Source organism: Thalassophryne amazonica, chromosome 18, assembly GCF_902500255.1.
Source record: "Thalassophryne amazonica chromosome 18, fThaAma1.1, whole genome shotgun sequence".
Taxonomy (NCBI): Eukaryota; Metazoa; Chordata; class Actinopteri; order Batrachoidiformes; family Batrachoididae; genus Thalassophryne; species Thalassophryne amazonica.
In genome coordinates, this window is record NC_047120.1 from 34,201,338 (window position 1) to 34,345,516 (window position 144,179).

Genomic DNA, 144,179 nt, shown 5'->3' on the forward strand with positions numbered 1-144,179 from the left:
ATTAGGGAAGTCGGCTCTCACTGCAAATTGCGCAGTAATGCTGGAATGTGACGTACCTGGATGACATTCGGATGATTGCGTTCCACACAGCTGGCTCAAGGTTGCTTGGCACACTCCTGACCAATCAGTAAGCTCACGCTGGAATGCCCATTACCAAGAAGCCCAGCATGGTCTGCACCTGTGTGGACACAGACAACCCCTGGATCCTCACAGTATTGCACTCTGGGCTGGCAGCAGTTCTGCGCGCAACTCCAGTTAACAGTGGCCTTGGTAATCGAATTCGGCTTATGACCCACTTACCGTCATTTGCAAGTAAATTCTCGTGTTCTCTGAATACACGCACACATACAGATTGCACCATTTGCAAGGTACTCTGATGCTAATGCAGCCAATGTTGTCATTTTCCTCATCACTTTGTGTATGCACCCATATAATTACAAGCACATGGGTGTGTTGTTCATAAGTGTGTTTCTAGTGTGCACATCACTCTGATGACTTCTTGTTTTCACACTATTAAGTTTCCCAACATCACCTCTGTCAGCAGTGGAACAATAGCTGCAGAAATGTGTGTGCTCTCCATGAACTTGGCGTGGGTCACCGCACATTTCCACAGTCATTTTACTTTTGATACATCTGAACGTTAGCGTGGAGGACGTACACCACATTTTTGTGCATACACAGGCTTTGTACATGAGGCCTCAGATCTTTTATTTGATAATGATGAAAGCGCAGGATAACGGGTCAGAGTTTTCCTCCAGGAGCCGGTTTAGTTTTAGTTTAGTTCATCTTGAAACTACAAGCTCCGGGGCATCCTGTCGAATTCTGGCAGTGAAGGGAGTACCTCTGTTCCAAAAACATCAACATGGAATTGGGAGAAAAAGAAAAAAACAAAAAAGCAAAAGGGTGCAGACACTCATGATTTCAGGTAAACCCACGACCCAAACATTGTCATCTGCTGCATCCCTCCAGGTCTCCCATCTTGGATTTTAGCCACTCATTGCCTTTTTGAAGTGCAGAGTGCTTGGCCTTGAACTGGTCCAAACGCTGATCAAAATCAGTGTGTGTGTCCATTCAAGAGAATTAATGTATAAACTGGTCACACACTGCCGATTGAACACTGTCCAGTTTGGACGACAAACTTTCCAAAGAAGGCTTCAAGTCTGCAGACAGCGCAACTTTGTGGTCGGCCAGCAGCAGGATAATCTCCATAGTTAAAGGTGCAGCAAGCGGCAGTTTCTCTGTCTCGTTCAGACTTACTTTTTTACTTACTTTTACACTGACATTTTGCAGGTGGTCAAAAAGCTGTAAATATGAAAAATAAAAATAAAACTGGGATTCTAAACAAAGTGTGATGTTTGCAAGGCAAAAAAAATTGCATAGTGCAAGCTGAATACGCGTCTGCTCTTGAAACACCATACTGGAAGCTCCCCCTTTTATGCATGTTTTAATATATGGAACTTTTGTATTTTAAAAGTAAAAAAACAAAAACAAGAAAGAGATGGGAAAAACTCAGTGTATTGCAAATATTAGTGTGGTATTTATTCAGTTTATACTGAGCACTGTGGCACGATTGAGTTTACACAGTGAACTGATCTGACTGGCAAACCTCTCTGCAAAAATCATGCAAACACGCCATGTGTGTTTAACTCCATCAATGCAGAAAAGGTGCATTATCCTCTGCAGTTACCAGGCATGGGTCACATCACCGCATCAGATGTCCATTTCAGACAAACATTTCTCCTGTCTCATAATGTCAATAAAAGCCTGCACATAATAGCTTGTAATTTTACAGTAAAATATAATGGTAGTATAAAAATCATCAGATCCAGCATCCACTTTGAAGGAAGGCACAGATTGTAAGGGAGCTTGATAGGTGAAAAGATTATGCGGCAGAAAGTAGACAGTGAACACAGAAATCACAGTAACAAGTTGCTCCTGAGGTAAGATCATTTGGTTTTCCAACAGAGGACTACATAGTGCTTTACAGATCTACAACTTCAATTAATTACTTAAAAAAAGTTCTAATAATCTGACTGATGCATAGCTAAACAATTTCCTCCACTGAGGCGGTAACATTTTGGCCCATCTGTCCGATAATTTGCAGGATATCTCAAACAAATACATTTTAATTATGCAAGTTTGGTGGTGTGGTAGGCCTTGGTTCACAGAATACCTGGTGTGACTGATTCAGATGCAGGGCCATTTTTAGCAAATATTTTACTAATTTCTCCCATTTACTTCTATGAACGTGGCTACAGGTATAACACTTGTCTGTGTAATAGTGGCTACCAAGCCCCAACTTCCACTGCACAAAAATGACGCCAACACAAAAGTGTCAAATTTCACAGCTCCTTTTATGACCATTTGAAGCTAGGCCCAAAACTGAGTTACTCCCCATAGAAGCCCATGTTAAAATGTCCAACAGGAATACGCATGCTTGTTTATGGTCTAGAACACGAACACACACACACACGCACAAAAAAAACAGTTCTGGACTTTACAGCTAGTTATACCTGAATGAAACGTGAACATACATAAAATTTTATACAACTCAACTCTTTAAGCTATATAGTTCCAAAAAAAGTAGGGGTGTAGTCACTTTGAGTGACAGTTGTTTGCCAGCAGACGCCAATGCTCCTATAGCAGTGGCTGCTAGCTGCTGTTAACTCAGCCGTCTTATTATTTGAGCATTTTATGACAAAGATCTAAGATAACATGGGTTACCATGTGGTTAGTTGAACGGATGAATTATCAAAAAAGTCAATTAATTCCTGTGTTTCTGTGAAGTGAAATTTTAAAATTATGTAATTTGTACATGAGCACAAGTTACCAGGTATTGATACCTTGGTGATGTTAACTCCACTGATGGGGGGCTGCAGTTACTGAAGCAGTATATCACTTATACTTTATTACAGCTGCACCAAAGCAGCCAGAAAATCACAGTGCAGTCCGCAAAAATACACGCTAATCAAACACCCAAACCAAAGTTAGCCTGTTAGCCTCAGCTTGTTTGGGAACTCAGACTGGCGTGTGTTCGGGCTTCATTCTTCCAGCCCACGTCACACTGATCTTTCCCACACTCCACCTCTTTACCTATTCATGATTTGGCCAGCATTACGAGCTGCCCCACTTGGACTTCAAATCCGCTCTTCAAATAAACAAAAACAAATGCCTGACTTCATAGATGACCAGTATTCAGACCAGTATTGTCCAGTATTCGCCTTATTGAGATATCCCATAAAACCTTGTGTGCCAGAGTCACTGCAATCAAGACAGCATAGAGAAACCACATCACGACAACTGCAAATGAACATTATCCTACCAAAATGTATTTTTTTATGCTTGTCATAACATTTATGAGACTGCATGCATGAGACATCTGAAAACTTGCTAAAACAAATATTCCAAATAGTCCATCTGCTACCTTCAACCTGCGTGGAATTTAACAAATGCAAGCTGAAGTCCAGACATCTTATACATATATTACTCTGGAACAAACAGTGTTAGAAAGGACAAACAGGGAGTTAAAGAGCAAACTTCACTTTCCCCCCGAACGACATAAAGAGGAAGTGATGGCAGCTCACTGCGATTTCCAATGAAAATAAACAACCTGAGCTTCTCCCATGTGTGCATAAAACAAACAATAATGTCTATAAACCCAGAAAATACATTCACGAGAGTTTTAGGCACAATATACAAAGAGTTTTATGTTGCAATGTTGATGCTGTTGTCTGTGTGCAGCAGTTAAATTTCAGCCTTATCACAGCGTCTCAATGCCGTTCTCAATGTTGCTGACATCTTGCAGAGCAGCAAAGTCTCTAAAATTCTACGGGATTTGAAATCTCAAGAGGGTGAATAAATACAGTCTCAGGTGGCTTCAGGTAAAGCCCCTGTCACATTGGCGTATTCGTAGAGCTGCTCATTGCAGCGTTGCGTTTCATTTAAATATGCATGTACTCAGCCCTTTTCAGTGTTCGTTCATACTCGCAGCTGTGTGTTCCCATTTTAATGTGTGCACACAGTTGCATGTACCATGCCGCTATTAAACCAGTTCAGTGCCATTTTTCTGCCTCTGTGGAAGTGCGTTCTGTTCTCTACTGCATGGTGTGGTGCGGCTCATTTAACATTATTATTTTATGCAACGAGTGCACGATTATTTTAAAGAGTCACAGCACTGATTAGACACACACACACAGAGAGACAGAGAGATATTTTATGAAACGACAACACAGTGAACAGTCCTCATATAATTAGTCCAGTATGATAAAGTGAAGCAACGATCTTGCAGTATTTATAGCTCCAGAAGAACAGGGAGATGAGAAATGGCGTACAGTACCGTGTTGAAGTGTGGGCGGGCTCACAATAGCGGACAGTAGCACGGCGCTACGTGTACTCGTGTGAAGGCTCCATGCTGTGCTGTATGCCAAAGAAAATTAAACATGTTTAATTTCTTTTGTCCTACGCGCGTAGCCCTCAACATACTGCTGCGTATTGAGAAAAAAAACTCTACATGAAGTGGGCGGAGAGCTGCTCATTACAGCGTAGATGACACGCTGTTTGTTTATTTACTTGGATCCCCATTAGCATCTGCAGTATAACTGCATCAGCTACTCTTTCTGGTGTCGTAGAGCTTTAATGAGCAGCTCTACGAATACGCCACTGTGACAGGGGCTTGAGATATTTCTACGCCTGCAGAGCAGTAAATGGACTACATTTATATAGCGCTTTTCCTTCTGCATCAGACACTCAAAGCACTTTACACATCAATGCCTCACATTCACCCCGATGTCAGGCTGCTGCCATGCAAAGCGCCCCCTACACACCAGGAGCAACTAGGGGATTAAGGACCTTGCCCGAGGGCCCTTAGTGATTTTTCCGGTCAGGCTGGGAATTGAACTGACGATCCTCTGGTCTCAAGCCCAACGCTTAACCACTAGACCATCACCTCCCCTGGATTTTTAGACATTATTGCATGTTTTACATAAACATGCAAGAAGCTCAGGTTGTTTCTCTGTTATTTTCAATGGGAATTGCTGTGAGCTGAAGATCGCTTCCTGTTCATGTAATTCTGGGGGAAAATGAAGTTTGCTCTTTAACGCCCTGCTTATTGCCCCCAGCAGTAGCGCTGAGTGTGTGCTGCTTCAACATTGGCTTGGTTTTTCTCATGGGAGATTTCCGTCAAAAAGGCAACACAACCTCCCCCAAAAGATAGGCAATTTTACATTATAAAAGTGTTTTTTCCTTTTAAAATAAAAACTCAAAGTAGTAGCACTGTACTAAATTGATAATCACTGCATGGTACTACCAGGTTCTGTTTTAGCCACTTGGACCACAACAGCACAGAAATGTCTATAGCCACGTCCAATTTTTACTTTGGCAAAACAGCATCCCCAACTACACTTCAAATCAGTTTAAGATAGATAAACAGAGAACTGTTGTACGTTGGCAGAGGTATATGTATGTTGTAAGCATGTCCTCTGATTTTTGTAATGAAGAAATTAAGATTGTTGAAATTACATCACAGAAGAGAAAAAAAACAAAAAAAAAAACAGGCGATGAATTACGTAAAATATGTATTCAGTCTTGGGTGTAAGACATTTACTGGCCTCCTCTGGTTCAGAGGCCTTTATTGAAATAGACACGTTGTATACTGTCTCCATATTGAGCCCTGATGCTGTCCTTCAACTCCAGCTCCAGCTTTGACACTGCCATGGAACTAGGAAGGGAGACAAAACAGAAAATTGAGACACTGTCAGTATTTACTTAAAATGTTACGTAGGCATTAGTCTGATCATGCACTTAAAAGTACAGTTACCATCTCTGAGGGAACAAGGAGCAAGCGACGGGCACCATGACCACCAGACTTGAAAACAAAGCACAAAATAGTTTAGTTAATGTTGAAACCACAAAGAAAAGCACATGTAATCCTGCTGACCCGCCAGAACCCTCACAGCTGTCCTACTTACAACACTCCCACCAATGTCACTTGAATCGGAAAATGAAGAAAAGTAATTCTCTGTGAAAAGACAGACAAGATGAACCACAATGGAATTTGGATAACAAGAGAACTCGACCCGAAGGGAAAGCGGTAAGCCCCAGTTCACACCTGGGGCCATGTTCACGTCGGGCTGACTTCCTGTATTCTGAGTTTTAAGGGTACATGGGTGATTCTTTAACTACGGGCACGATTGACCTTGTAAATGTAATTTCCAAACAATCTTTCATATAAACTGTTTAAGGACATTACAGTGTTGTGGTGGAAATTACGGCAATAGTGTGGGACAACTACATTTTGTTTAAAAAAAAAAAATCACAACAGTTGTATGACACTGAATACCCCAATTATGTTTTGATTATTTTACTGATATTTTATAACATTAGAAAAAATGTTTCTTTACCATTCATTTTTATCACTGAAGATCAAAAGTCTGGGTGTGGGACAAGCACAAAACGGCAATATTTGCATATAATGATGCTGAAAAAGTCATCATAGACTACTAGAACAAATTTCTTAACACACTTTCATTGTAAAGATAACTATAAAAGTGTGAAATTTCCCCTTTTTTCTGTTTTTCATACAATATGATCAAAGGACATAAGTGCCCGTAGTCTAAGAATCACCCACACATGGTATAAATATCAAGTATCTATCATGTATTGTGACGAAGTTGTTGTGTTCACAACGATTTATCACACACAGACATTAACATGACATAATGTCCTGCATACTAGAACAACATATTTCATATTCATGTTGGTGATTACAGCAGATTGTCAATAATCAAGGTAAAGCTCTCACCTGCATGAACTTGTATTTTTCCAGCCGTTCCATAATTATGGGAAGAATAACTGACAAGAAAAAAAAAAAAGAAGAGTAAAAAGTTACAGAGGAAGGGTTCGATTGTCATTTTAATGCTTGAATATTAAGCAGATCTTACACTTAGCCGCGTTAGGTGCCGAATTCCCCGAAGCAACACCTCGGCACAGATCACCACAAATCAGAAAAGGCTGGTTAAACCCGTGTTGGTTTTGAACATGTTCAAATTATTATCCGCAGATATCAAGAGATGAAGAGGAAGCGTACGCAAGTTGGAGCTCCAGAGATTTTTTTCTGCAAGTGCTATGGGGGAGTATGGCATTTTTATGAGGTTGCTATGAAATAAGGGCTCGTGTGTCACGGTGGCTTCTCTGCTTCACCTCTGCTGCATTCACGGGCATGCGTACACATAGCCACAATCTGATCTGCAACAGCCACTAATGGAGTTGGGCTGTCCTGAGCCAAGATGCCTGGGACTCTCACTGAGCACTATGGAAAAAAGTGACCTTTCTGTTCCAGAGGCTAGCCGAGAGCTGCTTGGGGGAAATTATTCCAACTACGCCAAACTGTATCTCAGCCTGTTATGGCTCCATAATCGGCCAAGTGTAAAAACAGCTTCCGGATATTACAATATTTTCTTTACATACTCATTCCAGGTGCTGCCATTGTGACCCGAGAGATGACCACCTGTGTGATGCCTTTTACCGCTGCTTTCTAGAGACACAAGAAAGGATTCGGTGTGAAAATTTACCATTGTTGTAATAAGCAAGTTATATAATTTCTTAAAGGCCATGTTTAGAGAGTGTTTACCTTAGAGTGGCCGAGTTTGTTACCATTCTCATCTGTAATTGCGATACCGCTCAAGAGTTCCCTTAAAAAAAAAAACAAAAAAAAAAACACAATCATCTATTTTATATAGCTTTGATTAAGACCCCCACAACAGCACAAAATGCTACATCTTAATAAAATTTTGATTTACATCACATGTAGATAGGTGGGACAGAGAGTATCACCTTTTTAAGCCTTTGCTCCGCCTCCTTTTCTATTCATGGGTGATTTTTTAACTACGGGCACTATTGGCCTTGTAAATGTAATTTCCACCACACCATTGCCTTACAATATAAAGCGCCTTGGGGCAACTGTTTGTTGTGATTTGGCACTATATACATGTGCTCTGATGTCGCTGTTTATCTCCATAGAAACTACCCAAACAAGCTTTCATACAAACTGTTTAGGGACATTACAGTGTTGTGGTGGAAATTATGGCAATAATGTGGGACAACTACATTTTGTTAAAAAAAAAAAAAAATAAAAAAAAATAACAGTTGTATGACACTGAATACCCCAATTATGTTTTGATTATTTTACTGATATTTTATAACATTAGAAAAAACATTTCTTTACCATTCATTTTTATCATTGAAGATCAAAAGTCTGGGTGTGGGACAAGCACAAAACGGCAATATTTGCATATAATGATGCTGAAAAAAGGTGAAAAAGTCATCATAGACTACTAGAACAAATTTCTTAACACACTTCCATTGTAAAGATAACTATAAAAGTGTGAAATTTTCCCTTTTTTCTGTTTTTCATACAATATGATCAAAGGACATAAGTGCCCGTAGTCTAAGAATCGCCCACATTGTTTCAGTAGGTTACAGACAAAGTTACAAGTCTAGTTGTTCCTCTGCATATTTTCTGTTTTAGTTGTCAACCAGCTCAACATGTGTAAAATCATCATCTGATTGTACCTCAGAGCTACCAGGTGAAAGAGTTTTAATAAAAATCTAATTCAGACTTTGTGTTATGCTCAGTGTGAATTATTGCCTCGTCCTAAAGATGTCTCACTTTCCCGTTTATTTATTTACTTACTTTTGGGATGCAAAGGTTTCATGCAGGAAATGCAGCAGTGTGCTGTGGCTGATCCTCTTAAAAATTTTTAAGGCTTGAAGTGATGTTGAGATTTGATCCCAAGGTGAAAAGACCAAAAACGGTACATTTTACTGCTGTAGAAGTCTTAAAATGTCACAACACTGCACTCACTGTTGCCTCATCATGGGAATATTAACACAGTTGGCGGCTGCTACGGCTACGAACGGAACCCAGCGAGCAACAAGAGGAGGCGCTCTCTGCAAAAAGAAGGTGAAAACAAAGAGTGACGAATGCAAATGTGACCTTTCCCATTGCTGAATTTTGATAAGATTTCTGTTTTTACGTTTTCAAAAACAAACAAAACGTATACACAATCAACATCTGAAGCTGTTGTGTGATTGGCAGTGGTGGGCACAGATAACCAAAAAATTAACTTCAATAACAGATTATCAGATAACTGAAAAGTTATCTTTGATAAAGATACACCCAAAAATGTATCAGAAGTTACAGATAATCAATAACCAATAAATTCCGGTGTTGTCTCTGGTACATTTGCAATTACTAAGAAGCTGAAATTGATTTTTATCACGACCGCATTTGAAAACATCAAAAGCGACAAATGACCCAAAGAATGAGTTAGTATTTCTATGTTTGGCCATGCTGCCCCCTATAGGAAGCTGCACAGGCAACTCTTGAGAGTACACACAAAAACAGCTCTTAGCTAATCGTAATGCTCCGGTCAGGCGGAGGTCTTGAAAAATAAAGTCATACTAACTTATGGTTTTGTGAAAATACTGACAGAATAACTCCATTAATGTAAATTCTGTCATTTGTACAAAGTTAAAATATAACATATCTTTTAATGAAGAATAATGTACTAATTCTGAGGTTTTGTAACAAACAGACCGCAAAGCATTCTGGGTAAAAGTGCCTCTGCTAAACACTGATTGGTTCAGTCATTCATTATGTAAACCAACACGTTAATGTGACGTGTGTTGGTTTAAAGATAAATGTGCTTTTGTAAAATATTCCATTTTTATGGAGCCCTGGAAGTGTCATCGCAAAATGTTTTGCATGTAGAGAGAATGTGCGCACGTTTTATTAGTGCCGTGCACACGTTTGATGTGTGCATGTTTTATGATGATGTAAAACATGCACTCAATATTAGTAAGTAAGTAAATTTATTTATATAGTGCCTTTCACAGACATAAGTCACAAAGCACTTCACGGGTTAAATTGCAATAATGAAAACAGATAAAACAAAGGACAAGGTTAACAATTGGTCAGTTCTGAAAAGCCTTATCTTGACACAAATGTTGGCTTTACACTGTCTGTTTTGGCCATTTTTCAGATGATTTTTCATTCGTGCGAGAATTTTTGGACCGAGTTTCAGGTTAATCGCGCGTCCTGCATCTCACGACCACCTCCTGCTGCTAAAAGCATCCAACCGCAGAGCTGTCTTGTAATGTTTTTTGTTGTTGTTGTTTTTAAACTTAATCTGAAAAAAAAAAAAAAAAAAAAAAGCCATTTGCAAAGCCAAAAAGTTGATTTGACCACTATCTGATATAACTGGGTTAAAATAAATAGAACACTGCCATCTACTGGTACCCAGACGCTTAGTACTTCGGGCGAATACTGCCATGAACACTACTGGCCAGTAGATGGCAGTAGTGGCCTTGAAAACTTGCCAAACAAAATTCCAGATAATCCGTGTCTGCTACATTTAAGATGCGTGGAATTTAACAAACGCAAATACACTAACGTCTATAAACCCAGAGAATATATTCACGAGAGTTTTAGGCACTAGAGTTTAATGCTGTTGTCCGTGGAGTCTAAACAGAGTGTCTGAAATGCATTTGTCCTGTCGCGAACGTCTGAGATTACCCTATGAGATGCTACCATAGATGCACAGCATGTGCTCACAAAACCTTAAAAATTAGCACATTACTTTAAAACGAAAACATATATCTGATATTTTCACTTTATAAAACTCAGACATGACAGTAATTTTAAATAACGTGCCCAAAATGAGTAGGTTAAAATTTGAACCATAAGTTAAAAATGTATGCCTCCGGATGACTTAGGTGATTTTGCGATTATATCAGTATGGTGTTAAAGGAAATGATTTTTTTTGGTCACCAGTTCTTTTGCTTACAGAGGATACAGTGGTTTCTTTTGAAAACAGCTCTCCTGTTTGTAGAGAGTAGGACAACATATCTATTAGGAAACTTTGAACAGGTTGTTCTCAACTGTTTTAAAAATGTTTTTTGCTGTTGAGCTTGGTTTACTATGTTATCGGTCTAAAAGTTATCGGACAGCAATTCATCGGAAGGTAATTAGTCCGATGATGGTTTTTAAATTTATCTAAAAAGATAATCTGATAATGAAAACATTATCTTCGATAATTATCTGTTATCGGATTATCGGAAGTGTGCTGGTGATTGATAGGAAAAGTAGCATTGCATTGTAGAAGACTGTAATGGGCCTGTCACACAATGATTTAGACAGCATATGCCGATTTATGAAAAATTTGGTGAATATGCTGGCTGCATTGAATAAGTTAAGCAGCTATCACACATGACGATTTAGCCAGCATATGCCAACGTATCAAAAATTCTGCCAATACGCCATTATACGGTAGGTGATACATTCAGCAAGTTCTGTGGTCATCTGGAACACATCAAATACATTTACGTACAGTAGTGTTCAGAATAATAGTAGTGCTATGTGACTAAAAAGATTAATCCAGGTTTTGAGTATATTACTTATTGTTACATAGGAAACAAGGTACCAAGCATTCATGATATGCACTCTTAAGGCTATGAAATCGGGCTATTAGTAAAAAAAAAACAAAAACAAAAAAAAAAAACAGTAGAAAAGGGGGTGTTCATAATAACAGTAGCATCTGCTGTTGACGCTACAAACTCAAAACTATTATGTTCAAACTGTTTTTTAGCAATCCTGTGAATCACTAAACTAGTATTTAGTTGTATAACCACAGTTTTTCCATGATTTCTTCACATCCGCGAGGCATGGAGTCAACCAACTTGTGGCACCTTCTGCACTGAAACCAAGCGTACTAACCACTTGGCCACCACCCCTGCCATAATATTTAAATATTTTAAGAATTCATACTGTTGGGATCATGTATGAGCCACAAAATGTAAAGAATCTGATTTAACTGGTGCAGATCAGGGGTAATATTCTGTAAAAGTAAACCATCTGGGGTAACATACATTAATCAAGACCTGACATTCCGACCAGAAGATTGTTTCTGATCCTTCTCCACAACATGAAACCCAAGAACATCATGTCACGCTCTTGAAAAAAAACTGGTTTGAGGTTTTAAGAGAAGAATTTTAGGATTTTGGAAAAGCGTTAAGAAAAGGCAGAAGTAGTGCAAAAACAACTGTGTAACGGGAATCCTATGTGCTCGTGGGTTCGCCCATAATCAGCTACACTCCTATGTACAGTGAGGAAAATAAGTATTTGAACACCCTGCGGTTTTGCAAGTTCTCCCACTTAGAAATCATGGAGGGGTCTGAAATTTTCATCTTAGGTGCATGTCCACTGTGAGAAACAAACAAAAAAAAAAAAAAAAATCCGGAAATCACAATGTATGATTTTTTTAATAATTTATTTGTATGTTACTGCTGCAAATAAGTATGTGAACACCTGTGAAAATCAATGTTAATATTCGGTACAGTAGCCTTTGTTTGCAATTACAAAGGCCAAACGTTTCCTGTAGTTTTCCACCAGGTTTGCACACACTACAGCAGGGATTTTGGTCCACTCCTCCATACAGATCTTCTCCAAAGTTTTCAGGTTTGAGGTTCAGGTCCCTCCAAAGATTTTCTATTGAGTTCAGGTCTGGAGACTGGCCAGACCACTCCAGGACCTAGAAATGCTTCTTACGGAGCCCCTCCTTAGTTGCCCTGGCTGTGTGTTTGATTGTCATGCTGGAAGACCCAGCCATGACCCATCTTCAATGGTCTTACTGAGGGAAGGAGGTTGTTTGCCAAAATCTCGTAATACAACCCCTGGCAATAATTATGGAATCACCGGCCTCGGAGGATGTTCATTCAGTTGTTTAATTTTGTAGAAAAAAAAGCAGATCACAGACATGACACAAAACTAAAGTCATTTCAAATGGCAACTTTCTGGCTTTAAGAAACAGTATAAGAAATCAGGAAAAAAAAAATTGTGGCAGTCAGTAATGGTTACATTTTTAGACCAAGCAGAGAGAAAAAAAATATGGACTCACTCAATTCTGAGGAATAAATTATGGAATCACCCTGTAAATTTTCATTCCCAAAACTAACACCTGCATCAAATCAGATCTGCTCGTTAGTCTGCATCTAAAAAGGAGTGATCACACCTTGGAGAGCTGTTGCACCAAGTGGACTGACATGAATCATGGCTCCAACATGAGAGATGTCAATTGAAACAAAGGAGAGGATTATCAAACTCTTAAAAGAGGGTAAATCATCACACAATGTTGCAAAAGATGTTGGTTGTTCACAGTCAGCTGTGTCTAAACTCTGGACCAAATACAAACAACATGGGAAGGTTGTTAAAGGCAAACATACGGTTAGACCAAGGAAGACATCAAAGCGTCAAGACAGAAAACTTAAAGCAATATGTCTCAAAAATCGAAAATGCACAACAAAACAAATGAGGAACGAATGGGAGGAAACTGGAGTCAACGTCTGTGACTGAACTGTAAGAAACCGCCTAAAGGAAATGGGATTTACATACAGAAAAGCTAAACGAAAGCCACCATTAACACCTAAACAGAAAAAAACAAGGTTACAATGGGCTAAGGAAAAGCAATCGTGGACTGTGGATGAAAGTCATATTCAGTGATGAATCTCAAATCTGCATTGGACAAGGTGATGATGCTGGAACTTTTGTTTGGTGCCGTTCCACTGAGATTTATAAAGATGACTGCCTGAAAAGAACATGTAAATTTCCACAGTCATTGATGATATGGGGCTGCATGTCAGGTAAAGGCACTGGGGAAATGGCTGTCATTACATCATCAATAAATGCAAAAGTTTACGCTGATATTTTGGACACTTTTCTTATCCCATCAATTGAAAGGATGTTTGGGGATGATGAAATCAATTTTCAAGATGATAATGCATCTTGCCATAGAGCGAAAACTGTGAAAACATTCCTTGCAAAAAGACACATAGGGTCAATGTCATGGCCTGCAAATAGTCCGGATCTTAATCCAATTGAAAATCTTTGATGGAAGTTGAAGAAAATGGTCCACGACAAGGCTCCAACCTGCAAAGCTGATCTGGCAACAGCAATCAGAGAAAGTTGGAGCCAGATTGATGAAGAGTACTGTTTGTCGCTCATTAAGTCCATGCCTCAGAGACTGCAAGCTGTTATAAAAGCCAGAGGTGGTGCAACAAAATACTAGTGATGTGTTGGAGCGTTCTTTTGTTTTTCATGATTCCATAATTTTTTCCTCAGAATTGAGTGATTCCATATTTTTTTTCCCCTCTGCTTGGTCTAAAAAAGTAACCGTTACTGACTGCCAAAATTTTTTTTCCTGATTTTTTATAGTGTTTCTTAAAGCCAGAAAGTTGCCATTTAAAATGACTTTAGTTTTGTGTCATGTCTGATCTGCTTTTTTTCTACAAAATTAAACAACTGAATGAACATCCTCCGAGGCCGGTGATTCCATAATTTCTGCCAGGGGTTGTACATGACCCCATCCATCCTCCCTTCAATACAGTGCAGTCGTCCTGTCCCCTTTGCAGAAGAGCACCCCCCAGAGTATAATGTTTCCACCCCTATGCTTCACCGTTGGGATGGTTTTTTTGGGGTTGTTCTCATCCTCTAAACATGGTAAGCGGAGTTGATTCAAAAAAGCTCTATTCTGGTCTCATCTGACCACATGACTTTCTCCCATGCCTCCTCTGGATCATCCAGATGGTCACTGATGAACTTCAAATGGGCCTGGACATGAGCTGACTTGAGCAGGGGGACCTTGCTGCCCTGCAGGATTTTAAACCATGACAGCATCATGTGTTACTAATGTAATCTTTGTGACTGTGGTACCAGCTCTCTTCAGGTCATTGACCAGGATCTCCTGTGTAGTTCTGAGCTTTCTCAGAATCATCCTTACCCCACAAAGTGGGATCTTGCATGGAATCCCAGACCGAGGGAGATTGACAGTCATCTTGTGTTTCTTCCACTTTCTAATAAATAATCATAAGAGTTGTTGTCTTCTACCAAGCTGCTTGCCTGTTGTCCTGCAGCCCATCCCAGCCTTGTGCAGGTCTACAGTTTTGTCCCTGGTGTCCTTAGACAGCTCTTTGGTCTTGGCTATGGTGGACAGGTTGGAGTGTGATTGATTGTGTGAACAGGTGTCTTTTATATAGGTAACAAGTTCAAACAGGTGCAATTAAGGTAAAGAGTAAAGAAGGTAAAGAGTGCAGAATAAGAGGACTTCTTAAAGAAAAATTAACAGGTCAACCAGAATTCTTGCTGGTTGGTAGGTGTTCAAATACTTATTTGCAGCTTATTTTATTTTTTAGATTGTCTCTCACAGTGGACATGCACCTAAGGTGAAAATTTCAGACCCCTCCATGATTTCTAAGTGGGAGAACTTGCAAAATCGCAGGGTGTTCAAATACTATTTTCCTCACTATATATATATTACCATGAAGACCCACCTTGGATCTGCTGTGGACCAGGGAGCAGCCGAAGGCAGTTACTTTTTACTTGTGTTTGCGCATTGCAACACTAGGACCTGATGGATGGTGCAGAATGTACAGCCATACAAAATTATGAATTTCATATTTCAAGACTACAGTCAGTGTATGGTCTGCACGTGCACTAGCATGTTCACCACTGAGGTAAAGGTTTTTTGAGTGGTCACTGTTCGAAATTCTCATAAGCAATGTGTTTTTGCAGAAAACAGTCAAAGAGTTTTGTGCCATAATGCAAACATTTTCACTCAGTGCACCCTGAACTGTGTTTGCACCTTTGTGTAGAGGTTCAGTCCCACAGCTGTTGCCAAAGCTGTGCTGGTTGCCGTTACGTACGCCACACCGATCTGCCTGTGACAAAACAACAGCGACACAGAGTTCTTATAATATTCTTCAAACCAAGCAGCCACTGCATCTACACACCTCAAAATCTAATCAAAGTTTCTTTGACCATAGGGCCACCACTCCATAATTTTATGTCGACTTCTCACTTGGGAGTGATGGGAGAAGCAGCGTTTCGGTTGGTGTAGTTGACCAGAGCGTTGAAGGACTGATTCACCCACTGCCAGAACACCACAGCAGGAACACTCCTACATACAGTAGCAGAGTTTTGAAGCCTCCTCTCTCAAATTTCACAACAGAAGAAAACTCACTTCGCACAGAGTTTGGCACCTGTAGAATTGCAGCATGGCGCCGGTGATAGCCATGCCTCCTGGGACCTGGAAGGACATGCGGCCGATGAGGTTCATGCGTTCGCCCGTGTCTGGGTGGAAGGCTGAGTCGTAAAGCTTCTTTGCATAGTGGAGCTGCTGCTCTGTGGTGCCGGGCGGAATGGATCCTTCCCTAAAGACGGCCCATAAAACAAAAACCCACACTTAACATACCGACACTCACAACTGAGACTGCAAACAACAGCTACTGTCTTTACAGACTGACCTAGCTTTTTATTAATAATAAAAAAAAGATTGTAATTTAGTTTGACTTTCTTTTAGCTTCTCCCTTTATTTCAGGGTCACTACCACATGTTGATTTACCGCAAGATTAAACACCCACTACCCTTTTTGACAACAAGGAGAACAAGCATCATTGATGTGCCCAAATTAAAAAGATAGGTCTAAAATGTGATATTTTATTATAACTGTTACCATCATTCAGTGGGTTATTATTCATGTGTTCAGCATATTTTTATATTAAAAATAATAATAAAAATTATGGTTTGCCAATCAATATTGTTTTATCCAATAAATATGAAGCTACTAGTTAGGTAGTTCATTAAGCCGTGTGGTGGCCGTGCCCATTCTCTGTGCAACGTGGAGCCAAGTCAGTTAAGGGCAACCAGTGTAAAATGTGAAAATGTGTGGCAACCACAAGCGAGCAAAAAAAAAAAAAAAAGGGGGGGGCTGAAAGAACTTACTATGGTAGACAAAGTTTACTGGGGTTTGTTGGTAGCTGCTGCCCAAATATGAGGCTATTTGTTACCATCATCTGAGGTGATGTCAGGTAGAGATCTTGTTCTTGCATTTAGATCAACACCTTGCCTCGTTTCTCTCTACATTTAAAAAGGTTCTCTTTGCAGCACCTCTCAAGCTCCATCAGGTTGGATGGGGAACGTCGGTACACAGCCATTTTCAGATTTCTCCAGAGATGTTCAAACGATGAGAATGTTTCTCATTGTCTGAGAGTCCTTCAGGTGCCTTTTGTCAAACTCACCATGTGCCTTTTACTAAAGAGTGGCTTCGGTCTGGCTATTCTACCATACAGACCTGATTGGTGTATTGCTGCAGAGATGGTTGTCCTTCTGGAAGGTTCTCCTCTCTCCACAGAGGAATGCTGGAGTTCTGACAGAGTGACCATCAGGTTCTTTGTCACCTCCTTGACTAAGGCCCTTCTCCCCCGATTGCTCAGTTTAGATGGGCGGCCAGCTCTGGGAAGAGTCCTGGTGGATCTTAACTAATTCCATTTACAGATGATGGTGCCCACATGAGGTCAATTCCTTTGACTTCATGCTTGGTTTGTGCTCTGACATGCACTGTCAACTATGGGACCTTTTATGTAGACAGGTGTTTGCATTTCCAAATCATGTCCAATTCACTGAATTTATCCCAGGTGGACTCCAATTAAGTTGTAGAAACATCTCAAGGATGATCTGTGGAAACAGGATGCACCTAACCTCAATTTTGAGCTTCATGGCAAAGACTGAATACTTATGTACATGTGATTTCTGCGTTTTTATTTTAAATAAATTTGCAAATTCTCATAAAAACTTTTTTCACATCGTCTACGGAATGTTGTGTGTAGATTTTTGAGAAAAAAAAATTAATTTAATCCATTTTTGAATAAGGCTGTAACCTAAAAAAAAAAAAGTGTAAAAAGTGCAGCGCTGTGGATACTTTCTGGGTGCACCGTACATTACGTTCAAATTCAATTCATTTCAACAAACGTCTTTCAAAAAACATGTTCAGGAATGAAGGACATTGAACAGGGTAAACCACAGTTGTCCATTTTAACACAATGTTGTGCAAAATGCAACAACGCTGTCATGTCTGTTGATCAAGTACAATTAATTTCTACTTCAAAGGTACCACAGCTCCTGCCATCTACCATCTGTCATGACAGGTGACAGTAGTTCTGCTATAATGACTAGTGTAGCTGTTTTTCCAGTCGACATGTGAATGCAACAACTGCAAACTGTTCGTATCAACCAATAACTTTTAGCATTAACCGTTAACCGTTGCTATTCACTGTTGGTACGATGCATATGCCAGTGCTAACTGATAACGCATCATGCTAACTTTTAACACTGCTGTTCCCTATGAGCATGACATGTATGTCAGTGCTAACTGATAACGCATGGACGCATATACTACTACTAACTATGGGCTAGCATTTCTTTTAAAAGTGTCTGTTAGAAGTCAAACATCGTGCCAACATAATTCTCAGAATAAAGAGCAGTGCCCTCCACATATGAAAATCTGGTAATTCCTGAAAAACTCATTTATGTTTATAATCTCTTATAATAAGACAACATTTCTGTTTTGCGTGCACATTTTTCTATCTCCATTTCTTACCTGCAGCTCTGCACGAGTGCTTTGGCATCATCCAAACGTGAGTCACATAAGAGCGCCGTTCGACAGTCAGTGATGTTGAAGAAGTGTTTCAGCCGGCCCATGAACGAAGACTGGTCCCATCGTGGAGCATCAATGTCAAATGATCTCAAAGCCATCACGATTCTTTAAAAGCAGTCCAAACTTAATGCATTAAGTGGCCAGAGCTTCTATGGACTCTGCACAAGGCTGCAGTCTGAACCTGGAAGAAACATCAAATGCACAAACTCACAATTTTCCCATGCGCAAATGAAACGAAAAATGACTCATAGGTGAATTGCGCACAGCAGCTGGAAGTCTTACTGTTTTCACCTACACATGTGTGTCCGTCCATTAAACAAATATCTCAAAAACTAGTCAAGTTATTTTAACCAAATTTTGTACAGCAGTTAAGTTCCCCCCAAAAGGATGAGCTCACTAACTTCTGAGGTTCAGGTTTCAGAGATCAAGGTCACACTCCAAAGTCATTTTTTTTTTTGCCCAATTGAAACCAAATTGGCAGAGCAGTCTCATTTGAGGGTGGGCACTTTGTATATCCCCATCAGAAACACGGCACTTTCTGAGTTTTTGGGCAAATTACACGGCAAACAAAGCGAAAATGCAAAGACAAAGTGACAATGTCACAGAAAGTGGACATGTGTTGCGGTTTGTTTATGACTCGGAGCACCAACATGTCGAGGTGGTTGTGCAGGTGAGAGAACACAGCTGGTTAGCTGTGTAGGCTTAACCTTAGCGACACAACCTCTCCCAAGTGTCTCGTCTTCCCTTGTCCACTAGGAACAGGGGGGGAAGAAAAAAAAAAAAACCTGCACTTTTCATGACCATTTCGGCAATTGCAACCGAAAACAAGACCAGTACACCATTTTTCTGTGTGAAGTAACGCTGTGTCTATGTTGCGCAATGGCAGTCTGTCGCCAGACGTGGTCAATCCCGCAATATCACGCAGAGGTTCAAACCAAATTGTGCTGCCCTACCGAGGGAAAATTTTCTCAATCTTGTAATTTGTCAATCAGAGAGGATAGGCCCATGGTTACCAGGAAGTCAGATGTGGACTTTCAAAATATACAATTGCATTCCACCTTGAGTGAACTTGAAGGAGCAGTACGGTGGCTTAGAGGTTAGTGCTGTTGCCTCACAGTAAGAAGGTCCTGGGATTGCCTGACCTGCCATCGGGGCTTCTTGTTTCATCAGAGCCCCGTTAGCCGTCTTGTGTTCAGGGTTCCTGTCAATTCATTGTGGCTCCTGTAGAGGCCAACAGGCAATCCTCTACTTGAGCTGCTACCCAGGTGTTATGATGCGGACAAGGGGTTGGATTTTGACACCCAATGTAAGTGAGTATAGGAAGGAAAAAAAAAAAAAAAAAAAAACAGTATGAATACATAAAATTAATGAATTTGAAGATCACAATCAATGTTACTGAAGCTTTGGCTGTTTATTGTGGCAACACTGTCAGATAAGCCCACAGTTACTGTTGAACATAGATAGAATGTCATATGTCAGCTTTTAATTTGACCTTGAACATATTCAATGTCAGACCCCAGTTTCTGTCATGAAGCAGAACATTCCCACTGATACAGTAACCTTAGGGCAGTCGCCTTTGCACTTTCTGGAGTGTCGATATCCAGTTTTCATTAACCTTCTGCATGACCAGTCAGACCTAGTTTCAGCTTATGTAATAGTAAGAGTTTTAGCTCTGTGGGTCAAGGGTCACCTGTTAGCTTTTAACTCTCTGAAAGTGAGTCTTAACTAACAGTGTCCAGATAGGCACACAAACACAATCTAAAATCAAAGTTCTGGACAAACATGTGACACGAGCTCCTTGGAAACTGCTCAACTCCGCTGTTAGTTTAGAAACAGAGTTAAAGGCTTTCAGTTCCTTGTGGAAAACGCTACATACAAGAGCTAAATCTAATGTGATTTTTATACCATAGCACACATATGGACTTAATCCTGCCCATGAACACATACATAACTGTTTTTCTATTGCAACCTGAAAAAAGGTATGATGCATGTCATCAGTTGAATAATCATTTATGTTATCAAAAAAAATAAAAAAATAAAATAAAAAGAAATAAACTATTTTGATAACTGAATAAAAGTTTTGATTTGCTCTCACCTGACAAATGGAATTTGAGCCTCTTTCTTTTGCACTTAAGACAAACTAATTTGGACAGTTTTCTCCCAAATCATGTTTTAAATAATTAAGATGCTTTAGACATGTTTTAGATTAAAATAATAAAATCAATCTATTTTGGCAAATTGAAGAATTATGAAACACTTTTGAGCACTGGGCTGCTGTGAAAGTCACTTTTTAAAAATGTTTTCTGACATTTATAGACGAAACAATTAATTGTAAAAGAAAAAAACTTTTGCCATTCAATGTACAATGAAAGTACTTCTTTCATACATCTTTTCCACATGTGGCTGCATGTTCAAATGTGCATCTTTTTAAAATTGTCAGTTCACCTCCTAATAACATTGGGAATTTGAAGACTCTGGCGGTAATAGGACTGGACTTAACGCTGAGCACAGAGAGACGAGCACAGGCAAAGTCTCTGCAATACCCGATGGCCATATTTGATGGCTTTGGGTAACCAGAATAATTAAAGAATGGGCAGACTGTGTGAACGGGAATATTTATACCAGAACTTTTCATCTGCATTGCAAATTACTCAGATAACTTGAAACACCATTCAAAACAGTTTCAAAACACCAAATTTCAAACAAGAAAGGCATCGCGTGCTGTGCTGCCAACTCCTGAACACTGGCACGTGCTGGACAGTTCAAGAATGTGCATCCATATCAAATAAAGAAGTTAACATTAAAAGGCTACAGTCAGTACAGGATCATGTACACTGCTTTTGAGGCTTTCAGTTCTGTTTTGTATGTCTGATTTTTAGTCTATTGAGTTTACTGCTGCTGTGACAGAAAACTGAAGCAGATCTTTCTTCATCTTTGCTGATCAGCATGTACAACCAGTTAATAGTCTGTAGATGTTTTACTACATGTGTCACAATAAGTAACGCGGATCAGATGTGTGTCGTGGGAAAGATAAAATAAGCTAAGCTGAGTTTGCTGCGTGAGAACAGCGCAGCTGGCACACAGATCTTATAGCACAGGATCACTGGACAAACTGGATCTGCAGGCCACGGGCTGAATGCTTGTGGATATCAGTTTTCAAAGCTGTGCATGAGTACGAGCCATTATCCTCATGCATGTCTGCAATTTGAGTGAACTAAACTTGCTGTAACAAAGTGCTGTGTTAATGTTTTCTTTACCAAACTGCTCGCTGTGAAAGGAGCTGGACGTTTCCGAGCAGGCGCAGAGAATGACGCAACTTACGGTACAACTTACCAGCTGTCTAAATGAACGAGGGATGAATCAAACACGGGTTACGGCGGAGACAAATTAATCAAAAATCATAAAACAAAAAAACCCCGAACACATACCTCCGTGCGTGTTTCCTCAGACGGCAGCGCTGACATACGATTAAAAGTCCTCGTGTGGCAGCAAAAGGGGAGGCGGGAGCGTGCACGTGGCACGACGTCATCCAATCACCTGCCGGGGTAGGTCCAGCTCCCAATCAGAAAGGCGCCAAAAATTACTTATTTTCTAACAAACGTTACACGATATTTTGCTTTTTAAATAGCAGCGAGGCTTCTTGAGTTGGTTTACGCGAGGTTTAATGACAAAATAACTGCTGTGCTAGCTAATTAGCTCGTTAATTCTTTTTCACTTGGCCGGTTTTTTTTTCTCCATATCACATATGAACAGCCTTGATTATTCGACAAACATACCGGTAGTTACTCGCGTTTACGGTAATAACGTCTGCTCTGTGAGTAACAACTGTCCAGAAAAAAATTAAAACGTGTTGGAAACACAAAACCTTTGCAGGTGACGGTATACCTTCTTCGTTCTTTTTAATAATGGACAGACCAAAGTAACAAGCGTATATCGCCACCTATTGTGTCGGAATGGAACCATAGTTATAGAAAGGGTAGAGGGCGCACTCGCTGTACTGCGCACACAACGCAGCTGTGCCGCCCTAACCTCGTCCAAGATTTTGAAAGTGGTGAAAACACGGAGTTAAATTATAACTCTGTGGCAAAACATCAGTAAAATGGCCGGTTTTTCAAAGTTAACATACACACTTAACAACTTAACATGAAAATCCTCTACATACTCAGACAACTCCAGACTGACTCAGGGCCATTCATAAAATATATGCACATGGTATTTACAACAACACAACTTATTTACTGTGCAGGATCAAAAGACTCGTCATTCCTGTTCTGTTATATATGAAAGGCATGTAAAGACATTTACAAAAGGGACTACTAAATTATTTAGAAAAGGTGTGTCCTCTTTCCTGTAGAGATATATACAAGAGATGTGTTCCCTGCTCAGTTATTTACAAAAGCACATTTTCCAATTTGTAAAAGGTACAACTTTCATGTTAGGGTTTTGCAACACACATACCAGTTGTGATAAATGTTTGGTGTTCCCTGTCATTTGCACTTGAATGCATACTGAAAAAAAAAATTCCTTCACATTTTATGTGAATTAGAGCAGGAACCTTTATTGCAGTCAGTGTTGCGAACAGACAAATGATGGAATTCTAGTATTATCAGAAAAGTGAAAAGAAAAAAAATCATTTAAATCCACTGGGTAACTGCAGCAAGTTAGAAAGATTCCTGTTCAGTCTGTAAATCTTTTCTTCCTTTTGATTCCACTGCTAATTCATTACTGGATTTCAGTCTATTGACTGGCTCCAAAACAAAATTACTTTAATCAGTTGATGACGTTTGGATGGTTAATTTTTATGAACATCTTTATCTGTGTAGAGTCGTCCATGGTGGTGCAGAATGATTTGCATAAAAGCATTGAGATCATTTTGACGAAGTGGTTGCCATGATCAACTTCTTCCAACAAGTTATGCTGTTGAAAATGATCTGGCTGGTCCAGGAATACCATAGGCTTTGTGGCCTCTAACACCTCAAGCTGTACCTTAGTGAGGACATCATGGAACATGTCCATCGATCTGTTGTTTTGTCTCAGTGGTCTCCTAAGAAGAAACAAGACAAAATAAATAAGACTCCAATCTCTTTTGAGTTCTTTTTTAAGGGGATCACAAGGCTTGCATCCATGCTCAAGGAAGAAATATAGTGATGGTAGGTGGCGATACAGAATGGTCAGGGAGGGGCTGCTTTGCCAGTTGCTTTCTGGAATGGCACAATTTTTATTTATGGCCTGGATGTTCTGGGAATACTGTCAGCACAGCAGACTGTAATAAAAGGTGGTAGGTGGTGTCCTGATCATCTCTCACATGAATTCCTGTGGGTAAGAAAGCAGATCTGTTTACTTTGAGAAACGTTTTCAAATGCTTATTATATATATATATATATATATATATATATATATATATATATATATATATATATATATATATATATATATATATATATATATATATATATATATATATATATATGCATTTCAATTTATTTTCCTTTATATAGCACCAAATCACAACAGAGTTGCCTCAAGGCGCTTCACACAGGTAAGGTCTAACTTTACCAACCCCCAGAGCAACAGTGGTAAGGAAAAACTCCCTCTGAGGAAGAAACCTCAAGCAGACCAGACTCAAAGGGGTGACCCTCTGCTTGGGCCATGCTACAAACATAAATTACAGAAACAATTCACAGAACAATCCACGGATGAATATACAAGAATTGCTGTTGGTGAAAAGGACAGGAGGGTCGCCAACACAAATACAACTCCCATCTCTGGATGGAGCTGCACCTTAAACAGAGAAAAAACAGAATCAGGCATCAGAAAGACAAAAAATACAGTATAATTTGCTAGCATTAAACAACAAGAAAAACAGAGAAATACTAAGGTGATCAACGGCCGCTAGCCCTAAGCTTCACTAAAAGACCCAGAATTTAGGTAAAGTTGAGGACGCGGCCCACTCCAATTACTAATAACATGAACTAAAAGAGTAAAAAGCGTAAAACAAAACTGTACCAGTAGGCTAGCTATATGAAAGGGAAAAGAAGTGCGTCTTAAGTCTGGACTTGAAAGTCTCCACAGAAACTGATTGTTTTATTGGCGCAGGGAGACCATTCCACAGAACAGGAGCACGATAAGAGAAAGCTCTGTGACCCGTAGACTTCTTATTCACCGTAGGGACACAAAGTAGTCCTGCACCCTGAGAACGTAAAGCCCGGGCCGGTACGTAAGGTTCAATTAGGTCAGCTAGGTAGGAGGGTGCCAGTCCATGAATAATTTTATAGGTTAGTAGCAGAACCTTAAAATCTGATCTCACTGGGACAGGAAGCCAGTGAAGGGATGCCAAAATGGGTGTAATGTGGTCGAACTTTCTGCTTCGTGTCAAAAGTCTGGCTGCAGCATTTTGAACCAATTGGAGACCCCTAATGCTAGACTGCGGTAAACCAGAAAATAGAACATTGCAGTAGTCCAATCTAGAAGAGATGAACGCATGGATCAGGGTCTCAGCATCAGCCATAGACAGGATGGGACGAATCTTCACTATATTTCGCAGGAAGAAGAAAGCAGTCCTAGTAATATTTCTAATATGGAGGCAAAAGGACAACAAAGGATCAAAAATTACCCCAAGGTTTCTCACTTTGTCAGTGTGATGTATGACACACGAGCCTAGGCTGAGTGTTAACTGGTCAAATTGATGCCGATGTCTCACTGGACCAAGAACCATCATTTCAGTCTTATCAGAGTTTAAAAGTAGGAAGTTTCTAGACATCCAACTTCTCACTGGTGCAAGGATTTTATGTAAACGAGATTACCAGCAGTTATCGACATATATAACTGAGTATCATCTGCATAGCAGTGAAAGGTAATCCCAAAACGCCGCAATATGCGCCCAAGGGGTGCTGTATAAAGGGAGAAAAGCAGGGGGCCTAAGACAGACCCCTGTGGAACCCCAAATTTCATGTCACTAAGGTTAGAGGTAGTGTTACTGTACAAAACACAGTGAGACATGACTGTGATACATACATGATACTGCTTGGGACTCCGGCGAGGGCGGTCACATCTCCTCCTCTCTCCTCTATCTCTGCTCCTACCTTCAAGTCCCCTACTTCACCAGACTGTGAATTCTTCAAACTATAACCATGGAATTGATCAGCTGGTCTCTGAACACTATTGACACCATTTTTTTCAACAAGGAAATCAGGGCCGAAGGACCCTGCGTGCCCAGATGGAACCTACCCTGCAGGCTATGTTCTTGACTCCTGGGAGACTTGGCGTGTCGCATGCTTTGCGCCATTCTCTGTGGAGGATGTCGAGGATTTATTTATATTTGGTTTTATTGTAGGAGGGCTGGTACTTATTGGTTTATGTGCTGCCCTGACCTACCGGAAAATTGGCAAGACGGTTGGCACCAAATCCACGACCCCTCACTTGTCCGTCATGATTAATGAGTTGGGCAAGGCGATACATTCTCAGACTGCGTTAACCCTTGAACTCAGACGCAACGTGGATAACATCTCGGAGCAAATGCACACCTTGCAAAAGAAGATGTCGGAGACCAGGAAATATTCATAATTGGATCTGGTTGTTCATGTGAAGCTGTAAAGGTTTTTTTCACTGCTCAGCCATAAACATGGCGGACTTATCAGCCTCTGAAGGACAAAATGCTCCGTTGCTTTCCTCCAGAAGAATTTCTACGGCCTTGATGAACATTCAGCTGCCTTCTTATCTTTTCCAACTCCAGTACACACGGACAGAAGCTGACTCATTTGACTCACACATGGATAGAGACTGAAAGCATGCTCCCGCCTCCCCCTACCTCCCTCCTGTCCTCATCCCACACCCCATCCCGGCTCCCGCTCACGCCACTCCCTTCCCCCTCTGGGGTGCTGCACAGTTTTAGCTGCTGTAGGTCCCCCTCAAGCTGGCAGCGGCGCGACTACATGTTGCTGCGGCTCCCCCACAGTCACATCGCCTCAATTTGGAAAACGGACTGTTTCAAGTTTAGTGCACATAATCAGTGTCAAATGTATATGTGTTGTCTTAATTGTGAAGTGTTTAATTGCTGTATCTTGTCTGTGGTAATTTGAGTGTGGAAGTAATATCATTGATGTTTACTTTTTACTCCATTAAAGGCCCCCTCTCTAAGAAAAGCCCCCTTGATTTTTTTTCAGCACATTGCATGTAGTGAAATTGTGAATTCCTGAGAGAACAGAATAAAATGAAAATGAAATGAGAGAGAGAAAAGGCTGGATAATGTGGAGAGAGCAAATCAGGAAGTGCAAGAGATGAGCAAGGATGAAGAGTGGAAAGACAGTTGGTCCAGATGCCATTCCAGTGGAGGCATGGAAATGTCAGAGAGATGGCAGTGGAGTTCTAACCAGATTGTCTAACAAAATCTTGGAAAGTGAGAGGATGCCTGAAAAGTGGAGATGAAGTGTGCTAGTTCCTATTTTTAAGAACAAGGGTCAGGTGCAGAGCTGCAATAACTATGGTGGCATAAAGTTGATCAGCTATAGCATGAATTTATGGGAAACAGTAGTAGAAGCTAGGCTTAGAAAACAGGCGAAGATCTGTGAGCAGCAATATGGTTTCATGCCAAGAAAAAGCACTACAGATGCATTGTTTACTCTGAGAATACTGATGGAGAAGTATAGAGAAGGCCAGAAGGAGTTACTTTGTGCATTTGTGGATTTCGAGAAAGCTTATGACAGGGTGCCAAGAGAAGAGCTGTGGTATTGTATGAGGAAATCTGGGTTGGCACAAATGTATGTGAGGCTGGTGCAGGAAATGTACAAGGATAGTGTGATAGTGGTGAGATGTGCAGTATGAATGACAGACTCATTCAAGGTGGAGGTGGGATTACACCAAGGATCAGCACTGAGTCCTTTCTTGTTTGCAATTGTGATGGACAGGTGGACGGATGAGATCAGACAGGAGTCTCCATGAACTATGATGTTTGCAGATGACATTGTGAGCTGTAGTGAGAGTACACAGTAAATTTTGCAGAGTAAAATATACTCTGCCAGAATAACATTTGGTCCCAGTCCAAATAGAGTTAAATATACTCTATTATAGAGTGAATTCAGCCGTACGGTCTTATCAAATCACATTTTTCAATTCCAATAAGAGTCATTTACAGCATAATAGTGTTGAATTTACCCTGTGATAGAACTGATTTTGCACTGTGATAGAGTATATTTAACTCTATTTGGACTGGGACCAAATATTATCCTGGCAGAGTATATTTTACTCTACACAGTAAATTTTGTAGAGTATATTTTACTCTACAAAATTTACTGTGTAGAGAGCAGGTTGAGTCTAGCCTGGAAATGTGGAAATATGTTCTGAAGAGCTGGAGCATGAAAGTCAGTCGGAGCAAGACTGAATAAATGTGTGTGAATGAGAGGGAGCCCCATGGGGTAGTGCCGTTACAAGGAGTAGAAGTGGTGAAAGTAGATACGTTTAAATACTTGGGGTCAACTGTCCAAACTAATGGCTTAGAGACAGTGGCACTAACAAAAAGACAGGAGGCAGAGCTGGAGGTGGCGGAACTGAAGATGTTGTGATTCTCTTTGGGTGTGATGAGGATAGACGGGATTAGGAATGAATATATCAGAGGGACAGCTCAGGTAGGACGGTTTGGAGACAAAGTCAGAGAGGCGAGATTAAGATAGTTTAGACGTGCAGAGGCGGGACCCAGGGTATACCGGGAGAAGGATGCTGAGGATGGAGCCACGAGACAGCAGGAGAAGAGGGAGGCCAAAGAGGAGGTTTATGGATGTGCTGCGGGACCACATGCAGGTGGTTGGTGTGACAGAGGAAGATACAGAGGACAGGGTGAGGTGGAAACGATTGATGTGGTGTCGTCAGCAGCTGAAAGAATAATAATTATTTTCACAGTGTTTGATATTGGGAGTTTTTAAGTTATAAATTAAAGTTAGATATGGATTCTTATTGCTACATTTAGATGAAATATGCTTAAAAACAGTTTTAATGGTCTCTGTAAGAACTTGCATACTAATGAATCAAAATATTCTTAAAGCATTGAAATTATTATTTATAAATTGACCAACATCAACCCAATATAACTGAGCAAATTCACAATTTCAAAATAAGTGAAATTATCCTCTGGCTAATCGCGCAAAATCTTGTTTGGCTCAAAGACAAGCAACAACTGGCGACGCTTCGCACTCCGGGACAATAGGTGTTGAAATGCAGCCTACTGTAGTTTGTGACCTACCGTAAAATGAAATGACGAAGAAGAAGAACGCGACGTCACGTCATTCCCCTTAGTAACCACCGGCGGCGTCTCGAGGAGAGAAGGAAACAAGATGGTGAGTCGAATTTATCATGAGAAATAACGTTTAGTAGTAAATATCAAGCTTCGTTTGTACAGATATGTACTTTAAAGTAGACTTGCTTATATTTTTATGCATTTCAGTCTACATTCTTTTCAGTAATGTATTGTAACGCGAAAAATAAATCTCGTTCAAAAGCTTGCCTTGTTTCGCTCCAGGGAGATTAGCTTAGCATGTTAGCTGTGTGTAGCCTCGTACCGTTAGACCGTTAACCTGCGCCTCCGCTGCAGTGTGGAAATAACATAAGGCAATATTAAACAGCAGTAAAATAACGACGATCAGATGGCCACAACATACTTTATTCTTAACTACTGGTGTTTTGGTAAAGAAAACAAAAAACATTAGGGACTGAAATTGCATCTGCTAGGCCTGTGCTGAGGATGAAAAGCTTGAGAACTACAATACGCCTTCTGTCTTCTTTTTTCCCTTCTTCTTTTTCTTAAGCTGAAGTGTCTCTAAATGGGATATTGCATAACTGTCAGCCTGTCCTTTTCGCCTCCTGTCTTTCTCCCTGTTTTTCTGTCCCTCTTTCCCTAACTGACATCAATGTGGTCACTGTTTGTTACAGGGATTGCTGTCCATCCTTCGTAAACTAAAGAGCACACCGGATCAAGAGGTCCGGATACTGCTGCTGGGTCTGGACAACGGGGGAAAAACCACCCTGCTTAAACAGCTGGCATCTGAGGACATCAGTCACATCACACCCACACAGGTACACACACAGGGAGACACTATGTAGGTTGTCATTGTCTGTTGTTGGGTTTGCAAATGGAAAGCAGAATTGCTTTGTTGTCAGAATATAAATAATAGAGGCAGGGTACACCCTTGTGATACATTGGCATTGTGTCCACTTGACACAATGCCAATGCATCGCAGCACCACATATATACAGTCAAATACACCTATGGTCAGTTTAAAGTTTCCAGTTCACCTAACCTGCATGTCTTGGCATGTGGGAGGAAGCCGGAGCACCCAGAGAGAACCCATACAAACACGGGGAGAACAGGCAAACTTCACACAGAAAGGCCCCATGTGGAAAATGATTCCACAAACTTCTTGCTGTGAGACAAGAACACTGACCACTAAGCCACCCTGCTGCCAGTGTTGAAATTGCTGCCCATAATAGTACCTACTTCAGAGTGGGCCCAGCACTTCCACCAATACAGAAAAAATGCATAAATGTACTACAAAGCTATGCAAGCATAGGTGTCACGATTATTTCCTGTGCAAAATAAATGCAAAATCATATGAAGCATATTGTGAAAATGAGGAGACCAGTACCATCAAACAAATCTGTGTTGTTAAATGTTGGGGTGAGGAAGATCACTTCTGAAGTGACAGATGAATTTACCTAAAGGGCAACAGTGGTACAAAACGACATCCATCCATTTTCTTCCGCTTTATCCGGAGTCAGGTCGCGGGGGCAGCAGCAGTCCCTCCAGCGTGTCCTGGGTCTTCCCCGGGGCCTCCTCCCAGTGGGACGTGCCCGGAACACCTCTCCAGCGAGGCGTCCAGGGGGCATCCGGAAAAGATGCCCGAGCCACCTCAACTGACTCCTTTTGACGTGGAGGAGCAGCGGCTCGACTCCAAGCTCCTCCCGAGTGACCGAGCTCCTCACCCTATCTCTAAGGGAGCGCCCAGCCACCCTGCGGAGGAAACTCATCTCGGCCGCTTGTACTCGCGGTCTCGTTCTTTCGGTCATGAGCCAAATCTCATGACCATAGGTGAGGATCGGAACGTAGATCGATCGGTAAATCGAGAGCTTTGCCCCCCTACTCAGCTCTCTCTTCACCACGACGGTCCGATACAACGACCGCATCACTGCAGATGCTGCACCGATCCGTCTATTGATCTCATGCTCCATCCGTCCCTCACTCATGAACAAGACCCCGAGATACTTAAACTCCACTTGAGGCAAGGACACTCCACCGACCTGAAGAGGGCAAAGCACCTTTTTCCGGTCGAGAACCATGGCCTTGCATTTGGAGGTGCTGATTTTCATCCCGGACGCTTCACACTCGGCTGCAAACCGCCCCAGTGCACGCTGAAGGTCCTGATTTGACGAAGCCAACAGAACCACATCGTCCGCAAACAGCAGAGATGAGAGTCTGTGGTTCCCAAACCAGACCCCCTCTACACCCTGGCTGCGCCTAGAAATTCTGTCCATAAAAATAATGAACAGAACCGGTGACAAAGGGCAGCCCTGGCGGAGGCCAACGTGCACTGGAAACAGGTTTGACTTACTACCGGCAATGCGAACCAAGCTCCTGCTGCAGTCGTACAGGGACCGGATAGCCCTTAACAAAGGACCCCGGACCCCGTACTCCCGGAGCACTCCCCACAGGGTGCCCCGAGGGACACGGTCGAACGCCTTCTCCAGATCCACAAAACACATGTGGACTGGTTGGGCAAACTCCCATGAACCCTCGAGCACCTGATGGAGCGTGTAGAGCTGGTCCAGTGTGCCGCGACCAGGACGAAAACCACACTGCTCCTCCTGAATCCGAGGTTCGACCATCGGTCGAATTCTCCTCTCCAGTACTCTGGAATAGACCTTACCGGGGAGGCTGAGGCGTGTGATCCCCCTATAGTTGGAACACACCCTCCGGTCCCCCTTCTTAAACAGAGGGACCACCACCCCGGTCTGCCAATCCAGAGGCACTGTCCCCGATTGCCACGCGATGTTGCAGAGGCATGTCAGCCAAGACAGCCCCACAACATCCAGAGACTTAACCCCTTAACGCCCGAATTTATATAGCTGTATATAAAAAAAAAATGTTTTGTGTTTGTTTTTGCCTTTAAGTAGATGGTAAATAATGTTGATTATTAATTTCACTTTTGCACAAAAACTAGATAGTAATATTGGGTATTCTAGTAATGACTTTATGTTATAATATTATAATAATAATGATGGCATGTTGCAAATTTGCGACAACAGGCATACAGGTCAATTTGGTAAGTTGCATATTTGAGTCAGAGATTGTAGCATATATGCGACGATGGGCGTTAAGGGGTTAAGGTACTCAGGACGGATTTCATCCACCCCAGGAGCCTTGCCACCGAGGAGCTTTCTAACCACCTCGGTGACTTAACGACATGCAGTACACAAACTTGTAACAAGAAGGGACAGATCTAATCCTATATTTTGGAGACATTCATACTCTGTAGGATTTGTGGCCTTAAGGCTGGATGATTAAACATGATTGCAGTCAAATTTATGTTGATTTTACTGATAAGAGCTGTACAGTTTCAATTGATATGGATCGATCTTTCCTCTTATTTCATTTCATAAATGTGGTTCCATTGGAGCAGGCAGCCACTCAGTGCTGCTGCATCAGCACAGAGCATCTTTTAAATGTACATCAACACTCTGCTTTGCTTATAAATGTATTATGTCTGTTTCATTCACACAGATCAACAGTGCGTATCAATCTTGATCTGTTTGATTAGCTTAGTGCTGATGGTGTAATAACAGCCAGCTTCTGTTATAACTCACTGTCACACTGTTGCAGCTGTGCAAGTTTTAAAAACATATTTTGTTCTTTTTTGCTTCAAATATGTACCAAGTCTTTGTGATGAATGGCGCATGTGATATCCCATTCCTACTGGCCAGTCAAGTTAGAACTTTTCATATAAATCAATAAGATGTTCTCTTGTCGTGTCTGTTTTCCTTATGATAGTAGAGACAGTACAGGAGTGTAGCCAGGGGGGCAAGGGATGAAAGGCCAACCCCAAATTAGAGTAAAGGTCCACATTTGAATACATTTCAGGCACATAATAATATGATATATTTTTTTTAACAAATAAAACATTGTTCAGTCAGCATTACTCTTGGTGTCCTAGTTGTTGCTGCACTATGTGGAATTGAAGAGAACTAAATGTGTCACAATAGAAATAAAAAAACTTATCTGTGGCAGCAGAATGGACAGATGGTGTGTTACTGCTGAGGGTGAGCACTTTTATCATCATACGCATTATAAACTAGTTGTTAGCTGTTTGTTGTTGTCAGTCAAATAATTTGTGATTGTAGTCACTACTTTTATTTAGTCATTTTAATCAGTTACAACACAGGCTAGCTTATAGTGCTTTTTTTAAGCAGATGCATTTTTTTTATTTTATTCTCTTCATTTATTTGTTTAAAATATTCTGAAATTCAAATAATAAACCCTCTGGTTTCTTCAGGCTTCAGTCATTATAGTACAAACTGGCAACATTAGCAAATTATATATTGAGAGAAATATCAAAATCAAAGAGTATGGGTTGGGTGGTGGGGGGTGGATGATGATTATGTTTTTCTGCCATATCACTCCGCTTTATGTGACATCATTCTGTGATCAGACAGAGAAATGTTCGGTATCCTGACTCAGCTTCCCTTGCTTAAGCAGTTTTTTTTTTTTTTTTTTTTTTTTTTTTTTTCTTAAACAGGGATTTAATATCAAAAGTGTCCAGTCTCAGGGGTTTAAACTGAATGTTTGGGACATTGGAGGCCAGAGGAAGATCAGGCCATACTGGAGAAACTACTTTGAGAACACTGATGTTCTGGTAAGTGCATTTTGATGTGCTTCTGCTTGCTGTGCCGCATGCTCAAAATAATGTTTATTTATTGCTTCTTTTTTTTTTTAGTTTACATTTTTAAAATATAGTACGGTGCTTTTTTTTTTTTAACCCTTTCAGGGTGAATCAAAATAGCCACAATTTTAGCTGCAGATCACACCCAACCTGCTGTGCAGACTGCTTTCAAACGTGAATGCACCATGACAAAATCTCTGCTATCTTGACACGTTTAGAGGATTTCTCATCACCTCAATTCATTGATTGGATTGGGAAAATTGGTCCATGTCAGTTCCACACCCTAGTCAAGCATTTTAAATTAGTTGGGCTTAAAATGCTTGACTGTGCAGACCGGCAGGACTGAGCTCAGGCAGAGGAGTAACGGGGTGCCCCCTGCCTGTCAGTTGTTGTTTCACATTTGTTACTTTCAAGAAAGTGACAGATAACAAATGTTTAGCTGCAGTACAAAGAAATATACAGAAAAAGTTTGTACAGTGGTCCCTCGTTCGGGAGTTACGTATTAAAAATAATCCACAATAGGCGAAATCCGCAAAGTAGTCAGCGTTAGTTTTTACAATTATTATAGATGTTTTAAGGCTGTAAAACCCCTCACTACACAGTTTATGCACTTTTCTCAAACAGGCATTAACATTTTCTCACTTTTTCTCTCCTGTGTAAACACTCAAAGTTCAAACCTTAGTAGAAAAATAAGTCCAGTATTAGAGAATGAAACCAAAGATCAGAACCTGTTTTCAGGCCCAAACATTTGTTTGAGAACTAAAAACAGAATGTTTTCCTATAAATAATTCTGATGGCTTTTAGAACTAACGAATTTAATTTTAACGATCAACCCACGAGGTTGGACACATAAGAAATTATTAATAGTGACTCACCAGTATTTCACAGTTCCTCTGACCGTGCTTCTTCGTCCTGGCGCCGCTCTGCTGTAGCGTCTTTTTCCACTGAGTGACACCTCGGTGCAGGTGTCTTTTTCAGAGTGAAGAACACAGTCATGGGTAGTTGTTGGCGCTCTTTTTTTCTTCTGGGCGAGAAGATTATAAACAGACTCACACAGAACACAATGCGCATGGCGCTTACCAAGCCCACAGACTCAGTAAGTGCATCGGAGGCAGTGAGAGCAATCGCGGTGATGCTGACCGGTGCTGTGACCGGCCCGCCTGATAAGGACGTAACACAATGCGCTGTAAAAAAAAAAAAAAAAAAAAAAAAAAAGAAGCATGCAAAATTGCACTAAAAAAAATCTGCGAAACTGCGAGGCCGCAAAAGGTGAATCGCGTTATAGCGAGGGACCACTGTATTTTAAAAGCCCACAAATGTGCTATTTTTGGGGGCTTTGTGTGTTCATCCGCTGAGGTCGGTGATTACTAATATTTAAAAGATGCTTTGCTGCTCATTCTAACAGTAAGATGTTTTTTAATTTATTTCAGATTTATGTCATTGACAGCGCTGACAGAAAGAGATTTGAGGAAACTGGTCAGGTATTGTACTTTCCTGTTTGTAGCCTTCATGTACGTTTAGTTTTTTCCTTTTCAGTGTGTAGAGCCACATTTATTGGTGTGTGTGTGTGTTACAGGAGCTGGCAGAGCTGCTGGATGAGGAGAAGCTGAGCGGCGTTCCAGTGCTGATCTTTGCAAACAAACAGGACCTACTGACGGCTGCCCCGGCCTCCGAGATCGCTGAGGGTCTCAACCTGCACACTATCCGGGATCGCGTGTGGCAGATCCAGTCCTGCTCCGCCCTCACTTCTGAGGGGATTCAGGTGAACCACCATAATTCCTCAGGCTGTTTCTTTTTTCTTGTGTTTTACGTAAGTGTCACGACTTTCTGTCCTTTTCATTATCAGGAGGGCATGAATTGGGTCTGCAAGAGCGTCAACTCCAAGAAAAAGTAGCTTTGATTGTAGTCGTCTGCTCTTCAGGAGGACCAGCAGCAACACCTGTGAATGTACACGCACTGCTAATTCAACATGGACATGGAGTTTTTAACCACCTACAGGTCTGTACAGCTGTTTTTGTTTCTTTGTTTTAGTGTTGGGGGGCTGGCGGGGCGTCAGACAAAAAAAAATCACCCAGCACCCATATGGAGCTAAATCAAGGCCAAAAGTTTTGTAATCTGAAAATAAAAAAAGATTGAAAAAATAAACTTTTAAACTGAAAATTCAGTGTTTGTTCTTGAATTTTATAATCATTTAAAAAGTATTATCAAAATAGAAATAAGTGTAAGATATAAATTTTTGATTCAGCTCTGTAATTTTTTTGATCAAATAATTTATTTTCATTCAAATTTCTTTTTTTCACCTTCAGATCTTTTTTTCACTTTCAGATCTCATTTTTTCAGTTTCAAACTTTTGGCCCGTTCTGGCGTGGGAGGGCGTGGCTTCAATTGAGAGGGGCGTGGAATTGTGAGTGACAGGAGAGCAATCAGTCCTCACATGATGTTGCATTCAGGAAACATGGGTACTTTGATAGATAATGACTTAACACTTTCTCTCCACTGTATTGTCTTGATACCTGTAAATAAGGTGATGCTAAAGATGTCTATTACAAGTAATTCTAGACCACTCTTGGTCATTTTTGATGTTTAAAAACTGGAAAATATGCAAGAGTGTAAAGTTAACACCTATACCTAAAAAAACCGATGTGTCCCAAATCCACACAAGACCATGAACGCAGCGCAGCATGCCGCATGAAAATGAGGCAGGTCGTTCATTTTACAGGCTGCCAGCAGTTATTGTCCATCAAGCAGTGGAGTGTTACGAGCTTTTTAAGTGACACACAGAGAGACCTGGCTCAGCAGATCTGAAGGAAGCTTTAATATGGCCACAACCAAACAGGTCGCCTGGAAATCCAAATCCAAAGCTGCCCGGAAGAGAGCTCCGGCTACCAGCGGTGTGAAGTAGCCTCGCTGTTACCAGAAATCCACCGAGCTGCTGATCCACAAGCTGCCCTTCCAGCACCTGGTGAGAGAAATCGCTCAGGACTTCAAGACCGACCTCCGCTTTCAGAGCTCCGTTGTGATGCTCTGCAGGAGGCCGGCGAGGCTGACCTGGTTGGCAGCTTGCGGATCAGCAGCTCGGTGGATTTCTGATAGCGGCGGATCTCTCTCAGTGCCGGGCCTGTAACGGTGAGGCTTCTAAACACCGCCGGTAGCTGTAGCCGGAGCGCTCTTCCGGGCGGCTTTGGATTTGGATTTACGGGCGGTCAACTTTGTTACATCGTCATTAAATTCACTATCCGGTACAACATACGGATCCACTGAACCAACTGCTACACATCGATTACAATAAACAGCTTTATCTCGAGGGTTTAAAGCCTCATAATAAGCTTTCATTCTATTTTCTTTCACGGGCCAGCCGCGTAGTAAATAAACGACGGAGACGGGAGCAGAGTCATTATCTATCAAAGTACCCACGTTTCCTGAAAGCAACATCATGTGAGAACTGATTACTCTGCTGTCACTCACAATTCCACGCCCCTCTCAATCAAAGCCACACCCTCCCACGCCAGAACAGGGCCAAAAGTTTGAAACTGAAAAAATAAGATCTGAAGGTGAAAAAAAGAAATTTGAATGAAAATAAATTATTTGATCCAAAAAATTACAGAGCTGAATCAAAAATTTATTTAAACTGAAAAATATATAACTTACACTTATTTTTATTTTGATAATACTTTTTAAATGATTATAAAATTCAAGAACAAACATTGAATTTTCAGTTTCAAAATTTGTTTTTTCAATCTTTTTTATTTTCAGATTACAAAACTTTTGGCCTTGATTTAGCTCCATACACCCACAGAACCTTTAACAGCTGTATTTCCCCTGAACCTCTGTTATGTTAAAGCATTTGTTCTCCACCCCATTCTTCAAGGTTTAATATCTGTTTTTGTTTTTATTTCTAATCATTCCACGACAGCTGTAAGTGCTTTTTCTGCTTTCGCTCTGTTTTGAAGTGAGGTATATTTTTGTAACTTTTATTTATGGAAAAGAAGGAAGGTAATTGGTCTTTTAAACAAAAACACTACTTATCTCTTCCCCTTAAATGAACAGTAATGTCCCTGTTAATATGTATTTAAGGAAAAAAAAAATCACTATAAAATGACATGAGTAAGAATTAGATTTTTTTTTTAATCTGTAAATAGTTCAGTCCTTTGTTCGTATGTTAAGTTATGTACATGTTATAGAGTATCTGTTACCCTGCTGTACTTTGTAATCTATAATGTTTGCATATCTAATGTATGGTAGCAGATTTTTAAATAGAGGTATAAGTACTGTATGTCCCAATGCATTCCGCGATGCATTGTTGAGTTAGAACGGCATTTTCTTTTGATATTCTTGAATGTAATCTCAGATTTGAAGGTACTCTGTGAATAAAAATGATAAAATATAAAAAAATATCTATCTTTTTTCCACAGAGGTTATTTACGTTACGCAGTAATCACACAGACTAGAGGGGGAGTTTGGTTTGGTTTATAATATGTGGTGTCACACTGCCGTAGCTGGTCTGGTCAGCTGATGACTCCAACCAGAGGCCTTATTGGGGGGGGGGTGATACAGCACAAAATTTTGCACTCATGTCCTCTTCCAATAACTGCAAAGTGAACACACATAAACTTAAAATGTTTATGAAGTCATAAAATCTGCTCTTTTGAAGGCAAAGCTGAATAACACTGATTTCTCAGTAGACCAAAGTGGCGTTCTAATTATATAAATATGAGTGATTAATATCTGGCATTCAGAAAAGAAGGAGGATGTCTGTTGATTTAAAGCTACAGTGTGAAATGGAACATAGCTTTCATGGCCAGCTGTTCACTCATTCATTCATTCGTGTCACCATGAGACACGCCTACATGCCACCAGCTGTATCCATCCACTTTTGGTTTTTGTTCTTGCACTGATACATGATACATGACCTAAAAAATTATAGGAAGTCAAACTACACAGAGGCCATGTTGACTCGCTGATGTACATTCCTGCCAGTTTTCAGCTGCCTGTCACCCACTGCATGCTGAAGGATCGCTGCAGTCAGGTGATGAGCATAAACTAACGAAAATCAAAGCGCAGATGGAGAAGTTTAAAGTCTGAGATCAAATCTCATGAAACAACTTAATTTCAGTTCACAGAATTATTGGTATGTTGTTTTCCAAATCAAGAAGAGAGGAAAAAATTGCTGAATCATTCAGTGCTGAGGAAAAAAATACAGCATCATCTTTATAAAATTGTTTTGTCCCTCTTTGGGTTTATATTTTGGCACTTGCTACAGTTACGGGAGACGGGATGCCTGTGATTGGCTCATCTTTGTCATGTGGCGTACTTCTCAATGAGTACCTTTAAAATTCATATTTAGAGAAAATAGGTCTTTCATGCCTTTAATAATTTACTAAAGGAAAACTATTTTCCATCAAGGTGGTTCTTACTTTCTCCAATAGGTGTTGACAGATCAGTTTTGTAGGATCGAGCCTTGTGGATCAGTTTCCACCATAAATTTTCAGTCAGGCTGAGGTCAGGACTGTTTACGGGGATGTCAGTGAGCTGGTATGTCTTTAGTGGCGGAAAGTTTTACACTTTGCTCTATGGCAAACGATGTTGCTCACAGACCACCATTCTTTGGAAAGGCTACTCTGTGGGAAAGATGCATCATCATTCTGACACATGACTTCATCACCAAACTGATTTCTGTCAGTGGAATGAGACAGTCTATCTGTCTGTGCATGCACCTTTTCATCTCAAAAAGTCATTCTCCATATGAAACAGTATGTATTATACAACCCCAGTTCCAACGAAGTTGGGAAGTTGTGAAAATGTAAATAAAAACAGAATACAATGATTTGCAAATTCTCTTCAACCTACAGTATATTCAATTGAATACACCACAAAGACAAGATATTTATTATTACTTATTATATATTATATTTTTTATTATGTTCCAAACTGATCAACTTTATTGTTTTTGTGCAAATATTTGCTCATTTTAAAATGGATGCCTGCAACACATTTCAAAAAAGCTGGGACAGTGGTATGTTTACCACTGTGTTACATCACCTTTCCTTCTAACAACAGTCAATAAGCATTTGGGAACTGAGGACACTCATTGTTGAAGCTTTGTAGGTGGAATTCTTTCCCATTCTTGCTTGATATACAACTTCAGTTGTTCAACAGTCCAGGGTCTCCATTGTCGTATTTTGTGCTTCATAATGCACCACACATTTTCAATGGGGGACAGGTCTGGACTGCAGGCAGGCCAGTCTAGTACCCGCACTCTTTTACTACGATGCCACGCTGTTGTAACACATGCAGAATGTGGCTTGGCATTGTCTTGCTGAAATAAGCAGGGACGTCCCTGAAAAAGACATTGCTTAGATGGGAGCATGTGTTACTCCAAAAGCTGGAAGTACCTTTCAGCATTGATGGTATGGGGGTGTGTTAGATGAACTGTGTTAACTGACAGTGGTTTTCTGAAGTGTTCCTGAGCCCATGCGGTAAGATCCTTTACACAGTGATGTTGGTTTTTAATGTAGTGCCTGAGGGATCGAATGTCATGGACATTCAGTGTTGGTTTTCGGACTTGCCGCTTACGTGTAGAAAGTTGTCCAGATTCTCTGAATCTTCTGATTATATTATGGACTGTAGATGATGGAATCCCTAAATTCCTTGCAATTAAACATTGAGAAACATTGTTCTTAAACTGTTGGACTATTTTTTTTTACGCAGTTGTTCAAAAAGTAGTGATCCTCGCCCCATCTTTGCTTGTGAACGGCTGAGCCTTTTGGGGATGCTCCTTTTACACCCAATTGTGACACCTGTTTCCAAACAGGTGTTTTTTTTTTTTGGAGAATTCATCAACTTTCCCAGTTTTTTATTGCACTTGTCCCAGCTTTTTTGAAACGTGTTGCAGGCATCCATTTCAAAATGAGCAAATATTTGCAAAAAACAATAAAGTTTATCAGTTTGAACATTAAATATCTTGTCTTTGTGGTGTATTCAGTTGAATATAGGTTGAAGAGAATTTGCAAATCATTGTATTCTGTTTTTATTTACATTTTACACAGCGTCCCAACTTCATTGGAATTGGGGTTGTGTAACGGCTGAGTGGATCCTTGTCATTTGATTGGTGGTTTGTATGTCAGATGACATGGATTATTCGTACCATTTGCCATTGTGTTTCATTGACTGTGGAATAGTTCTTTTTAGCGTGCAATTTTGGTGCTATATGAAATGTGCTATTGCATGCCCGACCACCACGCATGCTCACATTACCGGGGGCAGAGTTTAGCGAAACATAGCGGAGTTTGTTTTGCTGGCATATGACAGTTTGAAGGAGCTGCTAACTCTTCTAACACACACAAAAAAACAAACAAACAAAAAAATGCCATAAGCCATCTGGAGGCATGAAGAGCTGTTAGGATGAAAAGCTGGACAAATTTCTGACACGATTTTTCGCTGGAGTGAGGAAAGCAGGCGGCAGTCTGTCAGTTTACGGCATCGTGGACTACTGAGAACAATTTTGGACTCCTGTTTAAAGTTTGTCTAAATATAAGTCCCTTTTCTGTTGTTTATAAATTAATAAAATATCAAATGACAAGGATCTGTTTTCACCCAAATAATGAATGTTATTCCATTCTTTCAAAGGAAGGAATATTTAATTCAGTGAAAGATGGATCCAGCTTTCACCATGAAATATTCGTACCATTGAACTCAAACATTCATCATTTGTATAAATATAAACCACAAAATAATGGGTTGCATGAACTACTCACACCTTGTAATGTAATACCTAAATCATCACTTTTACAGCCTTGTGGCTTTACACAACTCACAGACTAGATGCATTATTTCCAAATCAGTTATTATGTCTTGAGTTCAGTTCAGAGATGGATATAACGTGATGGGGACAGCAGAGCAAAGTGGACGGTTTGGAGAAAGATAGAGGTGTTTGGGCCTGTGTGCAGCAGGGACGTGGGGTATATCAGGAGGAGGATGCTGAAGATGGAGTCGTTTGCTAGTGCAGACTAAGAAGTTTGAGAATTCTCATTTTTGTGAAATGTGTTATCATATGTGTTGCTTCTTACAAGAAAAGACGAGATGAATCCCTGTTGCAAAAGAAGCTAAAACAAGAAGGGAAAAAAATCTTGACTGACAACAGCATTGTGCAATCTTCAATCTCACCACTGGATGACGCTAAATTCTACCCACTGTAGCTTTGTAACCTAAAGCTTTGTGTCCAACTTATTCCACACGGACGTGTTGAATTCCACCCAGATGAATAGTTTATTTTGGAGATGTTACATTTGGAGCAGTGTTACATTGTACGTGGGATGCGAGTGATGCGGAGGGCCTCGCGAACACAAAGCCTCTCCTTCTCTTACAAAGATCGTCATTGTCCAGTCTTCCTGTCCTCCTCTCACACACAAAATGTTCTTGTTCCACATTTCACTCCCTCTTATATTAAATCCTGCACAAAGCACCATGGAAACTACAGTCTCACATTTAGAAACACATAAAAGCTTTTGGCGTGAATATAATTTATATATATATTTTACTAAGTGTGTAAACTAAAAGAGCAAAACAAAATCAAAGAGTTAAATTCCTTTGGATAGCCTTTTTTAAAGAGTTTTAGAGTGAACACAAAGTTTTGCGGTTGTTTTTATCAGTGAGTAAAATCTTTTTCTCCTCCCAATTTAAAGGAGCCAGACTCTTTAAAAAAAATATTTCCTCTGTGTTCAGGCACCAGACAGCTGCTCAGCAGCTGTTTGCACAAGTGTGAGAAAATGTACATCACACACAGAGAGAGAGAGAGAGAAACCCAGGGCTGTAATTTATGCTGCACCTCTGACCCTGCACTTCTTGGCTGCACAATCAGCCCTCCACCAGAGGAGACGCAGGGTGTAGCCGAGCAAGTCCAATCTTAATTTTTACGCGTGCATTTCTGCAAAGCAACTCAAACTGCCAAACTGCTAGAACCTTCGTCCACAAAGTTTGATTTTTCTACTCCCTCTTCGGTTGCTCATTGGATCGTTGCCGGTGTCTGAACGGCTCCCGGTGCTCGACAGGGGGAAAGCAGTAACAAATGAATCAGCCTGAGGGGAGCAAACCCGCACAAACTGCTCATTTAAATACACTTCTGCTCCATCCTGTTTACTCTCTGCAGGCCACCACCCACCCACACACACACACACACACACAGAATCACGAGCACAATGATGTTTGGGCGCAGTGGGAGGATATCAGTTTTGTAAGGTCATCTGAAGTGTAAGCAACTGCGTGGTTAGGGTGTAGCAATGTATCTTCACACAAAAATGCAGGGTTTCAATTACAAGGGATACTGGGGGGTGGGGGGTGAGGGTGAGATTGCCCCCACCCAACCATAATTGTAAATTTTACTGTATGGTTAATGTGATTTCACACACCCCTGAAGTGGACCAAACCATTTTCATAAAGTTAGTTTGAATGAGTCTTGTTTGCCCGACTCACTCCAGTCACTGCGATGGTTCATTTAAAGCTACAGTGTATAGGAATTCGTGTCACCTAGTGGTGAGGTTGCAGATTGCATCATGCCGGTTGCTGGTCAAACTTGTTAGCCTCCACTAGCTACCAGTACGCAGTGTGTGGGTCAGCAACCATTCTATTTTTTTCTTCACTCTTCTAGATGCTAAAGAAGGTGTAAGTATGTCCATTTTGGGTTACTGAGGCAACATGGTGCTGCAACGTGGTGGCCTCCATGAGGAGACCCGATCCCATGTAGTTATGAAGTGCTGGCTGGAAAATCACTAACGGCCCTTGGATAAGGTCCTTAATCCTCCAGTTGCTCCCGGTGTCCAATTGAGTGCCTTGCATGGCAGCACCCTGACATTATTGTGTGTGCATGAATGTGAGGCATCATTGTAAAGCACTTTCAGCTTCTGATTCAGATGGGAAAGTGCGATATAAATGTAGTCCAAATGCAGTCCATAAAGGTCCCTGAATCGTAAACACTGCAGCTTTACAGTAGTGTTCAGAATAATAGTAGTGCTATGTGACTAAAAAGATTAATCCAGGTTTTGAGTATATTTCTTATTGTTACATGGGAAACAGTTTGGGAAATGGGAAAGCAGTTTGAACATAATAGTTTTGAGTTTGTAACGTCAACAGCAGATGCTACTATTATTGTGAACACCCCCTTTTTTTTTTTTTTTTTTTTACTAATAGCCCAATTTCATAGCCTTAAGAGTGTGCATATCATGAATGCTTGGTCTTGTTGGATTTGTGAGAATCTACTGAATCTACTGGTACCTTGTTTCCCATGTAACAATAAGAAATATACTCAAAACCCAGATTAATCTTTTTATTCACATAGCACTACTATTATTCTGAACACTACTGTATGTATGTACTGTAATAATAATAATAATATAGGTCATTGCTAATAGTGTTAGCTCTGTGGATGTCAGCTAATGGAATATGGATGCATGCCTGTGAGGACAAGCAAGTTCAGGCAGCCAAGTCGCACTACTACATTCACGGCATACACCAAATAAGATTATGGATGTGAAACCCTTTTTTTCTTTTTTTTAATAACTGTTCTTTCTGGCTCCTGGCTCACTCATGTGCTGCAAGCTGCTGCCTGCACTGTGCTGCAAATTTCTGTGTGGTCATGCTAGTGCTTGTTTGCATTTTAAACCATCTCACCACCTGGACTGGCATGTCCACCTGCAGGCTCTGACTGTACGACCATTTAGAGGGAGACTGTCTTAGGTCTAAGCTACAGAGAGTAATGAGTGAAAGCCTTGATATTATATGCGCTGTTTAAACATTAAAATATTCCATGGGAATTGGTTGAATGAAAGTAAGACTGCAGATGGTTTCACCTCCGGAATGTAAAAAATATTAAAGCACTGCATGTATATTTATACTGTATATATGATGGCTGCTTTTTTTTTTTATTGTATTCCATATCTCTTCCCTCAGTTTTCCAACTACAACTGTCATTATTTCCCACGTAACTAGATTGGTTGAAGGTCCTTGGGACATATTGGTTGCACTGGGGTTTGTATCAATGAGAATACACTGTACACACAAGTAATATAACTCCACAATGCTGTCCCGTGTAGTGCCATAACTCTACCCTCAAACCTGTGTAAAACTCCTATGTAGTTTAGCTCGTAACTTGTAGTGTGCGATTGCTCTGGGTGCAAATAAAGTTGAAATTCTATCACTCAACTGACATTTTAAATGTGTATATTGGGGGTGGGGGGTAGCTTTAGCATTTTGCTAATCTTTTAAGACACAGCAACTAAGACCATGTGACATCAGATTAAATCAATAGTTCATTTAAAGGATCCTGTCATTTGGTAAAACCAAGTCAATGGTTGTGCACATAACAGACTGTTTAGTCAGACAATGTAAATAACAGGTACAACATTAAATGTGTTGCAAGCCTCTATTAAGATAGCAAAGGTAGAAGAAGCGCTGGTGTACAATTAGCCAACCAAACAATCATTTGGTAATTGACTCTACACCATATATGCACAGTAGGAGTACAACCAGTAAATAAATAGTGTCTGTATAAACGTTAGGGCTGCATTTGGTAATTGCTTACATCATTGATAAACCTGTCAATCATTTTATCGATTAATGTATTTGTTGTTTGGTCCATAAAATGACAAAATAGTTAAAAATGGCCATTTGTGTTTCCCAAAGTACATGATGACATTCTTAATCATGTCTTGTCCACAACCCAGATAATTGTCAGAGAAGGTAATGAAACTATAAAATAATTTGCATTTAAATAGCTGAAATCAGAGAATTTGAACTTGAAAAAGACTCAAAAAAATATTAATTAAAATAGTTAATGATAATTATTTAATGGTTGCAGCACCATTCATTTTCTATACCCACTTACTCCAATTAAGGGTCAGGGGAGAATTTATTTGACTGGGAATTGATTCATACACATCTCTCGTGTGTACAAGTGTTTGGAGGAAGAACTGCATGGGAGGTAATATTAGTCTGCTAAGCCAGTATGACCTGGTCAGGATAAATGAAGCCCGTACACATTTTGTAGCTAGTAATCAAGCTACGGCTAACAGGCTAACTTTAGTTTGGGTGTTTGATTAATGCATATTTTTGCAAATTGGATAGCATATGAGTGTTTTGGATGTTTTAAAAATTATGACCGGCCTACTGCCTCAGTATCCATAGAGTAAAAGTGGAAATAACATCATCAAGTCATTGACACCAGCTAATTAATGCTAATGTTGCTAACATAGAAACTAAATAATACTAAAATTTCACTCAGCGTAAATATTGGAGCACAGACTTCTTCAATGGTCCTAACGCTGCCTCTGCTAACAGGTGGCTTCCTGGATTGAGTGGCACACTAGGTATCACTCAATGTGACCACGCCCCTAACTAATTTGGCATGTTCACGTTTCATTTTTCAGCACCAGCGTCTGGAGCTTGTGATATATTTCTAGAGTATGTGACAGTTATATCACCATTTATGAGCAGATAACAAACCCTGCAATTATGTTTTCTAACAGAAATTAGAATTTTTTTTGTGCGTGCGAGAAACCTGAGGATCCATACAGACTCCACAGCAGAAACTGGTTCAAATTTGTTCATTTATTTGGAACCCTCCTCCAAATCACGTCTGTCATTTTTCCATTTCACAAAATATTTACAAAAAAGGATACTTTAGGGAGTTTTTTCCTTATGCCGACTGCTGTAACAGCTCTTTTTAGGATGACAACCATTGCTTACATCTAGCGGCCCAGTCTTTAGAAAAAGTTAATGAAAAAGAAATCTGCGCACCCTTCTGTCATACGCTCTTAAACCACATAGTTGTTTTTTTTCCTCCTCTGAGTGCTTAAAAAAAATAAAACCCTCTTCCTCACATGCTTACAGCTGCAAACAGGAAGCCAAGAGCTTGTGTGCTTATTGAGAGGAAGTGACATCTTTGCCCTGCAGGAAGTACAATTACAGCATCATCAAATCCTCTAGAGGTGTGTCCAGTCTTGTCTTCGCATCTCTGCAAGTCTCTGGTTTATGTGTGGAAAAACTACAGATGTACCGACTAACAAAGCCGAAGCAGTCACTAAATGGAAATGTTCTCTTCTGAGAACACGACTTTCTGTCCTGTCGGAAGTCCGGCAATTCGAGGAGGAGGAGGAAGGGTGTGAGGAGTAACGAGGGGATTCCCAAAACTCATGGGGAAGGAGGAGAGGGGGCGTTAAAGTCTCTTTGTGGGTCAGCAACTGTAGTCCAGGCATAACAAGGCGTCCACAAGTGCATTGTGGGTGTTCCACAAAGCGCAGAACTTGGAAGAGCATTTTTTTGTGTGTGTGTGTGTTCAAGCCGTACAATCCATCCCTGAACTCGGCAAAGAAAGAAGTGCCACGACAGGATAACAAAAAAAAATTAAAAAAATAAAAATAACGTCTCCTTAAAAGGATCTATCAAACAAAGTCAGCTGGACAGAAAAACATGATGCTAATAACATAAGGCAACTGACCTCAGTACGAGTGGGAGGGTGATTACAGTATTATTACAAAACATAGGACGCTTCGGGACTGAAAGTGAAAAGCTAAACACTGCATGGTATTATCCCTGTTCCCTTTAGCCTCAGCCGCTGCTAACGTTAAAAACTCTGATTTTTTAAAAATTCCTTATTTTTAAAAAAGTCAGACTCATTTCCTCGTACTGACCACTAAATGTCGGTACGAGTACCTGCGATGCTGCGCTGATTTATTGGCTGTATATGCTTTGACTTATAATATTCGACACGAAACACTGACAGAAATAAAAGAAAATAAAAGAGATCAACCCTGCCCCCGAATATGTGTCTGTGTGAGTATAAACAGTGAGTTAAACGTGTGTATAACTGAGTTACATCTGAGTGTACTGGTGTGTTTTGTCCGCTTTGTGTGGTCTGTAGATGTGCGTCTGTGTGTGTGTGTATGTGTGAATCCGCTATGTGTGTGTGTTAACTGGTGACGTAGTGCTTTGTGGATGGCTGCCCGTACAGCCCATAGAAATCTGCGTGTCTGTGTGTCTGCGAGGCATCTATCCAGTCCCTCACTGCCAAACCCTGCATGGACGGACCCCCAGAGGCCAGGCCCGGGGGAGGGGGGAAGTCTTGGGTGCTGACCCAGGGGAAGGAGCCCGAGCGCGGGTACGGCGGATGACTGCGGTGGCCTGATACGGATGGGACTCCGGAGCAGTAGCAGTTATCCATCGTACACACAAGGATCTTGCGGCCACCGTATTGAGGCAGCACTGCCTGCTGGGAGGAGTGGGAGGAGCTACTTCCACCCGGAGGAAAATGGGAGGAGCTGAACACGGAGCCTGAATGGTGGTTTGTCAGAGAGCCGCTGCCACTGCCCGACCCGCTGCCCTCGCTGATGTGAGGTGGGCCGCAGGGGCCCAGAGGCTGCTGATTGTTGGACTGGCCTTCTCCAGCAGTGGAGCTGGAACCCAGGTAGGGCTGCTTGGCTAGCGAAGAGGAAGAAGAGGAAGAGGAGGAGTCCTTGAAACCTGGTGCGGCAGCTTTCCCAACGTTCCCGCTTCCCTCTGGAAATGCAGCAGCGTGTTTCCGTTTCTCTGCGCCTGAGCCAGAGCTGTGACCGCTGGGATACGCAGGAACAGACTGCAAGAAGCTGGAGGGAGGGGTGAAGGGAGCTGGGTACAAAAAAAAAGCAAGGGACAAATAAATAAATAAAATCACATTCTTGACAGTCACAACCTGGATCAAATACACAATCAGGTCCATAAGTGTTTGGACAGCACAGCTATGTATTTTTGTAATTCTGCCTGTGTACACCACCACAAAGGAGGTGGAATAAAACATAATTTCATTCACATCAATCACGAAGGAATACAAACAGTGTGGAAAACCTGACTGTAGTAGGCAGTTCTCAAGAAACTGAGTGAACGGCATGCAGGAAAGACACGAATGAGGGAAGCCACCAAGAGACCCACGACAACTCTGGAGGACTTAAAGGCTTCTGTGGCGGAGTTTGGAGAAACTGCCTAATGCAACTTCTGTCTGTTACATCACCAATCACATCTTCCTCCTGCTCAGGATTTTCATGCAAGAAAACTGATCAAATCTAGGTTCAAGTCTTTTATACGCCTTTTGGTAAACTGTCACTGAAATTTCAAGTCTTCTTTTACCGCACACTTAATCTAGGTCTCATAAGTGAAACAGTGTAGGTCCTGATGAGCCCTCAGCTGGTAGGTTGGGAACACAAGCAGCTGTGAGCATGTTTCTCCAGGTCGGACTGGAGTTTCACCATGAGGGCATCCGGTGTAATATTTGTGCCAAAGTCCAATGTGGATCTGATACTGATAGCTTCAGGCAGTCACTCTTCCACTCTCAAGGCAGCCTGCACCAGATTATAAACTGAAACTTGTGTCCTGCTAATGTGTATCAGAAACGCAATGTCATTCCAAAGTATGTAGATTTGACCTGTGCTGCACTTTGCTGCTGAAAGGGGAATTCTATTTGTTCTTTGAAAGAACAAGAACTTTTTTCAGAAAATCCTCCTGTCTCCTACTCTACCACCAAACTGCGACTGGTGGTGCAACAGATCAAAGTTACACTATGCAGTTTCTCCCATCACAGCCACAGTCGTATGTAAGTACTTAATTGTGTCTTGATGGCTTCCCTCATTAGTCTCTCCTCCTTACATAGTTACTAAAGGCACCTTGACACTTAGCACAAATTTGATCCCCGCACTGGTGCCCAATGTAGAGTGGAAATGAGAAAACTTGTCATAAACTGTTGTTAACTGCGGGAACTGTGCAAGAGTGAATGCCAGTGCACAAAGAAAAGTTTTTACAATGTTCAAAACTTCTGGCACGCATTAATTTAGTGGGCTAAGTCGTGAACATTGTGCAACCTATTCAAAAACACTGCGTGTCAATCAATGCGTGCAGCGCATCTGAAGTTGAAATTTAGATTATGATGAGACGCTACATCTATAATAAACATAACTTTACAGACACATTATCTAAACTCATAAGAAAGAATTAAAATGCAGCTGTTTTACCAATCCATTGCAAATATATTATAAATAATTACATTTCAGACCAGATTCCAAATGCATTCTCCACCACACGACGCGCACGAGACAACCTGCAGCTGTAGATAATTTATCTGTGATTCTGGGAGCGATGAGAGAATGGTTTCATCAACCAAGTTCTGAGAGCAAATGTGTCATCGGCTACGATTATTTTATGTAGCGCGGCGTCAAGCGGGACAAAGTATGGCATCCAGCTGGATAAAGCGGGATGCATTAGCACGACAAATTGCAAAAGCGCAGGGATCAAATTTGTGAAAATGTCGAGGTGCTTTAAGCTTTTAAGAACAGCCTCACAGGACACATTTACCACAGACTCTCGTACTGTTTGTTAGGGATGTCACAGATCACAAAACTCATGGTTTGGATCAGACCACATTTTTGCATCATGGATAGGATTGTTTTTCAGATTAGCAAAAAATTAACAAAAACAAAAGGGGTGGGAAGAGGATAAACATAACGCTTTACATTTTTAAAAGGTACTTAAAGAACAATGAAAGCAAAATTCTTTTTCAAAAAATAAGGATGCTGATATTGTCTGGTGAAAGGGTGGTAATAATAATAATAATAATTATTATTATTATTATTTCTATAGCACTTTCATGATAAATACCACCCACCAAAATTCAAGAAAAGTCATTTATTTTTGGAGCTCAGTGGACTCCAGCCTTAAGCCCCAGTCACACGGCACTTAAGGAAGGGCAACGAAGCCCAAACGAAACAAGAAATGTGGACTTTTGTTGGCATCATTTAACCTTTGCTTTGTAACGTTAGCGTTTAGTTCAACTTCGTTCGACCAGCTGAATGTTTTCATACAGTGCAGAAGCCGGTTTGTGAGCGCTGTTGTGGAGGAGAGATGCAGCTCCTCTGTGGCGGTGCTGGTGTGTGGTGTGGGAGTTCTGCCACTGCTTGTGATGGGGCAAGTGTGGCTGCTGTTATGCCGTGGTGCTGGCCGGCAGGAAGAATTTTTCGGCGTCCTCCACCAGTGCACGGCAGTCCGTGATCATGGTATTGGGGCCAGTGCTGCGCACACCTGAGGAGGGAGTTGCTGCACAAAAAGTCCGGCTGGTATCCTGTCAGGAGCTGCAGCATTCTGTCCATGAACTCTGAAGGGCTTGTTGCCCTCCAGCCCGTGCAGAGAGAAGATCCTGCTGGCCCCTGCTGGCCCTCAGTCTGACAGTTCAAAAGTTTTGAGGAGGTGATCCTTGATTGCTGCGTATTTGTTCTCAGCGGGGGGCTTTGCAGGGGCACGATCAGCCTCATTGCCGTAGAGCTGAGGACCGTCACGATGTAATAATATTCTGTGTCGTCTGCGGTGAGCTCAGTGCGAACTGCGCCTTGGTTTGTGCAAACCAGGCGGCAGTTTACAGAAGCGTGACTTTGAGCATCAAGTGTGAAAAAGTTCCAGCAGCAGCAGACATTCGTGTGTGAACGGCTTTGTTCGGTGATCAGAACCACCAGGGTTTTGAAAAAAAGGCAGAGAGAGAGAGAGAGAGAGACAGCTTTATATTTCTCTCTCTCTTGCTTTCCCCCTCCTCCCCCCTCCCGCTCTCTCTCCCCCTCTGTCTCGTTCTCAATGCTGAAAAAATATGGGAAGTTTTAAGTTTGCTTGTGACTTTAAGTGGCAATATTTTCTACTTTTTTGGGGGGAGGAACACAGAAGGACTCTGAACTTTGCGATCTGATATTCCCAGCCCTGACAAGGAAGCAGTGCATCCCACTGCACCTCTGGAAACCTGAGTGCCGTTTGCGTTACTGTTTTGAGAACAGAGCGCGTTTCTACAATGCAAAAAAAAAAAAAAAAAAAAAAAAACGAAGGCAGGAGTGCGGCAAAGGCTACACATGACAGTACGCATACATTAAAAGCAAACATATGCAGCTGCAAGCAAATCTACGAACGCAACGACATGCGAAAAACGCTGAGTATGCGTGCATTTCAGGTGTACAGACAGCGATTAGAGTTTTGGTATTTGAGAGATTTGAGAAATATTTGGCATGTTTGGAGTGTGTATTATTTTGATGGAGTATTTAGGTGTGTGGTTAGTGTGTGGTGTGTTTTTTTTTGTTTTGTTTTGTAAAAATGAGGCATCTTATGAATGTTGAGCAAGCCCTTCGTTTTTTGTTTTTTTTTTGGTAACTGGAGCAAGATGGAACGCGCACCGCATCGTCAGTCCGAGCCAGACAGTGAGGATTCTCATGATGAAGGAGATGTGGTCCCTCTTTTGTTCTGGATGAGCAACCAGAGCAGTTGGATCCACCAACATGTGCACAGATCTCCACAGTGGGTCGGATCGCACGCATCTATTAGCAGTTTCTCCAGGATTCAGGCGCTACAGAGCTCCACCCCAGTGCGGAGTCCTGGGATGCAGAGCAGGATGAAGACACACACTGCTCCGACACTGGCTCCAGGCGAGTTTTGTTTAAAATGTCGAGATCAACGTTAGCTTCGTTTTTGTTTTGTTCCTCTTTTGTTCCTTTTGTGCTCTTGATTTGCAGGCTATTTGGTGATGGGAAAAGTCAAAAGCTCATTTGTCCACCTTTTCTCGATGATTTGTGAATTTTTACTTTTATCCCTTCATTCAGGAATTGTCGTATGCCATGTGACCGGGCCATTAGGCTGAGAATGATACGACACACGCTTGCCGATCTCAACCTGATCAGTGTGCACATTTCATACTCATCTTCCTGATATACTGGAATGATTATTCCATGCTGGGACAACAACACTGTTAAACTTCACAGGCTGATTATAGCAGAGCATCAGGAAGGCAGCAGAGACTGTCTGCTTTGAACAGACTCCATTCACGTGAACGTGCAGCTTTCTTTCTCCACTCACTCTTTGATTTTACTGACATCTATTTGGAGATTTACACAGTTATTTGAGAACAAGTCACAAGGACAATAAATCTGTACTTCACACAATTATTAGTTATTAGTACAGTGTTACTTAAATTTTCCATTTAACTGGGTCTCATATCCATGTCCAGTGATGAAAGTGGGCCATGGAAAAAAAAACCTGAAAATTTCTGGCAAGAGCCAAAGGCCTGAAGCCCCTGGTGGGTGGTCTGGGGGTTCTCCCCCAGTAAATTTGAGATCTCAGATACATTCTGGTGCACTTTCAGGTCAATTTACCCACCCCCCCAAAAAAGAGTCCAAAACATTTTATTTTTTTGTTGAGTCAGGTCAATTTTTCCACTCGTCTTTTCACACAACTTGTATTGTGCTACCAGCCGTTAATCCAAAAAAAAACAAAAAAAAAAAAACACATTGTGGTTCAGAAAACTACACCGTAAAAGAAATGACAATTCAAAGAACTCAAAAATAATAATTCTCAGTATCATTTCAAATGGAACAACAGGAATATTTACCACACATTAATATATCAACTTGTTTAAACTTTACTCACTTCTGAGTTTTCCTAGTTTTGGCAGGAGCTTTGGAGCTAGTGATGATCTCTGTTTTCAAACTCTTAGCCACCTTAAATTCCTTACAAATGTTTTTAATTCAACATTCATTTCTGATTACTGTACATTCTGAAGTTAAAAAAACTTTTCTTAGCTACATTAGAAAACTTTATTTTTAGACAAATAAAATGAAAAGTAATGTGTACATGTACTAATGGTAGATTCATTCATTCATTCAGCAAATGTATGTTTCTGATGTGGTCAAGAAATATATTTCTTAAAATATAAAGAAATATGAAACAGCACTGTCCTATTTTCTTTGACTACTTGATGGTTAAAAAACTTTAAATAAAAAATCAAAGTTATTTAAAGTTAAGACTTTTCTTGTAGTTACATCAGTAACAAAAACTGTGTAGCTTTATTCAATCAATCAATCAATCAACTTTTTTCTTATATAGCGCCAAATCACAACAAACAGTTGCCCCAAGGCGCTCCATATTGTAAGGCAAGGCCATACAATAATTATGAAAAACCCCAACGGTCAAAACGACCCCCTATGAGCAAGCACTTGGCAACAGTGGGAAGGAAAAACTCCCTTTTAACAGGAAGAAACCTCCAGCAGAACCAGGCTCAGGGAGGGGCAGTCTTCTGCTGAGACTGGTTGGGGCTGAGGGAAAAAACCAGGAAAAAGACATGCCGTGAAGGGGGGCAGAGATCGATCACTAATGATTAAATGCAGAGTGATGCATACGGAGCAAAAAGAGAAAGAAACAGTGCATCATGGGAACCCCCCCACAATCTACGTCTAAAGCAGCATAACCAAGGGATGGTCCAGGGTCACCCGATCCAGCCCTAACTATAAGCCTTAGCGAAAAGGAAAGTTTTAAGCCTAATCTTAAAAGTAGAGAGGGTATCTGTCTCCCTGATCTGAATTGGGAGCTGGTTCCACAGGAGAGGAGCCTGAAAGCTGAAGGCTCTGCCTCCCATTCTACTCTTACAAACCCTAGGAACTACAAGTAAGCCCGCAGTCTGAGAGCGAAGCGCTCTAATGGGGTAATATGGTACTACGAGGTCCCTAAGATAAGATGGGACCTGATTATTCAAAACCTTATAAGTAAGAAGAAGAATTTTAAATTCTATTCTAGAATTAACAGGAAGCCAATGAAGAGAGGCCAACACGGGTGAGATATGCTCTCTCCTGCTAGTCCCCATCAGTACTCTAGCTGCAGCATTCTGAACCAACTGAAGGCTTTTTAGGGAACTTTTAGGACAACCTGATAATAATGAATTACAATAGTCCAGCCTAGAGGAAATAAATGCATGAATTATTTTTTCAGCATCACTCTGAGACAAGACCTTTCTGATTTTAGAGATATTGCGTAAATGCAAAAAGGCAGTCCTACATATTTGTTTAATATGCGCTTTGAATGACATATCCTGATCAAAAATGACTCCAAGATTTCTCACAGTATTACTAGAGATCAGGGAAATGCCATCCAGAGTAACGATCTGGTTAGACACCATGCTTCTAAGATTTGTGGGGCCAAGTACAATAACTTCAGTTTTATCTGAGTTTAAAAGCAGGAAATTAGAGGTCATCCATGTCTTTATGTCTGTAAGACAATCCTGCAGTTTAGCTAATTGGTGTGTATCCTCTGGCTTCATGGATAGATAAAGCTGGGTATCATCTGCGTAACAATGAAAATTTAAGCAATACCGTCTAATAATACTGCCTAAGGGAAGCGTGTATAAAGTGAATAAAATTGGTCCTAGCACAGAACCTTGTGGAACTCCATAATTAACTTTAGTCTGTGAAGAAGATTCCCCATTTACATGAACAAACTGTAATCTATTAGACAAATATGATTCAAACCACCGCAGCGCAGTGCCTTTAATACCTATGACATGCTCTAATCTCTGTAATAAAATTTTATGGTCAACAGTATCAAAAGCAGCACTGAGGTCCAACAGAACAAGCACAGAGATAAGTCCACTGTCCGAAGCCATAAGAAGATCATTTGTAACCTTCACTAATGCTGTTTCTGTACTATGATGAATTCTAAAACCTGACTGAAACTCTTCAAATAGACCATTCCTCTGCAGGTGATCAGTTAACTGTTTTACAACTACCCTCTCAAGAATCTTTGAGAGAAAAGGAAGGTTGGAAATTGGCCTATAATTAGCTAAGATAGCTGGGTCAAGTGATGGCTTTTTAAGTAATGGTTTAATTACTGCCACCTTAAAGGCCTGTGGTACATAACCAACTAACAAAGATAGATTGATCATATTTAAGATTGAAGCATTAAATAATGGTAGGACTTCCTTGAGCAGCCTGGCAGGAATGGGGTCCAATAAACATGCCGATGGTTTGGACGAAGCAACCAATGAAAATAACTCAGACAGAACAACCGGAGAGAAAGAGTCTAACCAAATACCGGCATCACTGAAAGCAGCCAAAGATAACGATACATCTTTGGGATGGTTATGAGTAATTTTTTCTCTAATAGTCAAAATTTTGTTAGCAAAGAAAGTCATGAAGTCATTACTAGTTAAAGTTAATGGAATACTCAGCTCAATAGAGCTCTGACTCTTTGTCAGCCTAGCTACAGTGCTGAAAAGAAACCTGAGGTTATTCTTATTTTCTTCAATTAGTGATGAGTAGAAAGATGTCCTAGCTTTACGGAGGGCTTTTTTATAGAGCAACAAACTCTTTTTCCAGGCTAAGTGAAGATCTTCTAAGTTAGTGAGACGCCATTTCCTCTCCAACTTACGGGTTATCTGCTTTAAGCTACGAGTTTGTGAGTTATACCACGGAGTCAGACACTTCTGATTTAAAGCTCTCTTTTTCAGAGGAGCTACAGCATCCAAAGTTGTCTTCAAAGAGGATGTAAAACTATTGACGAGATACTCTAACTCCCTTACAGAGTTTAGGTAGCTACTCTGCTCTGTGTTGGTATATGACATTAGAGAACATAACGAAGGAATCATATCCTAAACCTAGTTACAGCGCTTTCTGAAAGACTTCTAGTGTAATGAAACTTATTCCCCACTGCAGGGTAGTCCATCAGGGTAAATGTAAATGTTATTAAAAAATGATCAGACAGAAGGGAGTTTTCAGGGAATACTGTTAAATCTTCTATTTCCATACCATAAGTCAGAACAAGATCTAAGATATGATTAAAGTGGTGGGTGGACTCATTTACTTTTTGAGCAAAGCCGATAGAGTCTAATAATAGATTAAATGCAGTGTTGAGGCTGTCATTCTCAGCATCTGTGTGGATATTAAAATCGCCCACTATAATTTTATTTGGTAAAAATAAAAAACAGGTTAAACATTCAGCTCGACAGTGACGGCTTCTGCAGCTAAAAAACAAGTTTAGCTGATAAACCTCAGCAGAGCAGTAACGTCATGTATTATTTTCACTCACTCACCTGCTCAAACTCAATGTTGTGGTTTTGACTCACAAACTCTCGTCTGAATGCTAACAGCATTAGCATTTTTAGCAGCTGGAAGCAACACCCATTAGCTCCACTTAATGTATGATTACTGGAGGAAAACCGCAGCTCATGACTTTTAATGTCCACAACAAAGTAAACCGTTAGAAAAACAACAGCGCAGTCCACAAAAATATGACTTTATAAACTCTTAAAGCCCAATACAAATATACCCTTCTTCTTTGGACATTACTGGCAGCTTGCAAACCAACATGGTGCATTACCACCACCAACTGTTTGGGCATGGAATGGAAATGAACTAAATGAATGGACTCTGAAGTATGTTGTCAAAAATAACCCAGAAACATTCACCACGTGAGTACAAACCCTGATTTACGGTCATTTACAGAAAACTTTCATCACTGATGTCAAACTGTCGCGGGTGGTCTGTATAGCTCATGGATCAATGATGACCTGTTACACCGTTACTGTTTGTATTTCTTAATGACTGACGTAAAAGAAGTCCAAGACATACTGAGTAAACTGAAAATGTTTATGTATCCATCCCGACTTATCTCAAGAAAACTAGCTGCAAAACTGCTAATACATGTTCACAATAATCCTTACATTTAGTTTGTCTAATTACTGAAAATGAAGGGACTGTGTAAAAACTGACAGTGCTTAATAAATGATGAATGTGACATTTTTGGAAAGCTGACACTACAAACACATCAATTTTTTTCATTGGTGTGGTGGTGTAGAAGCAAAATGAGTTATGTTGTGTCACAGTCTAAACACTTATGAATCCAATGATTGTGTTTCAGATCCCACCTTCCAATGTTCTCCTCAAGCTCTTCTCTCTTTTGGAGATCTCAGAAAGGAAGAGCTTTGAATTCAGGTTACCGACTTTATAAGGCGGGAGGCTGCTGCCCACACATGCCTGAGACCTGCAACAAGTGCCGAGAGACACAAAAGTCAAGATAAGAGCTCCACTTGGAAACATTATGCACACAACCAACTGCCAAAAAATTCCAACATCTCTCACCTGTCTGTGAGGATTTTGACAGGCTTGGTGTTTTTCATAAAGCTGAGTTCCTCCGCCTTACTAAACGCAGTGTGGATGGAGCTCAGTAGCTTTTGGGCCTCGTGGCGCTGCTCTCCGAGAGCTAGAACCTGGGCAGCGTTGTCCTGGCAGTACCGGGCCTGAGCCCGATCCAGAGCCTCCAGTGTCCGACCAAGATCCTCTTCCAAGAGTTGGTGCATGCGCTGGTACTGCAGGCGCACCTCCTCTTTGAGCTCACACACCCTGTCCTGTAGGGGACACACACACACACACACACACACACACACACACACACACACACACACACACACACACACACACACACACACACACACACACACACACACACACACACACACACACAATGAGGCATGTCGCCCCCTACAAATGTTCTGTGATGCTGTAGAACCTGTGCAGAACGTACCTCCACCACACACTTATCAGAGTCCAGCTTACAAAGCTGTTCTTCAATTTCCTGCACTCTGTCCTCCACACGCTCCTGCTGCCGTAACAGGCTTTGCTGCAAGATGAAAAAGAAAGAAAGAAAGATATTTTTTCAGGTCTTTTGATTAACCTTTCCCAGTCACTTACAAGTCAATGTTTGCGTTGTTTGGGTGTTTTCTAAGATAAGATATAAACTTTATTGATCCCACAGCAGAGAAAATCACTTGTTGCAGCAGCAAGAGTCATACAATAGTAAGAAAAGAAAAAGAAAAAAAAAATACATTAACGAAAGGTGACTAAAGTATATTGCAATGTTTGCTGGAGTGTGCATAAATACCAATATGAAGAGATTACATGAAAAACAGAATATAAGTGAGTATATATAAGTATGTATAGATATGGTAAAATTATTGCAAAGGATAAATTGCAGTTGTTCATGTAACGAAGCACAAAAGGTGTAGTTAATAGTGCAAAATCAGCTGGTGATTATGGTGCTAAAACATTTTGAGGTATTATATAGTCTGCCATTTTCATCTTTAACAGTTAACAGGAATGTCCCAATCAATTTCTTTGACCCAGATCCCGATCTGCATCATTTAATATAGTATCTGCCGACACTGAGCACTGACTGACACCTGTATTTTTCAAGAACAGTGATTCTGTTCTTGAGTGTAAGACGTGGCCTCCTGATGGGGCGTGAAGGTACTGCAGATGGGCCATGAGAGGTCGTTAAAAATTAATGATTATTAAACTTAGAAATTACCCCAAAATATTTATGTACCATAGGATTTAAATTATTTTATTCCTCATTTTCTGACCTAGTTTAACATAAAATGTACATGGAAATACTTCATCTTTAACAAAGTTACAAAAGTAAATAAACATTTTGTATTTGGGACTTTGTAGCAGTAGTTACTTCAAAGAAAGGGGGATATGATGATTAGTAGTACACACTCCTATCCAAGTAGTAGCAGTAATACACTAACAGGTTGCCAACCCCCAATAAACTCTACAGAAGAAGATGAGAAGGTAGCAGAATACAAAACCACATAAGCAAACAAAAATCTCCACAGACACGATGAGGAGTGAAGTGGGATCTGTCAGAAATAGACTTGATGTGTATTTGAAGCTAAGCAAAGCCTAGATGTTTTTGAGATGCAACACAACGCTGCAGTGCGATCATAAGAGCATACGCCTCCCGCAGCATCACTAATGATGATTAAAGGAACATACAATTTGTGTGCTGTTAAATATCTGCGCCTCCGCTTAGGTTCCCAGAAAACTAAAATAAAACATCTACTGGTGAGAGGTAAAAATGTAACAAACAAAACTTCATAACTGTTTAATGTATAACAACACAATGTAACAACTGTATTCTTGGAGATTATTTGGAGTTTGATTACATGATGCCTTCATTGTTATTTTTCAAGGGTACAGGAACAATTTTTCTTGAATAAGTTTCACAATAAGGCTGAAATGAGGAATACACAGTAAGGAATAGGGCTGTAACATAACAAAATGTGGAAAAAGTGAAGGGCTGTGAATACTTTGCAGATGCACTGTAGGGTGTTTGACTAATGCATACATTTTCCAGAGTAGCCAGTGTTTTCATAATGAGTGGCTTGGGGCGTGTACAAATACCTAATGATATATTGCTTAATGTAACCAAGGTACCGTATAATTAGTGCTAACATCCAAATTAAATAATACTAAAACTTCACTCATTCGAAATGCTGGAGCACAGACTTCTTAAATGGTCCAATGGCTCAATGAACCACATAGAAAGCCATGTTATGTCAAATATTTGGAATAAAAAAAATTCAGAAAGGACAAAAAGTCAAGTCAACAGCAGTTAGCACCCACTGCTAGCGGGGCTCTGAAGTCTGTACACCTCTTGCTGGCACAAAGCTGTCATTCAAAGTGTCCACACCCCTAATTATTCATAACTTTATGACTGAAAACATCTTAAATTGATAACATTGGTAAAATATGACGCATATGATGTAATTTCTCTTTTCCGAGAGGAAAAACCATGGCATTTTCAATGGGTTTTTGGGCAAATTACAGGCAAACAAAGTGAAAATGCAAAGAAAAAGTGACGATGCGGTGGGAAAGTGGACATATTGCAGTTTGTTTATGACCCGGAGCACAAACATGTTGAGGCGGTTTTGCAGGCGAGAACGGTGCTACTCTGGCTAGCTGTGTAGGCTAACATGTACCAACACAACGTCTCCCACTCGCTTTGTCGTCCCTTCTCCAATGTGAACTGAAAAAAAGAACACTTTTCATGATTGCTTCGGTGACTGCAGCCGAAAACAAAACAGTACACCATTTATCCGTGTGAAGTTATGCTGTGTAACTATTGCACAATGGCAGTGGAGGTCCCCGTAAGTGGTCAAATTTCACAATATCACGCAGGGTTCAAACGAGGCTGCGGTGCCCTATTCACCTCCCATACAGCTGTCATGATGGTGAATACTAGCTATAGATACTAAACCTCAAGTGGCCATTCAAGAAACTGCAAGATTTGTCACCTCTGTGATGGCTTCATTTTACAGCATCGGAGGTTGGGACTTGATTGCAACTCAGTTGCTGTCAACTGCATGCTACACCATGTACTATACTTGGAGCTTTTTGCAAATGTAATTTCAATCAAACTTTTAAAGTGTACATGCAAATATTTTTGTTCATTTGAAGACTGTCGCTTTAAACCAATAGTTTAAGGATGGCAGTGCTTTAGTTGTTGTCCAGGCTGGATTCGGTACATGGTACAACAAGCAGCACAAAATAACAGTGTCCAAAACATGAGCCGAGGTCAGCAGACTGGTGAGAGGCTGGTGCACAGCTTGACCAAACTGAGGGACAAGGACACTGGGACATGAGAGATAGAAAGGCAGGCACAGAGCACAAACGATCAGGCAGAGACGTGCAGGAAACAAGAGGCTTAAGAACAGAAGTGATCTGGGCTAATCAGACACAAGTAAGGAAGAATGAGCAGGAAGAAGGCGTGACCAGGAAGAAGGCGTGACCTATCAAAAGGCACCCAGACACACCCACATCAAGACACACTGAGGGGCAAGAGAGCGCCAACAAAAAATACTAACCAAAACTGCACAGAGAAACACTACACAAGAATTAACTAAAAAATAAAGTAACAAAATACCCACAACCCCACATCATGACAATTGTGCACATACCTGCAAGTGGTGACTAAACATTTTGGATGTTGCGTGTGTTACAGTCAGTAACACACGCAACATCCTCATTTACATACTGCTGCTCACCAACCTCTGTCATTTGCACACTTATTCTTGGTAAATCACCCGCAAAACGTTCTCCACCTCAGGTTTGGCAGGCACATACAATTTAGCACTCGTTATATGGAACCAGTAAAGGGGCGGTGGTGGCTATGAGGTTAAGTGCACTCGTTTCCAGTGCGGAAGGTTCCTGGTTCAAGGCCACCCCTGCCCATTATCCATGTAATGGGGAGTTGTGTTGGGAAGGGCATCCGGTGTAAAAACCTCTACGAAATCAATATGCAGGTCCACTTCGGGTCTGTTCTGGGGACCCCAAGTGAAACAAGGGATAAACCAAAGGGACTTACAGACCTGGAGTGGACTGGATCAATCAATTCTCTGCTATGACTTGCAGATGAAATACCTAAAATGAATAATTAAAACTATCTGGGGGGTGATGCATACATTTCACACCTTTTTTGGACTATACTGACATTCGTTCCATTAGTTTTTTGTGATGTCTTCTGGACATGGCACCAGTCATTACCTTAGGTCACTGGCATGGTGACAAACGAATACCTGAACGATATACACTTTGGATAACTTCAGAGGGAGTTCTCCCTTACCACTGTCACCTGTGTGCTTGCTCTAGGAGTTGCTAAGGTTAGACCCTACCAGTGTGAAGCGCCTTGGGGCAACTTTGTTGTGATAATTTAAGCTTTCTGGCCCCAGAAGGTTGCGAAGATATCCTGGAAAATGTGCTTTTTGGCACAAATATAATGTCATTTGATGACGTATTTCTGATGTGATCATAATGTTATCCTGTTTGATTACAAATGATTTACTGTCTGATATAAAACTTACATCATTTCTGCAGCCACATTGATTGTGGAGACATCCTGGAAAACGTTTTTCAGATTCACCTTTTGTCGACCTTGACCTTTTACTCCAAAAGATAATCATCTCGAGGACCCAAGAAATATTCCTACCAAATTTGGTGAAAATCTGATATCTGACTTATTTTGCCCCCACACACGAGTTATTATAATACCCTGCATTACCAATGACGTGCAGCGTATTAAGAAGACAAAATCTGTTGGGTCACAGAATTTAGTGCACTGTGCTGATGAAAACAAAAGGCACACGCTGCACAGACAGGAAGCTGTGTGTACTTGAACTGGGCAGGTTTTAAGGTGTGACTGGCTGGAAAACTGTCAGTCTAATCTGGCAACACTGGCTTTGACCTCAGCTAGCCGCTAGCATCCCTTCCCCATGCCTGAGATATTAGAATCTGAGAGCTGGCTAATTTAGTCTCCATCCAACATACAATCCCTGTGGGGGAAGAGGAGGAGGAGGCGGAGGACTGCTGTCATAGCAACCAACAGCTATTTTGTGTTTGCATTAGTGAGGGAGGACTAATGTTGGGGGAGCTGGAGGCAGCAAGCAGAGATAGATAAATGGGCACTAGACAGAAAAAGCTCCAGCAGCTCCTCTCCCTTCCGAGCTCCTCTTTAATACATGCACATGCATTCACACGGTTGGGTCTGATCTATGAACTGTAGCAGCATTGTGACAGCATGATTTGTTATTACAGGGATAATAACATGTAAACAACAGCAAATCTTTGCTTGTCAAATGGAGATGCCATTGTGGTCAATTTCTGATGCGATTTTTTTATTTATTTTTTTTCGCTCAGCTTTAAAACAAACATGGCGGAGTTTGTGTTGCTGACAGATGATGATTTGATAGAACAAATTGATGGTGCTAGTTCTTTTAACGCGCGTGCGCGCACACACACACACACACACACACACAAAATCCACTCCACTGTAAGCCGTCTGGAGGCATGAAAAGCAGTTCAGGTGAAAAGCTGATGTGGTTTTTCGCTGGACACGAAGTCTTTTTTTTTTTTGTAAGTACAAAGTCAGTGCACAGCATCACCGGACTACACGTCACAATTTGGACTCCTATTTAAAGTTTGTGTTGGACTTTAACAGCAGTGGAACACCAAAATGTAAGTCCCTTTTCTGTTGTTTATAAATTAATAAAATACCAAATGTCAAGGATCTATTTTAACTGTTATATAAAACAAATAATGAATGTTTTTACATTCTTTCAATGGAACTAATATTTAATTTGGTGAAAGCTGGAAGATACCATTCAACTCTGCTTCACCTCCTTGAATGGTATGTTCCAGCTTTCACTTCATGAAATATTAGTACCACTGAACTCAAACATTCATTATTTGTACATTTGTCAATCGATCTGCATGCATCATCAAGTACGGCAGCAGACTGTGTTTTGGGGCAGTGCAGGAGTTGCAGTTTTTTGGGTTTTTTTAAAGCTGTGTATGTGTGGTCTTGCAAAGGAATGAATGCTGTGCAGGTGCTAAATTCAGCTAATTAAAATATTATGATTAGGTTAAAAAATGGTGGAAATAATGCAACCTGTCCTCACAAAAGAATCAGTTTATTGTTTTGTTGACAATGCTGCAAAAAATATTCTGAGTAAAGTTTGACTAAAGTTTAAAACAGTCTTGGCCAACCAACCAGTCAGATAAGCATTGTTGTTGTTGTTGGCGGCATTATAACGATTATAACGTTACAAATGTTGTTCTGATGTCAGTAAGTGATCTATGAGCTCTTTTCAACAGTCTAAACTTGCTGTCAGACAAAGTATACCAACATGCTATCCAACGTGGTACCCAGTGCTGCACAACATCAAGTCATTTGAAGTCAAGGCTGGAAGCATGTGCTGGAACTGCGCTTTGCTTCCTCCACAACACTGCAGAATTGCCTCGGGTCCTGGATGGCAACCACCCAAGTAGACAACTGGTCCATTCCCACCATCTTTAAAATAAGCATCTGTCTGCCACAGCCAGGTGAAACGTGGGCATCCTCTTGGATTCCTCCAGCTACTGGGATCCTCATCACTCAAGTACATGTACACTGTCTCATGCATAAAAATGCAGACGCTGATGCATACTCAGAATACAAGTGATACTAAGCGATACTCCTCAACTGAGCCTCTTTACGTTACTGCTTGTTTGACACAAAGACATTTCAGCGGTACCCAAGGATGCTCCGAAGAGACCTCGTACCACAGAGTTCCAGTAATTGCTTTAGGTCACTGGTTAGTGTCCAAGTCTCACAACCATACAGCAGGACAGATAGCCTCAGGACCCTCAAGACTTGGACCTTCATTCTCCAGCAAAGATATCAGGATCACCAAACACCTCTGTCCAGCAACCTCAAAACATCACCTTGAAAAAAATTTATCTGAAACCAGAACTAAACTTTACCAGTATGATTTATCAGGAAGTTGTTCTGACACCAAATTTTATTACTACAGTATGTGTAACAAAGTAGGACAAAGGAGAGTGACATGGATGGAGGATGCTGAACTTCATGCGACAGCCTATCAACATTTTCATTAAAGAGCCAAAAGAACAAGGGGCAGTCATTTTGCCTAACATCCTGCCAAGCTTTAGGCAACCTACAAGTTTGATGAAAATATTTTATTTGCATAACAGCAATATCACAGTAAAATTCATGAAGTATCTTGGAAAGAATTCTTGAGTTAGGGTTATTTTGCATCCTGTTTGTGTCATTGTGAATGTGGAGGTTGCTAGAAAAAAATCATTTAAACATCATTAATCTGCAAATATATGTTTTCTAAAATGCAATGTGCTCATCCACACCCCCACAGGATACGCATTGTGTGTGTATATACATACATACATACATATACACACACACATACACACACACACACACACACATACATACATATATACGAGGTCTGTTAGAAATGTATCTGACCTTTTTATTTTTTTCAAAAACCTGATGGATTTGAATCACGTGTGCTTGCATGAGCCAACCTTGAACCTTCGTGCGCATGCATGAATTTTTTTCATGCCTGTCGATTGCGTCATTTGCTTGTAAGCAGCCTTTGTGTGAGGATGGGTGTAGTCTCTCATCGGATTTTCTTTGCAAGGACATGGCGGAACGACTGGAGCAGAACTACTGCATCAAATTTTGCCAGACACTGGGCAACAGCCAGGTGGAAACCATTTGGATTATTCAGACAGCTTTTGGTGATGATCCTCTGGGCATCACACAGATTAAGGAGCGGTACAACTGGTTTAAAGACAGCCGCGCAACGGTGGAGAGCGAGCCGCGCTCCGGGCGGCCATCAACATGCTGAAATGACCAGATCATTTCAGAAGTGAACGCTGTGGTGATGCGGGACCGTCGTGTGACTATCCGAGAAACTGCAGAAGAGGTGGACATCAGCACTTTTTCAGCACATTCCACTGTGACAGAAGATTTGGCCATGAAAAGAGTTGCAGCAAAATTCATGCCGATGGCTTCGGCATGAAGCTGATGGAGCAGCAAAAGCGCCTTCGTGTTGAAGCCTCACAGGACATGCTGGACTCCGAAAAATGATGCCCACCTCTTCCACAATTTCTCGGATAGTCACACAACTGAAAAGCCACGAAAACCGTCTGAATCTTCCGAATGGTGGAAGAGGTGGGCATGTCACAACATGTCCTGTGAGACTTCAACACGAAGGCGCTTTTGCTCCGCCATCAGCTACGTGCCGAAGCCATCGGCATGAAAAATTCATAACACTTAAGATAATGAATAAAACCTAATCCAATTATAATAATAAAACACAAAATCATCCATCCATCCATCCATTTTCTTCCGCTTTATCCGGAGTCGGGTCGCAAAATCATAGTTTTGTAATAAACATCATGTTGAAAAAGACAAAACTTGTGTGAGCAATGTTGTGACCACCTACATTTTAACATGTGAGGCATAAAAATTACTTTGAAGTAGTGTGTCCCACAGAAACAATTAAGTCCCTTAGTCCGCATAAAAAATATTTCCTTGACATAGACACAGCCTATAAAAAGCTAGTGAATGTCCCCATGAATGTCCCAATTCTAATCAAGTCCGATCAGATCAGATCAGATCGAATCCGGTCAGAATTGCCCAGATCAAGGCATTTTTTTAAATTGATAGGTATCACATAAATTAAACGTAATTAAACCTGAGTCACCAAACAAATGTGCGTGCATTGTCTTTGCATTGCTTTTTGTGTATGGAGCCAGCAGACTGAAGAGTGTCACGGCAGCTGCTACTTCACTACAGAGCCATGGCGCACATTTTAAAAACATTTCACACAGATCGTCAACACTGCACGTCAATCTCCTCTGTTTGATAAATATGGAGCAGTAACAGGCAGCACTCAGTGCGTGAGAGTCAAAGCATATTTTAGATATTATGACCTTCTTACTGACCAATCAGGCAGCAATTTCCAGATAAAATAAAAACATTTTCCCTTGTTTTTGTGTGCTTAACTCCAGTTTACAGAGACATTACACAGGCGTAGAGCCAGAGATGGGAGCTGAACACCCCCCCAGAAAATGTATTATATATTTTTTAACATACAACAACATTAATAATAATACAATATATTTTTAACAACTAAATTATCATTCAGTCACTATTCCTCTGAATTTTACTACTGCATTTCTGCACAAAATGGAACTGAGACAAATAATATATATATATATATATATATATATATATATAAAACAAATAAATGAATACAAACATTAAGAAGCAGCTTAGATTGAAGATTTCTTAATTGATTTCTTAATGGCAGAGCTGTTAAAGTGACAAGCACATACAATGGATGTCATCAATGTGCTTGTAATTCTGCTCTGTGCAAATGTAATATCAAGGAAAATACAAGTATCAGATTGGAACAGTATTAAATGATTTGGCTGGGGCTCATGGACAAAAATAAATAAAAATAAACTGATCTGTACATCTCTCTAATAAGCCCTTTAGTGGCTTTTACAGTTTTAATTGATACATCAAATTATTTAAATACAATACAGTATGTCATATTAATTTTAATAAGTATTTTATTATAAATGATATGAAACTAAAAAGGATTTGTAATGTATATTATCTGAAGAGACTCAGACATAATTCCAAAATGACAATATGACTTTCACAGTAAAAGTCTTTGCCGTGACCCTGGCCCAGGTTTACATTAAAATGCTTTTATTACAAAGCACAATTAGCAACATGAGTTATCCATGATGACATTTAACTTTGCAACCTGTTGCAACAGAGACATTTTGGTAAGATGAGACATGCTAAAGTAAGTGCAACGCTGTTACCCAAATTAGAAAACCCCCTATATAATGTGCATTATTCACACTTTGGTTAGATTATTTAGACTGCTAGTTCCCAACTGTGGTCCTTGAGGACCCCCTGACTTGTACATTTTCCTTCTCTGCTTGCTCTACCAAGAGCTAATTACTTGATTCAAGTGTGCTCTTCCAATTATGGGCAAACACACACCTAAGGGCCCTGTCACCTTGACGATTCAGCCGACATATGAAAAATGCACTGACTACGCTGGATACATTGAATACGTTAATGCAGCTGTCACACCATGATGATGATTTAGCCAGCGTATGATGACAGCCCTGTTTCCTCCGAGCAGTCCAGTCCGGTACTGCACGGTACAGTGCAGGTCAGAATGGTTAAGTCTGGCTTGGTTTGCGTATCCACCACTGGCAGAACTCTTTTGTTTGGCAGGCGGAACACACAAATATTGATGAGCAGGGCATCGAGCACGCGTACACTGTCGCGTAGCATCTGAGCTCCACATGGAGGCCAACCAGAGTAATTTAACTTTTTTAAATGTTATTTTAGTTTTGCTTCGGTGGATCATGAGATTTATTTTTTTCCCATGCAGAATACTGAAGAATAAACTGATGCCTGTGCTAACGTGGTATGAATTAATGAGGAACTGTGACTCTTTCAACTTTTAGAATAATAAATTGTCTTGTTGTGGCACAAAGGCTAAAAGATAAACCTCCGAGGGACTTCTTTTAAAACACTACCTTTCTTCAGCCACAACAAAGAATTAAAGTATTTTCAGACATCATTTTCCAAAATCAGGACGCATTATGTGGATAAATTTTCATCAGGCTGTGATGATGAATCCGACTGAAATGAACAGGTAAGATTTTATATTTAGTCCGTTTGTGTGTGTTTTTTGTTTACAGTCTGAAATGCATGAGGACTGCAGCGTTACCAGTTTTTCAGCCAATCAATGGACAGCATTAATGGACGTATTTCAACTTATAAGTAACTTACAAGAAACGTGTCTCAACAATCGGATAACTTACCTACAACTTATGTGTATGCAGGATGTATCAGTCATATGCTGGCATACGTCAAAAATATTGTGCATGCCCAAAATCTTTCAAGGTACTCGCTGTATTATGACATATTTCAATGAGTGCTTAACTTATACAAAACTTACCCATAACTTATTAGACGTATGCCAGCATATGCAAACGTTTTTAATAGGCTCAGCATACACTAGCTAAATCATCAAGGTATGACAGGGGTTTGAATAAACTTAAACATCTTTTGGGAGAGCAGGGAGAGAGAGAAAATGTGCAGGTTAGGTGTTCCAGAAGGACCAGGGCCCAGTTTCATAAAGCAGTGTACTCTTTTAGTCTACAAAGCTTATTTAGTAGGTTAGTCGTCCAACATTATACAGCTATTCTCCATTTCATATCGACAGAAAACTTGTAGATTTGCTGTTTTACGTTAGTCAATAATTTGCACAGTCACAGTGGCCTCACAAGTGCTGTTGCCAAGAAACGGCTCTAATGCACGACAGTTTTGTGTACTTTCGGTTGGGCTGTTCACGTTATATAGTGAAAAAAAATCAAAGTTGTGAGAGACTTTGGGCCACATGTTGTTTTTGCTCCACTTGGGGTTTTATAGGTGCAGACCAAATTTGAACTCAATCAGATAAGATTTAGAGGTCCCCAGAGTGACACATTTTCCCCTCCCTCCGCTGGCAAGGCAACGTCACCCTAATGGGAGAAGACTCTGATGCCATTATTTTTCTTTTAAAGGTACATGTGATGGCTTCTAATCGTAAAAAGTGGTGGCTGATTGGTCACCCAGAGGAGAACATTACTGTAAGTCATCTCCCCTATTTGCTTGTTTGGGGAAAATGGTTGCTTTATGAGGAACCCCTAAACAATGTCCGATTACAATAAAAATTGGCACAGATCTTTTATTTTATTAGTGGAACAAGAACAAGATGTGGCCCAAAAGATTTTGTAACATTTGATATTTTGAACAGGTCTAACTTCCGGGTTGTTCCATCTGCTACAAACATGGCCGAGTCCACCCCGACCTCGGCATCCATAAACATCTCCAATGGATTATTTAGTCCCGGTGTCGCTGACCGAATGGTCCCCCTAAAAATCGGTCCGCCCTGCCTTCACTGCCCATGCGTCATCAGCTGCAGTTCACAGATTATGACCTCATTTCTGCTTAAAACTGCACCCCAGTCAGCATCTATTTCAGTGACAGATACCTGAAGCTTTTGTACAACAATCATTTCCACATAAATTCAGCATTATTTCATCATAAAAGACGGAACAAGCGATCAGAGCACCACGGCTATACGGGCTGCTAGCTAATGTCTTCAACATTTCACAGTGTAAGCAAGTAACGCCTCGTTTCTGCTTAAAACTGACTTTAGAATAAGTTCAGAGGTTTTACCATCTGATGGTTAATAATCCCATTAATCCATTTGATCGCTCTGGGTGAAAAGACTCTGTCTCAGACGAGCGACTGAGCTCCGAAATGATGCATGCGCAGTGGATGCAGGGCGGACCGTTCGATCTGTGACACCGGAACACCCACTCCCACCGCAAGTCTCTCCTTCCTTCCTTGTCCATCAACTGGTGGTACATGATAGCCGCCTTTTTTGAGGGAAGACATTGAAGTTTTGTCGGCTAAAATAAGATCAGCCTTCTCTGTACCAGGCTAAAAACTTTAGTCAGATAATGTGAAACTTTAACTGACTAAGGGCTTTGTGCAGCAACTAACGTCAAAAGATGAGTTGACTAAATGAGTTCAATTCACTAAACAAGATTAGACTGCTTTCTGAAACAAGGTCCAGGGTTAAGAACCACTTTAGTCCACTGATTTGGTTTATTTTCTCAATTATCATGATCATGCCTGAGCATTAACGTGGCACCGAAATATGAAATCTGAGTTTTGATTCAGTCTGGTAGATAAGCAAATGTATGTGCATCAAAGAACACCAAAATGTAATCACTCATCTACTCCAAAAGGGGTATGAATAGTGTAGTCTAAAGTGTCGACTCTGTATTGCTAATGAAAGTATATTAGCAATACAGAATACACACACTCATCTTCAACCGCTTAGTCCAATTAATGGTCACGGGGGGCCGAAGCTTATCCCAGCTGTCACAGAGCGCAAGGCGGGGTACACCCTGGACAGGACGCCAGTCTGCCGCAGGGCCAACTAATGAAAGTATTCACAAGAAAAATAACATCATCTTCACTGATACTTAAATCATTCTAACACTCAACCCTAAAATGTGAAATGCAGAGTTAAAGAGACAGAAATAATTTTTACAGTTTGTGTTGTGCATGTTTAGTGCATGAAATTTCAATGTGTGCACATTTAGTTCGCGAGTCTCACCCTATTAAACCGTTGCACCTCACCATGTTTATAAACAGACAGAAGTACTCACTAACCCCTGCACAGCCACTGACATTTTTTTAATATACCAGGCACCAACATCCCAGAAATGTATCCAAAAATCACGTTCAGAGACTATAAACGCCTCTGACCAAAAATGTGGTCAGACTACAATCCGCATTTGTCTGGCTTTTTCCACAGACAGCTGTTTGACCTGTTAAAAGGATCCCACAGCTGCTCTTTCCAAAAAACCTTTTGCTCGAGGGAGGGTTGAGGAGGAGTGGTCGAGGAAGCTTCATTTACATACTGAAGTGTGCACAAGTGCAACATCTAGTACCAGAAGGAATTTTATCTGACAACACTGGGAAATGGAATGACTCCAGGGAGGTGTTGAAGATCCCTGTGAAGACTGATGAGCTGGCCCCAGTCTTCACGGGGATCTTCAACACCTCCCTGGAGTCATGCCATGTTCCAGTCTGTTTCAAATCCTCAATCATAGTTCCAGTCCCCAAGAAACCACGCGTCACTGGACTCAATGACTACAGGCCTGTGGCTCTCACGTCTGTAGTCATGAAGACCTTCGAACGCCTGGTTTTATCCCACCTGAAGTCCACCACCGACCCCCTCCTGGACCCCCTGCAGTTTGCCTACAGAGCCAACAGGTCTGTAGATGATGCCATAAACCTGGCCCTGCACTCCATCCTGCAGCACCTGGACTCCCCAGGAACCTACGCTAGGATCCTGTTTGTGGACTTCAGCTCTGCATTCAACACCATCCTTCCAGCTTTGCTCCAGGACAAGCTTTCTCTGCTCCACGTGCCCAACTCCACCTGCAGATGGATCACAGACTTCCTGACGGACCGGAGTCAGCGTGTGAGGCTGGGAAAAAATGTCTCGAACACTAGGGCTCTCAGCACAGGATCTCCACAGGGCTGTGTCCTTTCCCCTCTGCTCTTCTCCCTCTACACTAACTGCTGCACCTCCAGCCATGACTCTGTAAAGCTCATCAAGTTTGCGGACGACACCACCGTCATCGGACTCATTTTGGATGGGGATGAGTCTGCCTACAGGAGGGAGGTGGACCGGCTGGTGACCTGGTGCAGCAGCAACAACTTGGAGCTCAACGCCCAGAAAACAGTGGAGATGATTGTGGACTTCAGGAAAGCCACAGCCCCCCCGCCCTACCTCGCCCTCACCAACAGCCCCATCACCACTGTGGTCTGTCACCGCTTCCTCGGCACCACCATCACCCAGGACCTCAAGTGGGAGTCAACCATCAGCTCCCTCATCAAGAAGGCCCAGCAGAGGATGTACTTCCTGCGGCAGCTGAAGAAGGCCAAGCTGCCTGTCCAGCTGATGGTGCAGTTCTACATGGCCATCATCGAGTCCATCCTCTGCTCCTCCATCACGGTGTGGTACGCCGGGGCCACAGCCAGGGACAGACACAGACTGCAGCGCATTGTGGCCTCTGCTGAGAAGGTGATCGGCTGTAGCCTTCCATCTCTCCACGACCTGCATGTCTCCAGGACTCTGGGCCGAGCAGGTCGGATCACAGCTGACCCTTCTCACCCTGCACACGGTCTGTTCAAACCACTCCCCTTGGGCAGGAGGCTACGGTCCATCCGGACCAGAACCTCACGCCATAAGAACAGTTTCTTCCCCTCTGCCGTTAGACTCATGAACTCCTCATAACTCAGTCACCTTAAGCTTAACTCTGTCACTTTATCATTTTATCACGGGTCACTTTAGACAATGTACTTTGGTTTTTAATTGCACTCCTCCCACTGCACTGTTTTTTCTGTTTCTCTGTTTTTCTGTTGCACACAGCCTTTCATATTTCTTTTTTTATCTTATATTTTATCTTATTTTGACACATATGTTATATTTTATCTTAGCATTTTATCTCTTCTTAATGTTGCACCATTGTACCGAAGCAAATTCCTAGTCTGTGAATCCTGTTCACTGGCAATGGCAATAAACTTCTTCTGATTCTGAAATATGTACATTTGAGCGCCTTGGGGCAACTGTTTGTTGTGATTTGGCGCTATATAAGAAAAAAGTTGATTGATTGATTGATTTGAATTTTTTTTTTTGGGGGGGGGGGGGGGGGGGGGGGGGGGTTGGCAGATTAGTGTAGTGTGTCTTAATTGTGAGAGTGGCATCAACTCAAAACATGGCACTGTTTTAGTTCCAACTGCGCTGAACTACTGAATGAACCTTTTATGTTTTCAACATTTTTTTTTAATCATTTAAACACATACAGCAACATATACAGGTACAGGTGCTATCAAAATAAATATAAAAATAGTTTAAGTTATCAAATTTACAATTTATGATGAATTATTTAATTAATTTAAAGCCTGATGCAATGACATGCACGACAGTTTAAAGTTCTCCATCTCTGGCTTATGCTTTATTATGGACTAATTTGACCCTTCAATCATTTACAATCATCACCTCCAATTCAAGGGTAAGCTGGACAATTTCATCTTTTTCAGACTCTGTGTTGTAAAGTTGCAGACTTTTCTGATCCATTTTTAATCAGTGTGCGCACTGCAAATACTATTAAAATACGATGGCACATGAAGCAGTGAAAGTAGAAAAGTGTCAAATCACAGCCTTTTGTGTCTGATTTAACAGGTGCACGTCAGGCTGCGGCTCTGAGTCTGAACACGGTGTGAAAAATATAAACAATCGGGCTTTATTCACAGAAATGACTCCGGTCCCACATGCAAGGGTTTTTTTTTTAATGGAAATACTGCGATCGGACGGGACAGTTCATCCGATGTGAGTGAAAACTCAGTTATATAAAATCCGTTATATGCAGTGTTTATTACATGGAAAACAATACAAAAGCTTTGGGACTTTTTTTTGTCCGGTGACTGTGAATATCCAGTTTATATGGTGACTGTTTAGGTGAGTTTTACTGTACATGGGACTGAACAATAAATTTACCTCAGCTTTTGACGATGAAGTCGGCTTCCATCCCACACAGCTGACTTTATTTTCCCAAATTGGATGATGGCACCATGAGTCACATGACCGTTTTTTTTTTTTTTCGACTTGTCATGTCACCACTCTCTCAATTAAGGCACTCTAGATTAGTGTGTCCTTGCATTGCTCCTTCTGTTCATAAAAGTCTCAGACACTGACATGGATTTGCAAATTTTTCCACAGCATTAAAAGTCAATGTAAAAATGAACGGCTGATCTTAATACAGAAATACAAGTGAGGTCCAGAATCATCTAACAAGAAACAAACAAACAAAAAGAACTGAATTTATGATTTAATGGATCAATCTGTTTCGATAATTTGTTCTTTATGGTCTTAGGATCTGTTCACGTTCCATCGTCAAACCTAACAGAATGTTTTTTTTTCTGCTTGTTCCCAGTGTAATCAGCTGCTGCAGAGATCAGGAGGAATGAAACCCTGCATACTGTTGGGCCTCAGCGGCACATGGTTGGAAACCATTGCCCTAGATATCTCTCTCTCGCTCCCTCTCTCTCTCTCTCACAGACACACACAGTTGGCATGGTTAGATCCAGGACCGTGACCTGGTTGTGCTGATTGATTGAGTCAGGCTCCGAGCAGAAGCCAGGGGAAAAACAGGGTCGAAGGAGCCCAAGGTTCCCAGAAGGGGGGGTAGCAACTGGATGCATGGGGCACCTTTGGGGGAACGGAAGAAGGCGGGGCTCTACTGAGCTGTCATTTCACCACAGTGTCTTTTCCATCAAACCAGCAGAGTAAAGCCAGAGGGAAAGTCGGGTCCTTGCCTGCAGTTGCTGGTGGACTGTGTGAGCTGGTGAGGTGCATTTAGTGGAGGGGGGTTATAAGCGGAGGAGCGGCTACGGGGTCGTGTGTGAACTTGTTTCACTGCAGTACATCAACTGCTGCTTGTCACTAGAGTAACAGATTTCAATATCCAATTCGATTCATTTAAAATCAAGGTTTGTTCTGAATTATTCATTTGGACTACAGCTGCAACTAACCATCATTTTAATTGCTGAATAATCCATTGTTTAGTTTCACACTTCATCATTGAGACAAAAATGTCAATATATTAAAATAAAAACCCAACCCAATCCAATTTCTCAGTATCCAATGAAATGTTTAATTGGTTTTGTTGAATTAACTAACAGTTCAAAATATACACATATATAAAACTACTTTATCTCAAATTTACCCAGTATAAAACCAGTTAAAAACCATTTTAAATGCAGAGGGGTTAAAAATCACTTAATAACCTGGTATTATGTAGTTTGGTGGTAGAACTAGAGTTAAAATCACTTCAACGGTTAAAACTACATTGTGGGTAAAAGTAAGTCCCTTCGGCTGCTCCCTTGTTTTCACTTGGGATCGCCACAGCAGATCCAAGGTGGATCTGTATGTTGATTCAGCACACATTTTACGCCGGATGCCGTTCCTGACATAACTCCAAATTAAAACGACATTATGGGTACTTTAACCAAATTAAACCCAATTTAATGCAGTATAAACACCAATAAAATGGGTCATACCTGGTTTCAAATCATTTAAAATGCATTTCAAGGATTCTGAAAACAAGTACGGTCAAACCTTACCAACCTGCAATGATAGATTGATTATTAAAATAACTGGTATTTATTTTTTCTGCTAACAGAATAAATGCTGACTAATTATTGCAATTCCAATGTGTTTCACTTCAAGGGGCCATGATCTTTACCAATTGATTGTTTGGGTAAATGGTTATTGTGGCATGGGACTCTATAAGAATTTGGTTACTTAGCTGAATCATCTCTGTCTTTGTATGTTTGAAAATTCTTTGTTGTGCTCTGTTTTACTTATTTTGTTATTGGTAGTATGGCTAAAGCAGATGGTCACCCCTCTGAATTTGGTCTGCTTCAGGTTTCTTCATAAAATCAAAAACAACCTGAGGGAGTTTTTCTACACCAGTGTAATCAATGTGCTTGCTCAGAGGTTGGGTAAGGTTAGACCTTACCCCTGTGCAGCACTTTGAGGCAACATGTTGTAATGTGGTGCAGTATAAATAAATAGAACTGAAGCAATGCGAGATATTTTTCATCACTGATCAGTCCAATGAACACTCCAAAATCCGAAGGAGTTGAAGAAAAAAAAAAAAAAAAAAAAAAAAAAACAGTTTATGTAGAATTTAGCCATAAGTGTAAAACCATGGTTTGCTGTTGTATTAAAAAGGTGTTTTAAAAACAGAGAATACCTACTTTATGGGTAGAACGACAATTAAAAGTGCCTAAACTAGTCTAACTTTGTTGATGAACACAAATCTAGATTATGTGTGCTATATCCAAATGAAGGCCAGTTTAAGACTGAACACTAATAAAATAATATAATCTTCTTTCAACCAGGTTAAAATACATTTGAATGCCTTTAAAACTACATAATACTTGTCTAGCATTAGTGTGCAGATGTTTAAAACCATTTATAAGCCTTCAGAATTTAGAAGGACTATAAACTCAAAATGGCATATTTTTTATACTGATAAATTACTTAAAATAATAGAACAGAATAGAATAAATCTTTACTTTTTCATTAATTAATTAAATTAAACAATTATCAGTATAGTTTATTTCATGAAAATCATCTAATCCATTTATTGTGCAATTGTTGAAACTCAATAATGATAGCTGTCTACTCTTTAAGAGCAAATAATAATTTGAAATCCAAGGGGATCAGATAACCAGTTGGTCCAAAATGTAGCCAGTATAAAACACATTTATCACTGATTTGGCCACTCAACAAAAATATAAACGCAACACTTTTGGTTTTGCTCCCATTTTGTATGAGATGAACTCAAAGATCTAAATCTTTTTCCACATACACAATATCACCATTTCTCTCAAATATTGTTCACAAACCAGTCTAAATCTGTGATAGTGAGCACTTCTCCTTTGCTGAGATAATCCATCCCACCTCACAGGTGTGCCATATCAAGATGCTGATTAGACACCATGATTAGTGCACAGGTGTGCCTTAGACTGCCCACAATAAAAGGCCACTCTGAAAGGTGCAGTTTTATCACACAGCACAATGCCACAGATGTCGCAAGATTTGAGGGAGTGTGCAGTTGGCATGCTGACAGCAGGAATGTCAACCAGAGCTGTTGATCGTGTATTGAATGTTCATGTCTCTACCATAAGCCGTCTCCAAAGTTGTTTCAGAGAATTTGGCAGTACATCCAACCAGCCTCACAACCGCAGACCATATGTAACCACACCAGCCCAGGACCTCCACATCCAGCATGTTCACCTCCAAGACGTCTGAGACCAGCCACTCGGACAGCTGCTGAAACAATCGGTTTGCATAACCAAAGAATTTCTGCACAAACTGTCAGAAACCGTCTCAGGGAAGCTCATCTGCATGCTCGTCGTCCTCATCGGGGTCTCGACCTGACTCCAGTTCGTTGTCGTAACCGACTTGAGTGGGCAAATGCTCACATTCGCTGGCGTTTGACACGTTGGAGAGGTGTTCTCTTCACGGATGATGCCAAGGAGATGTGTTGCACTGCATGAGGCAAATGGTGGTCACACCAGATACTGCCTGGTATCCCCCCCCAATTAAACAAAATTGCACCTTTCAGAGTGGCCTTTTATTGTGGGCAGTCTAAGGCACACCTGTGCACTAATCATGGTGTCTAATCAGCATCTTGGTATGGCACACCTGTGAGGTGGGATGGATTATCTCAGCAAAGGAGAAGTGCTCACTATCACAGATTTAGACTGGTTTGTGAACAATATTTGAGGGAAATGGTGATATTGTGTATGTGGAAAAAGTTTTAGATCTTTGAGTTCATCTCATACAAAATGGGAGCAAAACCAAAAGTGTTGCGTTTATATTTTGTTGAGTATATATAGTTTTGAAGTAGGACTATTAGAATAGTGGATGACTATATTTGCAGCAGTTGCATAACTGATTATTTAACGACACATTCCACCGCAAATTTGTAGGTTTCTTTAAACTGAAAGCGTAATATGAATCCACCGATTCACTGGATTCACCCTGTCCTACTATTGACCGCCAAACATGTAAATGAAAAGTATTTCTGTCAAGCAACTTTTAAATTTACACTCAAGTCCAAAGCATTCGCCTGTAAGGATACACAAACTGAGTCATACCAACAGGTAACACACCCTAATATGACACATTTAACTTCTTAAACTGGGTGTTGCCTGTCATGCATAACTCATGGTTCTCACTCTGAATAAACAAGCTTTTCATACATACGCACACACAAAACACACACACACTTTTAAGAATGGAGGGGAGGAAATGCAGTCCGACCTTTCCTTGAACTGAGACAGCAGGCACCGCCAAACCCCCAGGAAAAGAAGGCATTCTTAAAAAAAAAAGTAGACTGCAGAATCAAGTGTTGACCCCCCCCCCCCCCAGCCTGCACTCACATCCACCCCAATGCCTTCACAAGTGGCGATCCCTGAGCTATAGGATGCACCTGTGCTGGAGAGATAAGGCCAACTGAGGGCCCCTCATTGTTCCACCCGCAACTGCATTGTTTGTCATTCCAACACATGAGAATGTTAGCATGGATCACAACTGAAAAATGCGCAGAGCGGACGACAGACTCACACAAACCTGCTAAGAGTCATCACAGTTTCTCAAAATGATCAATAATGTTTTCATGACTTTCAGAAATAATAAAGTGATTAGAACAGTTTCATCTACTGGGTCATCAATACCCGATTTTGCATGAGATACATACTGAAAAACGTCATTTTCCTTACTCTTATGTCATTGCGTCGCAGCTCCACGTCGGTGACTGTGTGGCCATGGCTGGGGTGGCAGCGGGCGAAGCAGCAGTACTGGCACACTGCTGTCTGCTCCGCCTCGCAGTGGTACAGCCTGTACTCATCGTGCTGCGGGCAGGTCCAAGCCTTCACGGCCTCTGCCTCCACCAACAGGTGCCCCAGGGTTGAGCAAGGCTGCTGCAGGTGTGTCTGGACATGGGACGGGCAACAAGGGGCGTTGCAGCGCAGGCAAACTTTCACTGCTGGGAGCGGTGGGCCTCGGCGGCACAGAATGCACTGCAACACCGGTGTGGTGCCTTTCTCCACACTCAAAGCATTGTACTTCTCGACTATGTTGGACAGTTTGTGGTTCTTCTCCAAGCTGGGCTTCTGTGTGTACGCATGATTGCACTCAGGGCAGCGAACCAGAGAGGAGTCCTTGGCCCAGGCCTCGCTGATGCAGCCCCGACAAAAGTTGTGTTTGCAGGGCAGCTGGATGGGATCTGAGAACACGTGCAGGCAGATGGGGCAGATGAGCTCCTCCTCAAAACAGTTCCTCCACGTCTCAGCCATGTCAGACGCCATGGCTGTGCGGGCAGGCATACACTGATGTCTATTCCTCACTTCTGCCAGACCTGTAGGCCTCTGCGTTTACTTATCTCTCTCCCTGTCCTCGACACTAGAAACCCGACACTCTCACGATGGATCCGAGAAAAAAAAAAAAAAAAAAAGCAAACACAGAACTGACACCGTCTTGAAAGATCAGTCCAAAGATTTCAATCCTTGTGACCGGATGAACCCACAAGACTCCCTGACAGATGACTTGTATTGCTTATTACTGCAGCATGAAGGCAAATTCCAGAAATTGACCTACTGAGAAGGCTTCCGGTGAGGATGACAACACTTGTGATTTCAACATGCACGGCAGGGGCTGACGTTATTCGAGATTACAGTAAACGGTACTTCTTCCTTTAAATCACACACACCTGGCTTGCTGTAACAGCTTCCGTGTGCGTCAGTAGGCCTGCAGTCAGCTAAAGCCTGCCTTCCTGTCAGCTACAGGTAAACCCACAAAATGCAAACAAGGCACCAGAACCACCATGGACATATAACCTAATAACTACGCAACCATCAACACTCTTGATCCTTTCCACTCGGGCCTTTACCTTGAAGTTAAGGAGCTTCAGTGGGATTATGACCGAGCACAGGAGCAATTCAGACCAACAAACGAAGCATGAAAAGCAAAAGAAAAACCAGCCTTGGTCCACACCCTGAATACGATTTACACAGGGTGCTTTTTCAACCTGGATCTGTGCTACCAGGACCTCAGGGGCGCTTGATCCAGCCAGTAATCACAATGCAGCGCAATGCTTTTGTCCTCTGAATCATAAATAAGGATCTACAGCACCACCAGCAATTCAATCACATACACCCAAAGCAGAGGGGGCTGGACTTAAAAACAACAACTAGTAATAACACTAGTAATAACAGATGAATGACACAGCCCTTCAATAAACAGACTTTGACATTAACAGCGTTTCTATTTGATGAATTTAAGTCCTGCTATGTGGCACGCACACACACACACACACACACATATATACACACACACACACAGACTCGCATATCTGCACACAAGGCCGAAGCTTTTCTGCCCCCACCAAAAAAAAAAAAATAAATAAATAATTCGACAACAAAAGGCGGCTTGTATATTCTCCTGAAACGCAAAAATCACAGGCGGGCCACCATTTCCAGGCTGTTTACTGCATAGTTAATGCTTTTAAATGTCGAGGCCACCTCCTGCGTACAAAACAAAGGGCTTTAGGATCCGCAGGAATGTTGGCTGTTCACAAGAAAAAAAGAAAAGAAAAAAATCCAACACAAAATATCTCCTGAGCCAGAGATTAGTCCGCACCGTACACGATTCTCCGTCTACTCTTACCAGGCTTTAGCCAGCACCATATTTATCTAACTTCCTTATCGCGATTTTTTTTAACCCCGTTAAATTAGCACAGACGTCACCTCACCATTTTCTTCCATTAGCACCAAAAACAGACAGCGGCACCATTTTCTTTTCCTTTACGTCAAGATCGCTCTAAAGCCAACAGTCATTATTTATCTAAAACCCCGGAGATAAATATGCTTTAAGTAATATAGCAATACAAAAATATACCCTCCTAAATTTAAAGGGGACGTCGCTTTTTTTCTGTCCTTAGGGGTAGCTGTCATCAGCCATCTTGTAAATCCTCCTTTTTTTAAAAAAAAGAGACTCCGCTGTGAAAAAGGCTGAAAATCTTACAGAACATCAAAGCAAACTCCCGTCATTATAAAAGACGTCGTTTTTTTTTCATTATTGTACGTCCAAAGGTGGAGGTTCGACGTGGTTATTTGGTCATTTTGCGACGTCTGGTCTGCTAGGTGTGTCCGACGGAAGTCGCCTCCGTGGTGGTGCATAAAATCCAACACGGTTGTGAATAATATTTTTTTTCTTCCTTCCCCCTTTCTTTCTCTGTCTCTGTCGGTCAGGCTTTACTGAGGAGGAATGCAGGCGAGCTGGACGGGTCTGTGTAAATCGGCGTCAAGATAACCACAATTACAAGCGACAACCGGTCCGGGCTTTCAAAATAAAATAATCTTCTGTTAATTACTTAAGTGACGCCGGGGGAATAAACAAAGTAGCCCTTTTCCGACTGATGCAGATGCTCAAGGGCCATTACAGTGATACCATATACACACACACACACACACACACACACACACACACACACACACACACACACACACACACACACACACATATTAGCCTTGTCAGCCATACAAGGCACTCAACTGCACGCCAGGAGCAACTCAGTGATCAATGACCTTAAAGCCCCATTTCCACCATTTCCGGGTTGGTACGGCATACTATTTTGTGCGTTTCCACATTCAGATTTAGGAACAAAAATGACATAAAAGTCACATCCTGACGCCCATTATGTCAAAAAATATTTATTTTGAAAATAAATGGATTGGTTTCCTCTGTGAGTCCTTCTCTTTGTGCTGACTTCACCTAGTTTCTCGGTAAGATCAGCCGCCCCCTCCTTCCCTTCCTCCTTCTTTCCGGATCAACGTTACGACCGTCACGTGACCTGTCACACAACCAATGTGTGTCACGTTTTCACCGGGAGCAGCTGAACCGGGCCGGAACAGAACTGAATCATACTGAAAAGATCCCAGTTTGTTAAAGGTGCGGCTGTTCATCTTGTTTACTTGATGACAGAGAGGAAAAAGGACAGGAAAAATATCGTCTTATTCCTGTAAAGACAGAAGGCCTGTGGATTTTCTTTTTTTAAATAAATAAACTGATTAAAATTTAAAAGTGCTTGTAAGACGTTCAAACAGTATATGACGTATATATATTTGGATGAAATGTGTATATATTTACAGAAACACACAGTGTGAGAGATGAATATGTGTATATCATTTTTGAATGGTGTGGTTTGGTATTTGGATTTAAAAAGATTTGCATAGAGAGCTACCAGAAATGACTGTAAAATCTGTAAATCAGTGGAGCCCATTGGCCACATTTGGTCTACATTTCGTTTTAGCTTCTCGGGGCAGCTGACAAAGGCAAGTATCGCAGAGTGACGCTGCGATTTTTGAATTCGCCAAGAAAATCAGGATTCGCCCCTGTAGTGACACGCATTACATTTACAAACGCTTACAACTGTTTTACAAATGTTTGCCGCAAAATACATTTTGAAACATTTTCAGAATTTATTTGCGACAAGAAATAATGTTTGCAACCCAAAAACTGTTTGCAAACTGTTTTGCAACCTTTTACGAACCCCGATGAAGCCCAAAATTTGCTACGTTCTTCAGCATTCGCCACTCTGTAAAATATGGACTTAAAAGGTTTCTTAAAAGGTGGCAAAACATTCCCAAAGTTGTTAATCATCACAAACACTGTCACTAACATATGTATATTAATAGTCACTAATGCTCCCCCATTATTATTCTCAAAAACTTTAGCAGACATGTTTGCATTCATGTTGCTAATTCGGCTTTGACTGAAAAACTTCATTAGCTGTTTCTGCTCATGTGGCAACAAGAGACCATCCCGCAGGAGTTCAAAAATGCTTCCATCACACACAAGAGGAAGGGAAACCGGCAGGCCTGTGACAACCACAGAGGAATATCCTTGCTTTCCATTGCAGGCAAAATACTTGCTAGGATCCTGCTCAACCGTCTCACAGTACACCTGGATGAGGGACTACTGCCAGAGAGTCAGTGTGGATTCCGGAAAGTGCACAGAACAATCGACATGATGTTCGCTGCTAGGCAGCTGCAAGAGAAGTGTCAGGAACACAACTCTGACCTGTTCTCCACCTACGTTGACCTGACCAAGGCCTTTGATACTGTTAGTAGGGAAGGACTGTGGAAGATCATGGCCAAGTACAGATGCCCACAGAAGTTCACTTCCATGGTGAGACAATTCCATGATGCAGTGCAGGCAAGAGTTCAGGACAATGGTGAGACATCTGAGCTATTTCCAGTCTCCAACGGTGTCAAACAGGGTTGCGTACTGGCACCGTCGCTCTTCAGTCTGACTTTATTCATATGTTTACACACACACACACATATATACATAGAGAGAGAGAGAGGAGCACACTCCAAGCAACATCTTTTTCAGGGACGTCCCTGCTTATTTCAGGAAGACAATGCCAAGCCACATTCTGCACGTGTTACAACAGCGTGGCTTCGTAGTAAAAGAGTGCAGGTACTAGACTGGCCTGCCTGCAGTCCAGACCTGTTGCTCAATGAAAATGTGTGGCGCATTATGAAGCACAAAATATGACAACAGAGACCCCGGACTGTTGAACAACTGAAGTCGTACATCAAGTACGAATGGGAGAGAATTTCACCTACAAAGCTTCAACAATTAGTGTCCTCAGTTCCCAAACGCTTATTGAGTGTTGTTAGAAGGAAAGGTGATGTAACACAGTGGTAAACATACCACTGTCCCAGCTTTTTTGAAACGTGTTGCAGGCATCCATTTCAAAATGAGCAAATACTCACACAAAAACAATAAAGTTTATCAGTTTGAATATTAAATATCTTGTCTTTGTGGTGTATTCAATTGGATATAGGTTGAAGAGGATTTACAAATCATTGCATTCTGTTTTTATTTACATTTTACACAACATCCCAACTTCATTGGAACTGGAGTTGTAAATGAAATAAATTGAAATTTAATTGAAAAAGTGTATAAAAAACAAACAAAAATGCAAAAAAACAAACTGGGCACTACTCCATCTTATCACATATCACAACAAAAATCTGCCCGATACTCATAAACCAGCCATCATGAGATACAAGAAAAAATAGGGCTGATAAAACATACACTTTTTCCTATCAGTTTTACTGCCCTGGAAACTGTGGCAATAAAATCAGGCTGATACAAATCTTAAAACACGGCGATCCAAAAAAAGACATTGAAAATACCAGGCTTTGTACCACCTCACTTTTCATCCATTCAGGAGCTCCCATTTCTCTGCCCCACCAATGACACCCCCCCATTTTGTGTTACCCTGGTGACAAGTGCAGGATCCTGATGCAGGATCCAGATCATTTCATTCAACCAAGATGTCTGATCAAGGTGAGAGAGTTTTAGCCTCCCTCCCAGGGAGAATTCTACAACTTGAGTCTCATACTGAAGTTGTGAGACATCAAGATGTTCGTGAGGAGGACACTCATGACTTTATAGAGAGACATAAGAACATACCAAAATTTACATATTTACATGATTTACCTGCGTTATTTGTTGTACATGATTCATGTGTACATTGTAAAACATGCAGCTGCGTTTAATTATGTCCACTTGCTGCCTCTCTTTACCATAAAGAGCTCTTACAAGTTTTGGATGTTGAACTCAACTTTACAAGTTGAGTTGTATCCCACAGATTGAATTCTCCGGACTACTTTCGGCACACGGCTCAGTCTGCCACTGAGTGGTGAAATCTTTAGAATTTTCCTAGTGAAAATTAAATCAAAGCAAATGCCTACCTGTAGACAACACACAGAATGTGTCTGTTACCAGACAGATCTCTTTCACTGCAGCTTCATGTTCTGAATTTAACACGAAGTTAACACCCAAGTATTTCATCGTCAGCTGTAAATGGTAACCAAAACATTACAATCGTATCTTCCTGAATTCTTCCGCATCAAACTCCGTGTCAATGTTTACAATGTGCTTGAGCAATAACAGGTGAAGTTGTTCATATTTATTACGGCCACTCTTAAAACTTCAGTTATCTTTATAATTTTATTACTGCAAAATTTTAGAATTAATTTAGATGAGATATACTCATTATCTCACAAGAATATATCACAATTATTTGGGAACTACTTTTTGTGCAGGAATTCATCAAGCACATCAGCCACGGGCACATACTAACACAGAATATCCAGAAACTGGACAGTTGTAAAACGAGAGCGTCCACTTTTAGCTTGCCATAAGCTAAGCTAGTGGTGCACGTGAGAGTGTTGTGAAAGTGTCGTGACACGGACCCACAACAGGGGGCGTTAATGAACGGACAATGGATAAGCCAAAAAGTAACAATTTAATGTTGTGAATCGCACAACAACATACAGACAATAACAATATGGTGGACTGTCAATCATACACCAGGTGACGTGTGGGCAGGCTCGACGATAGAAGACGCATGGAGAGAGAAGAGCTGGATCCCCACACAGCTTCCAACACCAACAGAGCTGAAGAACACCGGAGCCGCCAAGCCCTGCGCCCCAGGTGGCCGCTGTCTTCAGCAGTCAGACCCGGTACTGCTGGCAGAGAACAGAGACAGTCCAGATGAGTGTGAGTTCGCACACTCAGTAATCCCACAGTCTGTATTAAGTAAAGGAAGGAAAACCTCCACCTCCAATCACACACACTCGTGCAGCTCCTGGTCAACCACTTATCTGGGTTGGGGTGTGAGGCGAAGCCGTCGCTGTCACACCAAATGCCAATCCCTCAGATAAGGACACACTCCAGGAAAACGGCTGCAACAGAAGTTCAGGTTATTACACACAAAGAGTCAGTCAGCAGAGAAATTACCTGAATGGTAGTTGATTTCTCGGCGAGGAGGTGGAGTTGCAGTCCGGTCTTTGTAGTGGTGGTGATGGGTGACAGCTTGTGTTGATTAATGACAGCTGTCACCTCCAGCAAAGCCGACGCCCTCTCGTGCTTGAAGCCCGCACTTCAAGCAGGGCGCCATCTTGTGGTGGTGGGCCAGCAGTACCTCCTCTTCAGCAGCCCACACAACAGAGAGTGTGTGTTTACCCATTACTTTGGAGACCAAACATTCAAAACACAGAAAAATGATTCCTTTTCAAAAATCATATTAACCAATCATTTCTGTCACCTTTTACCCAGATTGGAGCAACTTTAATTTTTAACGGCTTGACAAACAAAAACTGGCTTTCGTCAAAGATTTTACAGATTTTCACCCATAGCATTGGACCGTAGACAGAAGAAATGATACCTTTCTGGAATCCCCTTCACCAGATCAATAATTCAACATGACTGGAGCATTTTTCAAAATTGGACTGCTATTTGATAAATGCCTTGCTGAATACAGCACTGCAGAGTAAATTAATACTCCGTAATTTCCGGAATCAAAAAAATCAGGAAAGCTTCTAGATTCTTTCCACAGAAAGTTTTAGTCTAAAGCCAAAAGATTTATACGGTTTGAAAAAAACAAGAGCACATTGTTTTCTTGTTTCCAATCAGTGCACACCGCTGAGCACACAAGCCTCACTGACGGTTCAGTCTAATTTATACATAATACAAACACGCACACACACACACTCATCTTCAACTGCTTAGTCCAATTAAGGGTAGCGGGGGGCTGGATCCTATCCCAGCAGTTACAGAGCGCAAGGCGGGGTACACCCAGGACAGGACGCCAGTCTGTCACAGGGCCACAAACAGACAAACACAGTCACACCCACTCGAACACCAATGGACAATTTAAAGATTCCAATCCACCTAATCCACATGTCTTTGGATGTGGGAGGAAACCGGAGCACCCGCAGGAAACCCACGCAAACACGGGGAGAACATGCAAACTCCACACATAAAGGCCACAGGCATGAATTGAACCCACGACCTTCTCGCTATGAGGAAGCAGTGCTAACCACTAAGCAGCCGTGCTGCCTCAATACCAAAACAATCCCACATAATTTGTAACCAATGAAGCAAACATGAAAGAGTTGCATGTTTGTACACGATAAATTAAAATATGATAAAAACGACAATAAAGTCATCCTGAGTTTGTGCAAAGCATTATGGGATTACATTTTCATTTCCGGTCTGTACAGCCAAATCCATTGTTTTTATCAAATAAACATTTAGTTTTTTGAAATTTTACTTTGTTAGATTTTGCCTGATTTTTTTTTTTCAGAACAACAACAACAAAAAGACGTTCTTTAATAATACAGTAGAAGTAGAAAGAATAAGGGCTTATATGAAATAAAGAAAAAACTGATGTACAGAGCAATAGTCTCAGACAAGACATCTGGCAATACATGACAGTGAACAGTACAACCCGTTTAGTCTCTTAAGTATACAATAACATGTCCATCTTTGAATGAAGGAGTCTCTTCACCTGCAGACTCCCAGTCATTTGTTCCATTGTCTAGACCTGTTTTAGTTTGAGCCCACTGCATCTTGGTTAGTGCCTTTTCCATTTTAAAATTCATGGTAATTATTTTCTAAGCTGCTCATAAAAGTATCTTTAAAATGTATATTTGTTTTGAACTTAATTTCTTTATAGGAATGGCTCCAAACAAAAACGTCAGTGGGTCCAAGGGAATGCCTAATTGTAAAACCTCCTGTATTTCTACTTGAGTCACAAAAAACATGCTTAAAATCTCCAATCTTCCCACTTTTTTTTGCCAGCAAAATTGCTGTGATGGTGTTTTCAGATATGTAGAGGTGACCAGTGGAGTATTGAAGTATTTTATCATTAATTTCCACTTAAATTCTTTCCACATTTTGCTATTATTTCCATTTTGACGCATCATATCTTCTCATACCTTGTGTTATGTGTCGACGCGGATTGAGGAGCGAACCTGCGTCAGACAGGACCCAGCGCTAAAAATAACCAGAAAACGGTTCTAAACAAAAACTATTTATTATACACCTGTGTTTAAAAGTGTAAAAACATAAAAAAAAACAACGTCCCTCTGGTGGAGTTATCGTGGCTCGCTCTCCAGCGCCCGCAAGGATTAAAGCCGGCGCTCCTGGACTTCCTACCACCGCCAAACACCCCCCAGGTGGACACGACAAACTGATTCTCTGTGAAGCAAAGAGACGGTGAGGTAAATCAACAGATACAACTATATCTTCCAATAAACACACGCTGCCAGCAACACACTCAGGTCAGTGTCCTTTCTTTTACTTTATGCAAATGAGCAGCCGCTCACAACAAGTGGAGGATCACTTATCCTTCACGCCACAGCAGTGAGAAGCAAACTACGCAATTCTCTTTACAATTCCAGTACAGTGTAACAAAACACCAAGTTACTATCAACAAGTACTTAAACACTTAATTACCTTTCGTGTGTGCTGACAGCATGTGTCCTCTCCCCTCCCTGCCTCACGGGCTCGATGTGTCAAACCCAGGCGCGGTCCTCAGCGTCTCACAAACGAACGTCACAAGGTCGAGTTCCCGGCAGTTCTGCTTGAATCACACATGACTTAAATGCAGAACGCCATCCAATTATCTGCTTCAGCTGCAAGTCGTCCAGGTTGCACGTGAGCACCAAGCACAGGTGCTTTCCATGATGTTGATGAGGGTGAAGACTCTTCAGCCAGCACCTTCTTCACAGACAAATCAGCCCTCATGCCACCTGGAGAGCAAAGAAAAGAAAAGAACACCAAAACATCCAGCCACGCCCCCCCCAACACACAACACCTTGTCTTCTATAATACTATGTAGTTCTAATTCCCATTTTTTCTTAATGTGCAATGTGTTCTGTGAGGTGTCTGTCAGAAGTCTTTTGTAGATGTTTGAAACATGTTTCTTAGTTGGAAGACCTTGTTCTAAAATACTACTAAGATATTCTTCGATTGCTTTGGGCATTTTAGTGATATGGGTCATGATATAATGTTGGGTCATGATATAATGTCTTATTTCAAAGTACTTACTAGATGGTCATGAGATGGGAGAGAAAACTTTTTTGTAGCTGAGAAAAAAGACCCTTAAAATTATGTTCCATTGAATAATTGGTTTAGTGTGCAAAGTCCTTTGTCAGTCCAATGTGTAAAACCATTTTCCCATATGAAAAGGAGGAATTCTATATAGCCAACATTTGGCATCGCTCTTGATAATTGATTCTGGACCACCAATTTTTTTTTCCCCCCAAATGCACTCATTTTCAGTTTTAATTTTGTTAACTATTTTCATGTTGAGAAAAGGTAATACTGCTAAGGACACTCCTTTGACTGCATTCTGTTCTATCTGTTCCCATTTAGTTTCCTCCTCCTGTCTGGTCCAGGGGCCTCATGTACAAAGCATGTGTACGCACAAAAACGTGGCGTACAACCGTCTCAATGCCAACATTCCAATGTATCAAAACGAAAGTGGAATGACCATGGCAATGTGTGGTGCACCCAGGAACCAATTCCAGATGTAGAGACGCTGCCTTGGCCAGGGGCAGAGAAAGGAGCAGACCCTAAATAAACATGTTTGTGATTGTAGGAGGAAACCTGAGTGCCCAGAGGAAACACACACAGGCACGGGAAAAACATGCAAACTCCATACAGAAAGGCGGGAAGTGATCCCATGATTTTCTTGCTGTGAGGCAACATTGCTAACCACTAAGCCACCGTACCATCAATATCTTCATATTGAACCATATTTATACAGAGAGTGCATAAGTGCAGGGATGGAAAGGAGAGGGTTGAATATAAAGAGCAGAATGTCATCAGCAAATAGTGCCACCTTGTGGACTGATCCATTTTTATCTTTTATTCTTTGAATTTGCGCATTTTGGTGGAAAGCTTCAGCTAAACTTTGAATACTAATCATAAGTCCCTTCGGCTGCTCCCTTGTTTTCCTTCTTGGCAGATCCAAGGAGGACCTGCATGTTGATTGTGGCGGATGCCCTTCCTGACACAACTCCACATTATATGGAGAGATGATGTGGGGGAAGGGGGTGGGGGGGTGTTGAACTGGGAACCTTCCGCACTGAAATCAAGGGCCACCACCCCTGTGCAAACTTTCTATACAAATAGCGGAAAGAATAGACACTTTGCTTTACCCCTGCTTTACCCTCCTTTTTATCTAAAAAAAACTCAGAGCAGAAACGGTTAACCCTGACTTTGGACTTGGAACCCATATAAAACATATTAATAAAATTAACAAATTTTTCTCTGAACCCTATATCCAGTAATGTTTGCTCTTGGAATATCCAGTCAACTTTGTCAAATGCATCTAGGCTAAGAAGCATAGGTGGATGTTTACATTTTGCTGATAATGATTTTAGGTTTAAGGTTCTGGTTACATTGTTTGCTCCATGGTGGCCCTGAATATATGTCTGTTCTGTCCTGCTGCTGCTGCTCCTCTCTCCTCCCTCCTCTCTCCCTCTCCTGCACAGGTGGCGCGCCGCAGGCTGACCAACACATCTGATTCACATCCAATCAGCATCAGTTTATGAACCCCGGCTCCTCATTCCATCTTCGCCAGCAACTCCACAAACCTTCCATGGTAAGACTGGTCATTTTGTTCGTGCTGTTATATTTTTCTCTCTTGGTGTTTCCACACACCAGCCTGAAAGAGCCGCAAGTTATCTCTGACGCAACCGGTTGCTGCCTCATCTGCCGCCTGTAACTGAGCTCCGACGCTCCACTTCTGCCAAGTTAAGTGCTTGCTCATCTTTTGCTCATACGAGCTGTTGCACACTGAACTCTGCTTGGAATATCATACAAACTGAACAGTGATCTCTTCATGATAGAGAACAACTAGAAGAAGAAACTGAACTGATTTCTTTCTGTCTAACTGCCTGCTTATCTGGACCAGCGGTGATAATTATTACTGATTCAAACTGAACTGTGAACTTTTCCTGATAAGGGACAACTCGAAGAAACTGAACTGAATCTTTCTGTTTAATTGCCTGCATCTCTGTACCAGCTGTGATAGTTATCACTGATTGTCTGTGTGAACCACTTCTGGAAGTGACTGGCTCTGCCCTCACCCATCTGTGTCTCTTTCCCAGCCTCGTCGACAGCTTGTGGCGGCCACCTGGCTCCGAATCTCCACTCCAGTACCAAAGTTGCCGGAACTACGGATCCCCTGGTTCCACCGCCGTGCGGGCCCGTCTCCACCCAGCTAGACTACGCCCCTGCATCTCATTTCGTCCTCTGTATATTATCCACTATAAATAAATCCATTGTCTAACATCCATTCTCTGCTCCCGGCTTTTGGGTTCGTCCTCCATGCTCATCTGAACCATAACATGATCACTTTCTTTTATATAAACTTGAATTCTGCTTGCCAAAATGGAGGTAGATATCTAATTTCATCTTCTGTGATGGGTTCTTATCATTTTGGTTGCTTCATCTTCTGTTAATATTTTCATGTTGCGATGTTTCAAGAATTCGGTGACACTTGCTTTCTTTGTTCTGTCTTCTTGGCTCTTGTATAGCTTCTTGCAGTATGTTGCAAATGCCTCTGAAATTTCTTTTGGTTGTGTTTCCCGGTGTGTAATTTTTTGGTACTGCATGGCTGATTGAACCTTCTGCAATTGAAAAGCCAAGAACCTGCTTGTTTTATTACCCATCTCATAAAAAAATCTATTGGTATGTCTCAGACCTCCTTTTGCTTTGTATTTTAGTAGCTCATCCAATTGTTTCCTAAACATCTTTTAATTAATTCAAAGTGTCATCATTCGTATTCTTATGTTCCCTCTGTAATCTCATAATTTTTTGTTCCAGATATTGTTGCTTTGCATGCCTTTGTCAATTGAAATTAGCTTGCCCATAATTGTGGCCTTACTAGCCTCCCATAGCACCACAAGAGAAACATCACCATCATCATTAATGAAGAACTATCCACTTATTGTGGGCAGCACGGTAGCTTTGTGATTGGCACTGCTGCCTTGCAGCAAGAAGGTCATGGAATTGATTCCCACCTGTGGTGTTTGTGTGGGTTCCCTCCAGGTGCTCTGGCTTCCTCCCACATCCAAAGACATGCAGGTTAGGTGAACTGGAAACTTTGAATTGTCCGTAGGTGTGCGTGCAGGTGTGAATGTTTTTTGTCTGTCTACATGTGACCCTGCGACAGACTGGCATCCTGTCCAGAGTGTACCCCACCTCATGCCATATGACTGTTGGGATAGGCTCCAGCCCCCCCGTGACCCTTGATTGGAGTAAGTGGTTGATGATGAATGAGTGAATATTCACTTATTGCATCCTGTGTTTCTTGTTTAGTACAAGGATCTGTTAGTAAGGAAACATTAAGTTTCCATTGTCTAAATATTCCTCCAACACTAAATTAACTTCAAGGATAACAGGGCCATGATCCGAAATGGCAACTGGTTCAGTTCTGTGTTCTTTTTACCCTATGTACAACCCCAATTCCAATGAAGTTGGGATGTTGTGTTAAATGTAAATAAAAACAGAATACAATGATTTGCAAATCCTCTTCAATCTATATTCAACTGAATAAACCACAAAGACAAGATATTTAATGTTCAAACTGATAAACTTTATTGTTTTTGTGCAAATATTTGCTCATTTTGAAATGGATGCCTGCAACACATTTCAAAAAAGCTGGGACAGTGGTATGTTTACCACTGTGTTACATGACCTTTCAGCTTAACAGGAACAAAACCGAAGGTCTGCTCATTGGGACCCCTCACCAACTTTGGTCCTTTCCTCTGACTGTTTTTTCATTCGCCGGCTACAACATTCCTCTGTCACTAACCTTGGGGTACGGTTTGATCGCCACCTGTCATTTGACATCCACATCCAGCACCTCTGCCAAACTGCATTCTTTCATCTCCGGAACATCGCCAAACTCCATCCCTCCCTTTCCCAACCCGATGCTGAGAAACTGATCCATGCTTTTGTCTCCTCCAGGCTGGACTACTGCAACGCACTCCTCATTGGGATACCTGGCAGGAGCCTGCAGAGACTGCAGTATATTCAGAACTGCACTGCCAGGATCATGATGGGGTGCGGAAGTCCATGCACATCACACCTATCCTCAAAAGCCTCCACTGGCTCCCTGTTAGGTTCAGGATGGAATATAAGATCTGTCTCCTATCAGTGTGTCCATGGCAGAGCACCGGTGTACCTCAAAGATATGATCAGTCCCTACAATCCATCACGCCATCTTCGTCTGCTGACAGTCACCAATTCCAGCTTTCAAAGGTCAAACTCCGCACTATGGGAGATAGGGCCTTTCAGACGGCTACACCCCGACTGTGGAGTGCTCTTCCCACCCACCTAATACTGCCACAGTGAGCTGAAACTTTTAAAAAACACTTAAAGACTTGTCTGTTTTTAAAGGCTTTTTCTTAACTGTGGTTTTTTTATTATTCCTTGTACTGTGTTTTATTATTTGTACTTTTATGGTAGCACCTTGAGATTGTTTGTGAAATGTAAGGCGCTTATTATTATCACCTTTCCTTCTAACAACACTCAGTAAGCATCTGGGAACTGAGGACACTAATGGGTGAAGCCTTGGGGCTTTAACCTCTTGGGGGAGGGAGTTCCAGGTGTTGCTCGGCTATTCTGCCTCATGAACTTGGCTGCACACTGCTTAGTTGTTCGCAGTGGGAGCTAAATGTCAGGGTTGAATCAATACAGATGCCTAGTAGGTCTTTCTCCAGAGTAATTTGTTCCAATTCCACCAGCCGGTCATCTTTCATCGTTATATATTTGAACTTATTCAGAGGTTTCCCTAGATCAGTGGTGGGCACAGCTAACCAAAAAGTTAGCTTCAATAACAATTAATCCACTAACTGAAAAGTTAACTTTTATAAAGTTAAACTGATAAACTCCTAAAAAATTTAGCAGAAGTTACAGATAAAAACTAAACCAATAACTTTCAGAATTGATTTCAATACACTAGCAGCTACTGACACAACAATGAAAAAGCACTTCTGTGTTAGATCAGCCTTCTCTCAGCAAAAAAAAAAAAAAAAAAAAAAAGACTTGGTGACCAGAGGAAAACGAGACACAAAAAATAAACAAACAAAAAACAAAACAAAACAAACAAACAAACAAAAAAGACTTGGTGACCAGAGGAAAACGAGACACAAAAAATAAACAAACAAAAAACAAAACAAAACAAACAAAAAAAAAAGACTTGGTGACCAGAGGAAAACGAGACACACAAAAAAACAAACAAAAAAAAAAAACAAAAGAAATGCAATAAAAATAAAGACAATTTTTCTTCACACCATGCAGACTTGCTGGCATATCACCCAAGTCATTCACAGCCATACAGTTTTGAATTATGGTTAACATTTACACAAACTAATTCCAGACAAGTTATTTACAACCCCAGTTCCAATGAAGCTAAGTTATTTACAACCCCCCAAAAAACTCAGTTTTGTGAGCAGCCTCCAAGCCTGGTTAGATCTTCTTGGAGCTTGATTCTGTCAGCAGTGTTCTTGATTTTGCTGAAAATATTTGAATCATCAGCAGACATGTGAATCATGGAATGGATATTTTTGAGCATGTCATTTACAAATATGATGAAAGTCACTGGTCCAAGGACACTCCCTTGTAGTATTCCACTGATAACAGCGGCCAGCATAGACAAAACTCCATTTACAGATACCTTCTGGTTACAATCTTGTACAAAACTCTGTAGCCATCCAAGAGTCTTTCCCTTAACGCCATAAGCTTAATTGCAGTTTATGGATCCACCTATGATGGGGCACAGTTGAGTTCCTTGCTGAAATCTCAGTAGACACAGTCTATATTGCCTCATCTGTCTAAAACTTGTGTCCATATGACTCGGACTGTCAGTAGTTGAGTTACACATGGACTGCCACTTAGGGGCACATCCAGGAATTTGTAAAGCAGGGTCTGGGGTGGATGCAACCCCTAGAAATTGTTGAAATTTTAGGAGCCATTTCATGCAATTTAGTGCATATTTTACCACAAAATACACCACAGAGAAAATAAACTTTATAACCTGTTTTTTATTCATTTGAACTTGTCAATTTTGAATGTGATGCTATGATCACATTGTTAGTCAACAGATTTATGATCTGCACTCGACGAATGCACAACACAGTAACACACACACACATTTACACGTGACATTTTTCGTTAACACTCACACCACATGCCAGTAATCAGTCTCTTATCAGTTTCTCTAATTAATTACGTCTGCCAAAGATGTAATAAAATCATCTGTGTTTATTTGTCTGTCTGACTGTTAACAAGATTACGTCAAAACTACTACACGAATATTGGCAAAATTTTCCCCCCAGATAGATATAACGCCGAGGAAGACTCTATTAAATTTTGGAGGTGATCCTGATCTGGATCCGGATTCTGGTTCAAGTTTCACTTTATATAGGCTTTGAAGGATTACTGATAGCAATATTACATCAAAACTACTTAACGGATTCTCACCAAATTTGCACCACAGATGCATATTACGCTATGGAAGACTCCATTAAATTTTGGAGGTGATCCGGTGTTGCAGATTGAACGGTCCCCCCTAAAAATTGATTTGCCCTGCCTCCACAGCACATGCGTCATTTCGGAGTCTCTTCACCCAAAGCGATCAAATGGATTAATAACCATCAGATGACAAAGTAAAACCTCTTAAATCATTCTAAAGTCAGTTTTAAGCAGAAACAACACGATAATCTGTGACGCTTTGAAATGACCGACGCGCAGTGAACGCATCAGATAGCAACTCATGTAGCCGTGGCCCTCTGATCGCTTCTTCCATCTTTTATGATGAAATAATGCTGAATTTATGTGGAAATGATTGTTGTACAAAAGCTTCAGATATCTGTCGTTGAGATAGATGATGACTGGAGTGCAGGTTTAAGCAGAAACGAGGTGATAATCCGTGACCCGCAGATAATGATGCATGCGCAGTGAGAGCAGGGCGGACCAATTTTTCTGGGGACTGTTTGGTCGGCAACACCAGATGTGAATTCTGGATCCTGGATCAAGTTTCACTTTATAGGCTTTTAAGGATTATATCAAAACTACGTCAAGGATTCTCGCCAGATTTGCACAACAGATAGATAATAGGGCATGGAAGACTTGTTAATGATAACATTACACTGTAGGTAGAAGAAACTATACCTTTTTGAAATCCCTATGAATCTCACGCTGCAAACACATTTGTTTTCAACAGTTAAAGAAGCTTTACTAATGAGTAAAGCATCAAAAAATTCAACTAAAATCTTTGTCTTTCTCTCCACGGAACTCTTTAACAGCCAAAAATAATCTGCAAATAACTTTTTCTATAATGACAACCCTACATGGGTAAATAATAATTAAGAACACCTTTGAAGTAAATCTCCCCACTTTTTTATCAGTTAAACCTTTAGCTTTCAATGAAATTGTTTTTAAAAAATCTACATTTAGTTTTAATTCATAACGAATAACTTCACATTGAATTCAATAGTCAAAATTGTCATATTACTGTTTAAAAAAGTCATTACAATAAGCAAAAACGTTATTTATTTGGGATCATTTCTCCAAAAATAAATCTACAGCATTGCAAATATTCAAAGTAATACACCAATTATAAGAACAAATACAAATAAAGGAAAGAAAAGGAAACAAAAACTACACAAAAATCAAAATAATATTTCTAATTTGCAGTTGATGACTCAAAGACATTCACACAATGATATTTTTGGTTACCAATCATGTAAAACTACTGCAAGAAATCAGAATCACGAGTAAAACGTACAAGTGCACGTTTCATGTATTTAGTTATTAAATCACTGTAATTTGTGACACAGACATGATTTTTAATGGAAAGCACAATGGGAGAACATCCACCCATCCATCCATCTTCTACCGCTTAGTCCAATTAAGGGTCGCAGGGGGCTGGAGCCTATCCCAGCAGTCATAGGGCGTGAGGCGGGGTACACTCAGGACAGGACGCCAGTCTGCCGCAGGGCCACAAACAGACAAACAAACACAGACACACCCACACGCACACCTAAGGACAATTTAAAGATTCCAATCCACCTAACCCGCATGTCTTTGGATGTGGGAGGAAACTAGAGCACCCAGAGGAAACCCACACAAACATGGGGATAACATGCAAACTCCACAGAGAAAGGCCACAGGAATTGAACCCACAACCTTCTCGCTGTGAGGCAACAGTGCTAACCACTAAGCCACCGTGCAGCCCAATGGGAGAACAAATTAATTTTATTAATTTTATTTTTTCTGAATTAAATTTTAGGTGCACTGCATTGCTAAAATCTAAACTCTATATTTATTTTGTAAATTTAGTCAAAATGTTGAGCCCTGCCCCCATCATGTGCATTTTTACTGATTAGACCAAAGTGGTCTGTTAGCTCACAAACTAAACAAAACATTAAGTTAAAAAAAAAAAAATCACACATTTCAGAAGATAATCATGAATCTCAAAGAACCTTTTCTATTCTGAAGAACCAACGTGGATAAATAAACCAGCAGCATGGAAACGCCTTGCTCCAAATACATTATTTATTTTGTCCCTAACCTAACTTATTTTGTTGTATTTAAACCTAACCCTAACCCTAACCCTGAACTCTTTATCTTTCTCTCCACAGAAATCTTTAGTAAAAGGCGAAAGATTTATACAGTTTGAAGAGAAACTGTTGCGTGGGCCGCCAGAAGAGGAGGTACTGTTGGCCCACCACCAGAGGGCGCCCTGCCTGAAGTGCGGGCTTCAGGCACGAGAGGGCGCTGCCGCCATGGACACAGCCGGGGGTGACAGCTGTCGCTCATTACCTCTTGACAGCTGTCACCCATCTACTCAACATCATCTCACTCCATAAAGACCAGACGTCATCTCCACCTCGTTGCCGAGATATCATACTTCATTGGAGGTAATATCCTCAGCCGTTTTGTAATTGTAATATTTGTATATTGTGAGTGTTTGCAGGAGTACCAGTTCCTCCGTCGGTGGAAGCTGTGAGAGCGCTGAAGGAACTCTTTTCCCCTGAGGAATCCACAGTACTCTGCAAGTTATTGAGTGAGAGGTGGAGGTGGCATTCCCACCGTTGTTGTTACTGGGTGTACACACACCCACACTTGACTGTCTTTGTTCTTCGCCAGCAGTACCAGATCCGACAGTCGGGGACGGTGATCACCTGGGAATTCGGGACTTGGCGGCTCCAGTATTCACCAGGTTCTGGGGTGGTGGAAATCGTGTGGTTCCGGCTCTTCTTAGGACAGACGTCTTCTATCCTCGAGCCTGCCCACACGTCACCTTTGTGGATTGACTGTTATGATATTCTGAGATTGTCTGTATGTTCGTTGTGCACATTCACAACATTAAATTGTTATATTTTGGCTCATCTATTGACCGTTCATTTGCGCCCCCTGTTGTGGGTCCGTGTCACTACACTTTCCCAACAGAAACAAGAGCACACTGGCTTTCTGTTTCCAACCAGCATGACACACCGCTGAGCACACAAACCTCACTGACGGTTTTAAAATGACAATAATGGCTTCGTGAGTTTCGCACAGCATTATGGGATTACGGTTTCATTTCCGGTCTTTACTGCCAACTCCATTCGTTTCGTAATTAAATCTTAACAAAAAGTGCTGGGGGGTGGGCCAAGATGGCGGTCTGGTAAGGCGGACTTTGTCAAGCTCTCGGCACAAAAGTACATTTTTTACATGCCTTATGGCCAAGTGAACTTTGAAATTTTACGATATAGACGCTCTTTTTAACAAAATTTCACAATTTTGTAACTGTAAGTTGTTGAAGATGCCCAAGTCAGTCCGAAGAAATTCACCCAGCGTGGAGAGTACAGCTAACGTCTTCGCTAACGAGCATGACTATGGCCATAAGATGGATTTTACAGCACCTGCAGTGGCAAGTGAAGATTAATTTCCTCCACTTCCCGTCACACTGTCTAAGCCTCCTCTTGCTAAGAAACCCTCTTTGTCAAGATCCTATGACGCAGAAGATAACGTTTCTGGCACTACTGCCCATATGCTTGCCGACCGGATCATTTCAAGGAGCGACGCTATTGAGAGTATGATTGGTGCCATTGGTGACGAGATGGTGGCAGTGAATAAAAAGATCATCACAACTGAAACCTGTGAAACAAGTGTGAGGAAACTACTCAGAAACACTGGTCTCATACTGCTGACCTGGAGAGTTACAGAAGATAGTGGAACTTAAGGTTGCACGGAGTGCCAGAGACCAGGGGAGACAATACTCGTGAAAAGGTCATTTCTGTGTGCCAAGAAGTGCTTCCAGCTATGAAGGATAAGATGGATGACATTATTCATGTTGCGCATCGAGTGGGAAGAGGACGCCCTGATGACCCGAGGCCTCACGGTATCATCTTAAGGTTCATGTGGCGGCATCACAAGGAAGACCTGTGGCGTGCTGCTAAGAAGTGCACATTTCTGCAGTCAAAGGGTTTGCGCTTCAGCCTGGATCTGTCAAAAGAAGACAAAGAAAAGCGTGAGAAACTATGGCCTAAGATCAAGAAAGCAAGGGAAGAGGGGATGATGGCCTGTGTCATTGGTGGAAGAGGATTTGTCGATGGTGCTGAGATATTTCCATAAGAAGGTGCGCCTGTTTAACATAAGCCGTCCTGGTGCTTTGTTCAGGCTTTGGACTCTGCAGGTTTCTTAGTATTACTCCCTATAGGGATGTCTGTTTATGTTTAAGTGGGTATGTTAAGTTACAAAGAATACAGATTTTTCTTTAATATTAAAAAAAGGTACAAATGTTAAGTTATTGTTCTTATTAGTGCTGATCTTGACAGCACGTGGTGGCTATAGTAGTCTATGTCATGCTTGGCCCTGATCAGGTTTTTGGTTTAATTGCTTCCACTTTCTTTGACCCACGTTCTGCTCCTGTTCTGTTTTATTAGTTATCATGTATTTATTCCCTGTTCTATTTTACTTTGGTTCTCTGTTACTTTGCATTCTTTAGCTATTGTCTAGTTCTTTTCTTGTTCTGCCAGATTGTGTTTTCATTGTTTATCATTCAGTTGTCATCTATTCATTTCTGTTGATCTTTAGTTGTGTGGGCCGCCGAAGAGGAGGTACTGCTGGCCCACCACCACAAGATGGCGCCCTGCTTGAAGTGCGGGCTTCAAACACGAGAGGGCGTCGGAGCGACCAGAAGTGACAGCTGTCACACATCATCCGTACCATTCAGGTAACTTTCTCTGCTGACTCAAAACATTGAGTAATAATCTGAACTTCTTTGCAGCCGTTTTCCTGTGGTGTGTCCTTATCTGTGGGATTGGCGTTTGGTGTGATCAGCGACGGCTTCGCTTCACACCCCAACCAGATAAGTGGTTAGACAGGAGCTGCACGAGTGTGTGTTTGGAGGTGGAGGTGCTCCCTCCTTTCTGAATACAGACTGTGGGATTACTGAGTGTGCGACCTCACACTCATCAGGACTGTCTCTGTTCTCTGCCAGCAGTACCGGGTCTGACTGCTGAAGACAGCGGCCACCTGGGGCGTAGGGCTTGGCGGCTCCGGTGTTCTTCAGCTCCGTTGGCAGTGGAAGCTGTGTGGATCCGGCTCCTTCTCTCGCCAGGTGTCTTCTATCGTCGAGCCTGCCCACACGTCACCTGGTGTATGATTGACAGTCACTATATTGTTATTGTCTGTACGTCGTTGTGTGATTCACAACATTAAATTGTTACTTTTGGCTTATCCATTGTCCGTTCATTTACGCCCCCTGTTGTGGGTCCGTGTCACGACGCTTTCACAACAGGATTTCTCGGCCAGCGTCATGGATCCTGAGGGGCGTCAACCATCGCTTGAACAGCCAATGGAAGAGCGAGGTGCACAGGCGCCAGCAGGAGGCGTGTTGGGTGAGCTGCAGCACATCTTAACCGCCTTTTCCGCTCGGTTGGACTTAGTTACCGAGCAGAGCAATGTTCTCAATCGTAGGATGGAGGCTCTCACCGCCCAGGTGGAAGCGCGTGCTTAGGGCGCTGCTGCAGCACCTCCTCCTGCTGACCGTGTGCCAGAAACAGACATTCCGCTGGTCGTTCAACGAACCCCCCCACCTTCCCCTGAAGCATACATAAGCCTTCCGGAGCCGTACGGAGGCTGTGTGGAGACGTGCGCGGACTTCTTGATGCAGTGCTCGCTCGTCTTTTCACAGCGTTCCGTCATGTACGCAGCAGACGCTAGCCAGGTGGCTTATGTGATCAATTTGCTTCGAGGCGAGGCACGCGCCTGGGCTACGGCGCTTTGGGAGCAGAATTCACGGCTCCTAACGGTTTACACTGAGTTTGTGAGGGAGTTCCGACAGGTGTTCGACCACCCTCATAGAGGCGAGACCGCTTCAAGTGTGCTGCTGTCGATAAGACAGGGGCGTCGGAGCGCAGCGAAGTATGCAGTCGACTTCCGCATCGCGAGCCGGCTGGAATGCTGTTGCGCTCCGCGCAGCCTTTGTAAACGGACTGTCTCTGGTCCTTAAGGAGCACCTGGTGGCGAAGGACGAGCCGCAGGATTTAGATGGGCTTATCGACCTGGTTATACGGTTAGACAACCGATTAACAGAACACCGACGGGAGCGAGACGAAGGGCGTGGTCAAGCACAAGCCATCCCTCTTCCTCCCGGGTCCGAAAGGGAGCCGACTTCCCCACGCTCCACAGCCAGGGCTCTCCACGTGACAACAGCTCCCCCTGCTGACGTTGCTAGGGAAACGAGCAGGGCCAAAAAATGATCAGATCAGAGACAAAGGAGGCTGATCCGTGGAGAGTGTTTTCTCTGCAGCTCTACCGAGCACACACAGAGAGAATGCCCAAACGGTCAAAACAGCAGCACTCGTCCTTAGAGACTGGGCTAAGGGTGGGTCATAACACGCACGCGGGGGAACCCCGAAAATCAGCACGAATCCCAGTCACAATCCTTTGTGAGGATTTAACCCTTCACGCCCCAGCACTTATAGACACGGGGTCAGAAGGGAATCTGCTGGACAGCAGATGGGTAAAGGAAGCAGGGCTCCCTCTGGTGGCTCTGCCTTCCCCTGTGAAGGTACGAGCACTAGATGGCACTCTTCTTCCATTAATCACACACCAGACACAGCCAGTGACTTTGGTGGTGTCTGGGAATCACAGGGAGGAGATTGTGTTTTATGTAACACCTTCTACCTCCCGAGTGATTTTGGGTTTTCCATGGGTGTTAAAACACAATCCCCGGATTGATTGGCCGTCTGGGGTTGTGGTTCAGTGGAGCGAAACCTGCCACCGGGAGTGTTTAGGATCCTCGGTTCCACCCGGTGTGACAGCTAAGGAGGAGGTTTTAGTCCCCCACGACCTTGCTGACGTCTTCAGCAAGGATCTGGCACTCACGCTGCCCCCGCACCGTCCGTACGATTGGGCCATTGATTTGATACCGGGCGCTGAGTACCCGTCCAGCAGGCTGTACAACCTCTCACGTCCGGAACGCGAATCAATGGAGACCTACATCCGGGACTCGTTAGCTGCCGGGTTGATCCGGAACTCCACCTCCCCGATGGGTGCTGGTTTCTTTTTTTGTGGGCAAGAAGGACAGCGGACTCCGTCCATGCATTGATTACAGAGGGCTGAACGAGATCACAGTTTGCAACCGATACCCGTTACCTCTGTTGGATTCAGTGTTCACGCCCCTGCATGGAGCCCAAATTTTCACGAAATTGGATCTTAGGAATGCTTATCACCTGGTTCGGATCCGGGAGGGAAACGAGTGGAAGACGGCATTTAACACCCCGTTAGGTCACTTTGAGTACCTGGTCATGCCGTTCGGCCTCACCAAGTGCGCCCGCGACGTTCCAAGCATTGGTTAATGACGTCTTGCGGGACTTCCTGCATCGGTTTGTCTTCGTATATCTAGACGATATACTCATCTTTTCTCTGGATCCTGAGACCCATGTCAGGCATGTACGTCAGGTCCTACAGCGGTTGTTAGAGAACCGGCTGTTTGTGAAGGGCGAGAAGTGCGAGTTCCACCGCACTTCTTTGTCTTTCCTGGGGTTCATAATCTCCTCCAACTCCGTCGCCCCTAATCCGGCCAAGGTTGCGGCGGTGAGAGATTGGCCCCAACCAACGAACCGTAGGAAACTACAACAGTTCCTCGGTTTTGCAAATTTCTACCGGAGGTTCATCAAGGGCTACAGTCAGGTAGTCAGCCCCCTGACAGCCCTGACCTCCACAAAAGTCCCCTTCACCTGGTCGGATCGGTGCGAAGCCGCGTTTAGAGAGTTGAAACGCCGGTTCTCGACTGCACCAGTTCTGGTGCAGCCCGATCCCAAGCGCCAATTCATAGTTGAAGTGGACGCCTCTGACTCAGGGATAGGAGCCGTGCTATCCCAGAGCGGGGAGTCCGACAAGGTTCTCCATCCATGTGCCTACTTTTCCCGCAGGTTGACCCCAGCTGAACGGAACTATGACGTCGGCAATCGGGAACTTCTTGCGGTGAAGGAGGCTCTTGAGGAGTGGAGACTCCTGTTGGAGGGAGCATCGGTACAATTTACGGTTTTCACGGACCATCGGAACCTGGAGTACATCCGGACCGCGAAGTGTCTGAACCCCAGGCAAGCCCGCTGGTCGCTGTTCTTCGGGCGTTTTGACTTCCGGATCACCTACCGCCCCGGGACAAAAAAACAACGCTCTGACTCCCTGTCCCGGGTGCATGAAGAGGAGGTCAGGACCGAGCCGTCAGACCCCCCTGACACCATCATCCCCGAGTCCACTGTCGTGGCCACCCTTACCTGGGACGTGGAGAAGACCGTCCGGGAGGCCCTGACACGGAGCCCGGACCCGGGGACAGGTCCGAAGGACAAGTTGTACATCCCACCAGAGGCCAGGGCTGCGGTCCTTGACTTCTGTCACGGTTCAAAGCTCTCCTGTCATCCAGGGGTGCGAAGGACCGTGGCAGTGGTCCGGCAGCACTTCTGGTGGGCGTCTATGGAAGCCGACGTCCGGGAGTATGTCCAGGCCTGTACCACCTGTGCCAGGGGCAAAGCCGACCACCACAAGGCCCAAGGCCTCCTCCAGCCTCTGCCCGTGCCTCGTCGCCCCTGGTCTCATAATGGCCTGGACTTTGTCACGGGCCTCCCGCCGTCCCAAGGCAACACCACAATCTTAACGATAGTGGACCGGTTCTCCAAGGCGGCCCACTTCGTGGCCCTCTCGAAGCTCCCGACAGCCCAGGAGACTGCAGACCCCCTGGTCCACCACGTCGTGCGTCTGCATGGGATTCCATCGGACATTGTCTCGGATCGTGGTCCTCAGTTCTCCTCCCAGGTCTGGAGGAGTTTCTGCAGGGAACTGGGGGCCACCGTCAGTCTCTTGTCTGGGTACCACCCCCAGACGAACGGGCAGGCAGAGCGGACGGACCAGGAACTGGAGCAGGCCCTCCGCTGCGTGACCTCCACGCACCCGACGGCCTGGAGTGACCACCTGGCCTGGATCGAGTACGCTCATAATAGCCAAGTCTCATCTGCCACCGGCCTCTCCCCGTTCGAGGTGTGTTTGGGTTACCAGCCCCCATTGTTTCCACTGGTGGAGGGAGAGGTCGGGGTGCCCTCGGTCCAGGCCCATCTGAGGAAGTGCCGTCGGGTGTGGCGTACCGCCCGCTCTGCCCTGCTCAGAGCCCGGACGAGGGCTAAGGCCCATGCAGACCGCCGGCATTCCCCGGCCCCTGCATACCAGCCCGGGCAGGAGGTCTGGCTATCCACGAAAGACATCCCCCTGCAGGTGGAATCCCACAAACTCAAAGACAGGTACATCGGACCTTTTCCCATCCTCAAAGTCCTCAGTCCGGCCGCAGTGAAGCTGAAGCTGCCAGCTTCACTGCGGATACACCCCGTGTTTCATGTGTCCAAACTCAAGTCCTGCCATACCTCACCACTGTGTGCCCGGGGACCAGCGCCGCCTCCTGCCCGGATCATTGACGGGGAGCCCGCATGGACGGTATGCCGGCTCCTGGACGTCCGTCGAAAGGGCCGGGGGTTCCAGTATCTGGTGGACTGGGAGGGTTATGGCCCCGAAGAGCGCTCCTGGGTGAAGAGGAGCTTCATCCTGGACCCGGCCCTCCTGGCCGACTTCTACACCCGTCACCCGGACAAGCCTGGTCTGGCGCCAGGAGGCGCCCGTTGAGGGGGGGGGTCCTGTTGTGTGGGCCGCCGAAGAGGAGGTACTGCTGGCCCACCACCACAAGATGGCGCCCTGCTTGAAGTGCGGGCTTCAAGCACGAGAGGGCGTCGGAGCGACCAGGAGTGACAGCTGTCACACATCATCCGTACCAGCTGTCACTCATACACTACTCATCACCACCATCATAAAGGCCGGACTGCAACTCCACCTCCCCGCCGAGAAATCAACTACCATTCAGGTAACTTTCTCTGCTGACTCAAAACATTGAGTAATAATCTGAACTTCTTTGCAGCCGTTTTCCTGTGGTGTGTCCTTATCTGTGGGATTGGCGTTTGGTGTGATCAGCGACGGCTTCGCTTCACACCCCAACCAGATAAGTGGTTAGACAGGAGCTGCACGAGTGTGTGTTTGGAGGTGGAGGTGCTCCCTCCTTTCTGAATACAGACTGTGGGATTACTGAGTGTGCGACCTCACACTCATCAGGACTGTCTCTGTTCTCTGCCAGCAGTACCGGGTCTGACTGCTGAAGACAGCGGCCACCTGGGGCGTAGGGCTTGGCGGCTCCGGTGTTCTTCAGCTCCGTTGGCAGTGGAAGCTGTGTGGATCCGGCTCCTTCTCTCGCCAGGTGTCTTCTATCGTCGAGCCTGCCCACACGTCACCTGGTGTATGATTGACAGTCACTATATTGTTATTGTCTGTACGTCGTTGTGTGATTCACAACATTAAATTGTTACTTTTGGCTTATCCATTGTCCGTTCATTTACGCCCCCTGTTGTGGGTCCGTGTCACGACACTTTCACAACATTTAGTATTGGTATTTTGGTGTTGTTGTCTTGGTATCTTGTTGATTTTGTCATCTGGTTTTCATTTGGTATTCTTCAGTCAGTTGTATTTTCATTATGTTATCACTTGTTTAGTTTTGCTTTAGTATTCTGCTTCATGTCTCCTGATCAGTTGTCATGTCATGCCTGGTTCCTAGCTATGTTTTTCTGCCCTAAGTTTTCATTGTTACTTTTGTTCATAGTAATATTATATTCCATAGTAGCTCTGTTCTTAGTTCTGTGTTTCACTCCAACCTGCACCTGCTCTATGTTTTCATCCCTCTGGCATCTCTGTCTGTGTTGTCACGTCATGTTACTCCACTAGCTCTTCTCTCACACTTTGTCCCAGTCTGCTTTGTGTTTTCATTTACTCACCCTCTTGGCACCTGTTCACATATCTTTGTCTATTACATCACATCAGTTTGTGCACTCCTGTTCTCACAATCTTGTCTGTGCGTTATCTTTGTTCATTAACCACACCCCCTTCTAGACTGTTCCTCACTGCACCTTGTTATCGCCACCTGTCCCTCATTAGTCCACTTTCATATAAACCCTCACAGTCCCTCGCCAGATTGTTGTCGCTTCCAGCACACTCTCCAGCCTTTTTGTTGTCTGTCCTGATTAGTCATGCAGTGTACCAGTTCCTTAATCTGTGTTTTTTGACTGCGCCTTTTTGCCTCAGCCTATATGCCAGTGTTTGCCCGTGCCTCAGACCCCTGCCTGGAGATGACTGCGTTTTTGCCCCACCTTGCTTGTGCCTCTGCTCCATTTTCTGACAACCTGTGTATCGAACCTCTGCCCGAAATAAACACGACGACTTATACTTCAAAGCCTGGTTTGGGAGTTTGTATTGTGGGTCCACCCGCTCCTGGTGTCGGGCAGCCGCCCGTCATGACAGTCTAAGAGTTATTGAGAGGCTTTGTCTTCTCTCTATTGCTAAATTTTGTATTTTGATACTTTATCTCTTTATCTAAATCTGTCTTCTATATCTTTCTTGTCTATTAACACTAGGGTTTACGAAACAATGTTAAACGCAAAGCTTTATTTCTTTTTGCTAAACAATTTAATTCAGTCTTTATCTTTGTCCAAGAATCTAATTCTACTGCCAATGATAACACTTTTTGGAAATCGCAGTGGGGCGACACATTATGGATGTCCCATGGTACAGAACGTTCAGCAGGGGTTGTGACATTAAAAAAATTAGAATTAGAATTTTCTTAAGTTGCAATATTTACAGCTATAATTCTAAACAGGAAAATTATGATCTTATTTTATCTTATGAAAATTCTTCAATTAGCTGGGTAACAAAATTTCCAAACACCACTTTGATATTGGGCAGGGATTTCAACCAAAAATTGGCTGATTTGAAAAATATTGATGTGGACATATTTCCCACTCGTCTTACAGATAATAAAGCCATACATATCAAGTTAAACTTTTCTAACTCTTGAGTGAATCTTCCCCGGTCTGTATACTGGAAGCTTAATAGCTCTTTACTAACATATGAAGCAGTAAAGAAAAAGGTTACAGATCTAATAATTTATTTTTGGTCTAAAGCTAAAGATGAGGAACAATTTTGTACAAATTGGGAACTTTTCAAAGTTGAGTTGGGGGCATTCTTTCGAAAATTCAGCAGTGACTTGGCCAAGTCAAGAAACAAAGGATCAAATATTGTATCAGACATCATTAATCTATCATCCAAACCCCCTGATACCTTATTAGAAGAAGATAAAATAACGCTGATTAAACGGCAAATTGAACTGGATGAAATATATAATCATAAAGCCAAAGGAGCTTTTGTAAGGTCCAGAGCCAAGTGGCTTGAGGAAGGTGAGCAAAACTCTCACCATTTCTTTAATCTTGAAAAATATCACTCTACTGTAAACAATATAAATAAGTTGAATATTGATGGGGTGCTTACAGATGATTTTACCCTGATATCTAGCTACTGTGGTCACTTTTATTCAAAGTTGTACTCTTCTGGCTTTTGTCAAGCAAGGGCTGGGTCGTTCTTAAATTCTTTAGTGGTTAAAGCCATAACTGAAAATGAAAGGCTGATGTGTGACAATGCCATTACAACTGGAGAGGTTAAAGATGCCATTAACTCACTAAAAAATAACAAGTCCCGGGTACGGATGGACTTATCTCAGAATTCTACAAAGCATTCTTTACCAAACTTACTCCATTTCTGTATGAAGACTTTGTTGAAAGTATTAGCAAGGAACAACTCCTAACAACTATGACACAAGGTTTAACTACTCTGATTCCTAAGTCAAACCAGGACACAACCCTTATAGATAATTGGCAACCAATATCCTTACTAAATAACAACTATAAAATTTTTTGCCATAATTTTTGCTAAAAGACTGAAAAAGGTACTGGACTCAGTTATTGAAGAAACCCAATCTGGATTCATGTCAAAGAGACATATAACAAATAATATCAGGCTAGTTATGGACATTCTTGATTATTCTGAATTGTTGGATGAAGCAGGCAAATTTTCGCAGCAAAAGTTTCTGCCCAAGCACAGCGACACACCGGGCGATGGTGGCGCGTCCGACGCCAGGCGAAGGAAACGAATTTGTGGCGTTGCGTCGTGTGCAGTGTGAACGTGGCATTACAGTACAGTATTTGTTACACAATTATTACACAATACTGTATTGTTTTATGTACTATATATTTGTTGTTCTGTAAAATACATCTTAAAATAAAAAAGATGAGAGTTTATGGTATAAAACATGAAAAATGTGAAAAATAGTGCTTAATCCAAATGTGTTTTTAGCCTTATTTTATAATTAATAACACCTCTGAAGTAAATATCCACACTTTCTATCAGTTAAAACCTTTGATTTAATGAAATTCTGTTTTGATTCATTACTTTAAAAAGAGAAAAAAGTCATTACAATAATCAAATATGTCATTTTGTAATCATTTCTCTAAAAATACATTAAATTAAAATAAAAACAAATCTACAGCAGTCCAAATATTCAAAGTATTCAAATTATATATATATATATATATATATATATATATATATACTATAGTATTCAATATTCAAGTATAATATTCAAATATTCAGCTGCTGAGAGCGCGCCGCGCTCCGAGCGCCGATTGACAGGCTCAAACCCCGCTGAAACAACCAGATCATTTCCAACGTGAAGGCTTTGTTGATCCGGGACGTCGTCTGACTTACACAAAAATGGCAGGAGACTTGGACATCAGTACTTTTTCGGCACATTCCACTGTTACAGGAGTTTTTTTTATGGAAAGAAAAGCGGACGGATGCGCCACGAAGCCGCTCATGGCGCGGCACAAAACCACCTCCGTGTTGGTCTCACAGGACAGCTTTGAGATGACTTTCAGATGGCTGTCGGTGGGTTTTCAGTCGTGTGATTAACCGAGAAATTGTGGATGAGTCTGGACATGCCAGAACATGTCCTGTGAGGCTTCATCACGGCGTTGCTTTGCGCCATTCGGCTCCACCGCGACGCGCGGAATTCCTCCACACGTCTGTCTCAATGTGATGAAAAAGTGCTGATGTCCACGTCTTCTGCAATTCCTGTGCTAGTCAGAGGACATCCCGGATAAAACACAGCGTCCAGTTTGGAAATTAACGGCACATTCCACTGTTACAGGAGTTTTTGTCATGGAAAGAGGAGCGGAGGAATTCCGCGCATTGGGACGGAGCCGCGCAAAGCAACACCGTGATGAAGCCTCACAGGACATGTTCTGGCATGTCCAAGCTCATCCACAATTTCTCGGTTAGTCACCCGACTGAAAACCCACCGACAGCCATCTGAAAGCCATCTGAAAGCCGTCCTGTGAAACCAACACGGAGGTGGTTTTGTGCCGCGCCATGAACGGCTCTGTGGCGCATCCGTCCGCTTTTCTTTCCATGAAAAAAACTCCTGTAACAGTGGAATGTGCCGAAAAAGTACTGATGTCCACGTCTCCTGCCATTTTGTGTAAGTCAGACGACGTCCCGGATCAACAAAGCCTTCACTTTGGAAATGATCTGGTTGTTTCAGTGGGTTTGAGCCTGTCGATCGGCGCTCAGAGCGCCACGCGCTCTCAGCAGCTGTGGGCGGTCTTTAAACCGGCTGGAGCACTCCTTAATCTCTGTAATCCCCATAAAATCGTCCCTGAAAGCTATTTGAATTTTTCGAATGGTTACCACCTGGAGGTCTCTCACAGTTTCTGGAAAAAATTGATGCAGCAAAGCTCCAAATCGTTCAGACATTTATTCGCAATAAACATCCGTTGAGAGGGGTGGACCAGTGCTCACACAAAGCCTGCTCACAGGCGAATGACGCAACCGACAGGCGTGAAAAAACGCATGCGCAGGAAGGTTCAAGCTTGGCTGATTCAATCACACGTGATTCAAATCCATATAGTTTTTGAAAAAAAATAAAAAGGTCAGATACTTTTCTAACAGACCTCGTATATATATATAGATATATATATATATATTATATATATCTTAATATATATATTACTATAGTACTCAATATTCAAAGTAATAACACCAATTACATACAAAATACAAAAATGAAAGACAAGGAAACAAAACTACACAAAAATCAAATGTGAACGTGTGTATGAATGTTCAGCCCGGTTTTCTCCTTGTTCGATTATTCTATTCTCTCTTTTTAATTATTTAGCAATAACAGCAAAATGTCAGCAATCTCTGAATGCTCTTGTTAATGAATAACATTAGACTGTTGGTAGAAGAAACTATACCTTTTTGGAATCCCTATGATCAGACAAATAATTCAACATGGTTGGAGCATTTTTCATTCTGATCCCTGTTTTATTGTTAATTGAACCCAAACTGGCTACAGCCACCACTCTGAGGTGGTTATTGTAGATTTTTCTGGAGACCACGGCATATTGATGCTGGATTACAAGTGTTTAATAACCTTAAATGGTACAGACAACACAAAAATGGGCTGCTAGCCTACAATGTAGACCAACATGAAGTTAATAATAATAATTAAACCTGCTTTATATTTCATAAAGCAATGTGAATAAATGCATTATTTACTTTTTCGCACAGCCTTATGGGATTACATTTCATTTCCGGTCTTTTACTGCCGACTCCGTTCGTTCGTAATTAATCTTAACAAAAAGTGCTTCATCCAAATGTGTTTTTAGCCTTATTTTTTAATTAGTGACACCTTTGAAGTAAATAATCCACACTTTCTATCAATTAAAACGTTTGGTTTTAATGAAATTCTGTTTCAACAAAATCTGCATTCAGCTTCGATTCATTACTTTTAAAAAGAGAAAAAAGTCATTACAATAATCAAAAATGTAATTTTGTAATAATTTCTCTAAAATACATTAAATTAAAATAAAAACAAATCTACAGCAGTCCATATATATATATATATATATATATATATATATATATATATATATATATATATATATACACACACTATAGTACTCAATATTCAAAGTAATAACACCAATTACATACAAATACAAAAAAGTAAAGATAAGGAAACAAAAACTACACAAAAATCCAAATGTGAACGTGTGTATGAATGTTCAGCCCGGTTTTTCCTTGTTCGATTATTCATTTCTCTCTTTTGAATTTTTTAGCAATAACAGCAAAATGTCAGCAATCTCTGAATGCTCTTGTTAATGAATAACATTAGACTGTCGGTAGAAGAAACTATCCCTTTTTGGAATCCCTATGATCAGATAAATAATTCAACATGGTTGGAGCATTTTTCATATTTTGATCCCTGTTTTATTGTTAATTGAACCCAACCTGGCTACAGACACCACTTTGAGGTGGTTGTTGTAGATTTTTCTGGAGACCACGGCATATTGACGCTGGATTACAAGTGTTTAATAACCTTAAGTGGTACCGACAACACAAAAATGGGCTGCTAGCCTACAATGTAGACCAAAATGAAGTTAATACAGTTTTTCTCAAATGCTAAAACACATTTCACAAACGTTTCCTCCATGTCTCCATTCCCCCAATGTCTAAACACAACACGCTTTTCTAAAGCTACACAAACACAACCACACCTTCGCACTTCAAAACTCAAACTTTCAGACCAAAAGAGCAGCTCGAAGCTTTCAAAAATGTAAACACTATACACATCATTACACACTACAGCAAAACAATTGAAAACACAATGCTCAATTTGTGAGAAGGTTCTTTGTTTCATAACTGCCAATGCATATTTCTAGAAACTTTACAGTAACAGATCTTCTTAAATCTCTGTAGAGGATTAGGCATTTAGATTTGTGAGTTTCATATGAAGAGTATAAATCTATAGAAAATACTGCATGTACACTACTGTAACACAACTCAATGCAAAAACAGAATCTATTGCACACAACAGTACCCTTGAAAACATGTTCAGGGTGTGAAGTTGTTTTATTTACTTTATTCACACCACACACACACCACAATCACTGTGCGGCATCATATCGCTGAGCTGCATCGGGCCACATCACCTCATCCACATCGCAGGCTATATTCTCCCTTGCCAGGCACCGCGGGAAAAACGCCCTGGAATGGCGAATCCATCCTTGGAAGGCCTCTACTGGGATGTCAACACAGGCCAGCTCCATTGCCTTTAGGAGGTTCTCTGTCATAAACCTTCCATCTCCACGATGAGAAGAACTCCTCTATAGGGTTCAGGAAAGGGGAGTAGGGTGGAAGCTGACATTGTCCCAAATTATCACATAAATGGGATGTGTGGGCACAGGATGGTGTTGGTGGAGGTCCAGGAGGATGTCTCTTAGCTCCTCTAGGAAGGTGAGGAGACGTTGGGTGTTGTAAGACCCAAGAACAGCATGCCGGTGGACAAGCCCCTCCGAACTCATGGCCGCACAAAGAGTAATATTACCCCCAGTTGGCCAGGAACCTCAATGATGGCTCTTTGGCCAATGATGTTACGGCCTCTTTGCCTTCGTTTCTACAGACTGAAGCCAGCCGCATCCAGGAAGAGGTACTCATGAGGTCTGGCCATCGCGTCCAACTGTAATATCCTCTGTGAAAATGTGAAAGTGCACAGGTGTTCAGAACAACAGTCAATCAGGTAGCGCAGTATTGTCCAGAAGTACTGTAGGCCACTGAGCAACACAGTATGTCCACTGTGTATGTCTGATGAGGTTGTTCTCACGAACCATATCCACAATGAGGGTTTCTTGTGCCGCTGTAAATATGGCAACCCTCCCACCTTTATGTGGCATTCTTTCAACTCTAAAGAAAGGAACGTGTTGTCAATTGACATGTGTTACAATAACAACTGATTTGGAACCAATAGACTACTTTCACAGGCTTGTAAAACTGTATTGTGACGAAGAAAGCAATAGAGTACAATACCTGTTGTGTTGTCTGGCACCGCTTTCACGGTCAGGAAGAAGAGTGATCCTGGTGACTCTTGCTTGCCTCTACTGGTGGTTGGCTCTCACTGCGGTATTGTATCACTTCCTGTTCTGGAGCACAGCGGTGTTTTGCTGTATCTGTTAGCTGTTAATCTGCGCAGTTAGATTGATCTAGATAACTAGATAATGATTTGTTTCACAGTGTAATCTTCACGTGCCTTAACTAAAGCACTCCCTCTGCTGAATCACCTCTAAATTATTTACACATTATTCACTTTGTGTGTTTTTAGGAATCCGCTAGCTTAGCGCAGCTACTAGCTCTTAGCCGGTTTAGCATGGCGGCTTCTCCTGTCTCTCCCACACTTTTCTGTTCTGGGTGTGAAATGTTTAGTTATTCCTCGGCCTCCTTTAGTAGTAATGGTACTTGTAATAAGTGTAGCTTATTCGTAGCTTTGGAGGCCAGGCTGGGCGAATTGGAGACTCGGCTCCGCACCGTGGAAAATTCTACAGCTAGCCAGGCCCCTGTAGTCGGTGCGGACCAAGGTAGCTTAGCCGCCGTTAGTTCCCTTCCAGCAGATCCCGAGCAGCCGGGAAAGCAGGCCGACTGGGTGACTGTGAGGAGGAAGTGTAGTCCTAAACAGAAGCCCTGTGTACACCGCCAACCCGTTCACATTTCTAACCGTTTTTCCCCACTCGGCGACACACCCGCCGAGGATCAAACTCTGGTTATTGGCGACTCTGTTTTGAGAAATGTGGTTAGCGACACCAGCAACCATAGTCAATTGTCTTCCGGGGGCCAGAGCAGGCGACACTGAAGGAAATTTGAAACTGCTGGCTAAGGCTAAGCGTAAATTTGGTAAGATTGTAATTCACGTCGGCAGTAATGACACCCGGTTACGCCAATCGGAGGTCACTAAAATTAACATTGAATTGGTGTGTAACTTTGCAAAAACAATGTCGGACTCTGTAGTTTTCTCTGGGCCCCTCCCCAATCGGACCGGGAGTGACATGTTTAGCCGCATGTTCTCCTTCAATTGCTGGCTGTCTGAGTGGTGTCCAAAAATGAGGTGGGCTTCATAGATAATTGGCAAAGCTTCTGGGGAAAATCTGGTCTTGTTAGGAGAGACGGCATCCATCCCACTTTGGATGGAGCAGCTCTCATTTCTAGAAATCTGGCCAATTTTCTTAAATCCTCCAAACCGTGACTATCCAGGGATGGGACTAGGAAGCAGAGTTGTAGTCTTACACACCTCTCTGCAGCTTCTCTCCCCCTGCCATCCCCTCATTACCCCATCCCCGTAGAGACGGTGCCTGCTCCCAGACCACCAATAACCAGTAAAATCTATTTAAGCATAAAAATTCAAAAGAAAAAATAATATAGCACCTTCAACTGCACCACAGACTAAAACAGTTAAATGTGGTCTATTAAACATTAGATCTCTCTCTTCTAAGTCCCTGTTAGTAAATGATATAATAATTGATCAACATATTGATTTATTCTGCCTTACAGAAACCTGGTTACAGCAGGATGAATATGTTAGTTTAAATGAGTCAACACCCCCGAGTCACACTAACTGCCAGAACGCTCGTAGCACGGGCCGAGGCGGAGGATTAGCAGCAATCTTCCATTCCATCTTATTAATTAATCCAAAACCCAGACAGAGCTTTAATTCATTTGAAAGCTTGACTCTTAGTCTTGTCCATCCAAATTGGAAGTCCCAAAAATCAGTTTTATTTGTTATTATCTATCGTCCACCTGGTCGTTACTGTGAGATTCTCTGTGAATTTTCAGACCTTTTGTCTGACTTAGTGCTTAGCTCAGATAAGATATAGTGGGCGATTTTAACATCCACATAGATGCTGAGAATGACAGCCTCAACACTGCATTTAATCTATTATTAGACTCAATTGGCTTTGCTCAAAATGTAAATGAGTCCACCCACCACTTTAATCATATCTTAGATCTTGTTCTGACTTATGGTATGGAAATTGAAGACTTAACAGTATTCCCTGAAAACTCCCTTCTGTCTGATCATTTTTTAATAACATTTACATTTACTCTGATGGACTACCCAGCAGTGGGGAATAAGTTTCATTACACTAGAAGTCTTTCAGAAAGCGCTGTAACTAGGTTTAAGGATATGATTCCTTCTTTATGTTCTCTAATGCCATATACCAACACAGTGCAGCGTAGCTACCTAAACTCTGTGAGTGAGATAGAGTATCTCGTCAATAGTTTTACATCCTCATTGAAGACAACTTTGGATGCTGTAGCTCCTCTGAAAAAGAGAGCCTTAAATCAGAAGTGCCTGACTCCGTGGTATAACTCACAAACTTGCAGCTTAAAGCAGATAACCCATAAGTTGGAGAGGAAATGGCGTCTCACTAATTTAGAAGATCTTCACTTAGCCTGGAAAGAGTCTGTTCCTCTATAAAAAAGCCCTCCGTAAAGATAGGACATCTTACTACTCATCACTAATTGAAGAAAATAAGAACAACCCCAGGTTTCTTTTCAGCACTGTAGCCAGGCTGACAAAGAGTCAGAGCTCTATTGAGCCGAGTATTCCTTTAACTTTAACTAGTAATGACTTCATGACTTTCTTTTCTAATAAAATTTTAACTATTAGAGAAAAAATTACTCATAACCATCCCAAAGACATATCGTTATCTTTGGCTGCTTTCAGTGATGCCGGTATTTGGTTAGACTCTTTCTCTCCGATTGTTCTGTCTGAGTTATTTTCATTAGTTACTTCCTCCAAACCATCAACATGTCTATTAGACCCGATTCCTACCAGGCTGCTCAAGGAAGCCCTACCATTAATTAATGCTTCGATCTTAAATATGATCAATATATCTTTATTAGTTGTCTATGTACCACAGGCTTCTAAGGTGGCAGTAATTAAACCATTACTTAAAAAGCCATCACTTGACCCAGCTTTCTTAGCTAATTATAGGCCAATCTCCAACCTTCCTTTTCTCTCAAAAATTCTTGAAAGGGTAGTTGTAAAACAGCTAACTGATCATCTGCAGAGGAAATGGTCTATTTGAAGAGTTTCAGTCAGGTTTTAGAATTCATCATAGTACAGAAACAGCATTAGTGAAGGTTACAAATGATCTTCTTATGGCCTCAGACAGTGGACTCATCTCTGTGCTTGTTCTGTTAGACCTCAGTGCTGCTTTTGATACTGTTGACCATAAAATTTTATTACAGAGATTAGAGCATGCCATAGGTATTAAAGGCACTGTGCTGCGGTGGTTTGAATTATATTTATCTAATAGATTACAATTTGTTCATGTAAATGGGGAATCTTCTTCACAGACTAAGGTTAATTATGGACTTGCACAAGGTTCTGTGCTAGGACCAATTTTATTCACTTTAGACATGTTTCCCTTAGGCAGTATTATTAGACAGCATTGCTTAAATTTTCATTTAGGGCTGGAACAGGTGACCCTGAACCATCCCTTAGTTATGCTGCTATAGACTTAGACTGCTGGGGGGTTCCCATGATGCACTTTCTCATGTTTCTTTCTCTTTTTGCTCTGTATGCAGCACTCTGCATTTAATCATTAGTGATTGATCTCTGCTCCCCTCCACAGCATGTCTTTTTCCTGGTTCTCTCCCTCAGCCCCAACCAGTCCCAGCAGCAGACTGCCCCTCCCTGAGCCTGGTTCTGCTGGAGGTTTCTTCCTGTTAAAAGGGAGTTTTTCATTCAGAACTGTCGCCAAGTGCTTGCTCACAGGGGGTCATTTTGACCGTTGGGGTTTAACCGTAATTATTGTATGGCCTTGCCTTACAATATAAAGTGCCTTGGGGCAACTGTTTGTTGTGATTTGGCGCTATATAAATAAAATTGATTTGATTTGTCTGAATGCCATAATAATGGTGGACACAGTGAACCTACTCAGGTTTGGACGGACTCTTAGTCCTGCTTCAGCCATTGTCATGCCATGGTCAGTGACTGTTGCTCGCATCTCGTCCGTAATGATGGTGCGAGGTTGTCTTGCTCTTCCTCCTGGACCTTCTCCTCTCCGTTGTTGGCCTGCTCCTCTTCCTCCTCTGATTTGAACTCCTCTTCCTTGTTGGCCTGCTCCTTTTCCTCTTCCTCATTGGCCTGCTCCTCTTCCTCCTCTGATTTGAACTCCTCTTCCTCGTTGGCCAGCTCCTCTCCCTCTGACTCGAATTCCACTTCCACTGACTCTGCCTTCATCGTGTTTGTTTGGAATCTTCAGCAAACTGTGCACTCTGAAATTGCTTTTATACATGTGGTCACAGCACTGGCAACATGTCTTCAATTTTGAGTCGTGTGTAATGAATGACGCCAAGTGTGTTCATTGTGTTCAAATATTGCTGACTGTAGCAAGCATTTTGCATCACGAGCTTTCATTTGAGAATATAATCAGAGTTCTTTTGCAACTTGTGTTTTAGCAAGGAAAAATGTGTTTAGATTTATGAGAACGGAGGATTGTTTTGTGAATTGTGTCTTCATGTGAAATGTGTTTATGATATTGGCAAATGATGGCTAGATTTAGTACATGTGTTTAGACAACTGGTCATTTGGTTTAGAGGATTGGCTTTTGTGTTTTAGCATTTGAGAAAAAATAATAATTAAACCTGCTTTTTCTTACATAAAGCAATGTGAATAAATGCATTTATTTCTTTTAACAGTTAAGAAAGCCTTACTAAGGAGTAAGACAACAAAAAATTCAACTGAACTCTATCTTTCTCTCCACAGAAATCTTTAGTAAAAGGCAAAAGATTTATACAGTTTGAAGAGGAAAAAGAGTACACTGGCTTTCTGTTTCCAACGGGAGTGACACAACGCTGAGCACACAAACCTCACTTAAGGGTTAAAACTACAATAATGGCGTCGTGATTTTCGCACAGCATTATGGGATTACAGTTTAATTTCCGGTCTTTACTGCCGACTACGTTCGTTTCGTAATTAAATCTTAAAAAGTGCTTCATCCAAATGTGTTTTTAGCCTTATTTTTTAATTAGTAACACCTTTGAAGTAAATAATCCCCACTTTCTATCAGTTTAAAACGTTCGGTTTTAATGAAATTCTGTTTCAACAAAATCTACATCTGATTTTGGTTTGGTCTAGTGTCGCCGTAAGGATGGCCCACGGCGCCTGACGGCGATCTGCGCTTCGAGGCGAAAAACTTGAAGGCTCTGTTGATCCAGGAAGTTGTCAGAGAACAGAGAACTTACAGAAGAAGTCGGCATGAGGCGTTTATTCGGACATTCCATTGTTAACGAACATTTTGTAATGAAAGAACATGCGGGCAGAGTCGCATGTCGGGCCGAACCCGGGAAAAACACCTCCGTTGGAAACCTTAACGGGCAAGTTGGAACATGCCCAAGCTGTTAAACAATTTCTCAGTTACTCACTTGTTGAAAGCCATCAAAAGCCGCCTGAATTTTACAAATGGTTTTCAACACGGAGGTGATTTCATGTCGCGGCGCACACAGATTTGCCGAGTCGTCACGGAAACGACTCGGCGAATTTGCGCGCACGTCTTTCATTAAAAAATGTCCACATAAACTCCTCATGCCGGCCTCTTCTGAATCTTTTCTGTTCTCTCACGACGTCCTGGGTGAATTAAGCCTTAAATTAGGATGTTTTCAGGTCGAAACAGGCCGACGACGGCGCCTGGAAGCACTGCAGGACGTCCCGCTCTGTGGGAAGTCCTTACACCGACAGAAACACCCCATAATCTCTCATCAGCCGTTAAACTTTTCCCCGAAAACCAGCTTAATTTCTCGAATAGTGTCCACTCGGATATTCCTCACAGGTCCAGAAAAAATTTTGATACAGCAACGCGCGCCGTCTCCAGCAGCGTGTGAAACAAAGGAATTCATCTCACTCAAGGCCTGCCCACAGGGAAATGACGTCACCGACACGCGTGAAAAAACTCATGCATGCGCACGAGGGTTCAAGCATGATTGGTGTAATCGCATGTCATTCAAATCCATATAGTTAAAAAAAAGGGTCGGTTTATTATCTAATAGACTTCGTATATATATATATATATATATATATATATATATATATATATATATATATATATATATATATATATATACTATAGTATTCAATATTCAAAGTAATAACACCAATTACATACAAAATACAAAAAAGGAAAGACAAGGAAACAAAAACTACACAAAAATCCAAATGTGAATGTGTGTATGAATATTCAGCCCGGTTTTCCTTGTTCGATTATTAATTTCTCTCTTTTGAATTATTTAGCTATAACAGCAAAATGTCAGCAATCTCTGAATGCTCTTGTTAATGAAAAACATTAGACTGTCGGTAGAAGAAACTATACCTCTATGAATCCCTATGGTCAGATAAATAATTCAACATGGTTGGAGCATTTTTCATATTCTGATCCCTGTTTTATTGTTAATTGAACCCAACCTGGCTACAACCACCACTCTGAGGTGGTTGTTGTAGATTTTTCTGGAGACCACGGCATATTGATGATGGATTACAAGTCTTTAATAACCTTAAGTGGTACCGACAACACAAAAATGGGCCTTCTAACCTACAATGTTGACCAAAATGAAGTTAATAATAATAATTAAACCTGCTTTTTCTTTCATAGAGCAATGTGAATAAATGTATTATTTACTTTTAACAGTTAAGAAAGCCTTACTTAGGAGTAAAGCAACAAAACATTCAACTGAACTCTTTATCTTTCTCTCCACGGAAATCTTTAGTAAAAGGCGAAAGATTTATACGGTTTGAAGAGAAAAAGAGTACACTGGCTTTCTGTTTCCAACCGGCGTGACACACCTCTGAGCACACAAACCTCACTGACGGTTTAAAACTACAATAATGGCTTCGTGATTTTCGCACAGCAGTATGGGATTCCAGTTTCATTTCCGGTCTTTACTGCCGACTCCGTTCGTTTCGTAATTAAATCTTAACAAAAAGTGCTTCATCCAAATGTGTTTTTAGCCTTATTTTTTAATTAGTAACACCTTTGAAGTAAATAATCCACACTTTCTATCAGTTAAAAACGTTCGGTTTTAATGAATTCTGTTTCAACAAAATCTGCATTCAGCTTCGATTCATTACTTTAAAAAGAGAAAAAAGTCATTACAATAATCAAAAATGTCATTTTGTAATAATTTCTCTAAAAATTACATTAAATTAAATTAAAATAAAAACAAATCTACAGCAGTCCATATATATATATATATATATATATATATATATATATATATATATATATATATATATATATATATATATATATATATATATATATATATATATATATATATATACTATAGTATTTAATATTCAAAGTAATAACACCAATTACATACAAAATTGATTTGATTGGATAATTAAATGGCAGAGTGTATCAGGGGTTCTACATGGTCTATGGGGGCCACTGAGACTTTTCGTGGATGTTGGAAATGGTGCCATCACCAATCAGTTAAAATTCATTTTCTGCTTCAGTATGACAAGAGGAATCATTTGACACCACTTTCAATAACATCTGAGCATTTACCCCAGGATGACCTTGAAGCTTTAAAGCCCTATACCTGTGTAAATATTGGTCAGAACCTAGACAAACTATATTTATTTATTACTATTATTATAATCCTCTCAACAAGACAGATATATTGGTGTATATTTGAAATTGATTAACTTGATTTTCAATTTACCTGTGTACTAACATTTGTCCCCTTGCCGGAGAGATGTAGGTGTCTGAAAATTTGAACTCCGTAATTTTATAACAGTCTAGGCCCGTTGAAACCCAAGCAGCAACAAAATTAATTTTAGCATGAAAATCCTATGGAAATACACACCATACCTCACTATGTTTTGATGTATTTATTTATTTTTATTTTGGAATGATATAAACACTGTTCTTGTGTGTGATTATAGTAACAGCTAAACTTAAATGTGTTAAACATGTAGAAGTGCCTTACACAATTGTTTTGGTAAAAAAAAGAAAAAAAAAAAGAAAGTTCAAAATACTTCACAATTGGTTTACAAACTATTCCTTTTTGCACATCTACCCATGAACTGGTATCCCACTTAGGTGCTCAACTTTACATTTTATATAGTTTTTATACAGTTCAGAACACACTAAATTAAGATGCAGCATTGTTTACTTATATTGCTAAAACATCTGTAGATGATTTGTTCAACCATCGTTCATCCGTTCGTTTCGTAATTAAATCTTAACAAAAAGTGCTTCATCCAAATGTGTTTTTAGCCTTATTTTTTTAATTAGTAACACCTTTGAAGTAAATAATCCACACTTTCTATCAGTTAAAAACGTTCGGTTTTAATGAAATTCTGTTTCAACAAAATCTGCATTCAGCTTCGATTCATTACTTTTAAAAGAGAAAAAAAGTCATTACAATAATCAAAAGTCATTTTTGTAATAATTTCTCTAAAAATTACATTAAATTAAATTAAAATAAAAACAAATCTACAGCAGTCCAATATATATATATACTATAGTATTTAATATTCAAAGTAATAACACCAATTACATACAAAATACAAAAAAGGAAAGACAAGGAAACAAAAACTACACAAAAGTCCAAATGTGAACGTGTGTATGAATGTTCAGCCCGGTTTTCCTTGTTCGATTATTCATTTCCTCTCTTTTGAATTATTTAGCAATAACAGCAAAATGTCAGCAATCTCTGAATGCTCTTGTTAATGAATAACATTAGACTGATGTTAGAAGAAACTATCCCTTTTTGGAATCCCTATGATCAGACAAATAATTCAACATGGTTGGAGCATTTTTCATATTCTGATCCCTGTTTTATTGTTAATTGAACCCAACCTGGCTACAGCCACCACTCTGAGGTGGTTGTTGTAGATTTTTCTGGAGACCACGGCGTATTGATGCTGGATTACAGGTGTTTAATAACCTTAAGTGGTACCGACAACACAAAAATGGGCTGCTAGCCTACAATGTACACCAACATGAAGTTAATAATAATAATTAAACCTGCTTTTTGTTTCATAAAGCAATGTGAATAAATGCATTAATTCCTTTTAACAGTTGAGAAAGCCTTACTAAGGAGTAAGGCAACAAAAAATTCAACTGAACTCTTTATCTTTCTCTCCACGGAAATCTTTAGTAAAAGGCGAAAGATTTATACGGTTTGAAGAGAAAAAGAGTACACTGGTTTTCTGTTCCCAACCGGCGTGACACACCTCTGAGCACACAAACCTCACTGACGGTTTAAAACTACAATAATGGCTTCGTGATTTTCGCACAGCATTATGGGATTCCAGTTTCATTTCCGGTCTTTACTGCCGACTCCGTTCGTTTTGTAATTAAATCTTAACAAAAAGTGCTTCATCCAAATGTGTTTTTAGCCTTATTTTTTAATTAGTAACACATTTGAAGTAAATAATCCCACTTTCTATCAGTTAAAAACGTTCGGTTTTAATGAAATTCTGTTTCAACAAAATCTGCATTCAGCTTCGATTCATTACTTAAAAAGAGAAAAAAGTCATTACAATAATCAAAAATGTAATTTTGTAATAACTTGTCTAAAAATACATTAAATTAAATTAAAATAAAAACAAATGTACTGCAGTCTAAATATTAAAAGTATTCAAATTATATATATATATATATATATATATATATATATATATATATATATATATATATATATATATATATATATATATATATATATATATATATATATATATATATATACACACACATATATACACACACACACTATAGTATTCAATATTGAAAGTAATAACACCAATTACATACAAAATACAAAAAAAGGAAAGACAATGAAACAAAAACTACACAAAAATCCAAATGTGAACGTGTGTATGAATGTTCAGCCCGGTTTTCCTTGTTCGATTATTCATTTCTCTCTTTTGAATTATTTAGTTATAACAGCAAAATGTCAGCAATCTCTGAATGCTCTTGTTAATGAATAACATTAGACTGATGTTAGAAGAAACTATCCCTTTTGGAATCCCTATGATCAGACAAATAATTCAACATGGTTGGAGCATTTTTCATATTCTGATCCCTGTTTTATTGTTAATTGAACCCAACCTGGCTACAACCACCACTCTGAGGTGGTTGTTGTAGATTTTTCTGGAGACCACGGCATATTGATGATGGATTACAAGTGTTTAATAACCTTAAGTGGTACAGACAACACAAAAATGGGCTGCTAGCCTACAATGTAGACCAACATGAAGTTAATAATAATAATTAAACCTGCTTCTTGTTTCATAAAGCAATGTGAATAAATGCATTAATTCCTTTTAACAGTTAAGAAAGCCTTACTAAGGAGTAAGGCAACAAAAAATTCAACTGAACTCTTTATCTTTCTCTCCACGGAAATCTTTAGTAAAAGGCGAAAGATTTATACGGTTTGAAGAGAAAAAGAGTACACTGGCTTTCTGTTCCAACCGGCGTGACACACCTCTGAGCACACAAACCTCACTGACGGTTGAAAACTACAATAATGGCTTCGTGATTTTCGCACAGCAGTATGGGATTCCAGTTTCATTTCCGGTCTTTACTGCCGACTCCGTTCGTTTCGTAATTAAATCTTAACAAAAAGTGCTTCATCCAAATGTGTTTTTACCCTTATTTTTTTAATTAGTAACACATTTGAAGTAAATAATCCACACTTTCTATCAGTTAAAAACGTTCGGTCTTAATGAAATTCTGTTTCAACAAAATCTGCATTCAGCTTCGATTCATTACTTTAAAAAGAGAAAAAAGTCATTACAATAATCAAAAATGTAATTTGTAATAACTTGTCTAAAATACATTAAATTAATTAAAATAAAACAAATGTACTGCAGTCTAAATATTAAAAGTATTCAAATTATATATATTATATATATATATATATATATATATATATATATATATATATATATATATATATATATATATATATATATATATATATATATATATATATATATATATATATATACACACTATAGTATTCAATATTGAAAGTAATAACACCAATTACATACAAAATACAAAAAAAGGAAAGACAAGGAAACAAAAACTACACAAAAATCCAAATGTGAACGTGTGTATGAATGTTCAGCCCGGTTTTCCTTGTTCGATTATTCATTTCTCTCTTTTGAATTATTTAGCAATAACAGCAAAATGTCAGCAATCTCTGAATGCTCTTGTTAATGAATAACATTAGACTGATCGTTAGAAGAAACTATCCCTTTTGGAATCCCTATGATCAGACTAAATAATTCAACATGGTTGGAGCATTTTTCATATTCTGATCCCTGTTTTATTGTTAATTGAACCCAACCTGGCTACAAGCCACCACTCTGAGGTGGTTGTTGTAGATTTTTCTGGAGACCACGGCATATTGATGATGGATTACAAGTGTTTAATAACCTTAAGTGGTACAGACAACACAAAAATGGGCTGCTAGCCTACAATGTAGACCAACATGAAGTTAATAATAATAATTAAACCTGCTTCTTGTTTCATAAAGCAATGTGAATAAATGCATTAATTCCTTTTAACAGTTAAGAAAGCCTTACTAAGGAGTAAGGCAACAAAAAATTCAACTGAACTCTTTATCTTTCTCTCCACGGAAATCTTTAGTAAAAGGCGAAAGATTTATACGGTTTGAAGAGAAAAAGAGTGCACTGGCTTTCTGTTCCAACCGGCGTGACACACCTCTGAGCACACAAACCTCACTGACGGTTTAAAACTACAATAATGGCTTCGTGATTTTCGCACAGCAGTATGGGATTCCAGTTTCATTTCCGGTCTTTACTGCCGACTCCGTTCGTTTCGTAATTAAATCTTAACAAAAAGTGCTTCATCCAAATGTGTTTTTAGCCTTATTTTTTAATTAGTAACACCTTTGAAGTAAATAATCCACACTTTCTATCAGTTAAAAACGTTCGGTTTTAATTAAATTCTGTTTCAACAAAATCTGCATTCAGCTTAAATTCATTACTTTTAAAAGAGAAAAAAGTCATTACAATAATCAAAAGTCATTTTTGTAATAATTTCTCTAAAAATTACATTAAATTAAATTAAAATAAAAACAAATCTACAGCAGTCCAAATATATATATATACTATAGTATTTAATATTCAAAGTAATAACACCAATTACATACAAAATACAAAAAAGGAAAGACAAGGAAACAAAAACTACACAAAAGTGCAAATGTGAACGTGTGTATGAATGTTCAGCCCGGTTTTCCTTGTTCGATTATTCATTCCTCCCTTTTGAATTATTTAGCTATAACAGCAAAATGTCAGCAATCTCTGAATGCTCTTGTTAATGAATAACATTAGACTGATGTTAGAAGAAACTATCCCTTTTTGGAATCCCTATGATCAGACAAATAATTCAACATGGTTGGAGCATTTTTCATATTCTGATCCCTGTTTTATTGTTAATTGAACCCAACCTGGCTACAGCCACCACTCTGAGGTGGTTGTTGTAGATTTTTCTGGAGACCACGGCATATTGATGATGGATTACAAGTGTTTAATAACCTGAAGTGGTACCTACAACACAAAAATGGGCTGCTTGCCTACAATGTACACCAACATAGAGTTAATAATAATAATTAAACCTGCTTTTTGTTTCATAAAGCAATGTGAATAAATGCATTAATTCCTTTTAACAGTTGAGAAAGCCTTACTAAGGAGTAAGGCAACAAAAAATTCAACTGAACTCTTTATCTTTCTCTCCACGGAAATCTTTAGTAAAAGGCGAAAGATTTATACGGTTTGAAGAGAAAAAGAGTACACTGGTTTTCTGTTCCCAACCGGCGTGACACACCTCTGAGCACACAAACCTCACTGACGGTTTAAAACTACAATAATGGCTTCGTGATTTTCGCACAGCATTATGGGATTCCATTTTCATTTCCGGTCATTACTGCCGACTCCGTTCGTTTTGTAATTAAATCTTAACAAAAAGTGCATCATCCAAATGTGTTTTTAGCCTTATTTTTTAATTAGTAACACATTTGAAGTAAATAATCCACACTTTCTATCAGTTAAAAACGTTCGGTTTTAATGAAATTCTGTTTCAACAAAATCTGCATTCAGCTTCGATTCATTACTTTAAAAAGAGAAAAAAGTCATTACAATAATCAAAAATGTAATTTTGTAATAACTTCTCTAAAAATACATTAAATTCAATTAAAATAAAAACAAATGTACTGCAGTCCAAATATTAAAAGTATTCAAATTATATATATATATATATACACACACACTATAGTATTCAATATTGAAAGTAATAACACCAATTACATACAAAATACAAAAAAAAGGAAAGACAATGAAACAAAAACGACACAAAACTCCAAATGTGAACGTGTGTATGAATGTTCAGCCCGGTTTTCCTTGTTCGATTATTCATTTCTCTCTTTTGAATTATTTAGCTATAACAGCAAAATGTCAGCAGTCTCTGAATGCTCTTGTTAATGAATAACATTAGACTGATGTTAGAAGAAACTATCCCTTTTTGGAATCCCTATGATCAGACAAATAATTCAACATGGTTGGAGCATTTTTCATATTCTGATCCCTGTTTTATTGTTAATTGAACCCAACCTGGCTACAGCCACCACTCTGAGGTGGTTGTTGTAGATTTTTCTGGAGACCACGGCATATTGATGATGGATTACAAGTGTTTAATAACCTGAAGTGGTACAGACAACACAAAAATGGGCTGCTTGCCTACAATGTAGACCAACATAGAGTTAATAATAATAATTAAACCTGCTTCTTGTTTCATAAAGCAATGTGAATAAATACATTAATTCCTTTTAACAGTTAAGAAAGCCTTACTAAGGAGTAAGGCAACAAAAAATTCAACTGAACTCTTTATCTTTCTCTCCACGGAAATCTTTAGTAAAAGGCGAAAGATTTATACGGTTTGAAGAGAAAAAGAGTGCACTGGCTTTCTGTTTCCAGCCGGCGTGACACACCTCTGAGCACACAAACCTCACTGACGGTTTAAAACTACAATAATGGCTTCGTGATTTTCGCACAGCATTATGGGATTACAGTTTCATTTCCGGTCTTTACTGCCGACTCCGTTCGTTTTGTAATTAAATCTTAACAAGTAGTGCTTCATCCAAATGTGTTTTTACCCTTATTTTTTTAATTAGTAACACATTTGAAGTAAATAATCCACACTTTCTATCAGTTAAAAACGTTCGGTTTTAATGAAATTCTGTTTCAACAAAATCTGCATTCAGCTTCGATTCATTAAGTTAAAAAGAGAACTCATTACAATAATCAAAAATGTCACTTTGTAATAATTTCTCTAAAAATACATTAAATTAAATTAAAAACAAATGTACTGCAAGTGTACTGCAAAGTGTACTGCAGTATATATATATATATATATATATATATATATATATATATATATATATATATATATATATATATATATATATATATATATATATATATATATATATATGTATGTATGTATGTATACACATATATATACACACTATAGTATTCAATATTGAAAGTAATAACACCAATTACATACAAAATACAAAAAAAAGGAAAGATAAGGAAACAAAAACTACGCAAAATCCAAATGTGAACGTGTGTATGAATGTTCAGCCCGGTTTTCCTTGTTCGATTATTCATTTCTCTTTTGAATTATTTAGCAATAACCGTAAAATGTCAGCAATCTCTGAATGCTCTTGTTAATGAATAACATTAGACTGTCGGTAGAAGAAACTATACCTTTTGGAATCCCTATGATCAGACAAATAATTCAACATGGTTGGAGCATTTTTCATATTCTGATTCCTGTTTTATTGTTAATTGAACCCAACCTGGCTACAACCACCACTCTGAGGTGGTTGTTGTAGATTTTTCTGGAGACCACGGCATATTGATGATGGATTACAAGTGTTTAATAACCTTAAGTGGTACAGACAACACAAAAATGGGCTGCTAGCCTACAATGTAGACCAACATGAAGTTAATAATAATAATTAATCTCATTACAATAATCAAAAATGTCATTTTGTAATAATTTCTCTAATCTGGCAAATTTTCTACATTTTTGTTGCAAATTTGCTGCTTTATTCTCACATATTTGCATTAAACATGCAAATTTTCGAGATTTTAAACATGCAAATATGTGATAAAAAAGCAGCAAATTTGTGAGTTTAAAGTCACAAATATACGAGAATAAACATGCAATTTTACGAGAAATAACACGCAAGTTTGCAAGATTACATTTTCGAGTTTAAAGTCACAAATATACGAGAATAAACATGCAAATTTACGAGAAATAACACGCAAGTTTGCAAGATTACATTTTCGAGTTTAAAGTCACAAATATACGAGAATAAACATGCAAATTTACGAGAAATAACATGCAAGTTTGCGAGATTACATTTTCGAGTTTAAAGTCACAAATATACGAGAATAAACATGCAAATGTACGAGAAATAACACGCAAGTTTGCGAGATTACATTTTCGAGTTTAAAGTCACAAATATACGAGAATAAACATGCAAATTTACGAGAAATAACACGCAAATTTGCGAGATTAAAAAACATGCAAATCTGCAAGAAAAAAGCAGGAAATTTGCCACAATTAAACACACAAATTTTCGAGATTTTAAACATGCAAATATGTGATAAAAAAGCAGCAAATTTGCGAGTTTAAAGTCGCAAATATACGAGAATAAACATGCAAATTTACGAGAAATAACACGCAAATTTGCGAGATTAAAAACATGCAAATGTGCAAGAAAAAAAATAGCACATTTGCCACAATTAAACACGCAAATTTTCAAGATTATAAACATGCAAATATGTGAGGAAAAAAGCAGCAAATTTGCAAGAAAAATGTAGCAAATTTGCCAGATTAAACACGCAAATTTTCGAGATTCTAAACATGCAAATCTGTGAGGATGTTTTATTTGTAAGACTTGTCGGAAACGGAAATGACACTATGGGAAGTTGGTTTGTTTTGGCTGGCGTGGGAATGGCTGCGTTGGAAGATCTGATCAAACTCTACTTTTCCTTAGGGTTTTCTAACAAGGAGATACTTGCGATATTAGCCCAGAATGACCATGTCATTATTAGTATTCGCACTCTGAAGAGGCATTGTCAAAGATTGCACCTGTTTCGTCGAAAAAATCATGCTGCCTTAGATGACGTGTTTACATTTGTGTACCAGGAGCTGCAACAGCACGGACAGATGCAAGGTTACCGCTGGCTTCATCAACGAGCTGTGCAACGGGGATTTGTGGTACAGCAGAACACAGTACGCCAGCTGATTAAGTTAATTGATCCACTCGGTGTTGATATTAGAAAATCTCGACGCCTTCGACGCCGTCAATATAGCACAAGGGGGCCTAATGCTGTTTGGCACATAACTCATATGATAAGCTGAAACCGTATGGTATAGCCATTAACGGATGCATCGATGGGTTTAGTCGTTTTATTGTGTGGATGGAAGCTTACACGACCAACAATGACCCAAAGGTTGTAGCTGATTACTACATACAAAATGTAACACAATTGGGTGGGTGTCCAGAAAGGATACGCGCAGATCATGGCACAGAAAATGGACATGTAGCCAATATGCAAGTGTTTCTTAGAAGAAACCATGATGACTCGTTTGCAGGAGACAACAACAGTTTTGTGTATGGAAGAAGCACAGGGAATCAGCGTATTGAGTCTTGGTGTGGGTTTTAAGGAAACAAAGTGTCCAATTCTGGATGAACATATTCAAAACCCTTCAAGATGAACAGTTTTCTGGGACTTTTTGGATAAAAACCTGGTACAGTTTTGTTTCTTGGTCTTGTTCAGGTAAGTTTATTACATACCCATTTATATCTGAATTCAAAATCATTTTATTAATCATGCTTTTTTTCTATTCTTTTTTTTTTTGTAGAAGGAGTTGGATGAGGTAGTGCAGACATGGAATATCCACAAGATCAGACTGCGACCTGGCCAAGATGTGCATTGTGGTCGTCCTGTTGTGATGTACACAGTTTGTATGATGCAGAGGATAAGCTTAAACTAGTGGACCCTGAAGAAGTAGCTGTGTGTAAGGAAGAGTGCACACCAAAGAGCCAGATCCCTTGTGATGAGACTGTTTACGATCTCTCTGTGTTACTCATGCAGGAGAATCAATGGGGCCATCCTTCAGATGCATTTGAAGCAGCAGAGCTGTATACATCACTTAGAACTGTGATACTGGAAAATATCTAACAGCATTGCCATAGAACGTGTTAGTGTGGTATCCTAGTATGTCAGTGAAACAGTTTCCGTAGGATTTTTGTGCTAAAATGGATTTTTTTTTATTTTTACTTGAAGCAGTATAGGCTCACAATGGTTCAAGGTTATCCTGGGGTAAAATTTACCAGATGCTCAGATTTTGTTGAAACTGGTGAAAAGTTGTTTGTATTATGTCATAGGGTTCCCAAAAAAGCTACTTTACAGTGTATGGCATTTGATTGGATAATTAAATGGCAGAGTGTATCAGGGTTCTACATGGTCTATGGGGGCCACTGAGACTTTTCCTGGATGTTGGAAATGGTGCCATCACCAAATCAGTTAAAATTCATTTTCTGCTTCAGTATGACAAGAGGAATCATTTGACACCACTTTCAATAACATCTGAGCATTTACCCCAGGATGACCTTGAAGCTTTAAAGCCCTATACCTGTGTAAATATTGGTCAGAACCTAGACAAACTATATTTATTTATTACTATTATTATAATCCTCTCAACAAGACAGATATATTGGTGTATATTTGAAATTGATTAACTTGATTTTCAATTTACCTGTGTACTAACATTTGTCCCCTTGCCGGAGAGATGTAGGGGTCTGAAAATTTTAACTCCGTAATTTTATAACAGTCTAGGCCCTGTTGAAACCCAAGCAGCAACAAAATCAATTTTAGCATGAAAATCCTATGGAAATACACACCATACCTCACTATGTTTTGATGTATTTATTTATTTTTATTTTGGAATGATATAAACACTGTTCTTGTGTGTGATTATAGTAACAGCTAAACTTAAATGTGTTAAACATGTAGAAGTGCCTTACACAATTGTTTTGGTAAAAAAAAAGAAAAGAAAAGAAAGAAAGTTCAAAATACTTCACAATTGGTTTACAAACTATTCCTTTTTGCACATCTACCCATGAACTGGTATCCCACTTAGGTGCTCGACTTTACATTTTATATAGTTTTTATACAGTTCAGAACACACTAAAATTAAGATGCAGCATTGTTTACTTATATTGCTAAAACATCTGTAGATGATTTGTTCAACCATCGTTCATCCGTTCGTTTCGTAATTAAATCTTAACAAAAAGTGCTTCATCCAAATGTGTTTTTAGCCTTATTTTTTTAATTAGTAACACATTTGAAGTAAATAATCCACACTTTCTATCAGTTAAAAACGTTCGGTTTTAATGAAATTCTGTTTCAACAAAATCTGCATTCAGCTTCGATTCATTACTTTTAAAAGAGAAAAAAGTCATTACAATAATCAAAAGTCATTTTTGTAATAATTTCTCTAAAAATTACATTAAATTAAATTAAAATAAAAACAAATCTACAGCAGTCCAAATATATATATATATATACTATAGTATTTAATATTCAAAGTAATAACACCAATTACATACAAAATACAAAAAAGGAAAGACAAGGAAACAAAAACTACAAAAAAGTCCAAATGTGAACGTGTGTATGAATGTTCATCCCGGTTTTCCTTGTTCGATTATTCATTTCTCTCTTTTGAATTATTTAGCAATAACAGCAAAATGTCAGCAATCTCTGAATGCTCTTGTTAATGAATAACATTAGACTGTCGGTAGAAGAAACTATACCTTTTGGAATCCCTATGATCAGATAAATAATTCAACATGGTTGGAGCATTTTTCATATTTTGATCCCTGTTTTATTGTTAATTGAACCCAACCTGGCTACAGCCACCACTTTGAGGTGGTTGTTGTAGATTTTTCTGGAGACCACGGCAAATTGATGCTGGATTACAAGTGTTTAATAACCTTAAATGGTACCGACAACACAAAAATGGGCTGCTAGCCTACAATGTACACCAACATGAAGTTAATAATAATAATTAAACCTGCTTTTTGTTTCATAAAGCAATGTGAATAAATGCATTAATTCCTTTTAACAGTTGAGAAAGCCTTACTAAGGAGTAAGGCAACAAAAAATTCAACTAAACTCTTTATTTTTCTCTCCACGGAAATCTTTAGTAAAAGGCGAAAGATTTATACGGTTTGAAGAGAAAAAGAGAACACTGGTTTTCTGTTCCCAACTGGCGTGACACACCTCTGAGCACACAAACCTCACTGACGGTTGAAAACTACAATAATGGCTTCGTGATTTTCGCACAGCATTATGGGATTCCATTTTCATTTCCGGTCTTTACTGCCGACTCCGTTCGTTTTGTAATTAAATCTTAACAAAAAGTGCTTCATCCAAATGTGTTTTTACCCTTATTTTTTTAATTAGTAACACATTTGAAGTAAATAATCCACACTTTCTATCAGTTAAAAACGTTCGGTTTTAATGAAATTCTGTTTCAACAAAATCTGCATTCAGCTTCGATTCATTAAGTTAAAAAGAGAAAAAACTCATTACAATAATCAAAAATGTCACTTTGTAATAATTTCTCTAAAAATACATTAAATTAAATTAAAAACAAATGTACTGCAGTCCAAATATTAAAAGTATTCAATATATATATATATATATATATATATATATATATATATATATATATATATATATATATATATATATATATATATATACACACTATAGTATTCAATATTGAAAGTAATAACACCAATTACATACAAAATACAAAAAAGGAAAGACAAGGAAACAAAAACTACACAAAATCCAAATGTGAACGTCTGTATGAATGTTCATCCCGGTTTTCCTTGTTCGATTATTCATTTCTCTCTTTTGAATTATTTAGCAATAACAGCAAAATGTCAGCAATCTCTGAATGCTCTTGTTAATGAATAACATTAGACTGATGTTAGAAGAAACTATCCCTTTTTGGAATCCCTATGATCAGACAAATAATTCAACATGGTTGGAGCATTTTTCATATTCTGATCCCTGTTTTATTGACAATTGAACCCAACCTGGCTACAGCCACCACTCTGAGGTGGTTATTGTAGATTTTTCTGGAGACCACGGCATATTGATGATGGATTACAAGTGTTTAATATCCTTAAGTGGTACAGACAACACAAAAATGGGCTGCTAGCCTACAATGTAGACCAACATGAAGTTAATAATTAAACCTGCTTCTTGTTTCATAAAGCAATGTGAATAAATGCATTAATTCCTTTTAACAGTTGAGAAAGCCTTACTAAGGAGTAAGGCAACAAAAAATTCAACTGAACTCTTTATCTTTCTCTCCACGGAAATCTTTAGTAAAAGGCGAAAGATTTATACGGTTTGAAGAGAAAAACAGTACACTGGCTTTCTGTTCCCAACCGGCGTGACACACCTCTGAGCACACAAACCTCACTGACGGTTTAAAACTACAATAATGGCTTCGTGATTTACGCACAGCATTATGGGATTCCATTTTCATTTCCGGTCTTTACTGCCGACTCCGTTCGTTTTGTAATTAAATCTTAACAAAAAGTGCTTCATCCAAATGTGTTTTTAGCCTTATTTTTTAATTAGTAACACATTTGAAGTAAATAATCCCCACTTTCTATCAGTTAAAAACGTTCGGTTTTAATGAAATTCTGTTTCAACAAAATCTGCATTCAGCTTCGATTCATTACTTTAAAAAGAGAAAAAAGTCATTACAATAATCAAAAATGTAATTTTGTAATAACTTGTCTAAAAATACATTAAATTAAATTAAAATAAAAACAAATGTACTGCAGTCTAAATATTAAAAGTATTCAAATTATATATAATTATATATATATATATATATATATATATATATATATATATATATATATATATATATATATATATATATATATATACACACACTATAGTATTCAATATTGAAAGTAATAACACCAATTACATACAAAATACAAAAAAAGGAAAGACAATGAAACAAAAACTACACAAAAATCCAAATGTGAACGTGTGTATGAATGTTCAGCCCGGTTTTCCTTGTTCGATTATTCATTTCTCTCTTTTGAATTATTTAGTTATAACAGCAAAATGTCAGCAATCTCTGAATGCTCTTGTTAATGAATAACATTAGACTGATGTTAGAAGAAACTATCCCTTTTTGGAATCCCTATGATCAGACAAATAATTCAACATGGTTGGAGCATTTTTCATATTCTGATCCCTGTTTTATTGTTAATTGAACCCAACCTGGCTACAGCCACCACTCTGAGGTGGTTGTTGTAGATTTTTCTGGAGACCACGGCATATTGATGATGGATTACAAGTGTTTAATAACCTTAAGTGGTACAGACAACACAAAAATGGGCTGCTAGCCTACAATGTAGACCAACATGAAGTTAATAATAATAATTAAACCTGCTTCTTGTTTCATAAAGCAATGTGAATAAATGCATTAATTCCTTTTAACAGTTAAGAAAGCCTTACTAAGGAGTAAGGCAACAAAAAATTCAACTGAACTCTTTATCTTTCTCTCCACGGAAATCTTTAGTAAAAGGCGAAAGATTTATACGGTTTGAAGAGAAAAAGAGTACACTGGCTTTCTGTTTCCAACCGGCGTGACACACCTCTGAGCACACAAACCTCACTGACGGTTTAAAACTACAATAATGGCTTCGTGATTTTCGCACAGCAGTATGGGATTCCAGTTTCATTTCCGGTCTATACTGCCGACTCCGTTCGTTTCGTAATTAAATCTTAACAAAAAGTGCTTCATCCAAATGTGTTTTTAGCCTTATTTTTTAATTAGTAACACCTTTGAAGTAAATAATCCACACTTTCTATCAGTTAAAAACGTTCGGTTTTAATGAAATTCTGTTTCAACAAAATCTGCATTCAGCTTCGAATTCATTACTTTTAAAAGAGAAAAAAAGTCATTACAATAATCAAAAGTCATTTTGTAATAATTTCTCTAAAAATTACATTAAATTAAATTAAAATAAAACAAATCTACAGCAGTCCAAATATATATATATACTATAGTATTTAATATTCAAAGTAATAACACCAATTACATACAAAATACAAAAAAGGAAAGACAAGGAAACAAAAACTACACAAAAGTGCCAAATGTGAACGTGTGTATGAATGTTCAGCCCGGTTTTCCTTGTTCGATTATTCATTCCTCCTCTTTTGAATTATTTAGCTATAACAGCAAAATGTCAGCAATCTCTGAATGCTCTTGTTAATGAATAACATTAGACTGATGTTAGAAGAAACTATCCCTTTTTGGAATCCCTATGATCAGACAAATAATTCAACATGGTTGGAGCATTTTTCATATTCTGATCCCTGTTTTATTGATAATTGAACCCAACCTGGCTACAGCCACCACTCTGAGGTGGTTATTGTAGATTTTTCTGGAGTCCACGGCATATTGATGATGGATTACAAGTGTTTAATATCCTTAAGTGGTACCGACAACACAAAAATGGGCTGCTAGCCTACAATGTAGACCAACATGAAGTTAATAATAATAATTAAACCTGCTTCTTGTTTCATAAAGCAATGTGAATAAATGCATTAATTCCTTTTAACAATTGAGAAAGCCTTACTAAGGAGTAAGGCAACAAAAAATTCAACTGAACTCTTTATCTTTCTCTCCACGGAAATCTTTAGTAAAAGGCGAAAGATTTATACGGTTTGAAGAGAAAAAGAGAACACTGGTTTTCTGTTCCCAACTGGCGTGACACACCTCTGAGCACACAAACCTCACTGACGGTTTAAAACTACAATAATGGCTTCGTGATTTTCGCACAGCATTATGGGATTCCATTTTCATTTCCGGTCTTTACTGCCGACTCCGTTCGTTTTGTAATTAAATCTTAACAAAAAGTGCTTCATCCAAATGTGTTTTTAGCCTTATTTTTTAATTAGTAACACATTTGAAGTAAATAATCCACACTTTCTATCAGTTAAAAACGTTCGGTTTTAATGAAATTCTGTTTCAACAAAATCTGCATTCAGCTTCGATTCATTACTTTAAAAAGAGAAAAAAGTCATTACAATAATCAAAAATGTAATTTTGTAATAACTTCTCTAAAAATACATTAAATTCAATTAAAATAAAAACAAATGTACTGCAGTCCAAATATTAAAAGTATTCAAATTATATATATATATATATATATATATATATATATATATATATATATATATATATATATATATATATATATATATATATACACACACACTATAGTATTCAATATTGAAAGTAATAACACCAATTACATACAAAATACAAAAAAAAGGAAAGACAATGAAACAAAAACGACACAAAACTCCAAATGTGAACGTGTGTATGAATGTTCAGCCCGGTTTTCCTTGTTCGATTATTCATTTCTCTCTTTTGAATTATTTAGCTATAACAGCAAAATGTCAGCAATCTCTGAATGCTCTTGTTAATGAATAACATTAGACTGATGTTAGAAGAAACTATCCCTTTTTGGAATCCCTATGATCAGACAAATAATTCAACATGGTTGGAGCATTTTTCATATTCTGATTCCTGTTTTATTGTTAATTGAACCCAACCTGGCTACAACCACCACTCTGAGGTGGTTGTTGTAGATTTTTCTGGAGACCACGGCATATTGATGATGGATTACAAGTGTTTAATAACCTTAAGTGGTACCGACAACACAAAAATGGGCTGCTAGCCTACAATGTAGACCAACATGAAGTTAATAATAATAATTAATCTCATTACAATAATCAAAAATGTCATTTTGTAATAATTTCTCTAATCTGGCAAATTTTCTACATTTTTCTTGCAAATTTGCTGCTTTATTCTCACATATTTGCATTAAACATGCAAATTTTCGAGATTTTAAACATGCAAATATGTGATAAAAAAAGCAGCAAATTTGTGAGTTTAAAGTCACAAATATACGAGAATAAACATGCAATTTTACGAGAAATAACACGCAAGTTTGCAAGATTACATTTTCGAGTTTAAAGTCACAAATATACGAGAATAAACATGCAAATTTACGAGAAATAACATGCAAGTTTGCGAGATTACATTTTCGAGTTTAAAGTCACAAATATAAGAGAATAAACATGCAAATTTATGAGAAATGACACGCAAGTTTGCGAGATTACATTTTCGAGTTTAAAGTCACAAATATACGAGAATAAACATGCAAATGTACGAGAAATAACACGCAAGTTTGCGAGATTACATTTTCGAGTTTAAAGTCACAAATATACGAGAATAAACATGCAAATTTACGAGAAATAACACGCAAATTTGCGAGATTAAAAAACATGCAAATCTGCAAGAAAAAAGCAGGAAATTTGCCACAATTAAACACACAAATTTTCGAGATTTTAAACATGCAAATATGTGATAAAAAAAGCAGCAAATTTGCGAGTTTAAAGTCACAAATATACGAGAATAAACATGCAAATTTACGAGAAATAACACGCAAATTTGCGAGATTAAAAACATGCAAATGTGCAAGAAAAAAAATAGCACATTTGCCACAATTAAACACGCAAATTTCGAGATTATAAACATGCAAATATGTGAGAAAAAAGCAGCAAATTTGCAAGAAAAATGTAGCAAATTTGCCAGATTAAACACGCAAATTTTCGAGATTCTAAACATGCAAATCTGTGAGGATGTTTTATTTGTAAGACTTGTCGGAAACGGAAATGACACTATGGGAAGTTGGTTTGTTTTGGCTGGCGTGGGAATGGCTGCGTTGGAAGATCTGATCAAACTCTACTTTTCCTTAGGGTTTTTCTAACAAGGAGATACTTGCGATATTAGCCCAGAATGACCATGTCATTATTAGTATTCGCACTCTGAAGAGGCATTGTCAAAGATTGCACCTGTTTCGTCGAAAAAATCATGCTGCCTTAGATGACGTGTTTACATTTGTGTACCAGGAGCTGCAACAGCACGGACAGATGCAAGGTTACCGCTGGCTTCATCAACGAGCTGTGCAACGGGGATTTGTGGTACAGCAGAACACAGTACGCCAGCTGATTAAGTTAATTGATCCACTCGGTGTTGATATTAGAAAATCATCGACGCCTTCGACGCCGTCAATATAGCACAAGGGGGCCTAATGCTGTTTGGCACATAACTCATATGATAAGCTGAAACCGTATGGTATAGCCATTAACGGATGCATCGATGGGTTTAGTCGTTTTATTGTGTGGATGGAAGCTTACACGACCAACAATGACCCAAAGGTTGTAGCTGATTACTACATACAAAATGTAACACAATTGGGTGGGTGTCCAGAAAGGATACGCGCAGATCATGGCACAGAAAATGGACATGTAGCCAATATGCAAGTGTTTCTTAGAAGAAACCATGATGACTCGTTTGCAGGAGACAACAACAGTTTTGTGTATGGAAGAAGCACAGGGAATCAGCGTATTGAGTCTTGGTGGTGGGTTTTAAGGAAACAAAGTGTCCAATTCTGGATGAACATATTCAAAACCCTTCAAGATGAACAGTTTTCTGGGGACTTTTTGGATAAAAACCTGGTACAGTTTTGTTTTCTTGGTCTTGTTCAGGTAAGTTTATTACATACCCATTTATATCTGAATTCAAAATCATTTTTATTAATCATGCTTTTTTTCTATTCTTTTTTTTTTTGTAGAAGGAGTTGGATGAGGTAGTGCAGACATGGAATATCCACAAGATCAGACTGCGACCTGGCCAAGATGTGCATTGTGGTCGTCCTGTTGTGATGTACACAGTTTGTATGATGCAGAGGATAAGCTTAAACTAGTGGACCCTGAAGAAGTAGCTGTGTGTAAGGAAGAGTGCACACCGAAGAGCCAGATCCCTTGTGATGAGACTGTTTACGATCTCTCTGTGTTACTCATGCAGGAGAATCAATGGGGCCATCCTTCAGATGCATTTGAAGCAGCAGAGCTGTATACATCACTTAGAACAGTGATACTGGAAAATATCTAACAGCATTGCCATAGAACGTGTTAGTGTGGTATCCTAGTATGTCAGTGAAACAGTTTCCGTAGGATTTTTGTGCTAAAATGGATTTTTTTTTATTTTTACTTGAAGCAGTATAGGCTCACAATGGTTCAAGGTTATCCTGGGGTAAAATTTACCAGATGCTCAGATTTTGTTGAAACTGGTGAAAAGTTGTTTGTATTATGTCATAGGGTTCCCAAAAAAGCTACTTTACAGTGTATGGCATTTGATTGGATAATTAAATGGCAGAGTGTATCAGGGGTTCTACATGGTCTATGGGGGCCACTGAGACTTTTCCTGGATGTTGGAAATGGTGCCATCACCAAATCAGTTAAAATTCATTTTCTGCTTCAGTATGACAAGAGGAATCATTTGACACCACTTTCAATAACATCTGAGCATTTACCCCAGGATGACCTTGAAGCTTTAAAGCCCTATACCTGTGTAAATATTGGTCAGAACCTAGACAAACTATATTTATTTATTACTATTATTATAATCCTCTCAACAAGACAGATATATTGGTGTATATTTGAAATTGATTAACTTGATTTTCAATTTACCTGTGTACTAACATTTGTCCCCTTGCCGGAGAGATGTAGGTGTCTGAAAATTTGAACTCCGTAATTTTATAACAGTCTAGGCCCTGTTGAAACCCAAGCAGCAACAAAATCAATTTTAGCATGAAAATCCTATGGAAATACACACCATACCTCACTATGTTTTGATGTATTTATTTATTTTTATTTTGGAATGATATAAACACTGTTCTTGTGTGTGATTATAGTAACAGCTAAACTTAAATGTGTTAAACATGTAGAAGTGCCTTACACAATTGTTTTGGTAAAAAAAAAAAAAAGAAAAGAAAGAAAGTTCAAAATACTTCACAATTGGTTTACAAACTATTCCTTTTTGCACATCTACCCATGAACTGGTATCCCACTTAGGTGCTCAACTTTACATTTTATATAGTTTTTATACAGTTCAGAACACACTAAAATTAAGATGCAGCATTGTTTACTTATATTGCTAAAACATCTGTAGATGATTTGTTCAACCATCGTTCATCCGTTCGTTTCGTAATTAAATCTTAACAAAAAGTGCTTCATCCAAATGTGTTTTTAGCCTTATTTTTTTAATTAGTAACACCTTTGAAGTAAATAATCCACACTTTCTATCAGTTAAAAACGTTCGGTTTTAATGAAATTCTGTTTCAACAAAATCTGCATTCAGCTTCGATTCATTACTTTTAAAAGAGAAAAAAAGTCATTACAATAATCAAAAGTCATTTTTGTAATAATTTCTCTAAAAATTACATTAAATTAAATTAAAATAAAAACAAATCTACAGCAGTCCAAATATATATATATATACTATAGTATTTAATATTCAAAGTAATAACACCAATTACATACAAAATACAAAAAAGGAAAGACAAGGAAACAAAAACTACAAAAAAGTCCAAATGTGAACGTGTGTATGAATGTTCATCCCGGTTTTCCTTGTTCGATTATTCATTTCTCTCTTTTGAATTATTTAGCAATAACAGCAAAATGTCAGCAATCTCTGAATGCTCTTGTTAATGAATAACATTAGACTGATGTTAGAAGAAACTATCCCTTTTTGGAATCCCTATGATCAGACAAATAATTCAACATGGTTGGAGCATTTTTCATATTCTGATCCCTGTTTTATTGTTAATTGAACCCAACCTGGCTACAGCCACCACTCTGAGGTGGTTGTTGTAGATTTTTCTGGAGACCACGGCATATTGATGATGGATTACAAGTGTTTAATAACCTTAAGTGGTACCGACAACACAAAAATGGGCTGCTAGCCTACAATGTACACCAACATGAAGTTAATAATAATAATTAAACCTGCTTTTGTTTCATAAAGCAATGTGAATAAATGCATTAATTCCTTTTAACAGTTGAGAAAGCCTTACTAAGGAGTAAGGCAACAAAAAATTCAACTGAACTCTTTATCTTTCTCTCCACGGAAATCTTTAGTAAAAGGCGAAAGATTTATACGGTTTGAAGAGAAAAAGAGTACACTGGTTTTCTGTTCCCAACCGGCGTGACACACCTCTGAGCACACAAACCTCACTGACGGTTGAAAACTACAATAATGGCTTCGTGATTTTCGCACAGCATTATGGGATTCCATTTTCATTTCCGGTCTTTAATGCCGACTCCGTTCGTTTTGTAATTAAATCTTAACAAAAAGTGCTTCATCCAAATGTGTTTTTAGCCTTATTTTTTAATTAGTAACACATTTGAAGTAAATAATCCACACTTTCTATCAGTTAAAAACGTTCGGTTTTAATGAAATTCTGTTTCAACAAAATCTGCATTCAGCTTCGATTCATTACTTTAAAAAGAGAAAAAAGTCATTACAATAATCAAAAATGTAATTTTGTAATAACTTCTCTAAAAATACATTAAATTAAATTAAAATAAAAACAAATGTACTGCAGTCCAAATATTAAAAGTATATACCTATATATATATATATATATATATATATATATATATATATATATATATATATATATATATATATATATATATATACAGACACACTATAGTATTCAATATTGAAAGTAATAACACCAATTACATACAAAATACAAAAAAAAGGAAAGACAATGAAACAAAAACTACACAAAAATCCAAATGTGAACGTGTGTATGAATGTTCAACCCGGTTTTCCTTGTTCGATTATTCATTTCTCTCTTTTGAATTATTTAGTTATAACAGCAAAATGTCAGCAATCTCTGAATGCTCTTGTTAATGAATAACATTAGACTGATGTTAGAAGAAACGATCCCTTTTTGGAATCCCTATGATCAGACAAATAATTCAACATGGTTGGAGCATTTTTCATATTCTGATCCCTGTTTTATTGTTAATTGAACCCAACCTGGCTAGAACCACCACTCTGAGGTGGTTGTTGTAGATTTTTCTGGAGACCACGGCATATTGATGATGGATTACAAGTGTTTAATAACCTTAAGTGGTACAGACAACACAAAAATGGGCTGCTAGCCTACAATGTAGACCAACATGAAGTTAATAATAATAATTAAACCTGCTTCTTGTTTCATAAAGCAATGTGAATAAATGCATTAATTCCTTTTAACAGTTGAGAAAGCCTTACTAAGGAGTAAGGCAACAAAAAATTCAACTGAACTCTTTATCTTTCTCTCCACGGAAATCTTTAGTAAAAGGCGAAAGATTTATACGGTTTGAAGAGAAAAAGAGTGCACTGGCTTTCTGTTTCCAACCGGCGTGACACACCTCTGAGCACACAAACCTCACTGACGGTTTAAAACTACAATAATGGCTTCGTGATTTTCGCACAGCAGTATGGGATTCCAGTTTCATTTCCGGTCTTTACTGCCGACTCCGTTCGTTTCGTAATTAAATCTTAACAAAAAGTGCTTCATCCAAATGTGTTTTTAGCCTTATTTTTTAATTAGTAACACCTTTGAAGTAAATAATCCACACTTTCTATCAGTTAAAAACGTTCGGTTTTAATTAAATTCTGTTTCAACAAAATCTGCATTCAGCTTAAATTCATTACTTTTAAAAGAGAAAAAAAGTCATTACAATAATCAAAAGTCATTTTTGTAATAATTTCTCTAAAAATTACATTAAATTAAATTAAAATAAAAACAAATCTACAGCAGTCCAAATATATATATATACTATAGTATTTAATATTCAAAGTAATAACACCAATTACATACAAAATACAAAAAAGGAAAGACAAGGAAACAAAAACTACACAAAAGTGCAAATGTGAACGTGTGTATGAATGTTCAGCCCGGTTTTCCTTGTTCGATTATTCATTCCTCCCTTTTGAATTATTTAGCTATAACAGCAAAATGTCAGCAATCTCTGAATGCTCTTGTTAATGAATAACATTAGACTGATGTTAGAAGAAACTATCCCTTTTTGGAATCCCTATGATCAGACAAATAATTCAACATGGTTGGAGCATTTTTCATATTCTGATCCCTGTTTTATTGTTAATTGAACCCAACCTGGCTACAGCCACCACTCTGAGGTGGTTGTTGTAGATTTTTCTGGAGACCACGGCATATTGATGATGGATTACAAGTGTTTAATAACCTGAAGTGGTACCTACAACACAAAAATGGGCTGCTAGCCTACAATGTACACCAACATAGAGTTAATAATAATAATTAAACCTGCTTTTTGTTTCATAAAGCAATGTGAATAAATGCATTAATTCCTTTTAACAGTTGAGAAAGCCTTACTAAGGAGTAAGGCAACAAAAAATTCAACTGAACTCTTATCTTTCTCTCCACGGAAATCTTTAGTAAAAGGCGAAAGATTTATACGGTTTGAAGAGAAAAAGAGTACACTGGTTTTCTGTTCCCAACCGGCGTGACACACCTCTGAGCACACAAACCTCACTGACGGTTTAAAACTACAATAATGGCTTCGTGATTTTCGCACAGCATTATGGGATTACAGTTTCATTTCCGGTCTTTACTGCCGACTCCGTTCGTTTTGTAATTAAATCTTAACAAAAAGTGCTTCATCCAAATGTGTTTTTACCCTTATTTTTTTAATTAGTAACACATTTGAAGTAAATAATCCACACTTTCTATCAGTTAAAAACGTTCGGTTTTAATGAAATTCTGTTTCAACAAAATCTGCATTCAGCTTCGATTCATTAAGTTAAAAAGAGAACTCATTACAATAATCAAAAATGTCACTTTGTAATAATTTCTCTAAAAATACATTAAATTAAATTAAAAACAAATGTACTGCAGTCCAAATATTAAAAGTATTCAAATTATATATATATATATATATATATATATATATATATATATATATATATATATATATATATATATATATATATATATATATATATATATATACACACACACTATAGTATTCAATATTGAAAGTAATAACACCAATTACATACAAAATACAAAAAAGGAAAGACAAGGAAACAAAAACTACACAAAAATCCAAATGTGAACGTCTGTATGAATGTTCATCCCGGTTTTCCTTGT

General features: G+C 40.1%; 3 protein-coding genes, 14 non-coding genes and 1 pseudogene across 19 annotated transcripts; 1 reads left to right on the plus strand and 17 right to left on the minus strand.

Annotated features, from left to right (window-relative positions):
* Nucleotides 1-5,296: 5,296 nt before the first annotated feature.
* Nucleotides 5,297-39,461, minus strand: sfxn2 (sideroflexin 2). 3 transcript variants are annotated; one of them, XM_034193775.1, is made up of 13 exons: nucleotides 39,451-39,461; nucleotides 21,971-22,133; nucleotides 18,486-18,723; nucleotides 16,090-16,260; nucleotides 15,909-16,007; nucleotides 15,693-15,768; nucleotides 8,861-8,946; nucleotides 7,628-7,688; nucleotides 7,465-7,531; nucleotides 6,800-6,849; nucleotides 5,967-6,016; nucleotides 5,816-5,863; nucleotides 5,297-5,716 (listed from the first exon to the last, which is right to left on the minus strand). In XM_034193775.1, the coding sequence occupies exons 3-13, from the start codon at nucleotides 18,638-18,640 to the stop codon at nucleotides 5,617-5,619; spliced, it is 963 nt and encodes a 320-aa protein (XP_034049666.1). In that variant the 5' UTR covers nucleotides 18,641-18,723; nucleotides 21,971-22,133; nucleotides 39,451-39,461; the 3' UTR covers nucleotides 5,297-5,616. The 3 variants fall into 3 exon arrangements, with proteins under 3 accessions (XP_034049666.1, XP_034049665.1, XP_034049664.1); XM_034193774.1 differs by lacking the exon at nucleotides 39,451-39,461 and having other exon boundaries at nucleotides 5,297-5,531; nucleotides 5,571-5,716; nucleotides 21,971-22,423; XM_034193773.1 differs by lacking the exon at nucleotides 39,451-39,461 and having other exon boundaries at nucleotides 21,971-22,423.
* On the plus strand, nucleotides 28,746-35,435 carry arl3b (ADP ribosylation factor like GTPase 3b). Its single transcript, XM_034193776.1, has 6 exons — nucleotides 28,746-28,867; nucleotides 29,460-29,603; nucleotides 33,317-33,433; nucleotides 34,891-34,941; nucleotides 35,037-35,222; nucleotides 35,307-35,435. Exons 1-6 carry the CDS (start codon nucleotides 28,865-28,867, stop codon nucleotides 35,352-35,354), a joined length of 549 nt encoding a protein of 182 aa, XP_034049667.1. The 5' UTR covers nucleotides 28,746-28,864; the 3' UTR covers nucleotides 35,355-35,435.
* Nucleotides 39,462-46,141: 6,680 nt separating the features above from the next.
* Nucleotides 46,142-80,991, minus strand: trim8b (tripartite motif containing 8b). The gene is made up of 5 exons (XM_034194773.1): nucleotides 78,428-80,991; nucleotides 57,842-57,937; nucleotides 57,400-57,665; nucleotides 57,186-57,301; nucleotides 46,142-48,112 (listed from the first exon to the last, which is right to left on the minus strand). Exons 1-5 carry the CDS (start codon nucleotides 79,031-79,033, stop codon nucleotides 47,418-47,420), a joined length of 1,779 nt encoding a protein of 592 aa, XP_034050664.1. The 5' UTR covers nucleotides 79,034-80,991; the 3' UTR covers nucleotides 46,142-47,417.
* A 16,230-nt stretch (nucleotides 80,992-97,221) lies between these two features.
* LOC117531667 lies at nucleotides 97,222-97,279 on the minus strand (annotated as a pseudogene).
* Nucleotides 97,280-117,607: 20,328 nt separating this feature from the next.
* LOC117531666 lies at nucleotides 117,608-117,720 on the minus strand. Its single transcript, XR_004566698.1, has one exon. It is a non-coding gene; the product is annotated as a U5 spliceosomal RNA (small nuclear RNA).
* Nucleotides 117,721-119,588: 1,868 nt separating this feature from the next.
* Nucleotides 119,589-119,702, minus strand: LOC117531662. The gene has a single exon (XR_004566695.1). It is a non-coding gene; the product is annotated as a U5 spliceosomal RNA (small nuclear RNA).
* A 2,289-nt stretch (nucleotides 119,703-121,991) lies between these two features.
* Nucleotides 121,992-122,105, minus strand: LOC117531638. Its single transcript, XR_004566671.1, has one exon. It is a non-coding gene; the product is annotated as a U5 spliceosomal RNA (small nuclear RNA).
* Nucleotides 122,106-123,248: 1,143 nt separating this feature from the next.
* On the minus strand, nucleotides 123,249-123,362 carry LOC117531639. The gene has a single exon (XR_004566672.1). It is a non-coding gene; the product is annotated as a U5 spliceosomal RNA (small nuclear RNA).
* Nucleotides 123,363-124,495: 1,133 nt separating this feature from the next.
* Nucleotides 124,496-124,609, minus strand: LOC117531652. Its single transcript, XR_004566685.1, has one exon. It is a non-coding gene; the product is annotated as a U5 spliceosomal RNA (small nuclear RNA).
* A 1,010-nt stretch (nucleotides 124,610-125,619) lies between these two features.
* Nucleotides 125,620-125,733, minus strand: LOC117531640. Its single transcript, XR_004566673.1, has one exon. It is a non-coding gene; the product is annotated as a U5 spliceosomal RNA (small nuclear RNA).
* Nucleotides 125,734-126,778: 1,045 nt separating this feature from the next.
* On the minus strand, nucleotides 126,779-126,892 carry LOC117531653. The gene has a single exon (XR_004566686.1). It is a non-coding gene; the product is annotated as a U5 spliceosomal RNA (small nuclear RNA).
* A 5,263-nt stretch (nucleotides 126,893-132,155) lies between these two features.
* Nucleotides 132,156-132,269, minus strand: LOC117531633. The gene has a single exon (XR_004566666.1). It is a non-coding gene; the product is annotated as a U5 spliceosomal RNA (small nuclear RNA).
* Nucleotides 132,270-133,354: 1,085 nt separating this feature from the next.
* Nucleotides 133,355-133,469, minus strand: LOC117531660. Its single transcript, XR_004566693.1, has one exon. It is a non-coding gene; the product is annotated as a U5 spliceosomal RNA (small nuclear RNA).
* Nucleotides 133,470-134,575: 1,106 nt separating this feature from the next.
* On the minus strand, nucleotides 134,576-134,689 carry LOC117531641. The gene has a single exon (XR_004566674.1). It is a non-coding gene; the product is annotated as a U5 spliceosomal RNA (small nuclear RNA).
* Nucleotides 134,690-135,702: 1,013 nt separating this feature from the next.
* On the minus strand, nucleotides 135,703-135,816 carry LOC117531637. Its single transcript, XR_004566670.1, has one exon. It is a non-coding gene; the product is annotated as a U5 spliceosomal RNA (small nuclear RNA).
* A 5,238-nt stretch (nucleotides 135,817-141,054) lies between these two features.
* LOC117531642 lies at nucleotides 141,055-141,168 on the minus strand. The gene has a single exon (XR_004566675.1). It is a non-coding gene; the product is annotated as a U5 spliceosomal RNA (small nuclear RNA).
* A 1,100-nt stretch (nucleotides 141,169-142,268) lies between these two features.
* On the minus strand, nucleotides 142,269-142,382 carry LOC117531654. The gene has a single exon (XR_004566687.1). It is a non-coding gene; the product is annotated as a U5 spliceosomal RNA (small nuclear RNA).
* A 1,012-nt stretch (nucleotides 142,383-143,394) lies between these two features.
* On the minus strand, nucleotides 143,395-143,507 carry LOC117531650. The gene has a single exon (XR_004566683.1). It is a non-coding gene; the product is annotated as a U5 spliceosomal RNA (small nuclear RNA).
* Nucleotides 143,508-144,179: the final 672 nt, after the last annotated feature.

Excerpts from the sequence above, each read along its gene's own strand:
- sfxn2 (XM_034193775.1), bottom strand. The coding sequence starts at position 18,640 with ATGGCTTTGAGATCATTTGACATTGATGCTCCACGATGGGACCAGTCT. Across the intron at positions 7,532-7,627 it reads ACAAACTCGGCCACTCTAAG|AAAGCAGCGGTAAAAGGCAT; the intron begins GTAAACACTCTC and ends TTGTGTCTCTAG. Across the intron at positions 5,864-5,966 it reads GTGACATTGGTGGGAGTGTT|TCTGGTGGTCATGGTGCCCG; the intron begins GTAAGTAGGACA and ends TTTGTTTTCAAG.
- arl3b (XM_034193776.1), top strand. Across the intron at positions 29,604-33,316 it reads GTCACATCACACCCACACAG|GGATTTAATATCAAAAGTGT; the intron begins GTACACACACAG and ends TTTCTTAAACAG. Across the intron at positions 33,434-34,890 it reads TTGAGAACACTGATGTTCTG|ATTTATGTCATTGACAGCGC; the intron begins GTAAGTGCATTT and ends AATTTATTTCAG.
- trim8b (XM_034194773.1), bottom strand. The coding sequence starts at position 79,033 with ATGCCTGCCCGCACAGCCATGGCGTCTGACATGGCTGAGACGTGGAGG. Across the intron at positions 57,938-78,427 it reads TGCGACGCAATGACATAAGA|CAAAGCCTGTTACGGCAGCA; the intron begins GTAAGGAAAATG and ends TTCATCTTGCAG. Across the intron at positions 48,113-57,185 it reads CTTGAGGAGAACATTGGAAG|CTCCCTTCACCCCTCCCTCC; the intron begins GTGGGATCTGAA and ends TTTTGTACCCAG.